At 43.7% G+C, this 140219-nt stretch overlaps 4 protein-coding genes across 5 annotated transcripts; 2 read left to right on the top strand and 2 right to left on the bottom strand.

The window, feature by feature from the left end:
• Positions 1-6415: 6415 nt before the first annotated feature.
• Positions 6416-25976, top strand: CLPTM1L (CLPTM1 like). The gene is made up of 17 exons (XM_033154327.1): positions 6416-6636; positions 9404-9504; positions 10776-10965; positions 11692-11837; positions 13451-13529; positions 14245-14362; positions 15709-15803; positions 16831-16915; positions 17649-17752; positions 17994-18059; positions 18825-18875; positions 19959-20041; positions 20951-20985; positions 22678-22733; positions 22827-22871; positions 23762-23877; positions 24900-25976. The coding sequence occupies exons 1-17, from the start codon at positions 6454-6456 to the stop codon at positions 24982-24984; spliced, it is 1638 nt and encodes a 545-aa protein (XP_033010218.1). The 5' UTR covers positions 6416-6453; the 3' UTR covers positions 24985-25976.
• A 3411-nt stretch (positions 25977-29387) lies between these two features.
• On the top strand, positions 29388-80427 carry TERT (telomerase reverse transcriptase). 2 transcript variants are annotated; one of them, XM_033154329.1, is made up of 17 exons: positions 29388-29640; positions 31119-32991; positions 34350-34548; positions 37091-37280; positions 37656-37838; positions 38982-39143; positions 40400-40495; positions 42250-42335; positions 44377-44490; positions 46148-46219; positions 46838-47026; positions 47832-47958; positions 48193-48254; positions 50471-50595; positions 52269-52406; positions 53496-53615; positions 80369-80427. In XM_033154329.1, the coding sequence occupies exons 1-16, from the start codon at positions 29401-29403 to the stop codon at positions 53597-53599; spliced, it is 3960 nt and encodes a 1319-aa protein (XP_033010220.1). In that variant the 5' UTR covers positions 29388-29400; the 3' UTR covers positions 53600-53615; positions 80369-80427. The 2 variants fall into 2 exon arrangements, with proteins under 2 accessions (XP_033010220.1, XP_033010219.1); XM_033154328.1 differs by lacking the exon at positions 80369-80427 and having other exon boundaries at positions 53496-53642.
• Positions 54082-95169, bottom strand: LOC117049679 (sodium-dependent neutral amino acid transporter B(0)AT3-like). The gene is made up of 12 exons (XM_033154488.1): positions 93918-95169; positions 91950-92090; positions 91021-91158; positions 65740-65921; positions 64168-64278; positions 63353-63465; positions 60681-60809; positions 59591-59741; positions 58290-58494; positions 57043-57202; positions 55676-55851; positions 54082-54233 (listed from the first exon to the last, which is right to left on the bottom strand). The coding sequence occupies exons 1-12, from the start codon at positions 95167-95169 to the stop codon at positions 54082-54084; spliced, it is 2910 nt and encodes a 969-aa protein (XP_033010379.1).
• Positions 95170-103556: 8387 nt separating this feature from the next.
• On the bottom strand, positions 103557-122181 carry LOC117049562 (sodium-dependent neutral amino acid transporter B(0)AT3-like). The gene is made up of 12 exons (XM_033154331.1): positions 121931-122181; positions 119199-119339; positions 117683-117820; positions 116876-117057; positions 115660-115770; positions 114207-114319; positions 112606-112734; positions 112181-112331; positions 111078-111282; positions 108806-108965; positions 106576-106732; positions 103557-103799 (listed from the first exon to the last, which is right to left on the bottom strand). Exons 1-12 carry the CDS (start codon positions 122079-122081, stop codon positions 103611-103613), a joined length of 1827 nt encoding a protein of 608 aa, XP_033010222.1. The 5' UTR covers positions 122082-122181; the 3' UTR covers positions 103557-103610.
• Positions 122182-140219: the final 18038 nt, after the last annotated feature.

The following is a 140219-nucleotide window of genomic DNA, read 5'->3' on the forward strand; positions in this document are numbered from 1 at the left end:
TGGCTGGGAGAACAACTTCTGCTTTCAGTGTTCTGGTGCGTCATGATGTATGACCCAAGAGCCATGATTTTAAGGAAACTGGATAAGTTAAGCCAGCTAGCATCATAAACACAGCTTGAAGTTAACATGGCTTTAAACCACAGTTCCCAGTTCTTGCATAACAACAAGCCAGCATTTGTAGAAACAGAACAAAAGTTCTCTTGCCTGAACCAGGAGGAGGGCTAAGCTTGTGAACCAGTGTGCATAGTGCTAAACCATGACATAACGTTGCACATGAATCAATCCGTTCTAACTGCAACTTGGTTTTTTGGCTTTCTGTTTTAAAGGGGCGCAAAGTTAGATAGCTGGAGCTTTGTTTAGGTTGTGTGGAGTCATGCAGTCCTGATCTGTCCAACCTTGGCAGGTGCAAGTTTAACAGTGGAATAGAATTCATTGGCTCCTTTTGAGGCATCAGAAGAGCTTCCAAGTGTGGCTGACATTTAAAAACACTCCTTTCCATGCAAAGCTATAGTGAAATGGTAACTGAGACCCAACTAATCATGTTTGCATAGCCTCATTTATTCTAAAAAAATAAATTTTTAAAAATGCCCATATAACAAGTGTACAACATGACCACTTCTTCATGTGTTATATGTTTCCCCCATGATCAAAGGGTAGTCCTAATAAATTACTACTTTGCTTTGTAGTAGCACAGAAGACTCACAGTATCTGGAGTCAGAGGTATCCAAATATGGGAAGTTAAGGTAAAATAGTGCAATACAGCTATCTGCAAAATTAACTTGAGGCCTAACTTTCTGCAATTTTATTGATGAAATCACCAGTGTGGTTTATCAAAGGAATCGCAGTGTGCCTCACATATTTTTCTATTTCAGACTGGGGGGAAATCGATAAGGACGAATAATTAGATGAATAAGGCAAAATGTGTTGCATCAAGGTTTTCCAGTTATCACAACTGAATTATCTAATTGCAAGGATATAGTGCAAAGTTACTGTGGCATCAATTTCTCAAACATGACAATATCTATTTTACTTCTCTTTATTAAACATAGTTGTTGTAAGAACACTTTGTTTTCAGATCAAATCCATTATCGGATGCCTCCCTACTCAAGCCTCTTGCTAAGAGCATTATCAAACCAATTGAGGTAAACAAATTTAGGGAAGATTATCTCACAAAATGGAAGGATTAAACTGCATTCACTGCCCTTGCCTTCCTGCTATTTAATTAGAGGCTTGCTGCTTAAGGCAAAAAAAAAAATGTCCAAATAAAAGTGTGTCAATGGCAGTTCGTGAAGACAAACGTCAGTACTTAGAATCATAGAGTTGGAAGAGACCACAAGGGCCATCCAGTCCAACCCCCTGCCAAGCAGGAAACGCCATCAAAGCATTCCTGATAGGTGGCTGTCAAGCCTCTGCTTAAAGACCTCCAAAGAAGAAGACTCTAACACCCTCCTTAGCAGCAAATTCCACTGTCAAACAGCTCTTACTGTCAGGAAGTTCTTCCTAATGTTTAGGTGGAATCTTCTTTCTTGTAGTTTGAATCCATTGCTCCGTTTCTGCTTCTCTGGAGCAGCAGAAAACAACCTTTCTCCCTCCTCTGTATGACATCCTTTTATATATTTGAACATGGCTATCATATCACCCCTTAACCTTCTCTTCTCCAGGCTAAACATACCCAGCTCCCTAAACCATTCCTCATAAGGCATCATTTCCAGGCCTTTGACCAATTTGTTTGTCCTCCTCTGGAACAGGGAGAAGTAATAGTTTCTCAGCATTCCTAAAAGTGTAAAACCAATCTAGGATGAATTTCAGAATTTGGATTTGACTTTGGCTCTCTTGATTTAGAAGCTAGTTACTTTTCAGACAATCAAAGCTGATAGGCATTGACTCTCGTTGTGGTTTCTCATCACTGTCAGACAATCAATAAAATCTACCGAAAATGGATTCCTTCCTTTAAAAACAAATGAGCAAGGATAAAACTTTTAAAATATCTGTTGGCTTCTATTTTAAACTTGCAGTTTCTGATTCAAAATAGAAATGTTTCCCACGCTGAAGAACTTGGGGGTGGTGGTGTTAATATTTATGTACTTAAAAGAAATGTAAATATAGGTTTTCTGTCCACTGAGCTCATTGCAACCCTTTTATTTATGTCTTCTTCATTTACACCTCCTTTTGGTGCTGACATCTAAATATTATGGACCTCATCATGGACCTCTTACAGGCCCCTATTGACCTGTATGGCTTTTACACATTCTGCCCCCTTGAATAACCACTACATTTGGTGTGAACAGTAATAGTCAATGCAAGATTAATTCGAACCATAGTGGAATTGTCACAGATCAGCACCAATGAGTGTTCTGAACAAGCTATCCCTCCTCCTAGTTAAGAGTTTCAAATATACTCAGTCTAGCATCTTTCTCCTCTTGTAAGGGTTTGACATCTGGCTTTTTACAAGGTAAAGTTTCCCTGAAGTCCTTCGTTTTTTGCTCCTCCTGGTCACATGAACTCATGAACCACCCCTACATGAAACTTTTGATGATGGATCCTCTGTAGTCTTTATTAAGTCTTTATAAGATAGAAATTTCTGGAGGAAAGGTTGTGTAGAATTCTGTCACAAGGACACTCTTGCCGCCTCTCAAAAATTCAGAGAAGTGGGGAGCATTTTAATATTTGGTTTAGTGCATAGACGGATGCACAATGCATTTTTGAAGGGGCTACTGGTCTCTGGTCATCCCTCTCTAACCTTTGTTTTCAAAATTCAGTAATGAAAAAGTTCAGCAGTGCTTTTGGCAGCAGAAAGCCACTATAAGCTTCCCAAGCGTCTCGACTATTTGACTTTAATGGCTGTAATACCACATTGCAGCATTGAGGCCAAGGGCCAAGTATAGAGAGTGATTGGGAACCCTGAGCTCGTGTTGTGGGTTGTAAGGCAGATGAGGGAGCGTCCATCTTGAATCTGTTTTCTCAGACATTGCTTTTATTCCAAGTCTACCTCCTTTTCTGTAGGCATCTATGTTCTCAATTTTACTGTTTCTGAAAATGAGGAGGAAAATACCTCTGCTAAAATAAAAAATACGGGGCCTCGTCTTTAAGCCTGTAAAGGTTAAAGGACTCACTCAAGTGATGTTTAGAAACTGTTCAGGATCCAAATAATCTCATTACTAGTTCCACATTTATCCAGTGGCCTCTGGACTTGTGTTTCTTAGGCAACAGTTTCTACCTGCCTCATGCTGTCTGACAAATTGCTTTTGAAATTTTGAGTTTGTGATGTGATATTAGGTAGGTAAAGAATTTAAGTCACAGCCATGATTTTATATTTCTAAAAGCATCTAATGTAGAAACGGGACCAAAATTGAATCAAACTATGTCCATGCTGACAAACTGCTAGAAAACAAAATATCTGACTTTAGAGATCATTTCAAAACATGACATGTATATTTTTAATACCTATCAAACATGAAAAATGTCTTTCGGGTGGTGAAAGTGTAAGAATAAAAATCTTGAAAGCTGTTAATAATAGGTATTTTCCACATATCTCACCTTATACTGTGAAAATCAATCTGTACACTTCTTGAAGAGCAGAAGTATAAATAAGCCAGCATTAAGTTTGAACTTTCTAATAAAAAGAATGGGAGAACAAATAATATTGTATAGATTAGATTTCACAAGTAATAGGATACATTTAAGATGTCAGATTGCTTTAGCTGGTGAAACGTTTTTGTTTTCTGTTTACATCGACTACTGTTTTTTCTATGATTATTTTTAGGGGAGTAAAAGCGTTTTAAAGTAATAATTGTTATACCTTAGAACTTTAATATGTAACTAGCTCCTCTTAAACAAGCTCTGAAATTCATAATTTCAGGACCAAGGTAAGTACATTTGTGGTCCTACACATCTACTAGCTTTGTATGAAGTACTTTATAACTTACAAGTTACAGCAGTTTATTAAACTATCTCCAAGATTGTTGCAGTGGGGTCATTTTCTATATCTTTTTGTATCTCCCGATATCTGCATAGCCATTATGGACAAAAATTAATTTTGAGGGGGGCTTCAAAACATTGAACCATTATTTGATGTTTTTAAACCTTTTAAAATTGTTGTGAATACAAAATCAAAACTATAGTGTCCTGTTTATATATATTGTCTAGCATTACTACATTTGTGATATTATTATTTTTAGCATAATTAAGTTTGGAGAAAAAATACTAGTCTCTTGAACAGGTCAGTTTGGAGACTGCTTTGCTACTGTGATACCCACGGGACTCTAATTGGACCAATAACCTTTGCTGATATGACAATACCTTTATCCTATTTGTGCTATTTGATGAGGAAATTAATGCGTTTGACTTTAGTAGCAATTAAATCCACGCTGTGGTCTAAACCACTGAGCCTCTTGGGCCTGCTGATCAGAAGGTCTGCGGTTCGAATCCCCGCGACAGGGTGAGCTCCTGTTGCTCGGCCCCAGCTTCTGCCCACCTAGCAGTTCGAAAGCATGTCAAAGTGCAAGTAGATAAATAGGTACCGCTCCGGCGGGAAGGTAAACGGCATTTCTGTGCGCTGCTCTGGTTCGCCAGAAGCGGCTTAGTCATGCTGGCCACATGACCCGGAAGCTGTCTGTGGACAAACGCCGGCTCCCTCGGCCTATAGAGCGAGATGAGCGCCGCAACCCCAGAGTCATACGCGACTGGACCTAATGGTCAGGGGTACCTTTACCTTTTCTTCAAATCAGCGATATACATTCCATGGCAATCAGTGCTACTGAATCAAGTTTTTTCTGTATTCAAAGAGAGATAAAATAACTCTGGGGGCAGTTTTCTAATGCTGTATCTTTGCGTATTCCGCATGATGTATTGTACTGATTTAAGCTAAGAATCCTGGAACCAACATTTCTGATACAGAAGTACCTTTTCCACTTGAGTTTCTGTTGTGTACATGCACAAAGGCAACTGTTTCCATGATAAAATAAATGGCAATTAACCATAGTTCAAACAAGAACATACAGTACTTTGCCTAGCTGGATCTACAGTTACTTGTTATGTCAGCAAATAAATGCTTTGGATGATGACAGTATATCAGCTGTTTACATCAACACAATGATGTCATGTAGCCATTGGATTGGAGTGGAAGCATAGACATTTCTCAGTGCTGAAATGTTTCATTTCATTGTCTACTGAAATCAAAGAATGTTACTTTTTTGTACAATGTCTCAAGTTTATATAGTCTGACTGTACCTGATATCAGTACTATTCACCAATTTCCTAAAGGAAATACCTCACTTTGAGCAATCTCTCTTTTTGTAACTGTCAAGTGAGTGGAATTATGTGTCTTCGTTACTGATTGTAAAGTGCTATAAACTGAACCAAGCCAAGGAACGAAATAATAATGGCTTTTAATGGTTTACCGTTATGAGACATGCTGATTTCCTTAAAATAAATCTGGTGTTTGTTTTTAAACATTAGGAAAGTGTCTTATTTCAAGATTTTGTCTTTGCACTATAGAATCACTGCTCATTTTGCCTGGTTGGGTTCCCCCCCCCCTTTCTTCTGACTGGCTTTCTGTGGGTGCCTGTCTTCATTTGTAACAGAAGCAGCAGTATTTCAGCTTGCTGGTGCCACTACACACTAAGTCTTCATTTGCATATAAACTAAACAGATGGAGATAGCCAAGTGGGAAATGGAATTATGCAAGCCACTGAATTTTTGGACGATTGCTGCAGGTGCATATCAAAGCCTGTCTTTATAGTCATGACGACTAAAAACTTGCTTTGAAACAAGCAAACCTCGTTTGAGATGTCATCTATTTTTTAAGGTCACTGGATTTGGCAGCCCATGCAAAAAAAATAATAATAATCCTCTCCAGTCAGTCAAGAACCCGTAATTGGGAAATTGCATCCGAGGCAAGCCTTCCAACATGTATTGAAAAATCCGCTCCATCAGAGGCCAAGATGCGAGTGGGCGTAACCTTGTCCACAGACACACAGGTGGAAGGGGAAGAAATAACACCTGGTGCGACCTAATCCTCTCCCCCCCCCCGCAATGGGCGAGCATTTGATGGGTTTTTAAAGGGCCAGCAGCGCCGACTTCCGCCCCAATATCCCGAGAGCGGAGGGAAAAGGCGCGAAAAACCCTCCCCGCCGCGCCCGCTCGAGCCACAGACAGGCCACGCCTCACCGGAACCCGACGACGGCCGGGGGCGGGACTACACTTCCCGGCATGCCGTGGGGCGGAGCGCGACCGGCCTCCCGCTGCTGAGGGAAGAGAGAGAGAGAGAGAGAGAGAGAGCTCCGAGCGTGAGGCGGAAAGTGGGCCGGGGGTCGGATCCTGCCGTTTCCCGGGTCGGCGGAGGCGGCGTCCGCGTTGCTCCCGGTGCTCCCGCGCCTGCCTTAGGGGGCCTCCTCCGCGTGTGTTCCGGGCGGTCGATGCCGGCGGCGGCCTCCGCGTCGCTTCTCGGGGGCGATGCTGCCGAGGCGCAGCTCGCTGACGGGGCTGGCGGTGGGGCTGTTCGCCGTCTACGTGGCGCACACCTGCTGGGTGATGTACGGCATCGTCCACACCCGGCCCTGCCTAGCCGCCACCCGGGGCAACGACGCCAACGACGGCTGCATAAGGCCTTACCTGGCGCGGAGGCCCAAACTGCAGGTGAGGCGCGGAGGGGGAGGGGACAGGGAAGGGGGCCAATCAGTGGGCGGGGGGGGGAGGAAGGGGGCAATAATTAGGCGGGGGAGGGGACAGGGAAGGGGGAGTGGGGCAATGAATGGGCGGGGGGAGGAGGTAGGGGGCAATCAGTGGGCGGGGGAGAGGGGCAATCAGTGGGTGGGTGGGTGGGGGAGAGTACGTTTGTTCGTTTATTTATTTGAGTAAATTATATGCCGCCGTATGACTGAAATATGTCACCGCGTTTTTGCAACCATGTGGGGTGGGGGGGGGGGGAAGAAAATTCTGTGGAGTCACCGGGAGGGAAGCATAAAAACTCCGCAAGTTCTCCCCTTTCTCCTTCCCATCTCCTTTCCGAGGCAAATCAATTTGGGGGGTGTCGGTTTGTTCATGGAAATCGTAGATTTGGAAGGGACTCGGAGGATCATCTAGCCCAACCCTCCAACCCCCCTCAATGCAGGAATAGGCAGGGGGGATAGAACCTACGACCTTGGTGGTGTTTTCAGCGCCAACGGAGCTACCCAAGTGGCCTCGTTGGTTGGTTTATTTGTTGGTTTTGAGTGTTTATGCATCAAAGAAATATCTCTTGTCAGCAGTTCGCAACAATGTAAAACATATTTTTTTTTTATAAAAACCTTTTAAGAGGCAAGTTCATATCCCCCTCCCCGTCTGACCCACTTGGTGCCAAGGTGTGGAGGGACACGTCACCTAAAAGGCATAGACAGCTGTGTGTGAGCAGACTTCAGCCTTGCACAATCTGGTTTTTCTTCTTCTTTTATTCACAATCCCCCACCCCCGTGTGCCCAACAGTGTCTGTACTGTGGCATATTGTATATTTGCACTGCCTCTGCATTCTTCCCTACCCCCCAAGGTTTGCTGTAAGCTACTATTGGTGGGCGAAGCTCATTGTGCAAAAGCGGCATATAAGTAAACTCTCAACCAACCAATCAATCAATGTGAAACTTTCAGAGCAAGGGTCTCATTTTAATATAGCCAACCTCTGCTAAGTTATGAGGAAGCCCTTTTTTCTGGGTTAGGCCAAGGCCCATTTGGTACAGTATGCTTTGCAAGGAACGTGGAGCAGCCAATGGACAGTGCTAGGTGGTCTGCTGCAAACTGACCAGTGAAGCATGGTGTGCTACATAAGCTCTTCAGCCTGCTTTCTTTCTGCCCATCCTTTGGCTGACCTTGCACTGTGAACCAGGAAGTGCTGCTGCTGCCCAACCCACTTCATAATTAAAGCCTTGAGCAAATTGCTGTTGCCAGGCATCATTGCCCTTCTTCAATATGGGGTGACGATGCTGACTATGCAAGATTGTTGAAAAGTGTAGGAATCATTACCTAGAGACCCTTGAGCCAGATTGCCACCCCTTTCCTGTTGCCAATCTAGAGCTGACCAGCCTTGTGGCAAGACAGCTAAGCAGCAGTCCAGTTGGCCCAAGGCCACCCTACTTTTTTCTGTTCTTATTTGGCAAAAGTTGCTGTTGAGCAGAGTTCTAAGGACTAGCGAGATATGTGAATAACTTTAAGTGTTCTGTAACGTGCTGTATAAATGCTAAGCTTACGGTTGTTGAAAAACAAGTACCCACTCTCAATTATGTTTTTAAAAAGTTATTTCAAATTCCTAGGCAGCGTAAGAATGATATGCGGCCTTTGCAACCAGGTGCAGTGCATTTCCTAATACTGTATTATTATTTGACTTTCCTGTCAAAAGGATGGTCTGTGTCTTCTTGTACCGTATTAACACCTTTCATTTACAGTGCATTGTAAAGTCATGTACAGTGTAACTTTGTTCCACTGTAGTGCATTCTTGGGAGGCAGGAGGGAGAGAGAAGGAATGACCATGAGCAACATGACAGGCTTGGATGTTGCATGCTCCTCCTCTGTTTCCCCAGTAAAGTAGAATGCTGCTCTCTGTGCCCTGTCAGTTTTATTAGTATATTGTGCTGTCAGGAGCAGACAGTCTGAAGCAGGAGGATGGAAAGAAACAGATTTGTATATTCTGCACTAGGCTGTAGAATTATAGATTTAGAAAGGAGCACCACCCACTGATGGGTCTACCACTACATGGGTCACTGGAGTTCCATAAGCATCTGCACTACAAAGGGGGGCTGAAAATATATGGCAACTCATATAAATAAACTCAAAACATTGTTTACAGAAGCAGGCAACTTCCATCCCTGCACAGCGCTTCATAAACTTGGAGCAGGTGGGGAATCTATCTCTGTTAAACATGTGATCAGATTAGAAGATTCATACCCCACACTTTCAGTTTCAATTGTAACAAATAACAAGTGAGCAATTAAAGCAATAAATTTATTAAAGTAGTTTATGGGGGCGTGCGAAAGAAGAGTCAACTAAAAATGCATACATGAAACAATAAAAAGGTCTTCATGAACATTGGGGGGGGGGCTGTCATACCTTCCATGGCAAGTGAGTTTCATAGTCTGCATGTGACCACTTCCTCCCTTCTGCATCCCAGCCAGAGCTCTATGGTCCAGACACAGACAGCCTCATATGGGAAGGCACCCCTTGCAAGTGGCGTCTGCGTTTTAGATGTCACTAAGGCAATGTGGGCAGTAAGCTGAAAACATGCTGGCCTTGAGTTTGTGGGGGGATTGGCAGCAGATAAAGAGAATAAATGCTTGGGATGGCAGGAGCACAGCCTGTTCCACTTTCATCAGCACCCAGCACAGCAACATGGTGGAAGGAAGTATTTGTGCAAGCATTGACTGTTCCTTTTCTCTTTCAGCTAAGCGTTTACACGACCACACGATCAAACATAGGCACTGAAAATAATATTGATCTGGTTTTGAATGTGGATAACTTTGACGTCGAGTCCAAATTTGAAAGGTATTTAGCATAAGAGTTAAGCATGTGCTGTAATATTTATCATTGAAATGACTGTGTTTTCGAAGTTTTTGAACTGCGGCTGGATCAGGGGTTCCCAGCTTGTGGTTGGTGGACCATCTGTGGTGTGCGATTGAGGTTGTCTGTGGCATGTCTGTAAAAATAGATTCACACAGCATATGCACAGCATAGTTTTATTTTACTCCTTTTGTTTAAATCATGTGTATTCTGCCTTTTACTGATTATTTCAGAGTAGCTTACAATTGTCTGACTTGTGCCCATTTTTAGCATGCTAATTGAAAAGAAGGATGTGAGTCTAATTTTCATTAATGGGATTTACCTCCAGATAAGTGTGCTTAGATTGAAGTTCTAAGCCCATCTATTTTGATTTTCTGGGCAGGATTTGTTCATGGTGTAGGTGTAAGTATTCAGAAGTCTTTAGTAATTAAACTCATCATAAGTGGTTTCCCTTTCCCTTCATTTCCTTGATTGTGTGATGTGTGCAGAAAACTTGAGGGAGGAAGGGTCCTTTGCAGAAGACTCAGGTAACATATACCTCAGTGGAAAGGAAAAACAATCATTGCTTTGCTCAATGGAAGAATGGAGGGGGGAAGTAAGAAGTAGTTTCTCTCTTATAAGTTGAGTTTCTGCCTTGCTGCTGCCTCCAACCAAACCCAGCAAAAGTGGGAGGAAACCACTTTTACTTTCTCCTCTTCCACTGCAAACTTTCATGGAAAAAAGTAGGGACAGTTTCTTTCCCTTCCTAATTAGCTTTTTTAGGAGAAAGTGCTGTGACTTCTCCCTTCAAAAACACAACATAGAGGTGAGCTTCCTTAATACTGTTCTGACATACAAACAGAAGAGGTGGTTTCTGTCCCATGATTGGGTTCTGGTTGGCGTGCAGACCAGCAAGTGAACATAATCCTGTTTGGGGAAATTTTGTCTTCCATATAAATGGCCTTTAGGATGATTTCGTGCTATCATCAAATGTGGCAGTTAAAATTCCTGGAGATCTGAAATGCTTCATTAGAAGAAAATCAAAGAATGTGGAATCAGTCAGACTCCAAACAGAAATATGAATCCGTTACTTCACCATTCAACTAAAAGACATTTAAAAGTTTATCTAAAAATTATAAATTTATCAGAGTATCTCACTTTAAGTGTCTAAAACGCTAGTAGTCCTAGTTGAGGCAGAACTGCTAATGATTGCATCTCATGGCGAAGAAAAAGCATAAACTTTATTTGCATCATTAATTTCTTTATTTTGTTTTTAGAACAGTTAACGTTTCAGTACCAAAGAAAACACGAAATAATGGGACATTGTATGCCTACATATTTCTTCATCATGCTGGAATTCTGCCTTGGCATGATGGCAAGCAGGTGCATATAGTAAGCCCTCTGACTACTTATATGGTCCCTAAACCAGAAGAAATTAATCTTCTTACAGGAGAATCTATCACGCAGGTGAGAGGCTTTCTTTTTTTGTTATTGGGAGAATTCTGGCATTTTGCAATACTTCCACTGAATAATTCACCAAGTAAAAATAGTGCTGGTACCATGTGCACATGAAAACTTTGCTAAACTTAACACATTCAGAATTATTTTCTACCTGCAAGTGGGCGTACAGAAAGGAAAGAGAGACAGAAAGAAAGAGAGTGAGACCCAGGCTCCTTCCGGCCTTATTATTATTATAGTTTAGCATTACCTTGACAGAAAGAGATAACAGAATCAGTTTAAGCCAGCTGTACTCAGCTTCTCTGAAGGTATAACCCAAACACCATGAACCTTCTGCTTGTTTCTTTCACACAGAGAAGCTTCCACAACCCTCTTGAATTAATTAGTATAGGAAAGATCTCTACACATCAGATCAATACTTTCTGCAGTAAGAAATGCCAACTGACAGAATCAACCATAGGCACGGTTAGAGGGAAACATTTTCACCCGGCACCAAAATTATGTAATGAAGGCACCAGGAGAGTCTCCCCATCAACCATGAGATTGGTTTGGAGAGAGGAATGGAAGCTTTACTTAACTATTCAGATTAGATTGTAATGTCTGCTCCATAAAGATGGAAAAGCAGAAGATTAGAGTTTGAAGGCAATCATGACCATACTGTCACCTTTTTTGTAATATCTATGCCCCAAAGCCTGGATTTCTGAAATAACTTTAGTATCTCTTTTTATTGAGCAGCAAATTGAAGCAGAAAAAAAGCAGAATTATGCTCTAGATGAGCCTGTCTCACACTGGAGGTCCAGGCTGACCTTAAATGTTATGGTGGAAGACTTTGTCTTTGATGGATCCTCTCTCCCTGCTGATGTGCACAGATACATGAAAATGTAAGTATTTTTTAAATTGCTAATCCAAAATTCTACCAAAATATGAATACTTTAATAACATATACAGGAAGTGTTCGAAACTCCCATTGTTCTAGGCACAATTTGCGACAGGGAATTTCATTAGCGTGAGCAGTTTCTGAGCTCTGGGTGCAGTACTGCGCCTAAGATTACAATTTTAAACTGCAGAGTGGAAGGAAAGTAGGATCTTTTTCTGCCTTCCCACTTCCAGCTACTCTCTGAATACTGGAAAAGAGACCCTCTTAAGAATATTAGGGGGTGGGCAAGGGAAGGATTGGACCATGTGAAAAATGAACATAATATTTTAGCTGCAGTGCATTCATTTTCAGCTTTGTATTCTTGTTATTTAAAAAAGTGCACCTAGACATCCCATAGCCTGGGTTTAAGGTGCCATTTAGCTCCTAGCTTTCATATCTCAGTTTCTAACACTGCTTCCAACAAATACATGGGGGTTTTCCTGTTGTTCTTCTGTCTCTCACAGCTACAATAAACCTACCATTAAAATTACGGACTGGTCATTTCTTCGCCAGAGGGCAAACTGGGAAATTTAGCAGGGGATCAAATACTTTCCCCCCTCACTGTACTCTCTACTGCAGCTGTAGTGCCAGTGGCCTCATTTTAAGAGCAAAACTATCAAATGGATTAGACTTTGAGCACTTACTTTAATGGGTTGGGGGCTTTTCTAAAGCAAGTCGTGATAAAGTAGTGACTGTCTGGTGTTTTCAGCTTAGAGCAGGAAAATGTATGTTCAACTCGCCATTCAGCCATGAAGTTTGCTGTGTAGCCTTGGCCACATCACTCCTTTGCTTAAGCTATCTCAAACGTTGAGGCTAAAAATGCAGATACTCATTCTATGCTTTGCTGTCACAAAGTAGATTATTACAGGCATGTGTTAAAATCAACCCTGGTGTGTCACCCCCCAAATAGTCCGATTCCATTGCCTCAAGATATTGCTCATCTTATAACTCCCCCCCCCCATGATTAGCAACCCAGTTGATATGTCACACTTGGGTCATAAATTGAGGGGTCAGTGACTTTTGTCTAGCTTGGCACTGTTCTGTGTAAGGCTCATTTGAGTAGAGGAGCCACCCAAATTCCACAGACGGTTATCCAGACTAAAAATTGGAATGTTAAATGAACTTGGGTTTCATTTCTCTCTGAGAAAACTTGAACAAGTGAGTGTTTGCTTGGTGTAAAGATTATTCATCTAGGTTATAGGCAAAAATATTTTAGCTGATACAAGACCAGGGGTAGGCAACCTAAGGCCCATAGGCCGGATGCGGCCCAATCGCCTTCTCAATCCGGCCCGTGGACAGTTCGGGAATCTACGTGTTTTTACATGAATAGAATGAGTCCTTTTATTTAAAATGCATCTCTGGGTTATTTGTGGGGCATAGGAATTCATTCTCCCCACCACCACCAAAAGAAATATAGTCCGGCCCACCAACATGGTCTGAGGGGCGGTGGACTGGCCCATGGCTGAAAAAGGTTGCTGACCCCTGTACTAGACAATGTGCTTTGTACTTTAAGATGCATATAGTAATGTTTTTTTATTGAAATAACAAAATCATAACAAAATCTGTTTTAAAACTTAGGGTTCAGTTGGGCAAGACTGTGCATTATCTTCCAATATTGTTTATTGATCAGCTGAGCAACAGAGTGAAAGATTTAATGGTGAGCTACAGCGTGCCATCTTACATTTTTTATCATTGTTTGTTTGTCTCAATGAACATTTGTTGTTTCTGCTACAGCAATGTAAGTTGAAAAAAGGGGTGTGCCATCCCATTCTAGCTGTGCAGTTCCAACACGTGGCATGGGAACTTCATAGGACGATACAGAACGTTTCGCTTTTTCCTTCTCTCCTCTTTGCATTGTGCTCTGTACATGCAGCCTTTGCACGACTCTGCTGTGCCCTGCTGATTTCTAAGGCACACAGACTTGTTGCCCCTTGACTCTGAAATGGACAGCATATGCACCCTGGGGAAGAGTAGGGTAGCTCCATGTCACTAAGGGCGGAGAGTGCAGGCCTCTTATTCTAGGCAAGGTACTTGCAGTGTGCTTGGTGCTACATCCACCTGGCTCAGGGCTTCCAGGGAAAGAGCATTAAAGGGCTACATTGCACCTTATAGAAGTCCCATCTGTCTCTGAACCTATTGTGGTATGTGGTATAACCTGGAAGAGTGGAGTGTAAAGACTGTTGAGTATCATCCAACATCTGTAATGTTATGTTGCTACTTCAGTGTTGTTTTTTTAGAAAGTTGTTTCTTTTTTATTGTAAGTAGCCCACTGTATGATGTTGCCCTTTTAGAAGGCGTAATCTTAAACTAGTTTATAGTTGTCAGTGTTCATTTTGTGATTCTTAATTTATTTGTTTTCAAACTCGATGCAGATTATAAACCGTTCAACAACAGAACTACCCCTTACAGTGTCATATGATAAAATATCCCTGGGGAAACTGAGGTTTTGGATCCACATGCAAGATGCTGTGTACTCCCTGCAGCAGTTCGGTAAGGTACAGTTTCCACCAGATGTATGGAGTGGGTTGGATGTTTCTGTAAGAATAGTATTGATGAACACAAATCCTGTTTTTGATGTGTAATATTTGTACCATTCAAGATTAAAGACACCATTTTGAAGTCTAGAGCAGAGGTGGAGAACTTGTGGACCTTCAGGTGTTGAGGGGATTCCAGTTTCCCTCATCCCTGACTATTGGCCAAAAGCTGGGAGTGCAGCAGAGCTGCAGGTTTCCCACCCCTTGTCTAGAACTATCCAAATTGTCCCGTCCCCCACCTCTCTTTTGTTCATACATGCACGCAGGGCTGATGTAGTGGTGAAACTGTTCCTGGTGTGTACCACTTCAGGCTGCATGTGAACAATTCTGAAAGTGGTAGAGATGTTGAGAATAATAGTTGAAGCTTCAGTTTATTCCCCATATGCTTGTTTCGTTTGTAAAACAATTTTCTTGAGAAGGCATTCAGCCTTGCAACCTCCCCAGGTGCTGCCTAAACTGGTATTGTGTGTGCAATGCATGAATATTGGCAATGCAGTGATTTGGATCTTGTTTTATGTAACCAAGTGTCCACAATGGATGAAGTTCAAAGGCAACATAAGATAAGATAATACTTTATTCGGCTATAAGCCCACAAGGTAAAACAAATCAATAAATAAAACAGCATTTTACATTCTAAAATATCAACTAAAATATTTCAACGCATAATCTCCTTCGCATTACTTACAATCTCTAGATGTACCGTATTATGGCCTTGAAGATAAAGATGGTGCATAGAGTTTACTAGATTTTTAATAGTCATGCAGCATTCCATGAAGTCTTTTATATGAAAGAACTGAAATCAGGAATCTGGCAACCTGTAATGTTCTATAAGAGTCAATGTCCTGGAGTAGATAAGCTAGATGCAATTCAGGTGGTTTAGCAACATTTTTTTGTTTTGTTTAGCAGTCAGCTTTTAACACACACTAGAACTTTGGCCAAGAATTTGCCTATTACTGAGTCAGGCCATTGGCCCATCCAGCCCCAGCATTTTCTACTCCCCAAGATCTCATGCAGAATTCTTCCCCAGTCCTGCTACCTGTATTCTTTCAATTGGAGATTGCCAGAGATTCAACCAGGACCATCTGCACATAAATCATAAGCTGAGTTGTATGTCCTCCATCAATAGACAATACCTGTCTAATTATTCATATATGTTGTGCTTCCATTCTATTTGCCCAAGGATGTAAAGGAAGAGAAAGTGTGTGTGGTTGATCTTCTCAAATTTGAACTATATTTAGAATGCTTGGGACTTCTGCTTCAGCTTGCTTGTAAGCCCATGTCCTGTCCACTTCATTCTTCTAGGCTTTTCCGAAAAAGATGCTGATGAAGTAAAGGGGATTTTTGTGGATACCAACCTCTATTTTCTTGCTTTGACATTCTTTGTAGCAGCATTCCATGTAAGTGAATTGTGGATATTTAAGCACTGATCGTTGCTGTCTAACAGTGTTTCTAATAATTATAGAATTCTGTTGGCTTACTCCAAGCTCCTGTTTAGAATAGCGCTAGTTCTGTTTGAGGCTCTGTTCAAATTAAGACAGGGGTAGAGAGATGCTGGGTTGGTGGCTAGAATGTTAGATTCGAGATTGAAATACACACAGTCACAAATCTCAGCCTCAGGCATAATTTCTCTTCCTACCTTACTTACCTCACAGGGTAGTTGGGAAACCAAAACAATGCCCTGAGTTTCTTGGAAGGAAGGAAGAATGAAAATGTAGCTAATAATGATTTGACATGTTTCACAAGGCTGCATAAGTTTATTTGTCTTGGCTTCCAAGTCTCTGGAAATTGATTTGGAATGCCAGTATTAATTAAGAGAGACTCTTAGAACCCTGACTAGAGGGAGAAGCTTGCAAAATTAGCTAGTTTGCCTGATTCATCTGTAAATATAATTACAGATTAATAAAAACTGTAATGCAAATTGAGTGCTCATCTTTTTTTCATATCACTGGCTTTTAGCAGCTGATCTACATTGTAGTGTGTGCTGGGGTTTTGTAGCATTAGAACCTCTGACTGATTACTTGAGAGGAGATGGACATGAGGAAGGGTTTTCTATTGGTTTGACCACTCTTAATTGTAAGGTGTTGCCAGTGCTGGGTTCCACAGACCTGAACATTCGGGAACCGAAATGTATGACAATGGAGCCGTTCGGGAACCGAGGTTCCACTGTACCAACTCAGGCTGTTGGTCCTCCTAGCAAGTTGCAGGTCCGCTGTATTGTTTCCTGCAATATGGAAGTGGCCAGGCTGAAGCTGAAAACAGAGGTGGGCTCACATGGTCGTCTAGACAAGGGACGAGGAACTTATGGCCCTCAAAATGTTGCGGCCTAGTAGTTGTAGTGCCTACAAGACTTTACCAACTGTAGAAACGTAATTGTGCTGCTCTCTTTTGGTCGGTTCTAATGTAATGGCATCTTGGTATTTGCAGCTTCTCTTTGATTTCCTTGCATTCAAAAATGACATCAGCTTCTGGAAGAAGAAAAAGAGCATGATTGGCATGTCTACAAAAGCAGGTATGGAATGTATGAGTTTTCTGTGCCATCTTTTCATGGTTACCAAAGCCGAGGGTGGAGCAAATGCGGCGTCCCAGCAAGGCCTACCCAAACTGATGTGGCCGGACCATTTTAGATTTATTCCACTTGCCTCTCGGTGTTGAAACAAGTGCCAAGTGGCTAAAGCAAGGATGCTATCATTTTAATCTCTGCACAGTTCCCTCGATATAGCATCCCTCCAGAGTGCTAGCACATTTGGGGGGGGGGTTATAATGGGTTCTGTTGCTCTTCTCAGCACTGATGGAAAAAGGAAGAATATTTTTTAAGGGCCCGTCTGGCCCAGTTTTGGCAGCTCTGTTGATTTAGGTTTTTTTTCCTTGTCACTAAGCACTGAAAGGTGTGCCAGTTGGCTGTAAACATGCCTGTTTAATCTGACTTCAGTGTCTCTGATGTTGTGCACTCTCAGGGAGATTGAAATGGCAGTTCCCATGCTGTTCTCCTTCCTGTGCCACTCCTGCTGTTGCCACCTATTCCGCTTGGCAAGGTGCCTCTGGACAGAGCCATTTTGGAGTAGCCACTGATGATACTTTGCCTAGGGCTCTGTAGACCTGGAGTCAGTTATATGTAGGAATGCAGCTATTAAAACAGATGAATGCCACTTTTCAGTAAAGTTGGGTGTAGGGTTCTCTAAACTCGAGAAATCCATTATTTTAAAACTCGCACGAGTGTCCTCATGTGAATTTCTTCCATGCAGTGCTTTGGCGATGCTTCAGTACCGTGATAATATTTCTTTTCCTACTGGATGAACAAACAAGCTTGTTGGTGCTGATTCCAGCCGGTATCGGGGCAGTGATTGAGGTGAGTTTCCATACATGTTTCATATGAGCCCAGGCAGCCATATCCTCAAAGTGTGGATTTAAACCAATTCCATCCAGTATATTTCAGTAGGTCAAAACCACCTTAATTCAAAATGAATTTGGCATTTTAACCACTTTGTAGCCCATTGACTCATTTCTGACAATGGCTGTTAACTGTGAAAACTGAAATCAGTTAATAAAACAATACATGAAGGTACTAAGGTAATGTTTTTACCTTCCAGCTTTGGAAAGTGAAGAAGGCATTGAAAATGACAATTGAATGGAATGGCCTGGTGCCAGCAGTGAAGGTAAATTAGTTTTTAACTGTTTATATAGAAATCGCCTTGCTCCATTTGAACCGTTTTTTCTTCCAGAGTCACTCTGATCATAGCATACTATGCCACTAAGGCCCAAACAATGTATAATGTAAAGGATCAAGGATTAGGTCTCCTAGCACTTTTATTTTCCTTGATGCCTGCGATGGAGAATTCCAGATTGTATCACAGCAGCACCATTCCTCCCGACTCCACCCCCACTCCCATTTTTCTACTCTGAATTCCAGCCCTCGAAGCTTCTGCTTGCCCACAGCATGAGATTCCTTAACCTGTTTCTGCTACTTGGGATCATTGCTTTGAATTAGCAGTGGTGTCTGTTAACATAACTGGAGGAGAGAATATTTTCACTTTGCCTCTGCAGCTCCCCATTCCACCTTCCACACTGTTCTGGAGGATCACCCAGTCCTCCAGAACAGATTTTGGGAGACTGTGGGGCACTGTAGGGCCTTGGATTGCATCCCTAAATCTTTTCCATCTGTTCTAGGTAAAGTATGTAAAGTGGTTTGTGCATTTCTTTATCCATTACATTTTTATTTTTATTTTTTTAATAGCAAATTTTATTAATATTTTCCACATAACAAAAAGAGGGGGGAAATGAAAAATAACAATACACAAAATACAAAAACACACTCTCCCCCCTCCATTACATTTTTAAAATTAGCCCTTCTTAGCGAAGTGATCTCATCAAAACAGGGCATATGGTCATCCTGATTGCTTCTGTTCCTATGTTTTATACAGTTTGGTGCATTTACTGAGTCTGAGAAGAAAACTGAGGAGTATGATACCCAGGTAAGAGAAATCTGCAACATAACATTTAGTTAAATACCCAGAGGGATAGCCGTGTTCTTGCAGAAAAAGCAAAGTATTGTCGCATTGTAACAGTTAATATTTTTTATGGCATATATTTTCATGGGCTCAAGGCCACTTTCTCAGATGCGTGATGTAGTAGATCGTAACTGAGTAGAAAATATTTGTTGTGGAATTTCTTAGTAAGGAAAGAACTGATACAGAGCCTCGGCCAGGCTCTGTATAAAAATGGAGACAACAGGTCAAGGGTGGGCAGGAATGAGAACTACAGTGGTACCCCGGGTTATGTAAGCGATCCGTTGCGGGTCGTGGTACGTAACGCAGGCGTGCGTATCACGAACGCACGGGGGGGGGACAAAAAAACCCAGAAGAAGCGCGATTTGACCGCATCTGGGGGTCGCACACGCTCCGGAAACACTTCCAGGTTGTGGCCGTTCGCAACTCGAACGTCTGCAACATGGGGGGTACATAACCCAGGGTTCCACTGTAGTGTTGTCAAACGAATAGCATTGTGCTCCAGATTTTGAACTCCCTAGTGCTGTTGAATTGAAAGGTCAATAAGGAATCGTGTACGGATTGATCTTTTTGCAAATATAGTTTGAAGCTGCAATGTGGGTGTTCATGGAAAGTCTATGCTACATTAGTGGGAAACTGGTTTTGAGTTTTAGAAATGACGTTCTGTCTCCTGGTCCATTTTCATGTGTGTGTCACAAAATTCCATTGTGTACTGAGGGCAGAGGCAAGAGTTGGAATGGCTCCTGGACATTTCATCTGTTGAAGACTCTGCCCTTTCCCAGTATTGACTTCTAAATATTAACTTCTAAATGTAACGAAAGCCAGGGTGGTTTAGTGCATAAGATGCTGGTTTGGAACCACAGAACCCTAGGTCCAATCCTGGGCAACCTCGGATCAGCCACCATCTCTCAGCCTAACCTGTATGATACAGTCATGAAGATAAAAGTGGGGAAATCCATTTATGCCACCTGGAGCTCAATAGAAAAACAGTAGGACAAACAGTAGTAATATAGGAGTAAAGTTCACCAAAAAAAATGTTTTCTTTTTCAGGCTATGAAATACTTATCATATTTACTGTACCCATTGTGTATTGGAGGTGCAATTTATTCTTTGCTTAATATCAAATACAAAAGGTAAGGTGCTGTGAATTATTTCAGAAACCTGAAATTATTGCTTAAAATGTCTGTTGCATAGCCTTGAGCCCAAAGACTTGTAATACTGCAAAGTCAAAGAAGGCAAATGGTTTGGAAGTTGTTACCCTGGTGGCTAAATGTCTGCCTTGTTTTATGAGTTCTCTTCAGTTAATGTAGCAAAGAATATATGCTTGACCAGTTTGAGATGATAAGATCCTCACTGTACTCTAGTGCTCCGGTTTAGAGCTGGCATCAAAATAATAGTTTGGCCATTAGGACAGTCTTTTTCAACCTTTTTTGGGCAAAGGCACACTTGTTTCATGAAAAAAATCACGAGGCACACCACCATTAGAAAATGTTAAAAAAATTAACTCTGTGCCTATATTGACTATATATAAAGTAATTTTTCGATTTTTCCCACGGCACACCAGGCAACATCTCGCGACACACTAGTGTGCCACGGAACAGTGGTTGAAAAACACTGCATTAGGAACATGCTACAAAACCACTTCACAAAGTGTAGCTTCTGATTATGACTTGAAGGCAAGCAGTAGTTGGTGGAGAGCTGCGGTCGCATGAGTAAAATAAGCATGAGATGCGAGTTACATGTACACCTGTGATTTCTCAAACTTGGGTCCCCAGCTGCTGTTGGACTACAACTCCCATCATCCCTAGCTGGCTCATCATCATCAGGGATGATGGGAGTTGTAGTCCAACAACAGCTGGGGACCTAAGTTTGAGAAACACTGTGTTAAAGCATGGCGGAAACAGAAGGGCGGGGGGAAAGGGGGTTGTATTTTGCTGGTGTGGGTTTTGTTTTGTTTTTGAAAGGAAGGAAGGAAATAAAACAGCAAATAATGTTATTTTTATTAATTTAATGCAAATATTCTTTTTATCGCCCCCTTATAGCTGGTATTCCTGGTTAATTAACAGCTTTGTCAATGGTAAGTATGGATTTGTTTTATGTGTTTTGTTGAAGTCTAGTTTTCTAAAAATATTATTACAGAGCGAAGTTATTCTTAAAAGCAGTTATTTAAAATGGTAGTGTTTTTGGAAACTTGTGTCGTTATAATCGCCTGTGGTGAAACTCGCTGGGCTGGGTAGAAATCACAGAACTGAATGCTTTCTCAAGTTAAAAGAACAAAAGAAGCACCCTCCAAGTAGCAAAGTAGGGTGTCTGGCAAAAGGGTTAACTAGAATCAGAAGCTAGTGCTCTGATTGCATGGTGTTCTTTACATTGGGGAGCGCTCAGATGTGATAGGTTCAGTAGTTCTGTCTTTCTGCGCCTGATGGGAGTTGTAGTTCAGCAACATCTGGAGATCCAAAGGTCCTACCCTAAAATCATTTTTATTAAAATGCCTGTGCTGGTGCCTTGAACTACTTGACTTAAACCCCATGTGGCTATAGAAGCTGGATCTTATGACAGAAAGCATGTATAACTTTGGGTTTCATACTATATCTTGCTTTAGGTAGTCCGTGCTGTTTCTCCAGTTCATCCTGCAAACGTGTCCAAAGTATCTGGACACATGATATCAGCTTTCCTTGTGTACCACAAAGGAACGCGTGGGTGGCTTTGCACATTACTCTGTAGCAGCTTTTTATAAATAGAAAAAGAGTGAGCAGATCTGGGGCTAGCAATGCCTCTTGATTGTAGTTGACAGTTGGAGTAGAAAGCAGGACAAAATTTTGGTTGTCTGCTATAAGAATACGTAGCAATTATATAACACCTAAAATCTTCCAAGGCACTGTACAAGATTAAAAAATAATAATACTGTCCCTAATAGATCTTATAGAAAAGGGGGTGGGGTGAGGTGCAAGGAACAGGATAACTAGCCAATTAAGGTGTTAATTCCTTATTGGGTTACATAAATGTTTAACAGCCAGGTGGATTAGCCACTGTGAGAGACAGTTCTGAGAGAGCTGGAACCAAATGGTAGTTAGCTAAGCTAAAGGAGTGGACTGGGCTGACTTAACCTCTCCCTTTGCTGTGACCAAGCGAAATGGCAGCTAATTACAGATAGAGCCCTTTTACTTGGGAGCAAGCCTTGCTGCATTCAGTGGGACTTACATCCAAATAAGCATGCATGCAAAAGCAGCCAAGAGTGTACCATGCGCTTTGTTTGTATCATCTCAACTATTTTTACAATAACGTTGCAAAGTAGGCTAGTGCTATTGTCCCATTTCAGGGAGTGGTTCCCGATGACATGGCTGCTTTCCTAAGTTTCCCCGGTCCCCAATGTTTTGCAGAGGGTAGATCTGAATAGGAGAGTTTCTTTCCTTCCATTTCTTAGCTGTGACATTACCCTAGCTTCATTTCAAGCGTAGAAATGGATAGGTACCAGAAGTCTTGTTTTTATTTGGGGGGGGGGGTGTGTGGCAGGGTCCTCCTTTAAGACCATGTTAGCTAAACCTCCCTGATCTCCCAAACCAGTTAACTCAGTTTTGTGGTTGACATTTTGAGAATTTCCTTGAGAATTGCAAAATTATTTAACGTGGGCTTTGCCATCTCTTAGCTGAGTTTAATCAATTGTCATTGTATCCTGATAATGTAAATGTGGTAGAAATAAAAGGCTTCAAGGGCATTAAGGCTTTGTTCTTTAATGATTAAACCTAGTTCATGTTTTCTTCCCCAACAGGAGTATATGCTTTCGGATTTCTATTTATGTTGCCACAACTATTTGTAAATTATAAGGTAAATCTGAAGGTTATTCCTTAATCTTTTTGTTTTGTCCGGCCTCCTTTACTACTGCTAGTATATATGATTGTGTGGTTTCATTTCTTCTAGATGAAATCTGTTGCACATCTGCCCTGGAAGGCATTCACATACAAAGTAAGTTAAGTTCATTTGACAGTTCTAAGGTTTATAGTTCTGACACTCAGTTAATACCATTTAGTTGAAAATCAGCAGCAGTTGATGGCCAAACAATATGCATCAACAATTATAATATGTAGCAAAACTCTTAATGTGGTTGAGAAGAACGCTGAGAACACTTCTATAGTTGAACGTCTTGACTCCCGAACGCCGCAAACCTGGAAGTGATTGTTCTGGTTTGCTAACGTTCTTTGGAACCTGAACATCCAACACTCCTGCAGCTAATCGGAAGCCGTGCCTTGGTTTCTGAACATTTTGGAAGTCGAACGGACTTCCAGAATGGATTCCGTTTGACTTCTTAGATACCACTACGTTATTATTTGTCAGTGGTCCCTTGTGGGATGTAAGGTGTGGTTGTTTGACTACATTTAGCTTGATGGGTCACAAGTTAGGTAGGCCTGAAGTCTAGATCCTGGTCTGCATACCAAAAAAACAAAAACCATTAAAACTGTTCCAGCTGCTACTGAGGGTTATAGTTCTTGTCTCTGTCTAACCAGTTTCTCCCCACAATTTTTGCCTTAAGCGCCCTTTTTATTACCAGTTCCCAGTCATAAAACACTGCGTAAATTGAGCTCCTGCTTGCCTCTCCCCACCCCCACCACAAAAAAATGCATGCTGGTTTTTAGTTTCTGTGCAGTGATTTGCTCTTCTAAGGCTTACTGGGAGACTATAGATGAGGTGGACTACATCCCCAATTTCTGAGATAGCTTTTTAGCTTCGGAAACTCTGTTTAAATATTGTATTATGAAGAATGGATGATTTGGTTGAAAACTTGGTTTGTTGGGAACAACACTTGATTGATGTTCTGCTACGTATGCTGTGTTCACCTTGTGCATTATTTTTTCCAGGCATTCAACACTTTCATTGATGATATTTTTGCGTTTATCATCACAATGCCAACATCTCATCGGCTGGCATGTTTTAGAGATGACGTGGTGTTCCTGGTCTACCTTTACCAAAGATGGTATGGGTTCCTCTTATAACTTTGTTTTTTGTTTTTGTTAAATGTTTTGCCATTCATTCTTTTGTCAAAAAAGGCAGACCTTAGTAGTTCTGTACTGTATATCAAGCTCTGTTGAGAAAAATGGCCCTCAAATTCTGGTTAAAAGCCATTCAGTATCAAACCTGCCCCTGTTCACATAATCCTATGATGTCTTCTGTTTCTTGGTCACACTACAGCAGAGGTTCCCAAAACTGGTCTGGGACCACTGGTGGTCCTCAAGCTTCATTCAGGTGGTCCATAGCTTCTCTGTGGATATGTGATTGAAGATGGGAGACTGCACATCCACCACATGAAATATTCATATGGATTTTAATAGTATTCCAATGGCTATTTTTATTTGCTACATTGTATTTTATTGTCTCACCGTTTGAATTCTATGGAGCACAATGAAATGCGATACATAAGAAATAAAAAGAGTAATAAAAGTGCAACTGAAGATCATACAGCACCTAGCTCCAGCACATTACAATAGCTACAACAGGCAGAGAAATCTTAAAAGTGGTCCACCACAACTCTCAGTAATTTTCAAGCCATCTGTGGGTTCAAGAGTTTGGGAACCACTGTGTTATCTGTTGCAAACCGGAAACTCTCATTTTTTTCATTTTAGTCTCCCCAAAATATCAATTATGCGCTGTAAAAAATAAAATAAAATAGAAGGAAATCCCTGTCTGCAAGTGTACAATCTAATAGAGATGGGCAGAGGAGGGTATGGAAAGCAGGACGAGGGCTAAATCCACTCAGCAATTGGCAGCCCATATATAAAAGTAGTATCAGGATTTCACAAGTGTCATTCAAAATACGTTGACAGACCTTGTTGCTTAAAAGAATAATAATAATTAGCATTATGATGGCATTTGTGAGGAAGGATATTCTGGCATTGCAAGCTGACGCATGAAAAATTGTACCAATTAAAAGTGGCAAAAGTATGACCCTGTGGAGACTTTTCTTAAAGGAAGTATTAACTGTTTCTTTTTATCTGCAAGGCTTTATCCTGTGGATAAGAGCAGAGTGAATGAATATGGAGAATCTTACGAAGAGAAGCCGAAAAGAAAGCCCCACAAAGAATAACTTAGGATAACTCTGGGAGTCTCTTTGGACTGATACTGGCTGCATATGTTGTCTGGCTTTTAAGAAGCAGCAAAGCAAAAGAGTATTCTTCAAAGCTTGTGACAGAACTTCATGGACAATATATCATCTGCATTGCCAAAAATATGTTTTGATTGCCTTTGGATCTATCTTTGCTGTTGTTGTTTTTTTGTGTTCAAGAAGTCTGCCAATATTTCTGCCAGGTTTCACTCAAATGATTAACATTTTGAATTTCTGTGGAAGTTTCTGCATAAATATTTGTGTCTGTCCTGCTTAATGTCTTCGGCCCTCCAGTATCCAGCAGTGTGGTTGTATGTATTTAAAGGCCTGTGAGAAATAGAAGTATACTGTGAATAATTACAAAAGGGTAATGAAAGTGTGGGAGGAGGCCAGCCCGTGACCTTCAAACCGTCCAATAAAATGCTTTTGTACTCGATTGGGCCAATCCCTGGGCATGACCCAGTCCAATTCAAGACCCTGATTTCAGTGCAAGAGATTTCAGTGCATTTTTATCTCACGCGTTGAAATCATGTGGACTTTAAAAAAAGTTTGCTTGGCTGGATTGCACGCCTTGTTTTGTATCGCTTTCTCCACCATGAACATCTCATCTTTTAGAATGAGATGACAGCTATGCTTCTCACAGTGGAACACGTTATCATAGCAGAATTGGGCATTGTTGCTGAAATATTGTCAATATACAAAGGCATGCACTTTAACATGTATGTACCAATCAGTTCTAAGCCAGCACTGGACACAGAAAGCTTGTAACTTTTTAAAATGCGTTTTTTAAAATGACAAAGGCTTATTGGCATAAGTCCAACTGAGCACATGCAACAAATAGTATTCAGTTGTTTGGGGGGTTTTTTGTACAGTGGGCAAAATGTTGTCCTTCAACCCTAAAGTTAGGATTTCTTCATTCCTTCCAAACTGGATCTTCATTCCTAGAGTGAGAGCCATTATGTTGTAGTCAAAAATCTCTTTTTAAAAAAACAAAAAGCAAAATGTAAATACATACTTGCATGACACACTATTGTGCCAATTATATTTCGGCAGGGAAACTAGGCCTTTTTCTTCTATATTGACATAAATAGCATAAGGATGGGAAGAAGTTGCTTAAAGTACCTAATAGAAAATGGAGACATCAGAAGTGAAGTGTAAAGAGATTCTGTTGCAAATCTGCTGGAAAAGGAAATGAACTTTCCAGTTGTCATTGTTTTTTGGGCGGGTAAGGTGTTGTTACAGGGTTTTAATCATTTGCATTTTTTAAAATTTGGATGTGTTGATCTAATCAAATAGTGTCACTAAGTCACTTTATTTTGAGCATGTTCAAAATGCAAGTGAAGCTGCCTTATAAAGGATATTCACTTGTATCACAGCATGACATTTAGTAGAGCTACAATCCCACCTGTCCTTTTTGAGCTTTAATCTCCATTGAATTCCATGGAATTTGGACTCTAGGATTTTTATTTTTATTGAGACGCTGTGTGCACGTTGGCCTACTCCCCCCCCCCACCATCCAATGGATTGGCGCATAGGGCCTGCTCCCCGCTGTGCATGCTTAAGCCCATTGACTTGAATGAGACTTGAGTATGCTTAATGGTGACCTTCATTACTAAGAGGTATTGCATTCAATATTGTTGAATATGCATGTTCCCCACTTCAGCATCCAAAGATCCACTGGTACTTTATTCTCTCAGACGACATTAGGTTGCTTAGTTTCGGGTGTCAGGATACTTTTCTGATAACATCCAAGAACTTTAAAAATCTGTTTTGGTTCCTCAGGACTCTTTCCCCCTCTGCTATATTTTTATATTATTAACTGGGAGGTGGGGATGTTGGCAGTCCATTAGTTCTCTGTCTTATTTTTTCACTGGAGGCATTCTCTCCCATTGAAATGAATGGGCCTTAAAAGAGGTGCACCCATGGTTTATCTGGATGCTGAAAGTTTCTGAAGTCGTTTCCAAAACCTGAAGTTCTGCATTTGGGTAGCTTTGTCTTTCAACATTCCTTCCTTACTTGCTGTGGTTTCTCTGGCAAGTAGAAATATTTTGAAGTGCTAACAAGTGCCTTTTTAATCTCTTTTTTAAAAAACTCTTGTTTTTTCAGAATTACGGTAAACTTAATAAAATTGTTGTACTACTAAGTTGAATGTAAACATAAAATATGGGCACAAAGCAGTCAGAGTTTATTCCCATGGATTTTGCTGGGAAAGATTTAACACTCACTTAAAAATCACAGGCCCCCAAGAGTACTTAATGGGAGAAGTAGACCATAAATCTGAATTTCCAATAAAGCTTCTTATTGTTTTCAAATTATAAAGAATAACCTCTTGGCAGAAATATTAATAGCACATGTTTGTTTTTCTGGTTAGTGTCTAAAAGTACAGAATATCAGTGATTAGCTGAATAATTTGCAGTGCAAACATTGTTTGGTTTAAATGAACATGTTTTATTTTTTAACTTGAATGAGGAATGTATTTGGGAACATCAAAGTGTCCTGTCAATTCAGAGAGACCTGGTCCCATCCAGTCAGTGATAATTTGTTTCCTTCATTCCATGTAAATAAATGTTTATGGGTATGCTTTTGTTGTCTCTATTTGAGATTCTAATTACGTTGTTGAAGAGTAGTCTTCACATTCTGCTTCATTTAAAAAAAATGCATATCAATGATTACTTGTGAACAATCCCTCTTCCAGGGGAAACTTAGGTAATTGTAGTTTTGTGAGGGAAATAGAGGTTTGCTAACAACTCTCAGCACCCTTAACAAACTAAAGTTCCCGGCATTCTTTGTGGGGAGGGGGAGCCATGACTGTTTAAACTGGTATAATAGTGCTTTAACTGGAAGTGGCCTTAGGCAAGTAAGAATTGCTGAAAGAATAACGGTGAAGCATTACAAGCACATTCTGTTGTCATTCATACCGCCTTGGAATGAGATCAGGATGCTATACAGGAGGATTGTCTCATTACGTAAATTGGGATTGCAGGCTCACACATCGCCTCTGCATGTAGCCACCAAGAATCTTGCTTCTCCGTTGTCAGCCATTCCGTTTCCCATGCTTGGGAGGCAGGAGCAAGTTGAGGCTGAACTGCTATTGATGGGGGTGTGAGTGGGGGAGGTAAGGAACCACTGATCCCCGAACCAAAGGGAAAGCCATCCCAAAGAATCTGCTTGCTGGTGTTTGTCCGATGTCATTGCTGTGAAGAGTTGCGAATTCCCCGACGTCTGTAATTATGACCTGTAAGTATATGGATGATGCAAGTTAGTAGAGGATGGAGCCAGGGAGTTTGTTCCTTTTGTGTAGGTACCAGCTCTCAATGTCATGGTGTATTCTGTCTTTAGAAGACTGGGAAGCTGACTTCTGAGAGAGCCTGCAAGGTCCTCTGCCACCAACTGGGCTAAAAGACCCTCGTGGTCCCTCCCCAACCCTATGATGTCTTCCCTTTAACTTTAAAAAATAATATACAAAGCAGCACTGATTTGTTTAAAAGTTAGTAAGACTCATAGCTGTCAACTCTTCCCTTTTCTTGCGAGGAATCCTATTTGGAATAAGGGAATTTCCCTTAAAAAAGGGGAAAGTTGACAGCTATGGTAAGACCATGCAAAAAAATATAAAAAAATAGCTGTGCAGCAGAGTCCCCCACCTTCCCGGGCAAATGGAAAAGCCAAGCTAGAAAATGAATAAAGCAAATCCAATACTGTACTAGGTCAGTGCCGGATTTACATACAGTATAAGCTAAACAAGCTATAGCTTAGGGTCCCACTCTCTTAGGGTCCCACTCTCTTCAGGGGGCCCCAAAAACATTAAAGGGGAAAAAATGTACATTTCCAAAATAGAAGATAAAAAACAAAATAAAACCTACACACAGCAACAGTGTTTTGTGTTGTGTTGTCTCTTATTAGGTCCATAAATTACCATATAGCAACGAAATAAAATAAAATAAAAAAATCCTTCCAGTAGCACCTTAGAAAGCAACTTAAGTTTGTTATCGGTATGAGCAACGGCAATTGATTGTTGACAAAGGACAGCTGGAAACAAAAAGGCCCCCGCCCCATTACCTCCAGTAGCTTTGGGCCTCATCAAACCTAAATCCGGCCCTGACTAGGATCGAGAAATTAATAAAAACAAAGCCAGTGCAAGGATCGAGATGCAACAAGATCGCTCAATGCATATCATAAGTGGGAGGGCGGTACCGTAAAACAACGTCGCCAAAGCGTACATCGCTTTTCCGCGGCTTGCCTGCATCTTCCATCCCCTCAAAGCTGATGTTTTTTTTCCCCTAGGGATGATGGGAGTTGTAGTCCATCAACAGCTGGAGACCCGAGTTTGAGGGGGCGGGGCGCGGCGACCACGCGGAGCCTCCCCTCGCTTTGCGCGCGCCTTCTTCCTCGCGCTCCGTCATGGCGCGTCCTCGGCGCTGCTGCCGGGCTGTGCGGGCGCTGCTGCGGAGCTGCTACGCGGAGCTGCTGCCGCTGGAAGCCTTTGTCCGGCGCCTGCAGGCGGCCGCTCCCCCCGGAGCCCAGCCCCAGCCTCTGCTGCAAGACGGGGACCCCAAAGACTACCGCGCCTTGGTGGACCGGTGCCTAGTGGGGCGGCCGGCCGGGGCCAGGGCTCCTCCTCCGCTGCTCACCTTTCAGCAGGTAAGGAGGGAGGGAGGGAGGAAAGGAGGCTGGCACGCCCGAAAACGGGCTGGGCTGTGGTCCCAACTTGCTCCTTGCTTGGGGACGAGGGGTCCACAGGAAGCTCTCCCAGGCCCTGGGACAAGAAATGGATAATGCCAGCAGCAAGTAAAGGGACCAGGTTTTTAAAACCAACAGGGAGGTCTGAACTTGAAGACCCGCATAGTGCCGGATTTACATATAAGCTAAACAAGCTCCCCAAAAAAATTTAAAAGAAAAAAAACCCTGCATGTACATGTCCAAAATATGATAAAAAACAAAATAAAACCTGCATACAGCAACAGTGTTTTTTTTGTTGTGTAGGCTACCATGATGTAAGTAATGGGCCCCACCTGTATTCACTATTACAGTGTTTTTCAACCTTTTTTGGGCAAAGGCACACTTGTTTCATGAAAAAAATCATGAGGCACACCACCATTAGAAAATGTTAAAAAATTTAACTCTGTGCCTATATTGACTATATATAAAGTAATTTTCCCACGGCACACCAGGCAACATCTCGCGGCACACTAGTGTGCCGCGGAACAGTGGTTGAAAAACACTGCACTATTAATATACTTCTTCTTAATTGTTTTTGAGTTCAACAATTACTTTGATAAAATACATGCTTTGTTATGTGCAAATGGCTTTAGATACCTATTAGTTCCATAAATTACCATATAGCATATATTCAACACAAAAAACAGCGGCAATTTGTTGTTGACAAAAGACAGCTGGGCATATAAAGGGCCCCATTACCTTCTGTAGCTTAGGGCCTCGTCAAACCTAAATCCGGCCCTGGACTTGCAGCAGATGTTGTGGGAGACCCAGCAAAGAACAAACATGCAACCCACACAGTCGATAATCTACAAGAGGCCTCTCTTCGGAGGCATGTTCACATGCTCAGAAGCCACAGTTAGCTGTGGCCTTGTCGGCATTAGTATAATTTTAAATTTTTCTTTACCACTCTTCATCTGAGGATCACAGGGCGGTTTGCAATATAAAAAGGGTTTTTTACCCTTTTTTTTACACTTCACAACCTGCATTATGTTGCACAGAACGCAGTCTCAAGGTATATTAGCCACTTCCCTTTCTGCGATTGTGACTTCCCTTCTTCAAATATTTGTCTGGGTGAACCAGCCTTTGATATCTTTGAATGATGCGTTGCTGGTCCAGGCCAACAAGTTTCTGTGTGGCAGGCTCAGCTTTATGTAATTTCTCCGTATAAATTGTGCAAGCAGGCATCATTGTGGAGTGCTCGAGTCACATGCTGGCGTCATTTTGGGGGTGGATAGGGCAGAATCTTTCTGCTTCCCTGTGTGCGGGTTGCTTTTTGCTCAGGTGCCATACAAAACAGGCTGTTTCCTCTTGCGGAACTGTAGCACACAGTAATACCCAGTTTGTTTGGCTCTTTGAGGCACCTGCTAATGAAAATGTTGCCTTTTTTTGCTGCATTGCAGGTTTCCAGTCAGGATGACGTCGTGGCAAGAGTCGTTCAGAGAATCTGTGAAAAGAAGAAAAAGAATGTCCTGGCGTTTGGCTACGGACCCTCGAACGAGAATAGCCGCCACCTGCCCTGCATGCGGAATATCTGCAGCTACCAGCGTAATAGCACAACAGAAACCCTTCGCCAAAGCGTTCTCTGGGAAATAGTCCTGAGCAGAGTTGGAGACGATGTCATGATGTACGTACTGGAGCACTGTTCTCTCTTCATGCTCGTGCCTCCCAGCTGTTGTTACCAAATTTGCGGCCAGCCCATCTACGAACTCGCTTTAAGAAGCGCAAAACCCTCTCCTGAGTTCTTCAGACAGAGATATCCCAGGCCGGCACCCAGCGCCTTATCTAGCTACCTGCGAGGAAGGCTTCAGCCTTGTGGGAAATACCTTGTGAAGGCAAACCGGGGGGAATGGAACTCTAGGAAGCAAAGACGGCGCAGATCACAAGAAGGTGTAGATGGTGACTCCCAGCAGTCTTTGAAGGTTCGAAGAGCTGCCAGGCTGAGCCCTACAGCAAATGAACTAGTTACAAGGTCCAGTGACTACCTAGAGGACCAGCCAAACCCCAAACACTGCCTGCGTTTAACAGCACCGCCTCGTAAAAGGAAATGGAAGGGCTGTTATGAAGTTAGCGCTAAGAGAAAGAAAACCACGCAGATGGACGAGGGGCTGGGAGAAGAAACAAGAAACCCAGTTCCCACTCAACGCAAAAAACAAATAATTCTGGATGTTGGCGGGGATGCATCTAGAGGGTGTGTAAGGCCGATTTCAGAGGGGGAGGTAGTCTTCGTGAAGCCTGTTGCTCAGAGAAGTGAATTTGGAGCACAAACCTGGGGTTGCCCAGCTCCTGATAATCCAGAGGTTTTTTCGTGTGGTCCTGCACTAAGTACAGAGAGCGAAACACTGTGTGGATCTAGTACCAAAACAAAACCTCGCACTTCGGTGCCAAAGGTAGAACCTTGCATTTCTGATTATTGCTCTGTAAAGCTTGTAAATGCTGCTGCTGCTGCAGACAGAGGCCTAAGAACATCTAAGCCAGCTCAGGAGTTTTCTGATAGGATTTCTGCTCCTGCCGTGCAGATTGAAAGGCGCTCCCTCTTGTATTCTTGCCGGCAGTTGAAAGAGTGTCTACCGAAATCATTTGTGCTGAACCGCTTAAAGGGCTATCCGGCAGGCGGATGGCGGCTTGTGGAAACCATATTTTTGAACAGCAAGATTCCAAAGCAGCCGGGCAAATCAAGTCTTCCAGGTTACAATAGGAAGAAGAAGCGGCTTCCAAAACGCTACTGGCAGATGAGAGGCGTCTTCCAGGAACTCTTGCGGAACCACACAAAGTGCCCTTACCTAACAGTGTTAAGAAATAATTGTCCCATTTGGGAGTTGGACAAAATTCGCCCAGGAAGACGGAGTTGCGAGCAAAACGTCTGTGGAGAGGGTCAAAGCTTGCCAAGGAGGTGGCAGGCGAACGCCACGGAAAATTTCCCCACGGGCATATCGGGTGCTTTGGGTCCATTCTCGGGTGCTTCTTGTAGAAGCTTTGAAAAAGCTGAGTTGCATCAAAAAGGAACTGAAATGCAAGCTCCCCACGTCTCCCCCAGTTCCGACGTCACAGTGTTCCTCAGGCAACATTCCAGCCAGTGGCAAGTGTACACTTTTGTGAGGAGTTGTCTGCAGAGAGTGGTCCCTGCTGTACTCTGGGGTTCTAACCATAACAAATGCCGCTTCTACAAGAATGTAAAGCGGTTTATCTCTCTGGGGAAGTTTTCCACGCTTTCGTTACGGGAGCTGATGTGGAAAATGAGAGTCAATGATTGTGCTTGGCTTCGTCTGACCAAAGGTATGGACTGTGGTTATTAAAATGAAAGTGGCTTTGTTTTAAACTGCCTTTCCTCATGTCAACATAACAGGATAATTTCCAACCTAGTGTGACATGCAGTCCTGCAGGGACAAGCTACACATACCGTATTTTTCGCTCCATAGGGCGCACCTCGTTTTTAGAGGAGGAAACAAGAAAAAAAATATTTTTCTGGTTTTCCTCCTCTAAAAGCCCTGTTTTTTCTAGGATCAGCTAAAAGTTTTGCAGCTTTTTTTGCAAAGGGAAAAGCCCTGTTGTTTTTTTTTTAGGATTAGCTAAAAGTTTTGCAGCTTTTTTTGCAAAGGGAAAAAGCCACCAAAACCATTGTTCTCAAAGCTAGCTTGGCTGCAAAAAGTATCATCATTCTACAAAGTTGGAAATCAGTCGTATCTTCCCAGTGTTGAGGATTCTTTTGGGAAACAATTCCAAAAGAATGTGACAGAGCTTGGGTTCAGCTTGTGGTTAGCGAGCAGAGAGTTTAACCACGCATCCTGGTTTGGATAGCTCAGCCGGTAGAGCGCGAGACTCTGAATCTCAGGGTCATGAGTTCGAGCCCCACGTTGGGCAAAATATTCCTGCATTGCTGGGGGCTGGGCTGGATGACCTTCATGGTGCCTTCCAACTCTACAGTCCTGTGATTTAAAACAATCCAGTTAATAAACACAAGCAACAGAGCAGCAGCTTGAGAATAATAAAACAAAAGAGTGGTTTTTTGTTTTTTTAGAATTCCTTGGGAGAACAGGGTTATTTATGCCTGCCATCTGAAAGCCAGCAAGAATACTTTCTGTCAGTCCCTGCAGTCTGAATTTCTAAGGGCAAGGCGTTCCAGAGTTGGGAATGGGGGGGGATAGTGGTGGCACTCTCATGTGTCATAGAAAGCCCAGCTATAACCAGAATTACTCAGAATAGGATGCTGATACCCTCTAGCAGATTTCAGCCTTGCAAATAAGTCTGCGGAATTTACTAGCCCGCAAGTATTTTAATAAGCTTGCCCGAATGGTGTGATTTTTGTGTGTGTGTGATACTCAAATGGTGTCGTGGCCCAGTAGACATGTCTGCGCCGCCACCCTTGCCAGATCCTGTGCCTCCAAGCGAAGAAATTGGCATTCCTACTACACGGCCAAGTGTGCGTATGAGAGGGGACGGATCTTGCTGTGACTGTCTTATAATGTAGCCGCAGCAGAGATGTCCGTGGGGGTTTCCAGCTGTGTGTTTTCACTTGGGAGGAACCCATCTTTGTAAAATGGTATCCTGTACTTTGGTTGTGGTGGCGACTTTTTTTTTTTTTAGAAAGCTCTTTCTACACTTAATCGTCAGTAAACCTGCGATTCCGCTTACAGAACTCAGGCGTTTTGTTCCTGCCTCCGAACACCGTTTCCGTGAAGATCTGATGTCCAAATTCCTGTACTGGCTGATGAACTCCTTCGTTGCAGAGCTGCTCCGATCTTTCTTCTATATCACGGAGACTATGTTTCAAAAGAACATGCTTTTTTACTTCAGAAAGGCTGTTTGGAGAAAGTTGCAGAAGATTGGCATTAGGTATTTATTACTTGAAGCACCGTAATTCGTATCCTGCGCGTGGGGGTGGGGTGGGATATATGCTCTCTTTGTACAGTCTCCCATACTTTCATCTGGGAAGATGCCATTTGAAGAGGGTCCCATTTGCACTGCACATTTAATTATATTATGCCGCTTTAATCCGTCATGGTTTCCCCCAGAGAATCCTGGGAAGTGTAGTTTGTTAAGGGTGCTGGGAGTTGTTTGGAGATCCCTATTCCCCTCGCAGAGCTACAGTTCCCAGAGTGGTTAAAAAGTCAGTCCCTCTCTGCCAGGGAGGCTAGGGCGTCTCCTAACAACTCTGTGCACTGTTAAACTACATATTCAACATAAATATGGGAAGTTTTTAGAAGAAGAAGAAGAAGAAGAAGAGTTTGGATTTGATATCCCACTTTTCACTACCCGAAGGAGTCTCAAAGCGGCTAACATTCTCCTTTCCTTTCCTCCCCCACAACAAATACTCTGTGAGGTGAGTGGGGCTGAGAGACTTCAGAGAAGTGTGACTAGCCCAAGGTCACCCAGCAGCTGCATGTGGAGGAGTGGAGACACGAACCCGGTTCCCCAGATTACGAGTCTACCGCTCTTAACCACTACACCACACTGGCTCTCACTCACAACCTCGGCATTATAAGTATTTTTAATGTTTAACGCTGTATTGTGATTTTAATATTCTGTTGGGAGCCGCCCAGAGTGGCTGGGGAAACCCAGCCAGATGGGCGGGGTATAAATTATTATTATTATTATTATTATTATTATTATTATAAACAACTGTTTAAAGCAGTACAGGTGAAACTCAAAATATTAGGATATTGTGGAAAGGTTCATTTCTTTCAGTAATTCAACTTAAAAGGTGAAACTAATATATGAGATAGACTCATGACTTGCAAAGCGAGATATGTCAAGCCTTTATTTGTTATAATTGTGATGATTATGGCGTACAGCTGGTGAGAACCCCAAATTAACAATTTCAACTTTGGGGTTTTCCATCAGTTGTATGCCATAATCATCGCAATTATAACAAATAAAGGCTTGACATATCTCGCTTTGCACGTCATGAGTCTATCTCATATATTAAACTCCAGTAGCTAATGAAAACAATTGCTTACATAAATGGTCTTTTCCACGATAGTCTGATTTTTTCAAGCTTCACCTGTATGATACTGCTTTAAATGTGTCATGCAGACGAGGTCTAGGACTCTGAACCTTTCAAATGTAGGTCACTGATTTGAGTGTTGCCGTTTTGAGGGGGTGGGGGAGGTCAGATGAACCACGCATACCAAAAAGGTTGAGAGCATATGTGTGGGGCGTCACAGGCTATTCCTGCCCCTGATGTGCCAAATGGGTGTGCTACCATCCACAAATATTGAGATATTGCAAAGGTCTCTTAAGTTCATACTGATGTGCAGGTGTGCGAGCAAGCGCACTCTACACAGTTTCTCCATGTGAGGATTGTGATTGAGCCAGGATTCTACTTGTGTGACACTCTGTAGTCTGTACATTGGGAATACACCCAACCCACAGCAGCTTCCAGGACCCTCTGAAAGTGCAGGTGGGGACATGCCCCCTGGCACATTGGGCCATTGAATTGCGAGATCATGTCTCAGACAAGCACAGAGAGCCATTGTTTTTTTTTATTATTGAACTTGAGCTTCAAAGTTTCTCTGATGAGATTTATGTCCTAGCATTGTTCATGAAGACAAAGTGGCAATCCAGATGTCCTGAGTAGTCTTGCCCCTCTTTCCTCTATACAGTGGTACCTCTGGTTATGTTACCTTTCGGTAATGTAACTTTTGGGTTGCAAACGCAGCATGCACAGAAGCGGCGCCTCTTGTTGAGGACTTTTTGGGTTGAGGACTTTTTGGGTTGCGCATGGACCCCCGTAACGAATTAAGTTCGTATCTGGAGTTTCCACTGTACAGTGGTACCTCGGGTTACAAACGCTTCAGGTTACAGACTTCGCTAACCCGGAAGTAGTACCTCGGGTTAAGAACTTTACCTCAGGATGAGAACAGAAATCGCATGATGGCGGTGTGGCGGCAGCGGGAGGCCCCATTAGCTAAAGTGGTACTTCAGGTTAAGAACAGTTTCAGGTTAAGAACGGACCTCCAGAACGAATTAAGTTCTTAACCAGAGGTAACCACTGTATTAACATTAAACCACATAGCTTGCTGTATTACCAAGACAAGCAAAGACACACATCTTCCCAATTTCCAGTTGGTTGAAAGAATCTGTTCTAAATGACCCACTTCAAAGAATACTCAGATGGCAGGCTCTCTTCTCAACAGAGTATTTCTTACAGGGCTTCCCCCCCCCCCCGCCAGAACTCACCAGAACTCAGTTCTGGTACCTCTCAAGTGGGCGCCATTACCATTGTAGCAGAGCAATGAGGAGAGCTCACGGTGAGTTCCGGCACCTCTTTTTCTAGAAAAATAGCACTGATCGTACGGAAGCAGAACTCGAGGGGAATTGTGTGATCTGCTTTGTAGTCTGTTGTGAAAAAAAACTATGTTCATTTCCACTTTAGAAGTCACCTGGCCAAAGTGCAGCTTCGTGCCTTATCAAAGGAGGAGATTGAAATTCTGCAGCGGAAAAAGTGTGTCCCCCTGGCATCGAAACTCCGGTTCATCCCCAAAGCGAATGGGCTGCGTCCCGTGGTCAACCTGAATGACGTCGTAGGAGCTGAAGCATTCTGTAGAAAGAGCAGAGACCAAAAGGTTCTTACTTTACAGTTGCGTACTGTGAAGTTCATTCAATCTGATGAGCGAGTGTTGTCTTTATCACCTTTGTAGCCCTCTTCTGAATCCCATCCCCAAATAATAATAATATTTGGGCAGTTTCCAACAAGAGATTACAAACACATTAAAATATCAGTCATTAAAACCTTCCCTTAACAGGGCTAAATCCTGTTCCTACATCCTTCTTAAATGCCTGTACAGCATGCGTCCTTTCCAAGAACTCTTTGTTTTCTCCCTCTGCTAGTTGCCTTCTCTTCCAAGAGATCAGTCAGCTTGGACATGCATGAGAACGCTTTGTTCTATGTGAAACACTTAACGCCCCCGAATTTCTCTCTTTCTTTAATTTTCTCCTAGGTTCAGTACTTCAACAAACAACTTAAAAACTTATTTAGTGTCCTTAGTTACGAAAGCGCCAAGAAACCCATCTTGCTTGGCTCTTCTGTGTTTGGAAAAGATGATACTTACGCAATATGGAAGAAGTTTGTTTTGAAGGTTTTAGAGTCGAACTCTGAAATGCCGAGATTCTACTTTGTGAAGGTAACGCTTAGTGTCTCTGTTGGGTCTGGATGTTTTCCATTTCTTAAAAGTGGACAGAACCGAGGATTTTTCTTCGTTTAAGGCTGCAGTACTTGTGACCAAGCTCTGTTGAACCCCAATGGCACGTAGGTCTGAATAAACATGCACTGGGAATCGGGAATATTTCATAAGTTTGGGTCTGTGGCCCCAGGTGCTTGGTTTTGTAACGCTGCTGGCGCCGAGCTGTTTACTTCTTTCTCTTCACTCCAGGTAATCAAACCTGTAGGGAAGGATAGGGCTCTGTAATATCTCAAGAAAGGAGTTGGTTTCATACTTGAGTTGGTTTCATACTTGGGTTGAGATGGAATTCACACTAGGCTTCCAAGTTTTGCCCTGCGGAGAACTGAGGTCGATTCAGGGGTTGTTAACTTGTGTCAGCGGAGACCAGTCACATTGGGCGTTGCAGAAGGTTTTTGGTGTGCTAAAATGTGCCAACCCCGAAAAGGCTGCCGTTGAATGGCATATATAGTCTCACACACTCACATTATCTCTCGTACACGGACACACACACATTGTCTCTCATGCACACACGCATGCTTTCTCTCACCTGCGAGTCCTCCATCTGCAACATGTACGAAGCAAAGTTCAGAGAGAAACTCCAGCAGCAAGGAGCCTTTGCAGAACCCAGAAAATTTCTCTGTTCTGTGCAGATTCCAACCGAGGATTTGGAAGTTTTACAGGTATCCATCCCCCACTCTAGTTCCAGGGCTTGGTGTTTCCTCTCTCCTCTCAGCTGCTCACCCCTAGTTTGTTGAAATTTCCATTGAAACCCTCCTGAAATCTACAGTCCGGATCCCCTGTTGAAGCTAAGCATGTGTTACTGAGCAGAATATAGGTTTGTCCTCTGTTAACCCTCATCCCCATCTTTTCTTCCTCCCTCTGTTCCCTTTCCCTGCCCTGAAGTTTAGTCTGTAAGCTCCTCGGGGCAGTGGCCTATCCTGTTTGTAAATGCATTATTGCTGATGTTTTCATTGTCCTTTGCAGATTACATCTGTACCGGTTAGCGAATGCCTTTCTGTTGCGAGTTCTTTGCTTTGTGTCACATCTGATGCACGGTTGAAAGTTTAAAATAACGGAATTTCTCTCTCCCCACCCCCCTTTCAGGCTGACGTCACAGGGGCTTACGATACCATACCCCATAATAAACTGATAGAAGTAATTTCACAAGTCTTTGCTCTGGAGAGAGAGACCAGTTACAACATACGCCGCTATGCAGTGATCATCAGGACCAGAAATGGACTTAAGAGAATATGCTACAGGAGACATGTAGGCTGGATCTTTCTCTCTCTCCTCCCCCCACCCAATTTTCTGTTCTTTGATAAGTATATATTCCCGTTGGGAACTCTGTAACATCTGTGTAAATATTCCATGGAAATACCATCCAGCGAAGAGCATCCTTAAGGCTGGAAAGCCGCACATTTTCGCTTGTCTTGCCGGCTAACTAAAAATGGTCGCTCCTACTTGGGGCGCTTCCTCTCGCTCGCCCCAGGGCTTGGCAAGAGGTTCCAATGGAACCCCACTGATGCCGAAATGCAGCAGCAGGACTTTGCCTCTCCCAAGTTCTCTGTGGGGGAAGGCACAGGCCCTTCCCTCATGCTGATCTTTTGCAGGATGTAGAAAACCTCAGCGTCGTGCTCCTGCAAAAGTCAGACCTGGAAGAGGATCCTTGTGCTGGGCATGCAAGATCCGCGAGGAGGTTTATTTTGCTGGACTCACTCGAGGAAGGGAGGGCCCCCCCCATCACTAGCAAGCAGGTTTATAGAGCCCTGTTCAAAATAGTTGAGCCATATCACTGTTCCATAGGTGAATTCAGCTGTTCTTAGCTAGGTGGCAGTGCCTGCGTTTGACTCTGCTCCTGGACTGACCACTCCTTTGATGTTGAAGTAGCCTGGCTTCAGGTGGTATCGTTGGTGGCAGAGAGGCTGTGCCCTAGCTTTTGCAGGGTTTTTAATTTATTTTACACCGCGGAAATGCATATCTGCTGAATAGTCCAGGATTGAGCGGTAGACTCGTAATCTGGGGAACCGGGTTCGCGTCTCCGCTCCTCCACATGCAGCTGCTGGGTGACCTTGGGCTAGTCACACTTCTTTGAAGTCTCTCGGCCCCACTCACCTCACAGAGTGTTTGCTGTGGGGGAGGAAGGGAAAGGAGATTGTTAGCCGCTTTGAGACTCCTTCGGGTAGTGATAAAGCAGGATATCAAATCCAAACTCTTCTTCTGAGTGCACCAGGAGCTTCATGGCTCTTATTTATTGATTACCACAGAAAAGAAGGGAGGAAGTATGGGCTGGGGAGCACATGCCAGCAGCTCCTGGGAGAACTGTGGGGCAGCCCTTGCCCGAACCCTTGGGAGAAGCTGGGGGGGGTGGGTGGGTGCCAGTAAGTGGAGTGGGCTTCTGCTTGCCCCCTTCCACATTCTTTTCTCTCAATCCAGCTCCTCATAATTGTTAACCCTGACATTTTTACTATGCTGGAGGTCAACTCAAAAATCTAAAATAATCTCAATCCGAATGTTGTTTGCAGGTATCTGTTTCCAGTGAGTTTAAGCCTGATATGAAACAGTTTCTGTGTCATCTTCAAGAGAGCACCTCACTGCGGAATGCAGTAATAGTTGAGCAGGTAAGCTTCTATGTACCATTCCCTTTAACTATGGAGGCTGAGATTGAAAGAGGATTTCCTAAGGCTGCCCCATTGGTGTGTTTTGATGTCCCAAGCTATAGGCAAACCTTGCGATTGGTCCTCTCCCTCTCCCTCACACACACACTCTTCTTCATTTTTTTGACTGCCGCTTGCCATGCCGTCTGAACTTGTCAAACCGTAGTATATCTTAACTATTGTTTGGGTAGACCCCAGTTTAAACTTTGGGTGACATGCTAAAATGTAGCTCTGCCAGGGGCGAACTTGTGGGGCAAAGGAAGCCTGCAATCCCAAGGCTCACTTAGGCTTGTTCACCTTACAATAAACCATAGTTGTTCAAGAAACCATGGTTTCTTTTAATACCTGCTGAGTTCATGACAGCCAGTAAATTAATGGCAGAGGCAAGATTCGAGCAGTAGACTGCGTGAGTCATAACTCCTTCAGTTAGGCTGCAATCCTAAACCCACTGCACCCAGTAGGATTTACCTCTTGAGTAAACATGCATAGGTTTGTACTATTAGCCACTGCATTTTACCATTTCTGTAGACGAGATTAACTTCAAGACGATTTATTCGTTTGGGGTTGACGCTAGTATTTACGTTCTTATTTAGAAGTTGCCCGCATCTTGCATTGTGCAGTTTTCACTTTTAATATTTTAATCCCTCTTACCACGATCCTGCAGTCTGAGCTTTCCATATCTTGGTGCACAAGGGAGAATTCTGAAACAGGCAATGTTATCAGCTTTAAAAGAGGGGAGTTTGTGAAGCTCTAACAAGTGTTTAAAATATGCCCAAGGGAAAATTGTATGGAGCCTCAGTTGGCTCAGCTATACAGTACTGAGCCACGAGTTTCCCACTTTGAGTGCATGCCTTTGCCACTTCCTGCCAGTAGATGGTGCTGACAGACATCCTAGTTTGAGGGAAATCCTTCATTGTTATGCGTAACATTTTACAACTGGGTCTTCTGTTCGTATGGTGCCAGCTTCACTGGCACTTAGCTCTTAGATGTTTACTCTGGGCATGCTTTACAAACAAACCTGACCTCAGAGCAGGCATATTATATTAGGGCAAATACCATAAGCCAAAGTATTGTTGTTGTTGTTCAGTCGTGTCCGACTCTTCGTGACCCCATGGACCAGAGCACGCCAGGCACGCCTATCCTTCACTGCCTCTCGCAGTTTGGCCAAACTCATGTTAGTAGCTTCGAGAACACTGTCCAACCATCTCATCTTCTGCCGTCCCCTTCTCCTTGTGCCCTCCATCTTTCCCAACATCTGGGTCTTTTCTAGGGAGTCTTCTCTTCTCATGAGGTGGCCAAAGTACTGGAGCCTCAACTTCAGGATCTGTCCTTCTAGTGAGCACTCAGGGCTGATTTCTTTAAGGGTGGATAGGTTTGATCTTCTTGCAGTCCATAGGACTCAAGAGTCTCCTCCAGCACCATAATTCAAAAGCATCAATTCTTCGGCGATCAGCCTTTTTTATGGTCCAGCTCTCACTTCCATACATCACTACTGGGAAAACCATAGCTTTAACTATACAGACCTTTGTCGGTAAGGTGATGTCTCTGCTTTTTAAGATGCTGTCTAGGTTTGTCATTGCTTTTCTCCCAAGAAGCAGGCGTCTTCTAATTTCGTGACTGCTGTCACCATCTGCAGTGATCATGGAACCCAAGAAAGAACCCAAGAAAGCCAAAGTATACAAAGTTCAAACTTCTACTTTTTCGTTTTCTTCTTTCAGGGTGTCTCTTTGAGGGAAAACAGTTCCAGCCTCTATGAGTTCTTCTTGCAGTTGATCCACCATAGCATTCTGAAAATTGAGAAGAAGTAAAGTCTATTTTATTATCATTGGTTACATAAAATTTTCAGGTACCAAAATGTATTAGCCTGGTGGCACATGGCTCATGATTTTTTTCTCCCCAGCAAACCGTGAATGGTAAACCAAAAGCAGACCTTATCTTCCTGATTTTTAGTTTTCTTGGGGCGTGGGGACAAACTGCAAGGACTGCTTCAGACGCAACCCCAAAACCATGGTTTATTTACCTGCTCAAGGTAGGAAGGAGGAGTTTTTAAGCTGAGTTCACAGACTACTTTACCAAATTATAGTTTTTGGCCAGCATTGCTTCTGAATGCAGCCAGTTGGCTGAGGTAATTTCTGAATTCAGAATAAAAGCAACAAAGAACAATCAAGTGTTTGCCAGAATCTTTTCAGCAAAATTAATTGACTCCCCCCTGCTTTCATAATTATGATAAGCCATGGATGCTGTTTCTTCGCATTGATCAGGTGGATGTTGGTCTCTTCAAAGACCAGTTTGGGTTGAAGAATATCATTTTACCTTTGTGTATTTCCTGTTACCATGAGAGCCTGACTTCTATAGGTAGACTACAGTCATCCAATGACTTGTTGTTGTTGTTGTTGTTGTTGTTGTTGTTTTTAAGCACTTCGCACACGATCAGGCCCACTCCTCTTACCACTTCATATGTTCCAGGGTTGACGGTTGCCATTCAAAACTAGTTCCAGGCCTTATATCTCTTCCCCAAGCCTGGGTGGTCTAGACTTTCTCTGTGTTGGGTCCAAAGAACTACTGTGGCTCCATGGTGGCCCTCAGAGAGTGTCTCATCAGGATGGCTCGCTCTCAATAAATGAGTACAAGTGCTTGCTTTGTTAACCTGCAACCGTTTTTTCAGGGCTGACCCTGACTCCTTTCAGATCCCTTCCTTTATGGAGACCTCTGCTGAGTCTATTAGACTGTCGTCCCGAGTGTTGTTGGACTAACAAATATGTTGCTCAGACACGAGGGATTCTGTGAAGTATTTGTAGAAGCATATGATGGATTTGCCATTTGGCCGATAAGTTATTTTTGCTGAAACTATTGACTCTGGGCACAAAAGAGCCATGAATATTTTGGAATTCGCTGGAAAAAAAATTAAGCTCTTGGACGAATATCTGAGGGCGCAGGCGACATGAGCTAGACAAATAAGCTGTCGCCAAGATACACAGCACTGGCTGCGTTTCTGAAGGGTAGGTTTACGTAAGTGATCAAAGCTGACAAGGAGGAAAGATCAAAGTCTTGTCTGAATGCCCCTTCTTCTCTCTCTGTGAATGCTTTCATTTCAGTGTCGTGTTGAATGCAGACTAATGTAGCATTTCATAAGACTCTGCAAAGTGTATTTTCATTGTAAATCCATACAGCTGAGAAGTACAGAAGTGACCGGCAGCACTTTGAGAGCAGCTTCAGAATGTGGCAGGGTACTTTTTCATTTCTGTATGAGATGAACCATTGATCTGTGGGGCTGTCTAGTTCTGCACTATGTGACTGGCAAGACCTTCGGATGTGGCCTTTCCTGGTCCCAGTGCCAGAGAGACACCTAACAGAAGATTCTGGGAACAGGGGACCACGTGCACACGAAACGTGTCCTGCCCAGTCTATCCAGACTGAGGACACCCATTTGGGCAATGCCATTTTGGTTGTCATTTCTCTCCCGGAGTCCACAAGGGTCCTGGGGCTTGAGAATTACTAGCTAGTAACAGAGAATCCAGAATGTTCTCTCTGTGTGTTTTATTGATGTGTGTTTTTGTTTCGTTTTAACAAGGGGGAACCATATTTTAAATGCGATCTTCCGCCCCATGCCTCCACTCGGTTTCTGAAATATAGGCAACTCCCAAGTTTCCACAGAGATTTTGTTCTGCACCTCCGGGCTTGTAACCAAAATCGCGTATATTGGGAGCACCCTGGAGATTCCTCCTGGCTCACGAGGAGAGCCTCCCCAGAGCCAGGGAGAATATCCCAATATACGTGATTTCAGTTGTCTGCCGTCAGCTTTCAGCATTTGTGATGGTGAATTTTTGTTCCCTGATATTTCCTAGGTACTATGTCCAGTGCTGTGGAATCCCCCAGGGCTGCATCTTGTCAACTCTGCTATGCAACCTCTGCTATGGAGACATGGAGGACAAGTTGCTGCGTGGTGTGCAAAGAGATGGGTATGGTAATATTCTGCAACCTGCTATATAATAGTTGTTCCCCCCAAATTCCAAACTCCTGTGTGCTCAAAAAAGCTTCATAGATATTCCACATCAGTTATCCAAGCTTCTACCAGGGAAGACCAACAAGGATAGAAAGGGCATGACGAAGCAAGTGGGTAAAAAGTTGAAATGCGGAAACAGTCTGTGCCAGGTGCCAGGGTTTTGAGTATAAACTAGCTAGCGACACAGGGAACTGCAGTTCTTTGGAAGTGTCTGGGAATCTGACGTAGATTTCCTTGGACCAGCAGTCCATAAAGATTGCTACCTGTAGTGACTTGATGTCAGGCTTTGGGGGATCCTGTCCCTCCCATGGTGGCAGCAAAGAAGCAGATAAAAACAAGAAGAATTCTTACCAGTTAGTTTATTTAATAATCACAGCGAGAGGCAAAGAAATGCAGTGCCTCTCTAGAAAATGGTGTTGCTCTGAGTGAAGCCTGACCCCCACCGTCTGCCTTACCCTATGTCATTCCTGCACCAGCTGATCTGAGCTTTCTGCTGCTGAGATTTCTCTTCTACTACCCTCAATGCCCACCTAGTCCTGGGAGAGGGAGGGTCAGAAATGCTCTCCAAAGACACTGAGTCTTTCAGCTTTCTCTCCCCCAGTGCTGCTGCTTCCTCCTGCTCCTCTCTCGATATTTCCCAGCTTTCCCCCTCTGCGGCCTCTGAACTATGTCCTTCTGCCAACCACTGTTCTAAATCTATACTGTCCTCCTGTTCCCTGGAAGGTTAAGGAGAAGGGGAGGCACCATTCCTCCTCAGTCCAGCCCCTGACACTTGGTTGCCCAGTGGTGTAAGTTTTTCACCCATTACAGGAAACGTGAACTCATTTTACGTCAAACATGAGCAGCACCAGGTCCTCAGTAAACTGCCGGATGGAACTACAGTCGTACCTGGAACTCTAATGTTTTGGCTCCTGAACGCCACAAACCCGGAAGTGATTGTTGCGATTTGTGAACGTTCTTTTGGAAACCAAAAAACCAACGGGGCTCCTGTGGCTTCTGGAGCTTCCTGCAGCCATTCAGAAGCCACAATTTGGTTTTCAAATGTTTTGGAAGTCAAACCGACTTCCGGAATGGGTTCTGTTCAACTTCCAAGGTACAACTGTACCCTGATTTCTCCTCGTGTTTTTTAAAAAAGAGAGAGAGTATGCTCTTACTCTCTATTTTATGATTTGGAATTTATATTTAAGCATTTTTAGCTGCATTTTGGTAATGTATGTGGTGCTTCTTAAACTGCTTTGATGCTATTGCCAAGAAGCAGTGTACACATCATTCATTATCAGTAATCATCTCCATCCATCCTCAGATTAACTTTATGGGAACGGAGGTCCGGGGTGTGTGTGTGTGGAGACAATCATTCCCCACATTGTCCTGCTTTGAGAGCTCATAAAAATGTAAAATGTTCTTCTAGGTGCATGTTCTGTGCCCAATGGCTAATTAATAAGCTGGTCAGCTTATACAGCTCTTAAATAAATTGGAACGGCACAAACTCATTTCCCCAAATAGATTCCATAATAATCTTGGTAATAAAAGCAACACTCCTACTTAACACAGTGTAAATTTTTATTTTGGCAACGCAGGCCCGTTTTAACACGTTTTTAAAATTCACATTTCAGGGTGCTGATGCGATTGACAGATGACTTTTTGCTTGCCACGCCTCATTTGACAGAAGCAAAAGCATTTTTGAGGTACGGTCTAAAAAAGTATGCAAGTTTGATCAATTGAGTCTCCTTCTATGCACAAAGGAATGGAAAGAAATCTGCCCTCGTTCTGCTGTTTCTCTTTCATATTCTTAGTGATGAGTTGATCCTAGGAACCATAGCCATGTATGTATATGCTCCTGTTCCACAAACGTGCAGATAAAGCTGTGAATGTGGTGTTCATTTCTCCATTTCCAGAGAACCTTGGCTTTGTGTGTGTGATTTTAGGCTTGTGAAGACTTGCTTGAAGAAGTACGTTCATCGTGCCTGTTGACGTCTCAGCTGCCTCCCCGGCTTCTGAATATGGGTCTTGCCCTGAGTAACTCCTTCCTTCTCCCCATGCCTATGAACTGGCATCGTTTATAAACCATAGGAAAATAAGTCCGGAAGTTCTAATACTTTGGCATACAGCCCTGCTTAAAACAAACAATTGTAATGAGGCTTGCAAGAGGGCAATCTTAATAATCCACTTAAAATTATTTACAGCTTATTTTTGCTATTAAAAAGCCATGTTCTGTCATAGAACAAAAGTAAGACTGCGGGAGACAGTGTAAAAATGCAACTGTGTAAATAACATTCCTAACCCACACATTTTCATTAATTTAGGACTCTGGCCATGGGCGTTCCAGAGTATGGCTTTGTCATAAACCCAGGAAAAACAGTAGTAAATTTTCCAGTTGATAAAGATATCCCGGGATGTTCAGCGTTCAAACAATTACCAGCTCGCACTGTAATCCCATGGTGTGGATTGTTAATTGATACACACACCCTTGAAGTTTATTGTGATTACTCCAGGTAAATGAGAATAATATTTACTATCGTGTTAGGACAGCATACTGTAATCAGTGTGGACTAATCAATTACAGTTGATTAAATTATTTTAGTTGATTAGCCAGTGGGGGCTAACTTTACTTAGACCGGTGGACACAAGTTGTGGAGATCAGTGGGGTGGGTGGGGCTGTAATGAAAGAATTGGGATCCATTCTTGTAACCTTCCAACAAGTTTCCAGCCTGGTATTATTTTTTACCCTGAATTGCACCAAACTTACCAGGCCCAGTTGGTTGGGCTGGAAGTATTGGGCGCATTGCCTCTTCAGTTGGCAAGCATGCACTGTTTGTGGTTAAACTTCCCTTTTGATTATACCAGTTGGGAAATGGTTACTGATTTGCGGTTTTATTTTTATTTTTTTTAAAAGAGCATTAGATATTTCCTCCCCAGATGTGCATATGTAAAGCAGGTGACTTTTTGTGTTCTTACTGCAAGCCAGCAGCAGTATTTTAAACAAAGATAAGATGCTGTAACGTCATTAAAATTCTGAGTTTTTTTGGTGTGGTTTTTTTTGCACACCAAAGGACCTGTGATTGTGGAGTTTTGAAGGCTTGACAGAATAGAAGGCACCCATGTTTCTCTGCATGTTGCATAACAGAAATGCATGTCTCTTGAGATTGTATAGCAGTGAACAAAAAGAGAAATTAAGCAGGCCAACTTCAGACCATCCCTGTAGTAGGAAAAATCTAACCTGGTTGCATCAGAAAGCTACATAACTTCTGCCTCTTCTTCCCTTTATCACTCCTCCATCTCCTCGCTCCCCAATTGCAGTTATGCCTGTACATCTATCAGGTCAAGCCTCTCGTTCAACTCGAGCAACAAAGCCGGTGTGAGCATGAGAAATAAGCTGCTAGTAGTCCTGCAGCTGAAATGCCACAGTTTATTTTTGGATTTACAGGTAAGACAATTGTGACGCATGGGAGAAGCCTTTCAGGCTGAACATTTCCAAATGTGCAGCATACTCTGAGCCTTCCAACACTGGTGCAATTCCTGTTCCTTTGGATTTCTGCAAGAAATACTGCAATCCATTTAATTTTTATGTATATTTTAAAAATTAAGCCATAAACGGTGACCTTTTTTTTTTTACTCACTCCCCCACCCCACCCCAATTATTTCTCCTCTCTAAATTTAGATCAATAGCCTTAGGACTGTTTGCATTAATATCTTCAAGATACTTCTGCTGCAAGCCTACAGGTACGTGTGATAATTTTCAAAGCTTCATACCATGCAATGCCACTGGAAGGCGCTGTGAGTTAAGAAAATGCAATGTTTCACCTTCCATTGTTGCCTTTTGTTGTGCTGCGACCGGTCATTTTAAAGGTCCCCATGCACTAGGGTTTCTAAACCACTTATATATATATATATATCTCCCCACCACCATAATGTTAAAAACACCCAGAACCTTTAACTCTGTTTTAATGTTTCAGCATCAGATGGCAGTTCTATAGATCTAGGAAACGCAAAACATCTGTTTTTCAATTAGTGTTATAATTTCAGTGCCGATGCAAGTTGCAAGTTCCTCCAAACAATCCACTTTCCTTTAGCTCTTATCTTTAAAATCACAGTATATCCTAATTATTGATGGTGATGCTCAGTGATGGAAACTACAGTGGTACCTCGGTTTTTGAACAGCTTAGTTTACGAACAACCTGGAACCCAAACGCTGCAAAACCGTAAGTGGGTTTTCCAGTTTTCGAACTTTTTTCCAGAAGCCGAACATGCTCCGTTTTGAGTCCTGAGCTTCTGTTTTTACTGTTGCACAGCTAATTTACTCCCCCCCCCTTGTAATTCAAGCCTTCCGTTTCCGATTGCAGTGTTCTGAGGTGATATTTGGAGCTTATATTTGGTGCTTTTGTTTTTGCTATTTATTTTGCGTTTGTTTGTTTGTTTTGGAGGCTTTTTCGGTTAATTTGTTTTTATGGCTGTGTGGAACCCAGTTCAGCTACTGATTGAAAGATTGATTGATTGTGTGACTGCGGAAATGGATAAAAGCCCCCCATCCAAACAATAACTACCATCAGTGCAGGTAAGGAATTTTTTATCATCTACAGTACTGTTTTGTTTATTTTATAGTACAGCACATTGTTTATTCTTTCCATTTTATGGATCAATGGTCTTGTTAGATAGTAAAATTCATGTTAGATTGCTGTTCTAGGGGTTGTTTTTAAAAAAGCCTGGAACGGATTAATCCGTTTTGCATTACTTTCTATGGGAAAGCGCGCCTTGATTTTGGAACGGACTTCCGTAACGGATTAAGTTTGAGAACCAAGGTACCACTGTAATACAGAAGATCAGAATCTGATGTAAATTCACTTAAATTGAAACAAAAGCAAAGGGTGTGTAGCTGCACTTGCTCAACATCCGTGCCTTTGTTCCCCGATACCTCTGCCTCTTCAGCATGTAATTCATTAACATTAAAAAAAAAATCTGGAACATTATGTCTAGCTGAACTCTGCCAGGACTTTGACCTGTTCTCTTTCAGCCTTGTCGTTGTGCGTTAGACTTCCTGTCTTCACTTTCTGAGGTTCTGATTATCTTTTTAATGACTTTGTAAAGTGTAAGCATCTTTCCTCCTGCAAGGGGTTTCCCCTGCCCCCGGCAAACGCATTCTTATCGCACAGAACATACACTTTGGTCAAGGCCAAATGGGAACGGCTTGGGTGTCACTGGAAACCACCCGGGTTAGCTTTTTAATCTCAGCGTCATTTTGTTCTTCTGTGCAACAGCTGTCAAGGACGGTGGCAGAGATTCCAGTCTGCCTGCACACTATAAATTTAAAGCACGTGGTTTTCCTCAAAGAATCCTGGGTGCTATTAAGGGTGCTGAGAATTGCAGCTCATTGAGGGGTAAAGTACTGCAGTTCCCAGGATTCTTGCGGGGGGGGGAGTCATGTGCCTTAATTTTATGGTGTGTACACAGCCCCCCAGACCATGAGGAGGTCTCTTGAAAAGAAACAAATATGGTGTATAAAGGCTGAACAAGAAGAGAAGAAGAAGAGTTTGGATTTGATATCCCGCTTTATCACTACCCGAAGGGAGTCTCAAAGCGGCTAACATTCTCCTTTCCCTTCCTCCCCCACAACAAACACTCTGTGAGGTGAGTGGGGCTGAGAGACTTCAAAGAAGTGTGACTAGCCCAGGGTCACCCAGCAGCTGCATGTGGAGGAGCGGAGACGCGAACCCGGTTCACCAGATTACAAGTATACTGCTCTTAACCACTACACCACACTGGTGACACTGTATTTTTCCCTCAAACAGCTGCCTGGTTTCATTCTTTACAAGGCCCGCTTACAAAACGCAGACTCCTCTTACTGCTGAATTCGGTAGAATTTAATTCTTCACGGAGCTGAGATTCTCTGCATATTTAAGTGGGCTTTAAACCACTGAAAGCTTCTTCTTTTTCAATTCCAGGTTTCATGCGTGTGTCCTCCTGCTTCCTTTTAACCAGCAAGTTAAAAATAATCCCAGTTTCTTCCTGACGATAATCTCTGACACTGCCTCATGTTGCTTCTCTTTACTAAAAGCCAAAAATGCAGGTAGGTGAAAGAAATATACTAAGACCACAGCCCTTGGGGAACAGTTACTTACTGGTGTGGTTCTTCTGACTGAACGTTTCTTGCTTAGGACCAGACTAGACATGACATTAAGCATCTCACTGAAAGTTGCATCCTTCTCTCTCTCTCTCTCTCTCTCTCTCTCTCTCTTTTTAAACCCCTCTCTAAATAGCCACAGGGGGCAGAATGTAATAGGAGAAGAATGGGAATGTTGTGGATAGTAGGAGAGGATATATTGATTAAATATTATCCTTCCTCACTCACGCTAGTGAGTTGGTGGCAGAACACATTACCTGTACATCACCGGAAGCTAATTGGTAGATTTGTTAGAATCTCTTGTTAAGCAATCCAGTCTGGCTTGTCCAGATTGGGTTGTTGCTGGTAAATTCCCCTTTGATTCCCTCTTGAAAACAATACTGACACAATAGCCTTCTTTTAAGAATAAGAAGAAGTTTACTTACTTTCAGTTCACAGTTGGATCCCTGAAAGGCAGGCTTTAGTTTGTAGTTACAGAAGAAAGTGTGAGTTCATCCCACGTGGGGAATGAGCCCATGTGCTGCTGGCTGAGATCCAGCAGACAGCAAAGGAGCATCAAGAAGAGTCGAGAGAGAGAAGGGAAGGTGGCTGCATGACAGCCCCTTTTGTAGGGTCTGCCAGGGTCACGCCAATCTACCTGGTCACACGCAGGGGGAGGATGCTCCAGACCAGGTGAGACGGGAAGTCCACCTGGCTGGAGCAACATTCCCCTGCATGTCCACTCTAGGCAAACAGGAAATGTTATACTTGACTGCAACAGTGATGTTACATCCCACAAGAAGTGTGATGTTAAAGACGGACCAGTTGAATGCTTTCATCCTGTTTTCACAAGCTGCTGTTTTGGTTGGGCTGTGGGAAGCAGCCTCATTTCCTGCCCCACTTCCTTTGCCCAACCTGTGTCCTCCAGATGCTGTTGGACTGCAAGTCCCATCAGCCCCAGCCATCATGACCAGTGGCCAGGGTCAATGCAGGCGATAATCCCCACAGTGTCTAACTGGGGCAGATACGACGGATGCTATAAGGATGTGCTTTTTCCTCTCACACACACATTTTAATTGCCTGGCACCTCAGTCCTTTTAACTGAAGATGGTAGCAGTTGAATCTAGGAAATTGTATCTGCAATTAAGTCTTCCTCAAATTCAAGTTACTTTTTCAGGGCGGTAGAGCGGGGCAAGGAGATGTTGAAGAGGAAGGGATCTGTGTGAGAGACAGATTAGTTTTTCTTAAGGTGTGAGGCTGAGGAAGGTGGGATCTACCCCTGGTGAGAGCTGGGAAGGCTCAGGAACAAGATTGGCACTGAGTAGATGGCAATGATCAGGTAGACATTGACATTGTCCACCAGAGGAGGGTTTTGAAGATTAAAATAGAAGGCTGACAGAATAATATTTGTGTGTGTGGTGTGTGTGTGTGTGTGTGTGTTTGGTTTGGTTTTCTTTTTCCTTCATTCTTTTTTCTTTTCTTCTTACTCTTTTTATTTATTTTTAGATATTCAATCTGCTTGGTTTTTGTTGTATTATATGTTGAAAACTTTTAATAAAATTGATTATTTAAAAAAAAGAATATAAAATCTCTTCACTAAACAAGCTCAGGTCTTTCTTTCTTGCTTGCTTTATCCCTAGATATAACTTTTTCTCCTGCTGGTGGTTCAGTGGCGCTCACATATAAAGCTGTGCAATGGCTCTGCTATCGTGCCTTCAGTGTGAAATTAGGAAATCACAGAGTTATTTACAAGTGTCTTCTTGTACCACTACGACAATGTAAGTACCTCTCTGCTTCATGCCAAGACATGCAATTGCTGTTCATGTCACTTAATTTTCCTTTCCAACTGAAAACTGTTAAGTTTATTCTTGAAGTGACTCTTTAATTTAGTTTCTGTTATCATTATTCTTGACAATGCGGGGGTGGGAGTAGGGAATAACTATGGATGCTTTTGAGAAATTTGGATATTGCTGGGTCGGAAAATGCCAGTACAGGTGACTCTCAACTTACGCGGGCGTTATGTTCCGGGGATAGTGCATAAATTGTGTATAGTCAAAACACATTGGGTTCAACGGCGAGTGGGACTGCCAAAGTCTCTCCCCACCTGCACCCCCTGAACAACTGCCCCCTTGGGGAAAAAAATCTAAAATGTCAAACACGTGAAGCTGAATGCACTAAGTTGCGACTTTTCTGAAGAAGCCTAATGTCTTCTAAGTCATTTGAAATATTTATGGATACACTTTTAGTGCATTCAAGATATGTGGATTTTATGATGTCAAGCTGATACTGCTCTGATTGGGACATCTTATCTGTATAGTCACTGGCATAGTTCTTGCAATAAAAGCTAATCTGTTATACGTATCTGAGATTCTCGAGGGCATTGAACTATTTTTAAAGAGCCTTGTTGCAGAGCCATATAATTCCTTTTTATATATATTGGAGATGGGCAGAAGAAGTTTATGGTCAAACTACAAAACCTTCTCCCCCCAGGTGGCAGTGATGGTCTCCAAATTGGCTGCCTTTAAAAGAGGATTAGACAAATTCATGGGGGAGGAGATGGGTACTAGCCGTTATGACTATTGCTCTCCCTCCACCGTGGGAAGCAGAATTGCTTCCTAATACTGGAAACCACAGGAGGGGGGGGTGCTTCAAGTACCGAGGAAGCCTGCTCCCCATCACGTGCAGTTTCAAAACGTCCTTGCAGGGATGGGGTGTGCCAATGTGCCATGCGGGCCAGAGGCATTGCATTGGCAAAAAATGGCCGCCCTCCTTTTAAAAGACAGGCTGCAGAACACCCAATAACCCTGTTCGGAATGATTTCTCTATCGGAGCAGCAATTGGTTGATTTTTAGCATTCATCTTTTCAGGTGAAATACGGTTGCTCCGGCAAATTCCAGAAGCTTCTGTACAGCTCCTGAAGAAAGTGACAGAACCATCACTGTATGAAGATTTCAAAGCCATTCTGGATTGATAGATGCAGTCCTATTGTAGGTAAACTGATTTATTTTTCCTTTTTAAAGGAAAAAGAAATAAATAGCTAAATCAACCTCCTGTATCTCAAAGCAGGAAAAATGTAGTAAGTTGGTGCCTGAAAGTACGCTTAGTGCCATGAATACAGGAGCTCAAAGCGATCTTTTAAAAATATTTTATCAGCAAAGTAATTAATGGGATATTGTCCATTTTTATTTCTATACCTGGAATTGTCAGGGGGAAATATATTTTTCTGTAATGCAACAATGGTGAGATGCCTATGCTGGTATCTTGCCTAAAAAGTGATCTATGGCTGCAAGTTTCTGTGTTCCATTCACAAAGCCTTGTAAATTGTTTTTAAAAATGTGACTTCTGTTTTAAAAATTCGGTAGCACATTATTTTATCATTGTGGCTGTCAGAACCATGTGGTTTTCCTTAAACCTTGCTGAGCAATCCTCAAATTATTTGCATTCTTGAGACTGTTACTGTATTGCACATGGCCTTTCAGCAAGAACAGTTGTTGTATCTTTCTTGGCAATGGCCCATTCATTTGGTAAACCTGAATAATCTGTATGAAGGATGAATGGCTGAGATATAAATAAAGTACTGATTCTCTCCAAACTAGTTTTTGTTTCTACAAATAAATGGCATGTAGAGGAAATCATAAAAAAGACCCAGATCTCCAATTTAGAAAATACAACTTGTGACTTAATGGATTGTGTCTTCTAAATTCCAGTTATGATATATATACATGTATATAGCTCAATCAGTCATAAGGGTAGTGCTTGAAAAGATCCTTACTGTGGAATTACTATGTTCTGTCTATTTATGTTTTGGAGGGTGTCCACATAATGTCATCATTTTGTAACCAGCCCCTAGCAGTTTCCCCCTTTCTAAATCTAATGTACCGAATGGCCTTAGGCAAAGCAGTTTCTTTCAGTCTCAGCCCCCACACCTGCAATATAGGGATAAAAATGTGGACCTGCCTTTCATGGCTGGCATAGTAAGATTTACAAGATAATAATTATGTGTTATGCATAATGAACATTCCTGAGTGCTATATATAAAGATGAATTTATTTAGAAAATGGTTTTACATAGAAATCCTTACATTCTTACTGATTGAATACCTTCAACTTGAGGGCACATTTAATGGTCAGGACAGGATGGGGAAAACAAGGGTGACCAGATCGCTGAAACGAAAGTTAAGATCAGGTGCTACCAGTGCTGGTATCTGGATGTATTCTTTGTAGCCGTTTCTTTCTCAACACGATTCTCCAAAGTTGGTAAATGGCTCCAAAAGGGATCATCAAGCATGGTGCACATTCCAGCATCTCAGAGACGACGACAGCCCAGATAGGATACTTTTTTGACTCTTTTGCAGGAAAGTTTTCCTTTGTGAGAAACAAATGTATTGCATGAAAGCCACGCTAAACAGCACAGTCTTCTATGTGCTTACTCAGAAGTAAATCCCATCAGGTTAAATGGGGATTGCTCCCAGGTAAATGAGGACAGGAATTACAGCTGTTTAATACTTCAAAGTGGGAGCTAAGCAAAGGTTGGCAATGTTCCAAAAGGGAAAGGGAAGACTCCAGAGTTGCATGCAGTGTAGGGCTAAGACTATGGCTTCATCAGCACAAGGATGTCTCCTCACATGATGGGATGTTCTTCTCCTCTTCTCCCCTTGTGCACCCCAAGCAAATTTTGGGATGCCATGGGAGGAGGAAAGGTGAAGAAAGTCCCATTGTGCTAGTGGCAATCCTCTGTGTCTTGTGTCTGGGACTTGTCAGTGTCTGCATGGTTGACTAGCTAGGAACCACATGGACACGACCTTGAGTTCCATAAGTAAATACTGTACTTTTTGCAGCTGATGTCCTGTTGTGATAGGTTGTTGTTGGCATCCATCTGTCTTGGGAGACAGTGGAAGAGTTTGCAGGTAAAGCCCAAACCATTAGAGAGGAATTCTGTGCTTAAGCAGAGCAACTTTATCAATTCAGGAATTTATAGCTGTAAGATTGGAATAAGAGCTCAAACCCCCCCCCCAATGCATGCACATTAGGAAAAGACTGGTAATTACTTATATAAAGGTAACTTACATAATTTGGGTTCCACACTTTGTAGCTTGAAGGTGGCTCAAGAAGTACATAGGACAAAAAAATTAGGAGCATTACCCCTGGGGAGAAATATTGCCACGTTGCCTTCCAATAGCCTTTTAGTGGTCTTCCTGTCATCTCTTCCACATCTGCACTGAATCTGTTAATGAAATGGATACATTTAGTGAGTGATCTGTGGGCAATTCACTTGCATGTAACCTTATCATAAATGAAGCCAGTTAAACTTCCATTTCTGCTTCTCCTCTGACCGCATGCATGCTCATCATTTGATGAATGCAGAAACAAGTAGAGCAGCTACATAAGCATCACTCAAAAGAGGGAAACACAAACAAAAGAGGATTCAGGCTGGCGTAAAACGTTTATGTGCTAATTTAGAAATGATTTCTGTCACTGAAATAGAAATGTATTACATGTCTCCATAGTGGGGGAAACTGACAGCTAGCCTGTTCCATCTCCTTTCCAGGTGTTAACTGGTGTGGATTTGAACCACTGACCTTCTGATTGGCAAGCCCAAGAGGTTCTGTAGTTTAGACCACAGCGCCACTTACCTGGGACCTTAGTCCCACTGAATACAATGGAATTTATTTTTGCGCCGGCGAACATGGGATTATATACTTCAAATACAATAACCAGGTATATCTTGCTGCACTAGGCCAGTAAGAGATCTGGCAGACACCCTCACTTTTGACTTTAGTGCTTCTCTTAAAGATCGTTTTATGCCATCAGGCCTTCGTTGCTGTTTAATGTTTTGATTAGCTAGCCACTTCCCATAATTATTGGTACTGCTTGTAACTGTATGCTAAGGGACGCACGGGTGGTAGTTTCCACATAAATGGGGGAGCAGGCTGGGGGTGGGGGGGCAAGGCACTATAAAATCCTGATTTGCATTACAAGATGTAGGTGGATTAGCCTAGCTTCTCCATAGTGTGTTCATTTCTTAATAGAAATGCTTACTTATGATTACGGCCTCACGTGTTCATCTGCCTTGAGTTGCTTGTGTGAGTTAAATGCTGCAAAAAGTACTTTCAGTAGTAAAGAACTCACAAATTCAGCAAAAAACACAGGCTTTGCTCAGAAAGCTATTAGCAGCTGGGAATCAAGTCTCCAAGAGCTGAGCTGTTAATGAGGAAGTCCTCAGTTCAAATCTTATTTCTGCAGTGAATTCTCTAGGTGGGTCTACTGCATAGGGTTGTCTGAGACATTTTAGAGGAAGGACATTGAAATGTTATTTGAATGCTAACTTTGTTAATAAGGATTAATGCTGATGTTGTTACAATACAGCAACCAGCACCTAAGGGCTTATCCATATACATATGCAAAGAAACATTACCTTTTCATTCCATAAATAAATACAACACCGATCACTTCAAAGAAAGCAATGACGAGCAAAGGCATGGTCCCTGCAAAGGCATCAAACATCTCAAGCCAGTAGCTTCCTGATCTCAGAGTAAAAACCAGGCCCAGCAGAAAGGCAGAAAGGCATATTAAACCTAGAGACAAGAACATAATTTGTCACTCAACACAAAGGAAATAAAAGAAAACCTAACCAGTGGTGTTTAGATGTGTGTTTATAGATGTTCCGTTCTTGCCAAACACCCATGTTTTGCCGCTCACCGATCCTCCTTAACGGTTAATGGGTGCAATCTGGCATCATTAAAACTAGTTTCTGCTCAACAGACTATTGTTATTGTTGCTATTACTATTTGTTAATGTATATACCACACTTCGGAGATCTCAAGGCGGTTTCACAAGATAAAAATACAGGATAAAAGCACAAAATACCGGTAAATAGAACAAAATCGATACAATAACCCCCACTCCCACAAACGCGTTTAAAAGGCCATAGAATTAGCCCGAGGCCTGGTTGAAGAGGAACGTTTTTTTGCCCGGCACCTAAAGATGTATAATGAAGGCACCAGCCGAACCTCTCTGGGGAGGTTAATGAATCTGGAAAGAATGTATCTCGAAACAACAGTAGCAGCTAAGAGAATGAGCAATGAGCTAGGATGTTCCCCCATTGAAACACTGTATCGCCCACGAACTTTATCTCAGCTCCCATCTGCAATACGATACGATAATCTTTATTGTCATTGTCCCATACAGAACAACGAAATTGGAAAATCTACACCTGGTTAGCCCCCTAAAAACTCTGATGCCCCACAACTAAATACAGGTACTCCCTTAGAGACTGCCTTACACTGCGTTTAAAACCAAAATAGCTTTTGGATAGAAACTTTCTCAGGCGGCTTGTCCTGGTCTTTATAACCCTGTACCTTCTTCCAGAAGGCAGAAGCTGAAAGAGATCATTTCCGGGGTGCACACTATCCTGCACTGTCTCTGCAGCTTTCTTATGGCACCTGGAGGCATAGATTTGATCCAAAGTGGGAAGAGTGCACCCAATTATTCTCTCCACAGTCTTTACAACCGTGGACAGCATTGTTAACAGAGATAATGTTAACCTGTTGTTGTTTACGATTGCTGAAATAATGTATGACAAGCAGTTTGAACTGAGTAAAGCACCATATAAATCTTGAACATGGTTATCAACAAGGAAAGGATTTGAGGAAGATGCCTTACCACATACAGCCTCCTTGCATATGTATCTAGACACAAAGCGAGATTCTGTGAGAGGCGTCAAGATACTTTGAATAAATCCAAACATGGAAGATATACCAAGACTGAACAGCATGAGAAAAAACAGAATCGCCCAAGCGTTCGATCCAGGCATCTTAAGGACAATTTCAGTGAACAGAATAAAGGCCAAGCCGGGTCCAGAAACACTCTGCAAAATTCACAAATAATGGTAAAATCTGTCAGATTCATTTCTAAATGTCATTCTAATGCAGAAGCAAAATGTTATATTACTCAACATTTAGCCATCATCAGGAATAAGATACAGTCATTACCGATGTCAAGTTCTTATTGGGGTGGGTGGGGAAAACAAAAAACCCTCTTGACCATGACCTTTGTCACCTGAGCTGTAAATTTTTAGGACTCACCATGTTTTAGTGGTATTAAGTGGCTGTAATCTGCTTTTAGTGTTGCATTTTAAATTGTTGTCACTTGCCCTGGGAGCTAAGGGTGAAGGAAAGGTGATGAAATAGTAGTAAAACAGCCACCTAAGCTCACAGGTTGCTTTCTGTGGTTCTTTGAGTGCTCACACAATACGCGCAGACACAGGTATGGTTTCTGTGTGTCTCTGCAGAACCATAAGGGGAAACTTCTCAAGCTGGACTAGGATTTGGGTGGGGACCTGTGGTGTAGTGGTTAAGAGTGGTAGACTCGTAATCTGGGGAACCGGGTTCGTGTCTCCACTCCTCCACATGCAGCTGCTGGGTGACCTTGGGCTAGTCACACTTCTCTGAAGTCTCTCAGCCCCACTCACCTCACAGAGTGTTTGTTGTAGGGGAGGAAGGGAAAGGAGAATGTTAGCCGCTTTGAGACTCCTTCGGGTAGTGAAAAGCGGGATATCAAATCCAAACTCTTCTTCTTCTTCTTCTTCTTCTTCTTCTATGTGCAAGCATAGTGGGGGGGGGGTAGGTAGATTGTGTTTCTTTGGAGATAATTAGGCAAACAACCTGTGGTCTCTGTGCACTCATACATATGGGTAGAGTAACGAGCTAGTGTACCAGAGGCAGAGTTGCTTGTATGAAGCCAAAGAGATAAACACAGCACTTCTGAAAGAATTTCCTGCCTGGGTCATCACATCAATGCTAGCTGAAGAGCCAGGGCTGTGACCACCTTGCAGCATGGCAGAGGTCCAGCAGAGAAACACTACAGAAAAATGCAGTGGAAGCTGCAGAAGCCTTCATGGAATGTTACCAGACCCATTCCAGGGAAGGAAGCCCCATTCATTCATAGCAATGCAAGTACGATACCTTATCAAGGAAATGCCTGCGATCACAAGTTGCCAGTTTGAGAGATGCAAGTTTATTGATGTCTGTTCCGTTCAAGTAACTGAGCCAAAATGTGCTGCTGTCTACAGTGATGTTGTCCTTCCTGAATACCTTGGTGATGTATTTAACATTTCTGTCAGTAAAGTCAGGAATGATATGAATTATTTGCATTGCCACAGTCCCTAAGAAAAACAACAGCAATTTGCTTTGAATAGGGGCAGGCCAGGGGCAGAAAGGGTTTATGCGCAACCACTGACCCGGAGCGCAACCCCCACACAAAAAGGAAGTTGCCTGTATGTCTGAATATGCACATGGAACATGCAGGGTTCTATACTTTGTGTTCTATGCTACAATCCCTTTTTAAAGTATTTTTATTGAAGATTTTCTTGATTTACAAAGGTATGTGCAATGTCTCTCTCGTATTTTTTCCATGTAACATTTTTACAAATAAGTTTCGTTTGTTGAGACATTAGGAAGAAAAGGGGGAAAGAGGCGGGCGGGATGGGGAGATGGGTGGGGTGGGGTGACAATGCTTCTATTTTATTTAATATGTGTAGGGTTTGGTGTCAGCGGTTTGTGCAGGTTCTCTGTTGTTCACTTGTGCTCCTTTGGTGGTGAGAGAGGTTGGGGTTGGCGTAGGGTGTGATTGTTCATTTGTGGTTGGCCGTAGTCAGAAACATCATAACCAGACACTGGAGCGACCTGTCAGGAGTAAGCATGGGCCAATGGTACCAAGTAGTATGGGAAACAGCCCTACTAGAAAAACTAACCAGGAAGCTGAAACTGGCACGGGGACAAATAGAAGAAGATGCCTTCACCCCGGTATGGTTCCCCTTCATCACACACACAGCCCAACAAGACAATGACAGAAATCTACTGACAGCATACAAATCAGTATGCTAACCTGATCAATACAATCCTATTTTAATTCTGCCCTCTGGGGTCCCCTAAAATGTTTTTTGGGCGGGAATGACACAAAATTTTAGACAATGAAAAACAAAACAAATTGTGAACAGAGGGCTTGGACCAACACCTTAAATTGGTTCCTAACTGTGAAACTTGAATGGCTCACCTTTCCAAGCATTCTTCATAGGCCACTGTTGCTTTGAATCCCAGAATTGAAAAAACTGGGATTGACGCAAACAAAGAAGTCAAAGAGTTTATTGCTGCTATCATGACAGCATCCATTTCACAGTCATTTCTAGGAAAAACAAGTACATAACAACCCAATTAAATGTTACGAAGGACAGCACTGAGTCCCAATGTTATACATTTATTATTTTATTTGAAGTACTGGTACTCTACTCTTCACTGAATATTTTCAATCCCAGAAAAGTAAAACAAAGCAATAGACAGATATAGCCGGGGATGGGGGGGGAGGGTAACAATATATGAAAATTACAGCTGGTCAGCCTAAGATCAGCTCCAGTAAATTACAGCAAATTTAAACCATCTGCATCACAAGGCAAGTACAGTCATACCTGGGGTTACGGCCTTTGGGTAGTGATAAGGCGGGATATCAAATCCAAACACTTCTTCAGGTTGCACGTTTTCGGGTTGCACACCGCGCCGAACCCAGAAGTACCGGAATGGGTTACTTCCAGGTTTTGGCAGTCATGCATGCGTAAAAGCACTAAATCATGCTTTGTGCGTGCGCAGAAGCACCAAATCATGACCCACGCATGCATAGATGCGGCACTGTGGGTTGCGAATGCTGCAGGTTGCAAACGTGCCTCCTGCATGGATCACGTTCGCAAACCGAGTGTCCACTGTAAAGCTTAAACCACAATAAGGATTTCCAATTTAACCAAATACCTGAATAAAAACAGATAAAACAGTCTAAACAACCAAATGGTCTTTGCAACAGTTCCTGCCCCATCTCTCACCCAAGCCAGCCCACTAACTCCCCTTGTTCTGCTGCCTTTCACACAAAGAATGACCCACTCTGTGCCAACAGACTCACTCTGTAGCTTCTGAGCAACTTAACATCTTTTGTGCACACTCTCCAACCCCCATCCAGGGTATAATAATAGTAATAAATGGATGGAGATTGCCATTTACAGGACATACTCTCAAACTGCCATTTCCTGGAGGCTTCAAATCATAGCTGTCAACCTTCCCTTTTTTGCGGGAAATTTCCCTATCTGTAGTATAGTATAGTATAGTATAGTATAGTATAGTATAGTATAGTATAGTATATAGTATAGTACTGATAGGGGAATTTCCCACAAAAAAGGGAAGGTTGACAGCTATGCTTTAAATCTATCTTTCCCTTTTAGGCTGACAAGCTGGAATGCAAGAAGAAATGAACAATCATTTTGCAATGAAATTGGAGAAGTGGGGAGGCAAAATACCGGTTAAGTCTTAGGGTCCCTTCCAATGCTGGTTTCTGCAGAAGACTTTAAACTGATTAGAAAAGCTTAGCCTGGCAGATTCTCTTTGGCTGCAGGATGGGCCTTAAAAAAATGGCCAAGCACAGTTTATACCCCATCTTTTTCCCTGACGGGACTCAAAGCAGCTTACAGTTTAAAAACACGAACCACTAGAGAGAGAAAATTCATTGAAATACTATTTAACACAGATAGATTGAAAACTATAAACATGTAAAAAAAAAACTGTTTAAACCCTACCAATAATTACAATACAAATTGTCCTCAATTTTTGTGTGTGGAAAAGAGAAAATAAGCAGGCAGCCCTAGAACAGAGTCTGGAAAAGAGAAGGCCTGACTAACCCTCTGTGAAAATCCAATGAAATTCCACTGGGGGTTCTAGAAATCTACAGGGGAAGGAGGATCCGTCCGGAGTGTTGATGCTTATATTTGTGTAAATAAAGCCTTTTGCCACAGAAATGTCAGTAAGACTCTTGAGATCTTTCAACAGAAACCAGCGCTGGTGCACGCATTGGAATCCCTGAAATTTCCCATCATTCTGGGAAAGGAGAGGGCCCGGATATTAAACATTTATCACAATTAGAGCTTACTTTTCTGCAAAGGATTCCAAGGTAGCATACAAGCAAATTATGCTTTCTCACAGGAACTTTATGGAGTAAAACTATACAGTGGTACCTCGGTTTACAAACACTTCAGCTTACAGACTCCGCTAACCCAGAAATAGTACCTCGGGTTAAGAACTTTACCTCAGGATGAGAACATAAATCGCACGACAGCAGCATGGCGGCAGCGGGAGGCCCCATTAGCTAAAGTGGTAACTCAGGTTAAGAATGGTTTCAGCTTAAGAACGGACCTCCAGAACAAATTAAGTTCATAACCAGAGGTACCACTGTATTGAGAACATGCAGCCAACTCTGTCACTTGCCTTCTGATCAAAAATAAAAACTCACAAGGCAGGGCTCTGCAGCAGACTTCAGTGGGACTCATTAATCATAAAGTACTGCATCTTGAACTTAGCTGAACTTTTCCCACTTCCACATTCACTCCCATCCTTCCTGCAGATGATGTGGAGATCTTCACATGCAGACATGTGTATGCAACCTACAGCTGTTTGTGTGCAACAGCCTGTGTACTGGGGCATTTGCCCAACACTAGCATAGCAGAGCGTTTTGGGGACTCTCACATAGGGAAACATCAAGCGAACAGAGTCAGCCGCTTTTCCTGGGCTCCAGTGTGGGCTGAATGAGGATTGAGTCTTGTATCCAGAGATCATTGAGGTGCTATCTCATAAAAGTCGATTTTACTGTATCAAAAAGCTCCTCTCCACATTGTGAGCGAAAGCTACAAAACCTACCTTGATGGGTTGTAGCTTGAATATGCTATGTGTCCCCCAAATCCTAAAGAAAGAGAGGAAAAAATCTGGGTGGCTGCATCAAGCCAGGCACGTGGATTGTAGAGTTTCTTGAGCTGTGAGAGAGACAGAGAGTGCTCAGGGCTAAATACATTATTACTCACATAATTCCTGTGTGTATTTAACTGATAAAGGCCTTCCTGGCAAGTAGTGGGAAACTAGTGTGTTTTCTGAATTCAACAAATGTGTAGGAGAGAGCGCTTAACTCTTTCCATGTTTGGTGAAACTCCCTTACAAATGCTCACCAGGGTGCTTTTACCTTCACTCAGGCATCTTCTAGTCTTGGACCCTGCCAGATGGAGAAACAAAAAGCAGCCAAGGGGAGCATTTGTAGAGAAGAATTGGTGGGCATAGGGAGGATTAAGTACCTGCCCACTGGCTTCCTCTGCAAATGCATCTCTTCCTCTCTGCATTCGCCCCAGCATTACAAGTCAAATACAGAACTGGAACACCCCATGCTTACATAATGAAGTGGAGTTCTGCCGGGTCTGGCTAAAAATAAGATTTGACCCAGGGTTGCCTATATTCGTGAATTCTAGAAAAGGACACTTTTTACACAAGTTTCTGTTCTTCGTAGATTCCAGAGGGAGCTAACAAAGTACAATTGCCAGAATATGTGAGGATCCCAACTAGTATTAAGTGGTGAACAAAGAAGCAGCATGGAGGAAAGTTTAAAGTTGAAAGCCACCTCTAAAAGACCAAGTCAGACTTTCCATATATCATCTAGAAGAGCAAGGATCAATTAAATAAATACTTGCATTAGGAGTCATGAAGTAGAGTAATCCGTGAACGGCTCCTGGGAGAGTCAGTCCATAAATAAGGAATAGTGTTAGAATTAGGTAAGGAAATGTGGCTGTAAAATATATTGCCTAAGAGGAAGAGCAGAGAAGAGAATAAAAAAGTGAATGACAGGAAGAGGTTAAGGCAATACCATGAAACAGATACCGTGCACACAAAATTACTGAACAGTTGGCAGCTGAATCCAACTCCATGATAAACTGTTTTTGTTTGGGGTGGTTTGAGGAAATGTAGAAGTTCTGTCTGCCATGTTTGAGCTACAGCAGCTCATGTATGTGTAAATCGCCACATAATGGTGCCATCTAGTGTGGTGCAGCAGTGGTTAACATGGCAGACTAGAAATGAGGAAATCTGTGGAGGTGTGCTCCACAGAAGTGCAGGGAGGTGGGGGAAATGCAGGCAGTGGGGCCCCCTCCCAACATTTTGTCCAAGTTGGTGCCTATGGCCATGAAGCTCACTGGTGACCTTGAGACAGTTCCCCAGTCCAACCGACTGAAAGATTGTGAGCAGGAAAAAACGGTGTGCAAGAGGAAAGAGACAGTAGCTTGAACTCTTTGGATGAGAAGTAGGATACTAATTGGCTGATTGATTGATTGATTGATTGATTGATTGATTGAAGAGGCAAGCATGCATGTGTTAACCAGCCTTTAGTCTATTGCAGAAAAAAGAAGAAGATAGAAAACAGCTTGTGACAACTTAAAGAACTACAGTCTGTTTTATTAGATGCATCTGGGGCTGCAATACATCCAGAATTTCCAGGGATTCATCTGGGCTGCTTTTTCAGAAGTCTGGTGCATGGCAGCCCAATCAGAAAAAAAGCTCAACTTTTTGTGTCAGGATCTCAACTTTTTGAAATATGGTTTATCTACAGTGGAGAAGAAGCAGTTTTACACGGTGGACCTCAAAAGCTAAATACACCATATGACAGGCAATATAGTATTCAACTGACTATCCATTATGATGTTTTATGACGCAGTCCGAGTCAGGCCATCTAAACTGCTGTTCCTCCCCAAGGTGCTTTAGCCCTGTAGTCTAGTGGGAACCCTTGTGTTCCTCATAGTTGTACTTTATAGCTAATTAATCCATAATTTTGCTTCTCATTTGCTTTATGTATTGGGAACCATTCAGTGGAAATATCACAAACATAAGCCGAGATATTATTGCTGAGTGTGCCATGCCTCTTCTGCGAGGATGCTGCTATTTCAGCTACAAAATAGCAGGCCCTGTCCCCCAAAATTAAAAAACAGAATATTAGATAATACTCTATCTTCTGTCTGGACTGTACCATTTCTGACTGTAGGCAGGTAATAAGATGATCAAACATTTACCAAAAAAACTCCTGCATATGGATTCTAACCTAGCCTCCTCGCAGACGCATTAGTTTTCAATGGGCAGGTGCCTTTTAAAAAATATGATACAACATTCGTTCATGTGAGCTGCCTTCTGTCTCACATGGTGCAGTCCAAAGATGGCTTTACCACCTCAGGAAGGACCAGGTCAGTGAAATACAGGTGTCCGGTAATCCTGCTCACCTTTCCAGTCGATTCAATTCCTCGTACTGTACAAATGAACACAATTATCCAGCAGGCTGCCAAACATAAAACCAGCCACCACTGAAGCAGGCCACTGTTTCCAATATCTGTGCTTATGTTTAAAGTGTACCTATACCAGAAATAATTGGTGGCTGTGCTTTTCTGACATTCTTCAATAAGTTCTGAAATAACAAGCACAGAAGGCATTATCAAAACAGATGGAATCATAGAAGATTCTGCACCAATTGACCGTGCAGATAGTATACTGCATTTTAAAAACTCCATTCCATGTTTTGTTTTGTTTTGTAGGAACCTATGATAAACCCCTCTCCTCTGCAGTTCTAGACTGAGGTATTGTTTAGTTTGGGGAATAGCCTCTTCTTGATAGACAAACAGGGCATCCCGAAAGAATGACATCAAGAGGAGATGCATCACCTCAGCTCTTCCAGACCAAGCCTAGAAAAAAAAACTCTCTAGCCCTACATAGATTTGGGTTAGGGATGCATCCAGGCACAGCCCCAGGTGAATGGATATGTGCCACATCCTCTCAAAGTTATTCCATGAAAGGGAAGGGGCAGGAATGGGGCCTTTCTTCAGGCATCAGTTCTCTCTGCACAGGAAGCTCTTGCTTTGGCATAACTAGTAAACTTTAAGCCAGAAGTGGGAAACCTTTGGACCCCCAGCTGTCATTGAACTACAATCCCATCAGCCCTAGCAAGCATGGCCTATGGCCAGGGATCATGGGAGTCGTAGTGCAGTAACAGCTGGAGGTAATGAAGATCCCCCACACCTGCTTTAAGCTATTGGCCCATCAACACAGCAGTTTAAACCATTATTAAACTAAGCTATGCCTTAAACGTGAACTCACTGCTGCTTCATTCAGATGGACAGGGTATAAATAAAATTATTATTATTATTCTACCTCTGCTGCATTACTTTGCAAAGTGTTTAGTTCATATCCTATTCCCTAGGGCCAAAGGAGGCAGGGCAGGGACAAACCTGGGTCTGACAATTGCCGACTGTGGCAGAGTTGGACAAACAATGCAGTGGTTGAAGGATACATAGGAAAGCAGATACTAATAACAGAAAGCAGCAAGAGACTTGGGAACTCACCTGGCTTGCTGGTATCTGTTGGGCAGGAACTCCAAGGTAAAGGGTTTCGGAAAGAGTTTATAAAATACCATATCACCAAGGCCAAAAGCATATTGTAATAGAGAATCACTAGGAAGGACACTATCAGAGAAGTGTAACCTGTGGAATATGCAAGCACATGCAGAATTGGCATGAACAAAGACAACTGCAAGAGTCTGATCTGCACAATTGAAAGATCAAATCCAATGACTATCTGAACTCTGGCAGTCTGGAAAAGAACATTGCTCTGTGAATTAAACAAACTGAGTGGGGTGCGGGTGGGGGAGGCAATTTCCATTTTGCCTCAGGTGGTGAAATCGGAAAGGCTGCCCCTGAGTGGCCCTAGTTTATCTTCCAGACAACTGCCTGAGTTTACTACGACTGGGTTTGCTATTACAGCCTCATGGGGACCATGCATTTCCAGGAATAAGCAATAATTAGAAGATTATATAATCACAAGTAAAGTCAGTTACAGAAACCTACCCAGTCCTCCCAGGTAAGGAGAGATGTGCCACCAGAGTTGAATGCTGCCTTTTTTCAAGCGTTGCCCTATAGCTAATTCAAGAAAAAATACAGGGATGGCTCCCAACACAAACGCGATCAGATATGGAATCAGGAATACCCCTAGAAACACAATAGCCAAGCAGTTAGCTCATAGCAGTGGCATAGCATGGGTTGCTGGCGCCACCTGCCTACCCATACAGGGGAAAGCCCAGCAAGCCGCCATAGCCCTTGGAGGGCGAATCCCCCCCCCCATGCCCACAGAGAGGAGTGCCAGGCCAGGCTGTGCTGGGGATTCCCCTTGTCCATCTCCCTCCATCCCTGCCTGCATTCCATGGGTCTGGACTGCTTTGCTGTCTTTGCTGGGGTGGGGAAGCCAATGCCTGGGGGGGGGCTGGTTGTGTCCCCCCAGAATTCTGTGCCCGGGGCTATGGCTGCTTTTCCATTTCCATTTTATTTTAAGGATGCTTTTAGTAATGCTTTTTAAATATAAGACCACAATCCATAGTGTGTGTGTAAAATTTGAAGAGTTGCAAATTAGCTGCCTGATAAAACTAGGATGCATAGAATCTGATTAGGGTTGCAAATTTCTTAGAACGTAGCTGATAAGTGACCAAAAACAGCTCCAAGATGACAGATATACACATTTAGCAAAACCTGTGGTAGGAAAGCTTGGAACGTCATATAGCTTGTGGTTAAGACCCAGACACGGAAACCCGCTTATACCTGGGGCTAGAACAACTGACTAGCAAATTGTGGTTTGCCCTTGTAGCTTTATCAGATATGAAAGTAGCTTATGCTTGCATTGGGAACAAATAGTGGTTAACCAGAATGTTACTAGGACAACTGCTTATAGGTCAATAGGTAAAATAGGTAAAATGTAAGGAAGCTTTGACCGTATTTGTACAATGATGAACAGGGGAAGTGGGCTGGTAATAAGGCGGATGTGGTAGGCTGTAAATGTTGCCCGCTCCTTCCTAGTGGGCGGGCGGAGGAGGGACTTTTGGCTGGACGAGGGACTTTATAAATTGCTTTTTTCCAGAACCAGGTGTGCCTGTATTGGTCACCCACCCTTGCAATGGTGTTTTCCTTTCAATAAATTTTGCTACTTCATCAATTTCGCCCAGAATTTCTTTTTAAGTCTTAGGAACCAGTGTTTTAACTCTTACATGGAGTAAGCTAATTATGTTCTTCCTGCTTAGGTCTGTGCAAAAAGGCAATAATGTACAACTAATTGCTAGAGGGTTTTTGTTTTCATTACTGTGGCATGCATTGAAAGTGATGAAAAAAATTGTTTCATTGATCTGAGGGCTCCTAGCTGCTGTTTTTACAGTTACATTTTCATTTTTTTTTATTCATTTTTTTTAATTCTGGAATATGGGGGGGAGGGAGAAGACGCTCCGCAAACAATCCGTTCTGGACAATGCTTTTATGATTCTGTCATATGATACTTCAAAAGCTGGGAAAGTATAAAGCATTTATGCCTCCCCTCCCAATCATTTACCTTGCCCAACGTTAGTGGTCCTAAAGGTCATATACATAGCCGTCAACTTTTCCCTTTTTTTAAGGGAAATTCCCTTATTCCGAATAGGATTCCTCGCAAGAAAAGGGAAAAGTTGACAGCTATGGTCATATAGCAGTAGAACAAAATAGCCTTGTCTCATCCAAATGTGATGAATTTTGCATGTTTCCTTTGGGAATGAGGCTGAGACTGTGGTTTCTTTAGGATATATGGTTTATTTACACTTATATGCAACCTAAGCCTACGATGGAGGTGTTCACAGCATCAAGACCCCAAAAAGCTTCAGCTTTGTATTCAAACAGAAATCAAACATTGCTCCGACTCTCTCCCCAGTTTGCTGCTTTACTTCCAGGCCACACAGAGCCACTTAATCTCCCTTAATGGCTCACCACCCAGGCTATTGCCTCACTGGCAGGCTAGCCTGGCTATTCCAAGAATTAGAAGCATTGATTAAATTTTTAACAGTTGCTGGATCCAGAGATTAAACTGGAACACAGTTTAACACCCCAAACACATAACATTATTTTAGAACACAAGTAGCTTGTCGCCATTTAAGTCTGAACAATCACACAACTAATCTCCAATGAAAAGGTGGGTTTTCTCTTACCTCCTCCATAGGTTTGGCACAAGTATGGAAAACGCCACACATTTCCAAGACCCACAACAAATCCAGCACAGCTTAAAAGGTACTGGAATTTACTATCCCACTTGGGCCTTATGTACTCTTCAACATCGCCTTCAGATTCATCAGTTGACATCCTTACAACCTCTCCCCCCCCTTTCAACACAATTTTTTCCAATATTAGCAGCAGCCAGGCAACTGAACCTCCTCACTCAGCAAGGAAGTAGCAAGGGGGGTGGGGGGAAGCAGAGGAATTCTGAACAATGGGTGGAACGTCCATCTGCGACATCACACCAAAGAATCCAGATAAAACAACCTAGCAACCTACAGCCACACAAATTACAGAGTTGAGATGAGGCACTGAATTTAACAGAAAAATTATTATCTCTTGGAAGCAGTAAATAAATAATTTAAGGTCAGGTTCATGTGTTTCATAAAAGGTTGCTCAGGCAGTAATATTCACCTTAGTTACAAAGTGGCAAAAGCTCCTAGGAACTCAAGAATGGATGCTGATGGCCATGCAGTTGAGCTGGAGCAATCAACTCAAACCTCTTCACATGCTGAGCTTCTCAAGTAAACTGGAGAACAAAGACTTGATTGTGTAGTTCCTTCCAAGGTGAGGGGAAGTAGATAGTTAAGCCTGTCAGGATAGCATACTCTATGGTATTAACCCTTTCATGCATTAATTATATTAGACTTGAGCATGTTGGTTGACCAACATGATTTCCCATTAGGACAGTCATGTCCAAAGTCTGGCCCGCAGGCCAATTGCGGGCCGTGTTCCAGTTTAATACAGCCCCACAGATACTTTGGCAAAATCTATCTGTTGTGGCCCCCAGTGAATCCCCGAGCACCGCTCAGGACCCCTGGGATCTCTGGATCTTTCAACGCCGTGGGACTGCACGTCCTCAGTCTGCGTTCTTGCGATCTCTGTGAGGGAGCCTTCCCAGCCCCGCTGAAAGAGGCGGTCATTAAACCGCTTCTTAAAAAAACATCTTTAGACCCGGCCAATATGGCCAACTATCGCCCAGTCTCAAATCTACCATTCTTGGGCAAGGTGATTGAGCGGGTGGTTGCTGAACAACTCCAGGCACGCCTGGAAGAAGCAGACCATTTGGATCCCTTCCAATCGGGATTCAGGCCTCACCATGGGACTGAAACCGCCTTGGTCGCGCTGGTCGATGATCTCTGGCGGGCTAGGGACAAAGGTGAGAGCTGTTTCCTAGTTCTGCTGGATCTCTCAGCGGCCTTTGACACCATCGACCATAACATCCTTCTAGACCGGCTAGAGGGGTTGGGAGCTGGAGGCACTGTTATACAGTGGTTCCGCTCCTTCCTCCTGGGCCGTGTTCAGAAAGTGGTGGTGGGGGATGAGTGTTCAGACCCCTGGGCTCTCACTTGTGGGGTGCCTCAGGGTTCTGTCCTCTCCCCCATGCTTTTTAATATCTATATGAAGCCGCTGGGAGAGATCATCAGGGGGTTTGGGCTGGGTGTTCATCAGTATGCAGATGATACCCAGCTCTACCTCTCTTTCAAATCAGAACCAGTGAAGGCCGTGAAGGTCCTGTGTGAGTGCCTGGAGGCGGTTGGAGGATGGATGGCGGCTAACAGATTGAGGTTGAATCCTGACAAGACAGAAGTACTGTTTTGGGGGGACAGGGGGAGGGCAGGTGTGGAGGATTCCCTGGTCCTGAATGGGGTAACTGTGCCCCTGAAGGACCAGGTGCGCAGCCTGGGAGTCATTTTGGACTCACAGCTGTCCATGGAAGCGCAGGTTAATTCTGTATCCAGGGCAGCTGTCTACCAGCTCCACCTGGTACGCAGGCTGAGACCCTACCTGCCCGCGGACTGTCTCACCAAGGTGGTGCATGCTCTGGTTATCTCCCGCTTGGACTACTGCAATGCGCTCTATGTGGGGCTACCTTTGAAGGTGACCCGGAAACTGCAATTAATCCAAAATGCGGCAGCTAGACTGGTGACTGGGAGTGGCCGCCGGGACCACATAACACCGGTCCTGAGAGATCTGCATTAGCTCCCAGTACGTTTCCGAGCACAATTCAAAGTGTTGGTGCTGACCTTTAAAGCCCTAAACGGCCTCGGTCCTGTATACCTGAAGGAGCGTCTCCACCCCCATCATTCAGCCCGGACACTGAGATCCAGCGCCGAGGGCCTTCTGTCGGTTCCCTCACTGCGAGAAGCAAAACTACAGGGAACCAGGCAGAGGGCCTTCTCGGTAGTGGCGCCCGCCCTGTGGAACGCCCTCCCATCACAGGTCAGGGAAATAAACAACTACCTGACATTCAGAAAAAACCTGAAGGCAGCCCTTTTTAGGGAAGTTTTTAATGTTTGATATTTTTGTATTTGATTTCTGTTGGAAGCCGCCCAGAGTGGCTGGGGAAATCCAGCCAGATGGGCGGGGTACAAATAATAAATATTATTATTATTATTATTATTATTATTATTATTATTATTATTATCTCTTGGATGTTGTGGGATTTGGTGCGTTCCTTCTCCGTGTGCTGTGTTTTCACCACACATAGCCACAAGGGCAGCCAATTCATCTTTTCTGCAACCGAAGAGAACCTGCACTTGCCCTCTTTATTCAGGACAGGGGACAATAGACAATAGTGCAGAAGAGCGCATATGGCTAAAAGTAAACAAACATCAAAGTTTATTACATGAGGCTACAAGACACTGCCTCCAGACACTACCCCTCACTTGTGACCCGCCAGCATTTAGCACTGTACATTACAGTGTAACTTCGTTTGGAAGAGATATCTGGCGAATTCTTGTTGGGCAGTGTATTAGTGCTCTGGTGAACACACTTACCGGTAGTATAATTAGGACTTGGGCAAACACACTTAGACCAAAACCTCTGGCACTGCGCTCACAATTTCCAAAAAAGCGACTGTAAATAAGAGGAGGAAAGTTGACAGTGAGGACCGCCACTTCCAGGACATTGAACATTACCAGAATCTCCTTAACCACAACTCCCCTATAGCTGCTGAGATCCTCTCACAAATTCCACCAAAAAACAAATTAGAGATGAACTTGCAGTATCTCCAGATCTGGGAGTTTTGTACAGCTATTAACCAAATGAAAAACAACAAAGCCAGCAGACCTGATGGGATACCTGCCAAAGTCTTCAAAGTGGGCAGAATTGAACTTACACAACAACTTCACAAGTTCATCGAAAAAATCTGGGAGAGGGAGGATATCCCAGTATACTTTAGGGGTGCCAAAATTATCAATCTCTTTTTAAAAGGTGACAGAACGGATTGTGGAAACTATCAAAGGCATCTCTCTATTAGCTGTGGCTTGGGAAATCCTTGCAAGGATCTTAGCAAACCTCCTCTTAATAATATCCGAGGTCACCCTTCCTGAATCTCAAAATGGTTTTAGACCTTCTAGGGGGACCATGAACATGATTTTCACCGCTTGACAACTTCAGGAAAAATGCAGAGAGCAAAATCAACCCCTGTATATGGCATTTATTGACCTGACTAAGGCCTTCGACAGTGTAAACTGTAATGCCCTATGGACTGTCCTTCTGAAAATTGGCTGCCCAGATAAATTTGTGAACATTTGGCTCCTCCAAACAAGGGCTCTCAAAGTGAACCATTCACAGTGGGATCAGGTGTTAAACAGGGATGTGTTATTGTCCCAACTCTATTCATTATTTTCATTGCCATGATCCTACACTTCGTTGAAAGGAAACTACCCTCCGGAGTAAGGGTTGTGACACTCATCTCGCTTTACTGACCGAGGGAGCCAACGTACAGCTTCCAGGTCATGTGGCCAGCATGACTAAGCCGCTTCTGGCAAACCAGAGCAGCACATGGAAACGCCGTTTACCTTCCCCCCCAGAGTGGTACCTATTTATCAACTTGCACTTTGACATGCTTTCAAACTGCTAGGTGGGCAGGAGCAGAGATTGAGCAACGGGAGCTCACCCTGTCGTGGGGATTCGAACCGCCAACCTTCTGGTCAGCAAGCCCTAGGCTCTGCGGTTTAACCCACAGCACCACCCGCGTCCCACCCTCCAGAGTAGAAATGATATATCAAACAGATGGAAAGCTCTTTAATCTGAGCAGGCTGAAAGCAAAGAGTAAGGTTACCATAACTTCTGTCATAGAGCTTCAGTATGCTGATGACAACTTAGTGTGTGCACACTCAAAGGATGACCTCCAAACCATCCTAAATATCTTCACAGAAGCTTATGAAAAGCTTGGCCTATCACTCAACATCCAAATAACCAAAGTGGATTGGGCAATCAAAGGCATGCTGAGCTCGCTGGAGCTTTAAAACGCGGCGCAGCGCGGTCTGGTGCCGGCTTACAGTGGTACCTCGCCAGACGAATTCGTCTTGCGAAAAACAGCCATAGACGAATTCATCTCGTGAGTCAACTAAAAACTCGCAAAACCCTTTCGTTTTGCGAGTTTTTCGTTGTGCGAGGCATTCGTCTTGCGGGGTACCACTGTATTCTTCCTTTTAAAAAGAAAAAGAAATAAATAGCTAAATCGGGTCCTCCCTTAAAGAGGGCACGTATTGCTGTGAGACCTGGTAACCAAATCCCTGTGTTGTGGGTGGGAGTGATTGACAGCCACAACACCCAATCAGTAGGTCCCTCGATGCAGGGTTCAATCTGACCAATGGGACGCAAGCTAAATGGATCACGGGACCTACAAATACCCATGCATGTGAACCTGAGCTTCCTCTTTTCAGCGCGTGCATCGGAACAGCAACATGTCCGCTACGAGCCGAGAGAGAGCTCGATCCACCTTCGACGATCATCTTTGTGATATTCATTCTGTTACCCTTTAATTCCTTAGTTCCTTTTAATTTCCCCCCTTTTGAGTTTATTTTCCTTAATTTCCCCTTACTCTCTTCCCTTCCTTTAGTGGGGCTTTGCTCCTTCGGGGGTCATTGCCCCCGGAGTGCTCCAGTAAAGGAGTCTCCTTTCCCTTTGCGTTTGTCAGCGGCTTGTAATTTACGGGGTTGGGGATTCCCCAATTTCAGAGCCTGCCTGGCAGCGCCTTTCAGTGTTGCAGGGGCTTTGCTGTGGAGCTCACTGCTTTCCCTGGGGCTTATTGTAGGTGGCTTACCGCTGTGATTGTAGCCTCTGTGAGTTAAGTCCATTTGGGGCATTTAATCTGCATTTCATTGCTCTCAGAACCAGATAGCAGCGAGAGATTACCTCTCCTTGGCTCGGTCAATTTTGTCTCCCTTAATTCCGTTTCAAGCCCTTTGCTGGGGGGGGGGGATTCCTACAGCCTAAAAAGGGATTATTTTGGGTGGGGGCGCCATTTTGTTTTGGCAGGAACGCCAGTTTGTCCTTTTGGCAGGGCTGCCATTTTGTTTTGGCGGGAGCGCCATTTTGGAATAGTTTTCAGCCCCAGCGTGTTTAATATAGTCAGGATGCCTATTAAATGGAATCCTAGTCCTGCTCTCCCTTCCAAAAGGGTAATGAGAGGCCCGTCTCAGTCACTGTGCTCAGGGCAGGCTCCACCAGTACCACAGCAAACGTTGGATCATTTGGGTGCCATCGTGGCTAATATTGGCTCAGATCCTGTGGCCCTGACACATTTTAATACAGAGCTTGAGACCCCGGCTCAACAATTTCGAAGCCAGCCTGCTCCTCAGTCTGGCCCCTCTTCTTCAGCTGTATATGAGGTGCATGGCCCATCTGATATGAGCGAAGGGAGCGAGCCTTATGATCCGTCTGGGGCCTTGCTCTCTCAATTGCAGTTCCCCAGGGTCAGAGCTCCAGCTAGCCCTAGGGATCGTATCGGCACTGCAGGTCCTTTGGATCCATCGGCCTTAAGGCCAGGCCGGGCGCGTTCTTTGTCTGCTCCTCCTAGTGCGGGAGGCTCGGGGCTTCCAGCTGCCCAACCTATGGAAGGGGGAATTTCCCCCCAGCCGGGCCCCTCACCTATGTTTATTTCTGTGCCAATACAACCGGCTCAGTTGAGACAGGCAATCAGCGTCCACGCCTTGGAGGAGGATCTCCCGGTGCCCAGAGTCCCTTCATCTGGAGGCAAGCGGCAGCAGAATCGTCACTCCAAACGCAGGGCCAAGAGATGGTTACTCCTCTTCCTCTACTGGTACGTCCTCTCAGTCCTCTGATGATGATGCAGGTGTGGTTCTGGGTTTGTAGTGGGGCCATGGCGAAGGGGCTTCAGGCCTTCCTAGGTGGGCCTGGCAACACAGGGCCAATACACATAGGGCTAGATATGGCCTTCCCCTTGAATGCATCAATGGTAAACCGCTCGAGGATGTCAAGGTCTCAACTAATGCACAAAAAAAAATAGAAAAATAAAAATTCCTTCCACTAGCACCTTAGAGACCAACTAAGTTTGTTCTTGGTACTGTATGAGCTTTTGTGTGCATGCACACTTCTTCAGATACACTGAAACAGAAGTCACCAGACGCCTTATATATAGGACTGGTGACTTCTGTTTCAGTGTATCTGAAGAAGTGTGCATGCACACGAAAGCTCATACCAAGAACAAACTTAGTTGGTCTCTAAGGTGCTACTGGAAGGATTTTTTTTTATTTTGTTTTGACTATGGCAGACCAACACGGCTACCTACCTGTAACTTTGACCAAGCGGTTAGGCTGAGTAGGAGTTTTGGGAAAGGTGCACTTTTGGCTAAGTGCGATGTGGAAGCTGCCTTCTGCTTACTTCCTGTGCATCCACACGATTTTAAATTGCTGGGGTTTCAGTTGGGTGGAGCTTATTGTGTGGATAAGGCTATGCCTATGGGCGGCTCGATTTCCTGCGCAGCTTTTGAAGCCTTCAGCACATTTTTGGACTGGGCTTTGCGTACCAAAACAGGTCTTAGGGGCGTGACCCCCCCATTACCTCGATGACCTTTTATTAAGTTCTGCAGCTGATTCAGAGGAATGCTTGCTACTTTTGCAAGCTTTCAATGACCTAACTAAGGAGTTAGGCGTCCCTTTAGCAGCCGATAAAACCGAAGGACCAGTCATGACTTCATCTTACCTTGGCATCCAGTTGGATACCGTGGCGCTAACCTCCGCCTTGCCTGAAGTAAAATTAATGGCTTTGCGTGATATCATTATGGAGTTTTCTTTTTTGCCTCAGGAAAAAGTGACTCTCAGGTAGATTCAGTCCCTCTTGGAACATTTGAATTTCACCTGCAGGGTGGTGGCGCCTGGTCGCCCCTTCTGTGCACGCCTAGCTAAACTTTCTGCAGGCCTGTGATTACCCCATCATCAAGTTAGGTTGCCTAAAGAGGTTAGGGCAGACCTAGAGATATGGCTTGAATTCTTCAGGGATCTCAATGGTGTATCCTTGTGGCAGGATACATTGAATCTGCAATTTAATTTCCAGGTTCATTCTGACACGGCCAGTTCCTTGGGCTTTGGGCTTTGGGCTTTATTTTTGTGGCTGCTGGTGCGCTCAAAGGTGGCCTGATCATTGGCAGGGTACATCCATTACCTGCGATTTAACCTTTCATGAGTTTTCCCCCATTGTAGTGGCACTGCACATCTGTACCATGGAGTTCAAGGACCGGCAGGTCTGTTTCTGGTCTGATAACCAGGCAGTGACGAGAGTTTCGGCAAAGCAGTCATCACGCTTCAGCAGTCTCGGCCTCGTTGTACACTTTTGTGCTGCAATGCCTCAAATTCAATATTGTTTTTTTCTGCCCATTTTATCCCTGGCACAAATAACGACATTGCGGATGCCTTATCCCATTTTCAAATGGAGCGTTTCAGATCCACAAGCCCAGCAACTTCAGAATATTTTCCAATTCAATATTGGAACCTTGGATGCAGCTAAATTTCGTAGGTAGTAGCTCTTATATATCCTAGAGATCCTTGCAGTGCACAAGGCTCCTTAGGGCTGGGCCAGGCTGCAGACTCCTGCATTGCCAAGTAGGAGGCCGGTCATATTTTGACATTTTGTGCGCTATGCGCAGCAAATTAAGGCTAATTTCTAGTTTGATTGTGAGGAGAGACTCTTTTTGATTGCTTTTCATTTGCATTTTCTGTGTATACTGTGTGTGGGTGAAGTGGTGCTGGAGTCAGCACAGGGCAAGGCTCCAGGAGTTTGCTTTTACAGGACGTCCAACTTTCTGATCCTGAGCTGGTGCTAATCATCTGGAGTGGCTTGCAGGCCAGAGAGTGTGCACCTCATTCCTTCCGTGTTGGGGCAGCTAATGCATCTGCACACTGGGGCTTCTTTCTCGACAGGATAATGGATCTGGCCCACTGGAAACCCGGAGCATATCGGTGTTATGTTCGGGAGTGGTGTCAAGGTGCAGTTACTAATACCATTTTGTTCATTCCTAGGTCCGCCTACCCTACATGTCTGGGCACAGCATTGTCCACTGGGCCGGCAACAGGGTGGCGGAATCTGGATTTGGATGCATGCTCAGGCTCCCCGACCGTGTGAGAGTGTCCTGGGTATCCAGACAAGGAATGCGTTGGGAGGAGCTTCTTCCAACAGTGCGGGCGAAGGTGGCTGCAGAAGGTACGCCTGCGGTGATGGTGATGCAGCTGGGCGAGAACGATTTTCCGGAAGCTCCCAGCCTGAGCCTGCGGACCCACATGCAGGAGGACTTGGAAGAATTGAAAGCAGCTCTTCCTGGATTCAAGATATTCTGGTCGCAGCTCTTGCAGCAACACAAATGGAGAGGAAGCAGATGCCCAGCTGCCACCAAGAGGGCCAGGCGGCGCATTCAGAGCGCGGTGGCCAAGAAGGTTCTGGCTTTGGGCAGGTCGGTCATCTGTCACCCGGGTATTACCTTCCGAGATGCGTCCCTTTACAGGCTTGATGGGGTTCATCTGTCTGTGATTAGGAATGATTTGTGGCTGACCTCTGTGTCAGCGGGGTTAAGGGATTGGGTTAAAGGGGTGATTGGTTGGCGGCAAGTGCGGGCTCTATCACCATCCCTATGTGAAGGGTATCAGCAATGGGATAGACTCTATTTTTATTTCTATTTCTATTTCTTACTGTGTAAAAAATTCAGCTAACCTGGAATTGTCAAGGGGAAGTATATTTGTCCGTAATGCAACAATGGTGAGATGCCTATTCTGGAATCTTGCCTAAAAAGTGATCTATGGCTGCAAGTTTCTGCGTTCCGTTCACTAAGCCTTGTTTGTGTAAATCACTTAGAAAAATGTGGCCTCTGTTTTAAAAACTCAGTGGCAAATTATTTTATAATTGTGGCTATCAAAACCATGTGGTTTTCCTTAACCCTTGCTGAGTAATCCTCTAATTATTTGCATGTTTGAGACTATTACTGTATTGCACATGGCCTTTCAGCAAGAACAGTTGTTGTATCTTTCTTGGTAATGGCCCATTCATTTGGTAAACCTGAATAATCTGTATGAAGGATGAATGGCATGGCTGAGATCAGGTGGTTAGATATAAATAAAGTACCGATTCTCTCCAAACTAGTTTATATTTCTACAAATAAATGGGATGTTCTATTGGCTGTATGGGAAATCATCATAAAAAAGACTCAGATCTCCAATTTAGAAAATAAAATTTGTCACTTAATGGATCATGTCTTCTAAATTCCAGTTATATATATATATATATATATAGTGTGTGTGTGTGTGTGTCATAAGGGTAGTGCCTGAAAAGATCTGTGGAAATTACCATGTTCTGTCCACTTATAATGACATCATTTTGTAATCAGTCCCTAGCAGTTTCCCCCCTTTCTAAATCTCATGTACTGAATGGCCTTAGGCAAAGCAGTTTCTTTCAGTCTCAGCCCCCACACCTGCAATATAGGGATAAGAATGTGGACCTGCCTTATATGGTTGGTATAGTAAGACTTACAAGATAATTTATGTGTTATGCATTATGAACATTGATATATTTAAAGATGCATTTATTTAGAAAATGGTTTTACATAGAAATCCTTACATGCTTACTGATTGAATACCTTAAATTTGAGGGTACATGTGGGGGTTTTTAATGGTCAGGATAGGATGGGGAAAACAAGGGTGACCAGATCGATGAAACAAAAATTAAGATCAGGTGCTACCAGTGCTACTGGTGATACCGGTGCTACTGGTGATACCAGGGATACCGGTGCTACTGGCGATACCAGGGATACCGGTGCTACTGGTGATACCAGGGATACCGGTGCTACTGGCGATACCAGGGATACCGGTGCTACTGGCGATACCAGGGATACCGGTGCTACTGGCGATACCGGTGCTACTGGTGATACCTGTGCTACTGGTGATACCAGGGATACCGGTGTTACTGGTGATACCAGGGATACCGGTGCTACTGGCGATACCAGGGATACCGGTGCTACTGGCGATACCAGGGATACCGGTGCTACTGGTGATACCTGTGCTACTGGCGATACCAGGGATACCGGTGCTACTGACGATACCAGGGATACCGGTGCTACTGACGATACCGGTGCTACTGGTGATACCTGTGCTACTGGTGATACCAGGGATACCGGTGTTACTGGTGATACCAGGGATACCAGTGCTACTGCTGATACCAGTGCTACTGGTGATACCAGGGATATCGGTGCCACTGGTGCTACTGGTGATACCAGAGATACCGGAGATACCAGAGATACCAGTACTACCGGTGCTACTGGTGATACCGGTGATACCAGTGCTACTGGTGATACCAGTACTACCGGTGCTACCGGTGATACCAGTGCTACTGGTGATATCAGGGATACCAGTGCTGGTGTCTGGATGTATTATTTGTAGCCGTTTCTTTTTCAATACGATTCTCCCGAGTTGGTAAATGGCTCCGAAAGGGATCATCAAACATGGTACAGCTTCCAGCATGACAGAGATGACAACAGCCAAGGGAGGGTACTTTTTTGACTCTTTTGCAGGAAAATTTACCTTTGGGAGAAAAGAATGTATTGCATGAAAGCCACACTAAAAAGCACAATCTTCTATGTGTTTACTCAGAAGTAAATCCCAAATGGGTATTGCTGCCAGGTAAGTGGGGACAGGAATTACAGCTTGTTAATACTTCAAAGTGGGAGCTAAGCAAATTTTGGCAATGTTCCAAAAGGGAAAGGGAAGATTCCTGGGTTGCATGCAGTGTAGGGCTAAGACTATGGCTTCATCAGCACAAGGATGTCTCCTCATATGATGGGATGTTCTCCTCCTCTTCTCCCCTTGTGCACCCCCTAAATACCTTCTAGGGATTTCCCAAACCCTCTGGAGCAGGCATCTCCAAACTCGCCCTCCAGATGTTTTGGGACCACAACTCCCATCATTCCTAGCTAACAGGACCAGTGGTCGGGGATGATAGGAACTGTAGTCCCAAAACATCTGGAGGGCCAAGTATGGGAATGCCTGCTCTGGAGCAAATTTTGGGATGCCATGGGAGGAGGAAAGGTGCAGAAAGTCCCATTGTGCTAGTGGCATGTTGTGTCTAACAAAAAACGCTCACTCCTGTCACCAAAAATGGTAAAATCTCTATGTTTTTATGTAGGCTGGGACTTGATAGCGAATAGTTATCATCAAGGTTGATCATCTGAAAACTCATGAAGCTGAACAGATCTGGGACTGGTCAGTGTCTGCATGGTTGACTAGCTAGGAACCACATGGAATCCATCTGTCTTAGGAGAAAGTGGAAGAGTTTGCCTTTGTGGGCAAAGTCAAACCATTAGAGAGTTACAGCACCTACTCTGGCTGTAGAGACCGATACAGAAAAAGCATGTTTGCTACTATAGGTGCACTATGGCATTCCTTTCTGCGTCCCACACCTAGAGGTCCTTCCTCCTTTGTCCACTACTATGGATACACACCCTGACTGTCTTTCTCCAGGCAATACCATCTTGTGATAGGTACATATGCAAGCTTGTTGGCTCACTACACGTACAGCAGACACACACCTCCTGTGCCCCACAAAGAAGAAAACAGCCCAGCAGGCATGTAGGGTTCTGTGAAGCCTGTTTTAGCTTTGTGTCCTAGATGGCAAGAGCCAGGATCACTATCAAGCCCTTGGTGGGCTGTAGTATATGACTGATGGCATCTTTAGGCATGGTGTATAGAGGATGTCTGTTTATTCAACCTGCTTTTAGGTTGCTCTTCAGGAATGCTCTTAGAGCAGCTTACAGCAGAGTAATAAAATCAAAATAGGAAACCATTAATTAAATGTCCGGCTGAAACAAAACACGCAACAAAAGGCCAACATAAAGCACCCTCAGTTGATTATAAAAGGTAAAGGGACTCTGGGGTTGTGGCACACATCTTGCTTTATTGGCTGATGGAGCCGGCATACAGCTTCCGGGTCAAGAGGCCAGAATAACTAAGCCGCTTCTGGCGAATCAGAACAGCACATGGAAATGCCATTTACTTTCCCGCCAGAGCGGTACCTATTTATCTACTTGCACTTTGTTTGGCTATGTTGGCAGGAGCAGGGACGGAGCAATGGGAGCGCACCCTGTCGTAGGGATTCAGACCGCCGACCTTCTGATGGGCAAGCCCGAGGCTCTGTGGTTTAACCCACAGCGCCACCCACATCCCTTTCAGTTTATTATACTTGGCTAATAATAATCTATAATTTTATTATTTATACCCCACCCATCTTCCTGGGTTTCCCCAGCCATACTGGCTTACAGTGTATCTAAAAAAAATAAAGCATTAAAAATCTGGTGAAGTTCATTAGCTGCAGGACACCCTAAGCCCTAGTGAATCATCGGTGATGGCCCAGGAATTCTGTGCTTAAGCAGAGCATCTTTATCATTTCAGGAGTTCATAGCTGCAAAATAGGCGTGAGAGCTCAATACCTCCCATGAATGCAAATTAGGGAAGGACTAGTAATTACTTGTATAAAGGTAACTTACATAATTTGGGTCCCAAGTATTGTAGCTTGATGGTGGCTCAGCAAGTACGTAGGACAAAAAAATTAAGAGCATTATCCCTGGGGAGAAAAATTGCCACGTTGCCTTCCAAAAGCCTTTTAGTGGTCTTCCTATCATATCTTTCACATCTGCACTGAATCTGTTAATGAAATTGATACATTTAGTGAGTGATCTGTGGACAATTCACTTGCATGTAACCTTATTGAAAATGAAGCCAGTTAAACTTCTGTTTCTCCTCTGACCGCATGCACGCTCATCATTTGATGAGTGCAAGAAACATAAGCATCACTCAAAAGAGGGAAACACAAACAAAAGAGGATTCAGGCTGGCGTGAAACGTTTATGTGCTAATTTAGAAATTATTTCTGTCGCTGAAATGGAAAAGCATTACATGTCTCCATCATGGGAAGACTGACAGCTACCCTGTTCCGCCTCCTTTTCAGGTGTTAACTGTTGGTGGGAAACTTTGAAGCCTCTGCTCTCCCTGCTTCATCTTTTAAACAAAATAAAATAAAAACAACAAATAGGAAACCTTTATCCTATTGCAATTTGTGGGATGTACATCGCCAAGTTATGCATAAGGCCGCAAACCTTAGCTGGGATCTTATTGCCACTGAATGCAATGGAATTTATTTCTGAGCTTGCGGATGTGGGATTATACTCCAAATACAATAATCAGGTATCTCTTGCTGCACCTAGGCCAGTAAGAGATCTGGCAGACACCCTCACTTTTGACTTTCCTGCTTCTCTTCAAGATCTTTTTTATGCCATCAGGCCTTCATTGCTGTTTAATGTTTTGATTAGCCAGCCACTTCCATAATTATTTGTACTGCTTGTAATTCTATTTTATGTTAATGTTGTGCATCACCCCAGTGTTTTATTTGGCGGTACAGAAATGCTTTTCTAAATAAATAGACTAAATAAAGGTTTGTTGCTTAGAATGTTATTTTCACAGGATAAAGGAGGGAAATGGAAGTGTCACACCTCACCAGCTTATCAATGGGCTTGGTTCTCATGATCGCACTGATGAGGGGCGCTGATAAACCTGCGTCCTGGGCCGTACCACTTCAAATAACAATGCTGTTGGTGACTGTACTCTTCAGACCGAATACCCCTCATATTAAACATAACGGCTCCCCCTATGGATGAGTATTCAGTTTTGAAACACTACTCACTAAAGCAGTCTGAAGCAGTCCAGATTAGACACCAGTTTACCTTGTAACCCCTCTTCAAGCATTAGAGTTACAGGGTAGTTTCCACATAAATTGGGGAGCAGGCTGGGAGTGGAGGGGACAAGGCACTCCATCACTATAAAATCCTGATTTGCATTATAAGATGTAGGTGGAATAGCCTAGCTTCTCCATAGTGTGTTCGTTTCTTAATAGAAATGCTTACTTACGAATACAGTCTCACGTGTTCATCTGCCTTGAGTTGCTTGTGCACCTAAGGGCTTATCCAGATACAAATGCGAAGAAACATAGCCTTACCTTTTTATTCCATAAATAAATGCAACACCGATCACTTCAAAGAAAGCAATGATGAGCAAAGGCAAGGTCCCCGCATAGGAATCAAACATCTCAAGCCAGTAGCTTCCTGATCTCAGAGCAAAAAGCAGGCCCACCAGAAAGGCAGAAAGGCATATTAAACCTACAGACAAGAACATTCATTAGTCAATTAACACAAATGAAATAAAAGAAAACCTAACCATTGGTGTTTACATGTGCATTTATAATCAGCCACAGCAAGTCTGCTCAGTTCTTGCCAAACACCCAAGTTTTGCCACTCACCTATCCTTTATGGTTAATGGGTGCAATGTGGCACCATTATGACTATACAGTTTCTGCTCACCAGATTATTGTTATTGTTGTTATTACTGTTCATTAATTTATATAGCACCCTTCAGAGAATATCAGGGCAGTTCACAAGATGAAAAAATACATGATAAAAGCACAAAGTAAATAAAACAATAACGAAGCAATAACCCCCGTTCCCACAAACACGTTTAACAGGCCATAGAATTAGCCCAAGGCCTGGTTGAAGAGAAAGCTTTTTTGCCTGGCACCTACAGATGTATAATGAAGGCACCAGCCGAACCTCCCTGCGGAGGTTAATGAATCTGGAAAGAACATATCTTGAAACAACAGTAGCAACTATAAAAATGAGCAATGAGACAGGATATTCCCCCATTGAAATGCTGTCTCGCCCACAAACCCTATCTGTGCCCCCATCTGCAATACAGAGAAAGCGTTAAGCCGTTGTTGTTTATGACTGCTGAAATAATGTACGTGAAGCACTTTGAACCGAGTAAAACACCGTATTAATCTTGAGCATTATTATCAGCAAAGAAAAGGATTTGAGGAAGATGCCTTACCACATACAGCCTCCTTGCATATGTATCTAGACACAAAGCGAGATTCTGTGAGAGGCGTCAAGATACTTTGAACGAGTCCAAACATGGAAGATATACCAAGACTGAACAGCATGAGAAAATACAGAACCGCCCAAAGGTTCGATCCAGGCATCTTAACCATGATTTCAGTAAACACAATAAAGGCCAAGCCGGCTCCAGAAACACTCTGCAAAATTCACAAATAATGGTAAAATCTGTCAGATTGATTTCTAAATGTCATTTATTCTAATGCAGAGGCAAAATGTTATATTACTCAACGTTTAGCCATCATCTGGAATAAGATACAGTCATTACCGATGATAAGTTCTTATTGGGGTCCATGGGGAAAACAAAAAACCCTCTTGACCTTGACCTTCGACACCTGAGAAGTTCATTTTTAGGACTCACCATATTTTTGTGGTATTAAACAGTTTTTAGTGTTGCATTTTAAATTGTTGTCACTTGCCCTGGGAGCTAAGGGTGAAGGAAAGGTGATAAAATAGTAGTAAAACAGCCACCTAAGCTCACAGGTTGCTTTCTGTGGTTCTTTGAGTGCTCATACGTCCAGACACAGGTATGGTTTCTATGTGTCTCTGCAGAACCATAAGGGGAAACTTCTCAAGCTGGACTAGGATTTGGGTGGGTACCCCGAGCTCCTTCTTCTATGTGCAAGCATAGTGGGGGGTGGTAGGTAGATTGTGTTTCTTTGGAGATAATTAGGCAAACAACCTGTGGTCTCTGTGCACTCATACATATGGGTAGAGTAACAAGCTAGTGCACCAGAGACAGGGTTGCTTGTATGAAGCCAAAGAGATAAACACTGTAGAAATTGGAGTTCTTGGTTATACCCAGAAGTAAAAAATTAAAGAATCCAAGAACTCTGGCCAGGCAGGAGATCAGTTTTTAAATGGTTTCATGAAAGGGTATAATGTATATAAGTACTTATAAGTATTTAAGATTTTTTTCCAACGTAGGATTTCTTAACATTCCAGCTGAGGAAGAATTAGCGAAACAGGGCCTTGTCCTGGAATTTATTTCGACTGGAATTTGCTTCAATACTATAATAATAAAACTGTTTGAAGACTTTTAAACTGATCTCCTGCCTGGCCATAGTTCTTGGATTCTTTAATTTTTGACTAAAGGGATAAACACAGCACTTCTGAAAGAATTTCCTGCCTTCACATCAATGGTAGCCGAAGAGACAGGGCTGCGACCCTGGGCCATCACATCAATGGTAGCCGAAGAGACAGGGCTGCGACCACCTTGCAGCATGGCTGAGGTCCAGCAGAGAAACTCTACAGAAGAATGCAGTGGCAGCTGCAGGTCCCTTCATGGAATGTGACCAGAGAAGGAAGCCACATTCATTCATAGCAAAGCTGTTGACACAATGTCAGTGTTGTCTGTCGTCATCGCCTCCTCTCAGGTGAGGTTGCATTGCTCACCTGGCTTCCCAAAATACCACGTGCCTCTGTGAAGGAGAGGAGGCAGGGAGGTTGGCATGGTGCAAGTGCTGCAACAGGAGCAGCGGGTTGGCTCTGCCACAGCAGCCACCCTCGCCAAGCTCCCCACTGTCTTGTTCTCCCCCATAAGCAATGGCAATGTGCACTGTTAGGAAGCTGGGAGAGCAACCTAGCCCCACTTGTGCCACCCTACTGGCAAAAACCGCAAAAGCTCTGGATGAGCCCTATCGCTTCAGGTCCTATTCAGCAAAAGCCCATAATAAAAGCAGGTAATGGAGACACCATTATGCCCAAGCCATAAGGTGCTGAAGTCTGAGACTATTTTGTACCATTTCCTGTAAATAGGTGCCTTGGCAGAAAAACAGCATATGAATGCTATCAAGAACTAATGTCGTGTCTGTGGCAACAGCCCCAGCAAGGGGCTTTTTTTTTTTTTTTTTTTTTGGTGACTACAAAATTAGTGCATACTGTACTTTCACGACTGGATCATTTTGTAATGCGAGTACGCTACCTGATCAAGGAAAAACTGGAGATCACAATTTGTCAGGTTGAGATGTTCAAGTTTATCGATATCTGTTCCGTTCAAGTAACTGAGCCAAAATGCGCTGCTGTTTACAGTGATGTTGCCCTTCTTGAATACCTTGGTGATGTATTTAACATTTCTGTCAGTAAAGTCAGGAATGATATGAATTATTTGCATTGCCACAGTCCCTAAGAAAAACAACAGCAATTTGCTTCGAATAGGGGCAAGCCAGGGGCAAAACAGGTACAACCACTGACCCGGAACGCAACCCCGACACCAAAAGGGAGTTGCCTGTATATCTGAATATGCACATGGAACATGCAGGGTTGTATACTTTGTGTTCTATGCTACAGTCTTATTTTAATTCTGCCCTCTGGGGTCCCCTAAAGTGCTTTAAGGGGGGGCAGAAATGACACAAAATTCTAGACAATGAAAAATAAAACAAATTTTGAACAGAGGGCTTGGACCAACACCTTAAATTGGTTCATAATTGTGAAACTTGAATGGCTCACCTTTCCAAGCATTCTTCATAGGCCACTGTTGCTTTGAATCCCAGAACTGCAAAAACTGGGACTGACGCAAATAAAGAAGTCAAAGAGTTTATTGCTGCTATCATGACAGCATCCAGTTCACAGTCATTACTAGGAAAAACAAGTACACAACAACCCGATTAAATGTTACAAAGGACAGCACCGAGTCTATAACTTCTAATGTTACACATTTATTATTTTATTTGAAGTACTTGTAATCTACTCTTCACTGAATATTTTCAATCTCAGAACAGTAAAAAAAAAATAGTAGACAGATGGCATGATGCTGTTTCACTTGCCTTCTGATCAAAAATTAAAACTCTCAAGGCAGTGCTCTGCAGCAGACTTCAGTGGGGCTCATTAATCATAAAGTACTGCATCTCAAACTTAGCTGAACTTTTCCCACTTCCACATTCACTCCCATCCTTCCTGCAGATGATGTGGAGATCTTCACATACAGACATGCATATACAACCTACCACTGTTGGTGTGCAACAGCCTGTGTACTGGGGCATTTGCCCAACATTGGCATTGCAGAAAGAACAATAGAGAGTATCTTTGGGACTCTCACACAGGGAAACATCAAGCGAACAGAGCCAGCCGCTTTCCCTGGGTTCCACTGTGGGCTAAATGACAATTGAGTCTTGTCTCCAGAGATCATTGAGGTGCTATCTCATAGAAGTCAATTTGGCTGCATCAAACAGTTCCTCTCCACATTGTGAGCGAAAGCTAACAAAACTGCAAGATTACACCTACTTTGATGGGTTGTAGCTTGAATATGCTATGAGTCCGCCTATTCCTAAAGAAAGAGAGGCAAAAATCTGGGTGGCTGCATCAAGCCAGGCACGTGGATTGTTGATCTTTTTGAGCTGTGAGAAAGGCAGAGAGATATCAGGGCTAAAAACATTTTTAGTCTCTTAATTCCTGTGTGTATTTCACTAATAAAGGCCGTCCTGGCAAGCAGTGGAAAACTAGTGTGTTTTCTGAATTCAACAAATTCAGAACAGAACAATGCATTATACTGGCAAACCAGAGTTTCACAAACTGCCTTCTGGGGGCTTGTTGGAGGGGGAGAATCAGTGTGTAGGAGAGAGTGCTTAACTCTATCCATGTTTGGTGAAACTCCCTTACAAATGCTCACCAGGGTGCTTTTACCTTCACTCAGGCGTCTTCCAGTCTTGGACCCTGCCAGATGGAGAAACAAAAAGCAACCAAGGGGAGCATTTGTAGGGAATAATTGGTGGGCATAGGGAGGATTAAGTACCTGCCCACTGGCTTCCTCTGCAAATGCAACTCCTCCTCTCTGCATTCGCCCCAGCATTACAAGTCAAATACAGAACTAGAACACCCCATGCTTGCATAATGAGGTGTCTGCCAAAAAATAAGATTTGACCCAGGGTTGCCTATATTCATGAATTCTAGAAAAGGGCACTTTTTACACAAGTTTCTGTTCTTCGTAGATTCCAGAGGGAGTTAACAAAGTACAATTGCCAGAATATGTGTGGATCCCAACTAGTATTAAGTGGTAAACAAAGAAGCAACATGGAGGAAGTTTAATGTTCAAAGCCACCTCTAAAAGACCAAGTCAGACTTTCCATACATCATCCATACATACCAAGGATCAATTGAATAAATACTTGCATTAGGAGTCATGAAGTAGACTAATCCATGAATGGCTCCTGGGAGAGTCAGTCCATAAATAAGGAATAATGTTAGAATTAGGTAAGGAAATGTGGCTGTAAAATACATTGCCTAAGAGGAAGAGCAAAGAAGAGAAGAAAAAAGTGAGTGTCAGGAACAGGTGAAGGCAACACCATGAAATATATGAGTACTTGAGATAGATAGTATTCTGTCTTATGTGTGGACTGTACCATTTCTGACTGTAGGCAGGTAATAAGATGATCAAACACATGCAAAAAAATACCTTCTGCATATGGATTCTAACCTAGCCTCCTCCCAGATGGATTAGTTTTCAATGGGCAGGTGCCTTTTAAAAAATATGATACAACTTTTGTTCATGTCAGCTGCCTTCTGTTTCACGTGCTGCAGTCCAAAGATAGCTTTACCACCTCAATGAGGACCAGGTCAGTAAAATGCAAATGTCCTGTAATAATCCCTGCTCACCTTTCCAGTTGATTCAATTCCTCGTACTGTACAAATGAACACAATTATCCAGCAGACTGCGAAACATAAAACCAGCCACCACTGAAGCGAGCCACTGTCTAAAATATCCGTGCTTATGTTTAAAGTGTACCTATACCAGAAATAATTGGTAGGTGTGCTTTTGTGACATTCTTCAATAAGTTCTGAAATAACAAGCACAGAAGGCATTATCAAAACAGATGGAATCATAGAAGGGTTGGAAAGGATCCTGGCGATCATCTAATCATCTAATCCGACCCCCTGCAAGGCAGGAATATGCAATTGTCCCATACTGAGATCGAACCTGCAACCTTGGTGTTTTCCGCACCATGCTCTAGCAGACTTTCCTAATATGGTGCCATCCAGATGTTTTGGACTAGAACTTCCATCAGCCCCAGGCAGCACAGCCAATGATCAGGAATTCTGAGAGTCATAGCCCAAAACATCTGGGAGTCAACAGGTTGGGGAAGACTATTGTAGATTCATTAACTTCCACACACCACTGGAATAATATTGAATAACCTGTATGTCATGTTATTTATTTGATTGCAAGGAAAAGTTCCTTCTGTTGTAGAGGGCTTCTTTCCCATTCTGCACCAATAGAGCATGCAGATGGTATACTGCATTTTAAAAACTCCATTCCATGTTTTGTTTTGTTTTGTTTTGGCCAGGGATTGTAGGAATCGTAGTGCAGTAACAGCTGGAGGTAATGAAGATCCCCCACACCTGCTTTAAGCTATTGGCCCCATCAACACAGCACTTTAAACCATTATTAAACTAAGCTATGCCTTAAATGGGAACTCACTGCTGCTTCATTGCGATGGGCAGGGTATAAATAAAAATATTATAATTATTCTACCTCTGCTGCATTAGTATGCCGAGCGTATAGTTCAGTTCATATCCTATTCCCTTTTTGTACAACTTACAGGTACTGCTATTCTGTGGTAGGGACCACAGCTTTCTCTTTTGGAGCTGCAAGATTTGGGGTGTATGTTCACAGGATGCAACTGCAGACACATGTTCATGAAGACACAGCCTAACTAGATGAGTCTTGCCCTGAAGAGGAGGGCTGTGGATGGGAAGCAGTTGGTTTAAAGTGCAGTGCATCTGGGTAGGTAGCCTCATCTGTGCTTTTTGTATACAAGAATAGAAGGTATGAATTGCATCCAAGGCTGTGTTCTGGCTCTAGTGCGTTCCCGCTGTTGGTTTTTGAATCCATAGACATACGACGTTATGATTTAGAGCTAGCTTGGAGACATTCTTGATAAAGGTTGCTGTTTTGTGTGTTTTCCATCAAACCAGCTTAAACCCAAAAAGAATACTTAAGCCACATTTGATGTGCAGTTCATCCCCATCCTGTCTCTTGTGTGCACAAATACAACCTGACACACAGCTGATAATGTGTGCATAGCCTACACATAAAAATGTGCACATGTAGGGCTTTGTGTCTAGACCTTGCTTATCCAAATCTGTGGCTAGGGCCAAAAGAATGGCAGGGACAGACCTGCGTCTGACACTTGCTGACTGTGGCAGAGTTGGACAAACAATTTAATGCGGTGGTTGAAGGATACATAGAAAAGCAGATACTAATATCAGAACGCAGCAAGAGACTTGGGAACTCACCTGGTTTGCTGGTATCTGTTGGGCAGGAACCCCAAGGTAACGGGTTTCGGAAAGAGTTTATAAAATACCACAGAATCCAGGCCATAAGCATATTGTAATAGAGAATCACTAGGAAGCACACTATCAGAGAAGTGTAACCTGTGGAATTATGCAAGCACACTCAGATTTGGCATGAACAAAGAAAATTGCTGTTTAACATACAGTACATATTGCAAGAGTCAGATTCGCACAATTGAAAGATCAAATCCAATTACTACGTGAGCTCTGGCAGTCTGGAAAATAACATTGCTCTGTGAATTAAATGTTGGTGCTAACAAACTGGGGAGGGGGATGCAATTCCCATTTTGCCTTAGGTGGTGAAATCACACAGGTTGCCCCTGAGTGGCTCTGTTTATCTTCCACACAGATAGGCATGCAACTGCCTGAGTCTACCACCACTGGGATGCGGATAGCACTGTGGTCTAAACCACTAAGCCTCTTGGGCTTACTGATCAGAAGGTCAGCGGTTCAAATCCCTAAGACGGGCTGAGCTCCCGTTGCTCTGTCCCTGCTCCTGCCAACCTAGCAGTTCAAAAGCAAGTGGATAAATATGTACCGCTATGGCATGAAGGTACCGGTAAACAGTGTTTCTGTGCACTCTGGCTTCTGTCATGGTGTCCCATTGTGCCAGAAGCTGTTTAGTCATGCTGGCCACATGACCCGGAAAACTCTTTGCAGACAAACGCTGGCTCTCTCAGCCTGAAAGCGAGATGAGTGCCGCAACCCCATAGTCACCTTTGACTGGACTTAACTGTCCAGGGGTCCTTTACCTTTTTACCCTACCACTAATGGGTTTGCTATTACAACCTCATGGAGACTATGAGTTTCCAGGAAGGAGCAATGATTAGAAAACTGTATAATCACAAGTAAAGGCAGTTGCAGAAACCTACCCAGTCCTCCCAGGTAAGGCGAGATGTTCCACCAGACTTCAATGCTGCCTTTTTTCATGCGTTGCCCTACAGCTAATTCAAGAAAAAATATAGGGGTGCCTTCCAACAGAAATGCGGTTATGTATGGAATCAGGAATGCCCCTAGAAATACAATTTCGAAACACAGTTAGCTCATAACAGTGGCATAGTGTGGGCTGCCAGCACCTGGGGTGGGCAAGCCCCTGACTCTGCAGGAGCAGACCTCCAGCCAAGTATGGCCTTGCTGTGCCAGCTGCCTGCCCATGCAGGGGAATGTCCGGCCATGCCAGGCCACACTTGGGACGCCCCTTGTCCCCTCCCTGTGCTCCATGGTCCTGGACTGCTTTGCTGCCTTCGCCAGGGTGGGGAAGCCAATGCCTGTGGGGGGGGGGTTGTGATAAACTGGGTGTAAGAAAACCTGGGGGCACTACCTTAACTGCTATGGCTCCCAGTTGTGGCTATTGAGAATTTTTTCCATGAAGGGACATGGGTTCTACAGCGAATGATTATTAACTTCCTCCATTGGGGAAGCTGTGATGTTGATATCAGATTCAAATTGGCACTGCCCCCGCCCCCATGTAAACAGTATGAGGGGCAGGGAGGTGTTGCGGAGTGAGCTAATCATGTCCTCCTGCTTAGGTCTATGCAAATAGGCAATAATATACAACTAATTGTTAGAGGGGTGGTTTGTGTTTATTTACTGTGGCATGCATTGAAAGTGCATCTAATTGGTGGGGATTAAACTGAATAAATTAGTCCGGCTGTGGAAGATGTAGAAGGTGAGAGTCATGAAAAGCACGCTGATTCATTGATTGAGAGTTCCTTGCTGCTGTTTTTGCACATACATTTTAGCTTGGTTTTTTTATTTTAAAAAAATCCCTTGAATTGAATTGAATTTATTTTTACGCTCACAGACCAGCTCACAAATTCCCTTGGTCTATGTTCTTAGTTCTAAATTATCTGCTTTCCTTAAGGAGGAGAGATTGCAAAAAGTTACAAGGTGGAATGATGCTGCAAAGGAAGTTGCTCTTGGACAAAGTAGCTTGTTTTTAATCTCTACTTTTCAACAAGGAATAATACACATTTTAAAATCATTTATCAGTGTTAAGAGTCAAAGCATAGAAACATTTAAAGAACTCTTATTGTCACAGTTGCCAAGAAGCAAGACTATTTGTTTTTCATGTTTCTTGCCAATAGAAAAAATAACATTTAAAAAAAAATCCATGTCCATTTAGTCAGAGAAAGTAAATAATTCAGACACTAAATCCATGCAGTGAAACCAAATCAATCAGTAACAATGGATAACAATCCCAACAAGACTTAAAGCTTGGGTTGTAAGTCATTCAGTAAAACTATTAAGCTCTGCATGCAAAATTAGAACAGAAAAATTAGGCACATATTTTCCCCAATGTCTCTGTGTTGTTGTTTTGCTCTGTGCACTTAGCCATCTGTCAATCAGGAGGAAGAGCAGGATGTAAATGGCATTATTTATTTATTTTATTTAGCAATGCCGTTCTCCAACCATAAAAAAGGAAAAAGGACCCCTCCCTTTTACAGCACCTGCGAAAGTCTCCTTCTAGCTGTCATCTGCCACAGATGAGGCCATCAAGTGGAGAGTAGCGACATTTAAGTACCTTTACAGACGCCTCTGCAGAACCATTTTAGGCCACCTTTGTTCATACGTCTGGCTTTTTTGCCATCTCACATAGAGCCCCATAATCTCCCTTAACGGCTCGCCACCCAGTCTAACACCTCACTGGGAGGCTAGCCTGGCTATTCCAAGAATTAGAAGCATTGGTTTAATTTTAGAAGTTGCTGGATCCAGAGATTAGAGGGGTCTGGCACACAGCTTAACACCCCAAACATATATTATTTTAGAACACAAGGAGCTTGTTGTAGTTTGAACAATCACACAACTAATCTCCAATGAAAAGGTGGATTTTCTCTTACCTCCTCCATAGGTTTGGCACAAGTATGGAAAACGCCACACATTTCCAAGACCTACAACAAATCCAGCACAGCTTATAAGGTACTGGAATTTATTATCCCACTTGGGCCTGATGTACTCAATGGCACCTTCAGATTCATCAGTTGACATCTTTATTTTATACTCTTCAACGGCGCCTTCAGGTTCATCAGTTGACATCTTTATTTTATACTCTTCAACGGCGCCTTCAGGTTCATCAGTTGCCGTCTTTACTTTATGCTCTTCAACGGCGCCTTCAGGTTCATCAGTTGCCGTCTTTACTTTATGCTCTTCAACGGCGCCTTCAGGTTCATCAGTTGCCGTCTTTACTTTATGCTCTTCAACGGCGCCTTCAGGTTCATCAGTTGCCGTCTTTATTTTATGCTCTTCAACGGCGCCTTCAGGTTCATCAGTTGCCGTCTTTACTTTATGCTCTTCAACGGCGCCTTCAGGTTCATCAGTTGCCGTCTTTACTTTATGCTCTTCAACGGCGCCTTCAGGTTCATCAGTTGCCTTCTTTACTTTATGCTCTTCAACGGCGCCTTCAGGTTCATCAGTTGCCGTCTTTACTTTATGCTCTTCAACGGCGCCTTCAGGTTCATCAGTTGCCGTCTTTACTTTATGCTCTTCAACGGCGCCTTCAGGTTCATCAGTTGCCGTCTTTACTTTATGCTCTTCAACGGCACCTTCAGGTCCATCAGTTGCCGTCTTTACTTTATGCTCTTCAACGGCGCCTTCAGGTCCATCAGTTGCAGTTTTTACTTTATGCTCTTCAACGGCGCCTTCAGGTCCATCAGTTGCCGTCTTTACTTTATGCTCTTCAACGGCGCCTTCAGGTCCATCAGTTGCCGTCTTTACTTTATGCTCTTCAACGGCGCCTTCAGGTCCATCAGTTGCCGTCTTTACTTTATGCTCTTCAACGGCGCCTTCAGGTCCATCAGTTGCCGTCTTTACTTTATGCTCTTCAACGGCGCCTTCAGGTCCATCAGTTGCCGTCTTTACTTTATGCTCTTCAACGGCGCCTTCAGGTTCATCAGCTGCCGTCTTTACTTTATGCTCTTCAACGGCGCCTTCAGGTCCATCAGTTGCCGTCTTTACTTTATGCTCTTCAACGGCGCCTTCAGGTCCATCAGCTGCCGTCTTTACTTTATGCTCTTCAACGGCGCCTTCAGGTTCATCAGTTGCCGTCTTTACTTTATGCTCTTCAACGGCGCCTTCAGGTTCCTTAGTTGCCATCTTTACAACCTCTTTTTTTCCTTTCACCACATATTTCTCCAATATTAGCAGCAGCCAGGCAACTCAACCTCCTCACTGACCAAGTTAGTAGCAAGGAGGGGGGAGGGAGCATGGAGGAATTCTGAACAATGGGTGGAACTTCCATTTACGACATCACACCAAAGAATCCTGAGAAAACAACCTAGCAACCTGTTGTTGTTCATTCGTTCAGTCGTGTCCGACTCTTCGTGACCCCATGGACCAGAGCACGCCAGGCACGCCTATCCTTCACTGCCTCTCGCAGTTTGGCCAAACTCATGTTAGTAGCTTCGAGAACACTATCCAACCATCTCATCCTCTGTCGTCCCCTTCTCCTTGTGCCCTCCATTTTTCCCAACATCAGGGTCTTTTCTAGGGAGTCTTCTCTTCTCATGAGGTGGCCAAAGTACTGGAGCTTCTCATGAGGTGGCCAAAGTACTGGAGCCTCAACCTAGCAACCTACAGCCACACAAATTACAGAGTTGAGATGAGGCACTGAAGTTAACGGAAAAATTATTACCTCTTGGAAGCAGTGAAGATATAATATAAGCCTTTCCATCTAAACTCAAAATTGTATTACCTTTCCCAAAGTTTCCCTCTTCCCCTAGCATAGGAAAAGGACCACACGTTTGATAAATTAAAAAATTGTTTACGTTCACACTTTTCAAAGGTCAGGTTCATGTGTTTCATAAAAGGTTGCTCAGACGGTAATATTCACCTTAGTTACAAAGCTCTGAAAGGTCCTAAATTATTGGTATAGGAACTCAAGAATGGATGCTGAGAGCCATGCAGTTGAGCTGGAGCGACCAACTCAAACCTCTACACCTGCTGAGCTTCTCAAGTAAACTGCAGAACAAAGGCTTGATTACTAGTTCCTTCCAAGGTGAGGGGAAGTAGATAGTTAAGCCTGTCAGGACAGCATACTCTATGGTATTAACCCTTTCATGCATTAATTAGACTTAAACATGTTGGTTATATGAGGTTGATTGTCCCACATAACCCTTCTCAGGAAAATATAACAATTGCATGCACAATAAATGAACCAACGGGAGTCCCATCAAAGGTTCTTAAAACTGTCTCTTGGTCGGGGAATGGTCAGAATATCAGCTGTCATTTCTTTGGTTTGACAATACAGTATGCCAATTCAAGTCCATCTTGTACCACATCTTACACATAGTAGTATTTCACCCCACTATGAGCTTGCAGCATCTCCAAATCTGGGAGAGTTGTGTAGAGCTATTAACCAAATGAAAAACAACAAAGCCAGTGGACCTGATGGGATACCTGCCATCTTCAAAGTCTTCAAAGTGGGCGGAATTGAACTTACACAACAATTTCATAAGCTCATTGAAAAAATCTGGGAGAAAGAGGAGATCCCAGTATACTTTAGGGATGCCAAAATTATCAATCTCTTTTAAAAAGGTGACGGAATGGATTGCAGAAACTATCAAAGGCATCTCTCTATTAGCTTCGGCTGGCAAAATCCTTGCAAGGATCTCAGCAAACCACCTCTTAACAATATCTGAGGCAACCCTTCCTGAATCCCAAAATGGTTTTAGACCTTCTAGGGGGACTATGAACATGATTTTCACCACTTGACAGCTTCAAGAAAAAATGCGGAGAGCAAAACCAACCCCAATATATATGGAGTTTATTGACCTGACTAAGGCCTTCGACAGTGTAAACAGTAATGCCCTGTGGACTGTCCTTCTGAAAATTGGCTGCTCAGGTAAATTTGTGAACATTCGGCTCCTCCATGATATGACAGCAACAACTGCAGGTAACAACGGCTCTCAAAGTGGCTGCCGTGGGTTTGGTTTGCCCCCTCAGAATGCAAATAAGTCTTCTGCCACAAGCAAAGTGCAGTCATACTAAAGAGTCACATTAACGTGTTTTTCTCAGAACCTTTCAACAGAACAGTGCAAAGTAATTAATGGGATATGCTGCATTTTTATTTCTATTTTTTACTGTGTAAAAAATTCACCTAACCTGGAATTGTAAGGGGGAAATATATTTGTCTGTAATGCAACAATGGTGAGATGCCTATTCTGGAATCTTGCCTAAAAAGTCATCTATGGCTGCAAGTTTCTGTCTTCCGTTCACTAAGCCTTGTTTGCGTAAATCACTTAGAAAAATGTGATTGCTTTTTTTTTTAACTAGATGGCTGTCTGAACCATGTAGTTTTCCTTAACCCTTGCTGAGTAATCCTCAAAATATTCGCATGTTTGAGACTATTACTGTATTGCACATGGCCTTTCAGCAAAAACAGCTGTAGTATCTTTCTTGGCAATGGCCCATTCATTTGGTAAACCTGAATAATCCATATGAAGGATGAATGACATGGCCGAGATCAGGTGGTTAGATATAAATAAAGTACTGATTCTCTCCAAACTAGTTTGTTTCTACAAATAAATGGAAGACCCGGATCTCCAATTTAGAAAATACAACTTGTGACTTAATGGATTGTGTCAGGTCCGCATTGAGGACTGCTGGTTCCCTGCCCCTCCCCACCGGAGGAGGAGTCGCTCTGCCTACTGGGAGAGGTATCGCTGCTGAGGAGGTGTTGGGGCTCTCTGTACATCAACGACACCTCCCGCAGGGCCGAGGGCAGTTCCCTGACATCCACCACCCCCTCAAAGCTCCCCCTTCCCTTGATCTGGATAGAGAATGAGGAGACAGCAGGTCACGTTCTACAGCCCCTTCTTCTCCACCCTCCTCCCAACCACCGGTAGCCTCCGGCGAGGAGAAAAACCCCAAGAAGTCTGTGTCATCCTTGTCAGTGGGAGAGAAAACAGCTTCCCAGGCGGGAAGTCCCAGGAAACATCCTCCTCCTCCGACGAGTCTTGCGGGCCCCCCTCCTTCTTCCGCTGTGGATGCGAAACCCCAGAAATTCCCCTTGTCATCTGTGGGACCGAACATCTCCCCAAAAAACACCGTGGGGGTTTGGGTTTGCAAGGGAAAAGGGCATGGAACTCCGCTGTGAGATAGTCTTAGTGATCTGGTTGGATGGCACTCACATATTGTCAGCTGGTGACACTCCTTCCCACGCCACTAAGTATTCCACCCTATCCCCTTTCCACCTGGAGTCAAGGATTTCTGTGACCTCATTGCAAAGTTCCCTGTCCTCAATGTTTGGGTGGGCGGGGTCCTTTGTCCCCCTTGAAAGCGATGCCCCTCCCAGTATAACGATAGCAGTGACCTGTGGAACACTAGATGTATTCTCATTGTGTCCGGCAACTGGAGCTTGAAAGCCACTTGATTGACCTGCTCCAGGTCTTCAAAGGGACCTAACCTTCGGTGTTCCAGCTTCTTGCTCCTTCCCCAAATGGGCAACCCCTGAGAAGAAAGCCAACCTTGTCCCCCACCCTGATGACCTCCCCGACAAGGCGACGCTCATCTGCCGCCTTCTTATACGCTCCCTTGGCTGTTTCCAGGTTCTCTTTGAGCTGCCTATGTATCTCCTGCATTCCCTCCACAAATTGCTCTGCCGCAGGAACACTGAGCTCCTCCTCTCTCCCTGGAAACGCCCTGGGATGGCAACCATAGTTGGCCATGAGGGGAGTCATCCCTGTGGACACGTGTACTGCATTATTATATGCAAACTCTGCCAGGGCTAGGTGATTGACCCAATCATTTTGCTTTTGATTAACATAACAGCACAAATATTGCTGTAGAATGGAGTTGGCCCTCTCCACCTGCCCGTTGGTCTGCGGGTGTCTGGCCGTGGAAAAGCTCACCTCCACCCGCAACAAGCTCATGAGCTTGCACCAAAAACGTGAGGTAAATCCACAGTCACTCACCGCTCTCGAAGGCACTCCATGCAGGTGGAAGATGTGGTCCACAAAGAGTTTGGCCGTTTCTTCTGCGGAAACGGCTCTGGGACAGGCAACAAAGCAGCACATCTTGGTCAGCATATCTACTACTACCAACACTGCCGTTTTCCCTTTGGACATGGGTAAGTCAGTGATGAAATCAATTCACACCATTTCCCAGGGCCCTCCCGGGACTGGCAATGGTTCCAGCAGACCTGCTGGGGCCCTGTGTTCTCCCTTGGCCCACTGACACGTGTCACATCCCCTCACATAATCCCTTATGTCCTCCCACATTTTGGGCCACCAAAAGTCCCTGGCCACCAGCAGCATGGTCTTATGCTGTCCAAAATGTCCTGCTGTGGGGTTGTCGTGCAGTTGTCTGAGTACTCGGGCCCTGAGCTCTTCCCCAGGAATATACAGTGCCCCCTTGTGGAACAAGAGCCCTCCCCTTTCCTTGAAACCTTCCTCCAACCCCCGTCCCTCCTTGAGTTCCCTGAATGTCTGTTGAACAAGGCTGTCCTGCCAAGTATGTCTGAGCAACTCTGAGGCTTCCGCCATAGTCCCTCCACAAGTCCATTTCTTGGGTTGAAACATATGCCTGGCCACTGGAGGCCCATCATCTTCTAGGTACTCCAGTTTCCTGGACAGCGCATCTGCTCTCACGTTTTGTTCCCCCGGAACGTAGTAGATCCTAAAGTTGAAGTTGGCGAAAAACTCCGCCCACCTGATTTGCCTCTGGTTGAGGACTCTCGCTGTGTGCCAGTACTTGAGGTTTTTATGATCCGTGCACACTTGAATCTGCTGCCTTGCTCCAATTAAAAAATACCTCCACTGTTTGAAGGCCGCATAGATGGCAATAAGTTCCTTGTCCCAGATGGTGTAGTTCTGTTCAGACTTGTTAAGCTTTCTGGAGTAAAAGGCGCAGGGTCTCCAGTCCTTGCGACCATCCTGTTGGAGGAGCACTGACCCCCAGGGCTCTGTTGCAGGCGTCCGTCTCCACCCGCAGGGGCTTTGCAGGGTCCACATGCAGCAGCTGTTTCTCAGACGCAAAGACCTTCTTCAGCCATTCAAAGGCCTGCTGAGCTGTTGGCGTCCACGCAAACCTTTTCTTACCACTCAGACAGTCTGTGATCAGTGTGGTCAGGTCTGCCAAATTCTGTATAAACTCCCGGTAAATGTTGCTGAATCCCAGGAACCGTTGAACATCTTTCTTGGTTTTGGGGCTTTTCCAGTCTAGCATTGCATTGACCTTATCTCTGTCCATGGCCAGACCTCTGTCAGACAACCAGTACCCCAGACACTCCACTTGCTTCACATGGAATTGGCACTTTTCTAGCTTGGCGTACAGCTGGTGCTCCTTCAGCCTTGCCAGCACTTCCCTGACATGCTGTACGTGTTGCTGCTCATTCTCTGAGAACACCAGAATGTCACCCAAGAAACAGACACCGTTCTTGTACAGCGAGGGACCTAGTATGTGGTGCATGAAGGCCAGGAAACATGGGGATCTGGCTTGCAAACCAAATGGCATAACGAGGTATTCAAAGGCTCCCGGGGTGGGGGGTGAACATGGTCATCTTCCACTCATCCCCCTTGCGTACCCAGATGAGGTTGTAAGGCCCCCAGAGGTCCAATTTGGTGAAAATCACCTTCCTCACCCTCGCCAGCAAATCATTGATGCGAGGCATGGGAAACGTGATGGGTTCCATCAAGGAGTTGATGATCCTAAAGTCAACCACCAGCATGCGCTGTTTGGACTGCTTTTTGTCCACGAAGAAGACCGAGCTCCCCCAAACTGCCTTGGATTCGTGAATGAACACCCTCTGCAGATTTTTGTCAATGAGTTCCTTCAGCTCCTGGATCTCCTGATCTGACATGGAATATAGCTTGCCTGCAGGTAGCCTGGCCCCAAGCACCAGATTGATTTGACAGTAATAAGGGCGGTGGGGTGGCAGCTTGTCAGCCTCATGCTCACTGAATACTTCCAAGAAATTCTGGTACTGCAGGGGTATTTCCCCGGTCATCTCTAGTCTGGCCATTGTGGCCTTGACTCGGTGGCCCCTAATGTCGTTCTCCCCCAGACAGCTTTCCATACAGTGCGCTGATCCAAAGGTAAGCGACCTTTGGTGCCAAGACACTACCGGGTCATGAAGGTCGAGCCAACTCATGCCCAGAATGATGGGTGGTCCCGCCAAGGTAGTGACATTGAATGCAATGGTCTCCGAGTGCCTGGACACCCACATCTTCATGGGGGGGGGGTCTGGTGCATGACTTCTCCGCCCAGCAGTTCCCTTCCATCAATGGTGGTGACTTGCAAGGGGAAATCCAGTGGGAGTAGATGGATTTGGTGTTCCAATGCAAATTCTCTGCTAAAAAAGTTTGCACTCGCACCCGAGTCCACTAAGGCATCCACCTCCATGGGGTGCCCATTGGGAAGCTCCAGGACCACATTGACCACAATTCCCGCCTTGGGAGGGTATGGCAGGGGCGTTGTTTCTCCCAGAGGGGCTCCTATTGCTTTTCCGGCTGACCGCTGCCCCCTTTTTCCTGCAGCCAGGCTGGGCCATTTCCCTGCTCCGGTGCCTCTACCCCCACCTCCTTCATAGCAGTACCCGTCATTCCCTGCCAGGCCCTGCGCTGTGGGCATGATTTAGCAAAATGGCCTGGGAGCTCACACAGAAAGCATTTCTTGGTGGTTTTCCAGCCCTTCCCCTCTGTTTTCTTTGGGACCGTGGCATTTGAAAACTCCCGCATGCAGGCTGTTCCAATTTCCATCGGCTCCTCAGGCAGAAGTCTGGACACATCGCCAAGACCGGGCATGCTGCCAAAAGGTCTTTCTGGAAAACGGCTGCTATGGGGACGCTCTCCCTTGCCTTCCCACCTTTCCCAAAAAACGTGCCTCCTGATGAACCCCAATCGATAGAGCTGCTTTGGTGAGCTCATCCATGCTCTTTGGTCTCGGACGTCTCGAGAGCTCATCTTTAACACTTGAGTTTAACCCCTGCATGAACAGGTCTTGCATGGGTTCCGAGAGCAAATCCAAACCGAGCTTGTGGACCAGCATCGTGAATCGGGAACAATAAGATTGCACCGTCGAAGTTCCCTGCTTGAGAGTTAGGAGTTCCTGCCGCGTAACATCGGACTGCACCTTGCTAGTAAACATTGCGTCAATGGCGGGGTTGAAGGCTACCAGGTTCTTCAGTGCAGGGTTCCCTCCTGCTATCAGGGGTCACACCCATTCCCTGACGCCTCCCTCTAAATGAGATACTACAAAGGCCACCCCCTCCTTGTCATTGGCAAACTCCTTTTTCTGTAATTCCAGGACATAATTTATCTCAGTCTTAAAACCCAGGTACTCTTGGGGGTTCCCACTGAACTTGCTCACCAGAGCCTGCACCTTCCTCCCGATGGGGATGGTCTTTTCCCCTTTGCACAATTGATGCTCCTCAAGCCTGCCCACCAGTTCTTTTATGTGGACGTCCAACTCCGCATTCCTCTTCTGGAGTTCTGCTAGCTCCTGCCAAACGTTGGCCGTCTCCCCGGTACATACAGCGGCCCCTGCAGCTCCCCCTGTGACTTTCGCCTTCGCGCCTTCCTCCTCGTCACTCATCACCGGGCTTTAGCAGAAACTGCTCGTGAGCAACATCAATGACTCCCGGATTGCTGTCAGGATCGTGTTGCGGTTGCTCAAGAGTAACAACAAAGTCAGTCTTGTCTTTTTACAAGTTTATTGTACAAACTATTTACAATGCTGAGCTGCTGAAAACATGACTGCCTCAGTTGCTAGCAGAATCAGGGAGTGCCCGTTTCTGGCTACGACCCCAACATAAGAACTTGGGCATCCCTAAGCGCCTCCTCCCGTGTCTCCTTTTGACCCACCTGCGCAACTGAGGCGACGGAAGCGGCGTGTTCCCCTCTGAGCGAATGTTGTGGGACGCGCTGGGGCTCCCAGCAGCATCCCCAAGCTGCTGCCTCTCAGGGACTGCTGGTTCCCTGCCCCTCCCCACCAGAGGAGGAGTCGCTCTGCCCACTGGGAGAGGTATCGCTGCTGAGGAGGTGTCGGGGCTCTCTGTACATCAATGACACCTCCCACGGGGCTGAGGGCAGTTCCCTGACAGATTGTGTCTTCTAAATTCCAGTTATGATATATATAGAGAGAGCTCAATCAGTCATAAGGGTACTGCCTGAAAAGATCCTTACCATGGAATTACTATGTTCTGTCCATTTATGTTTTGGAGGGTATGCACATAATGTCATCATTTTGTAACCAGTCCCTAGCAGTTTTCCCCTTTCTAAATCTCATGTACCAAACGGCCTTAGGCAAAGCACTTTCTTTCAGTCTCAGCCCCCACACCTGCAATATAGGGATAAGAATGTGGACCTGCCTTTCATGGCTGGTGTAGTAAGATTTACAAGATAATAATTATGTGTTATGCATTATGAACATTCCTGAGTGCTATATATTAAGATGCATTTATTTAGAAAATGGTTTTACATAGAAATCCTTACATTCTTTCTGAGTGAATACCTTCAATTTGAGGATACATGTGTGGGGTTTTAATTGGTCAGGATAGGATGGGGAAAACAAGGGTGACCAGATCGCTGAAACAAAAGTTAAGATGAGGTTATACCAGTGCTGGTGTCTGGATGTATTATTTGTAGCTGTTTCTTTTCCTTCACAATTCTCCAAAGTTGGTAAATGGCTCCAAAAGGGATCATCAAGCATGGTGCAAATTCCAGAATCTCAGCGATGACGATACCCCAGATAGGATACCTTTTTGACTCTTTTGCAGGAAAATTTTCCTTTGTGAGAAACAAATGTATTGCATGAAAGCCACACTAAACAGCACAATTTTCTATGTGTTTACTCTGAAGTAAATCCCAACAGGTTAAATAGGGACTGCTCCCAGGTAAATGAGGACAGGAATTACAGCTGGCTAATACTTCAAAGTGGGAGCTAAGCAAAGGTTAGCAATGTTCCAAAAGGGAAAGGGAAGATTCCTGAGTTGCATGCAGTGGAGGGCTAAGACTATGGCTTCATCAGCACAAGGATGTCTCCTCACATGATGGGATGTTCTTCTCCTCTTCTCCCCTTGTGCACCCCCTAAATACCTTCTAGGGATTTCCCAAACCCTCTGGAGCAGGCATCTCCAAACTCGGCCCTCCAGATGTTTTGGGACCACAACTCCCATCATTCCTAGCTAACAGGACCAGTGGTCAGGGATGATAGGAACTGGAGTCCCAAAACATCTGGAGGGCCGAGTTTGGGGGTGCCTGCTCTGGAGCAAATTTTGGGATACCATGGGAGGGGGAGAGGGGAAGAAAGTCCCATTGTGCTAGTCGCGTGTTGTGTCTAACAAAAAACACTGTTTTTATGAATACTCACTCCTGTCACACAAAATGGTAAAATCTCTTATGTTTTTATGTAAGCTGGGACTTGATAGCGAGCAGATCATCTAAAAACTCATGAAGCTGAACAGATCTGGGACTGGTCAGTGTCTACATGGTTGACTAGCTAGGAACCACATGAAATCCATCTGTCTTGGGAGAAAGTGGAAGTGTGTGCCTTTGTGGGCAAAGTCAAACCGTTAGAGAGTTACAGTGCCTACTCTCGCTGTAGAGACTGATACAGAAAAAGCATGTTTGCTGCTACAGGTGCACTATGGCATTCCTTTCTGCGTCCCACACCTAGAGGTCATTCCTCCTCTGTCCGCTACTGTGGATACACACCCTGACTGTCTTTCTCCAGGCAATACCATCTTGTGATAGGTACATACGCAAGCTTGTTGGCTCACTACACATACAGCAGACACACACCAACAGCAGGGATGTAGGGTTCTGTAAAGCCTGTTTTAGCTTTGTGTCCTAGATGGCAAGAGCCAGGATCACTGTCAAGCCCTTGGTGGGCTGTAGGATATGACTGATGGCATCTTTGGGGCTGGTGTGTAGAGGATGTCTGTTTATTCAACCTGCTTTTAGGTTGCTCTTCGGGAATTCTCTTAGAGCAGCTTACAGCAGAGTAATAAAATCAAAATGTAAAACCATTAATTAAATGTCCGGCTGAAACAAAAGAGGCAGGACATTAAAAGGCCAACATAAAGCATCCTCAGTTGATTATACTTGTCTAATAATAAGAGGAACCAGAGACCAAATTACAAACATGCACTGGATTATGGAGAAAACTAGAGAGTTCCAGAAAAAACATCTACTTCTGCTTCATTGACTATGCAAAAGCATTTGTCTGTGTCAATCACAGCAAACTATGGCAAGTTCTTAAAGAAATGGGAGTGCCTGATCACCTCATCTGTCTCCTGAGAAATCTCTGTATGGGATAAGAAGTTACAGTTAGAACTGGATATGGAATAATTGATTCGTTCAAAATTGGGAAAGGAGTACGACAAGGCTGTATAGTGTCTCCCTGCTTATTTAACTTATATGAAGAATTCATCATACCAAAGGCTGGACTGGATGAATCACAAACTGGAATTAAGATTGCCAGAAGAATTATCAACAATTTCAGATATGCTGATGACACAACCTTGATGGCATAAAGTGAGGAGGAATTAAAGAACCTTTTAATGAGGGTGAAAGAGGAGAGAACATGGTCTGAAACTCAACATAAAAAAACTAAGATCATGGCCACTGGTCCCATCACCTCCTGGCAAATAGAAGGGGAAGAAAGGGAGGCAGTGAGAGATTTTACTTTCTTGGGTTCCATGATCACTGCAGATGGTGACAGCAATCACAAAATTAAAAAATGCCTGCTTCTTGGGAGAAAAGCAATGACAAACCTAGACAGCATCTTAAAAAACAGAGAAATCACCTTGCCAACAAAGTCCCATATAGTTAAACTATGGTTTTCTCAGTAGTGATGTATGGAAGTGAGAGATGGACCATAAAGAAGGCTGATCGCCGAATAATTGATGATTTTGAATTATGGTGCTGGAGGAGACTCTTGAGAGTCCCATGGACTTCATGAAGATCAAACCTATCCATTCTTAAGGAAATCAGCCCTGAGTGCTCACTGAAAGGACAGATCCTGAAGCTGAGGCTCCAATACTTTGGCCACCTCAAGAGAAGAGAAGACTCCCTGGAAAAAAACCTGATGTTGGGAAAGATGGAGGGCACAAGGAGAAGGGGACAACAGAGGACGAGATGGTTGGACAGTGTTCTCAAAGCTACCAACATGAGTCTGACCAAACTGCAGGAGGCAGTGGAAGACAGGAGTGCTCTGGTCCATGGGGTCATGAAGAGTTGGAAATGACTAAACGACTAAACAGCAACAACATCAATAATAATCTATAATTTTATTATTTATACCCCGCACATCTTCCCGGCTTTCTCCAGCCACTATGGGTGGCTTACAGCGTATCTAAAAAAAATCAAGCATTAAAAACATAGTGACCCCCTAAGCCCAAGTGAACCATTGGTAATGGCCCAGGAATTATGTGCTTAAGCAGAGCATCTTTATCAATTCAGTAGTTCATAGTGGCAAGATTGGAGTGAGAGCTCAACCCCCCCCCCCCAATGAATGCAAATTAGGGAAAGACTAGTAATTACTTGTATAAAAGTAACTTACATAATTTGGGTTCCAAGTATTGTAGATTGGTGGTGGCTTAATAAACATGTAGAACAAAAAAATTAGGAGCATTATCCCTGGGGCGAAAAATTGCCACATTGCCTTCCAATATACTTTTAGTGGTCTTCCTATCATCTCTTCCACATCTACACTGAATCTGTTGATGAAATGGATACATTTAGTGAGTGATCTGTGGGCAATTCACTTGCATGTAACCTTATCATAAATGAAGCCAGTTAAACTTCCATTTCCGTTTCTCCTCTGACCGCATGCATGCTCATCACTTGATGAATGCAGGAACAAGTAGAGCAGCTACATAAGCATTACACAAAAGAGGGAAGCACAAACAAAAGAGGATTCAGGCTGGCGTAAAACGTTTATGTGCTAATTTAGAAATAATTTCTGTCACTGAAATAGAAAAGCATTACATGTCTCCATCGTGGGAAGACTGACAGCTACCCTGTTCCGTCTCCTTTCCAGGTGTTAATAGTTGATGGGAAACTTTGAAGCCTCTGCTCTCCCTGCTTCATCTTTTAAATAAAATAAAATAAAAACAACAGATAGGAAACCTTTATCCTATTGCAATTTGTGGGATGTATATCGCCAAGTTATGCATAAGGCTGCAAACCTTAGCTGGGATCTTATTGCCACTGAATGCAATGGAATTTATTTCTGAGCTTGCGGATGTGGGATTATACTCCAAATAAAATAACCAGTTATTTCTTGCTGCACCTAGGCCAGTAAAAGATCTGGCAGACACCCTCACTTTTGACTTTTCTGCCTCTCTTCAAGATCTTTTTTATGCCATCAGGCCTTCATTCCTGTTTAATGTTTTGATTAGCCATCCACTTCCATAATTATTTGTACTGCTTGTAATTGTATGTTATGTTAACGTTATGCACCACCCCAGTGTTTTATTTGGCGTTATAGAAATGCTTTTCTAAATAAATAGACTAAATAAAGGTTTGTTGCTTAGAATGTTGTTTTCATAGGAGAAAGGAGGGAAATGGAAGTGTCACACCTCACCAGCTTATCAATGGGCTTCGTTCTCATGATCCCACTGATGAGGGGTGCCGGTTTCTGACTGCCATTTAAAGCTTGCAGAAATTGGAACAAGTTATTACTGGTGCTGATAAACCTGGGTCCTCGGCCGCACTACTTCAAATAGCAATGGCTGTTGGTGACTGTACTTCTTCAGACTGAATGCCTCTCATATTAAACATAACTGCTCCCCCCACGGATGAGTATTCAGTTTTGAAACACTACTCACCAAAGCAGTCTGAAGCAGTCCAGATTAGACACCAGTTTACCTTGAAAACCCCCTTCAAGCATTAGAGTTAGTTTCCACATAAATGGGGGAGCAGGCCAGGGGTGGGGGGGACAACAGGGGCGTAGCAAGGGGGCGGGGGGTGGGCCGCCCCGCGTTCCACAATGGAGGGGGTGACAAATTATCAAGGAAAAAATTTTTATTGAAAAAAAAACCGAATTTTTTTTTGCAATTTTTTTTTTGAAAATGCCTGCTCTGAAGGTCTTATCTTACTATACTAGGGGTTATATAGCTATATATGAAATTTCATGCATATCGGTTAATATCTTGACCCTCCTCCACCAAAATAGCTGTTCACTTGGCTGTTTTCCTATGTCATGAAGGCTGAAATTTCAGTTCAGAGAACACTTGAATCTGTTCCCAACCCTAACCCTGTGGAAAGCCATCTACCTGTAATTAGACTTTGAGATGTTTTTAGGAGGTAATTTAATTATTGTTTGATTTTATACCAATGTTATGTATCTGATGTTAGCCACCCTGAGCCCGACTTTGGCCGGGGAGGGTGGGATATTATTATTACTTGTTATTATTCCTTTGTAAGAAAATAGGAAATAACGTAAAACCATTTTTGCGGGGGGGGGGATCAATGGGGTGTTGACGAGAAATTTTCCGCACTGGGTACCACCTGACCTTCCCATGCCTTGGGGGGGGGGGACAATTTTTTTTTTGCCCCCGGGTACCAATTTACCTAGCTACGCCCCTGCGGGGACAAGGCACTCCATCACTATAAAATCCTGATTTGCATTATAAGATGTAGGTGGAATAGCCTAGCTTCTCCATAGTGTGTTCGTTTCTTAATAGAAATACTTACTTATGAATACAGCCTCACGTGTTTATCTGCCTTGAGTTGCTTGTGCACCTAAGGGCTTATCCAGATACATATGCGAAGAAACATAGCCTTACCTTTTCATTCCATACATATATACAACACCGACCACTTCAAAGAAAGCAATGATGAGCAAAGGCAGGGCCCCCGCATAGGAATCAAACATCTCAAGCCAGTAGCTTCCTGATCTCAGAGCAAAAAGCAGGCCCACCAGAAAGGCAGAAAGGCATATTAAACCTACAGAGAAGAAATAACACAAATAACACAAATAAAAGAAAAGAAAACCTAACCACTGGTGTTTACATGTGCATTTATATCAGTCCCAACACGTCTGCTCGGTTCTTGCCAAACACCCAAGTTTTGCCACTCACCTATCCTTATTTTTATTTTATTTTTCTCATATTACATTACACTACACATGTACCAAAACCACCACCCTAACCCCCATATCTTTATATATCGTCAATCAATCATGTTTGTTCTTTTCTCTCTCCTCCCACTTCCCTCCGCCCTAACTCGATTTCCTTCCCATTATATAAATTACAATAATCTTTGCATTCTATAATCTTTTCTTCCATCTAATACTTCACATTTTAATCTAGGCTTATTATCATATCTTTTTTTGAGCAATACTTTACCATATAATCATCAAAACATTTCCACTCCTTTTTTAATTTTTTATTTCACTGATTTCTAATAATAGCAGTTGATTTTGCCAAAACTAAATATTCATTTAATTTACAAATCCATTCCTCCTAAAAAAAATAAAAAATAAAAAATTCCTTCCAGTAGCACCTTAGAGACCAACTAAGTTTGTTCTTGGTATGAGCTTTTGTGTGCATGCACACTTCTTCAGATACACTGAAACAGAAGTCACCAGACCCTTATATATAGTGAGGGAGTGAGGAAGGGTATTATTCAGAAGGGTGGTGGGAATGGGTGATTGGCTGATAGGTGTGGAAAACCTGTTGATGACTGTTAACGACTGCAATTGGTCTTACAGGAAAAACCAAGGGGTGAGATGGCTAAAGATGTCAAATTTGTCTTTATATGCCTATTTGGGAGGAATTCAGCTTGATCCTGATTTATGATATCCTTTAATACTGATTTCAATCGATTTGCTAGAATACCCACAAACAACTTATAATCGTCATTAATCAGTGATATAGGTCTGTAGTTATTAATTGATTCTCTGTTCCTTGTTTATGAATTAACGTGATATTTGCTTCTCGCCAGGAATTTGGGGTTCGTCCTTCTTAGTGTTTTTAAGGGTACTGTATTATAATAGAATCTTCTAACTTTTTATAATTTATTCCAGGTAGCCCATCTGGGCCTGGTGCTTTTCCAAATTTAAGATTAGTAATTACTTGATGTATTTCCATTATAGTATCGTGATTGCTGCATTTAATTGTTTCATTTTTTCTTCACTAATTTTTGGGATTTGTTTGCCCTGAAAGTATTCCATTATTTCTGATCCTTTTCTATATAGTTTAGCAAAATAATTTACAAAACCTTTATTTTTTCTCCCGTATCTAATATTATCCCTTCTTGCAATACCTTATTAATTTGTCTCTCTTTCTGTTTTTTCTTTATCTGCCAGGCAAGAAGTTTACCTGGTCTGTTACCTAATTCAAATGATTTTTGTTTCATCCACTTTATCTTGTTTTCCACCTCACTACTTAACAATGTTGATAATTGACTTTGCAATAGTTTAATTTTTTGATTTCATGATACATCTTTGGGGGATTTAACCAATAATTTTTTGTAGTGCCACTCACCTATCCTTAACGGTTAATGGGTGCAATGTGGCATCATTAAGACTATACAGTTTCTGCTCACCAGATTATTATTTTTGTTATTACTGTTTATTAATTTATATATCGCCCTTCGGAGATCTCAGGGCAGTTCACAGGATAAAAATAAAGGATAAAAGCACAAAATAAATACAACAAAAACGAAACAATAACCCCCGTTCCCACAAACAAATTTAAAAGGCCATAGAATTAGCCCAAGGCCTGGTTGAAGAGGAACTTTTTTCGCCTGGCATCTAAAGATGTAGAATGAAGACACCAGCCAAACCTCCCTGCGGAGGTTAATGAATCTGGAAAGAACGTATCTTGAATCAACAGTAGCAGCTATAAGAATGAGCAGTGTCAGGATATTCCCCCATTGAAATGCTGTCTCGCCCATGAATCCTACCTTAGCCCCCATCTGCAATACAGAGAAAGCGTTAAGCTACTGTAGTTTACGATTGCTGAAATAATGTATGAGAAGTACCGGTACTTTGAACCATATTAATCTTGAGCATGGTTAACAGCAAAGAAAAAGGATTTGAGGAAGATGCCTTACCACATATAGCCTCCTTGCATATGTATTTAGACATAATGCGAGATTCTGTGAGAGGCGTCAAGATACTTTGAACGAGTCCAAACATGGAAGATATACCAAGACTGAACAGCATGAGAAAAAACAGAACCGCCCAAAGGTTCGATCCAGGCATCTTAACCATGATTTCAGTAAACACAATAAAGGCCAAGCCGGTTCCAGAAACACTCTGCAAAATTCACAAATAATGGTTAAAATCTGTCAGATTGATTTCTAAATGTCATTTATTCTAATGCAGGGGCAAAATGTTGTATTACTCAACATTTAGCCATCATCTGGAATAAGATACAGTCATTACTGATGACAAGTTCTTATGGGGGGGGGGACAAAAAACCCTCTTGACCTTGACTTTTGACACCTGAGATGTGCATTTTTAGGACTCGCCATGTTTTAGTGATATTAAGTTGCTGTAATCTGCTTTTAGTGTTGCATTTTAAATTGTTGTCACTTGCCCTGGGAGCTAAGGGTGAAGGAAAGGTGATAAAATAGTAGTAAAACAGCCACCTAAGCTCACAGGTTGCTTTCTGTGCTTCTTTGAGTGCTCATACGTGCAGACACAGGTATGGTTTCTGTGTGTGTCTGCAGAACCATAAGGGGAAACTTCTCAAGCTGGACTAGAGTTCTGGTGGGTACCCTGAGCCCCATCTTCTGTGTGCAAGTATTTGTGACTAACAAACCGGCCGTGGAACACCCCAGTAACAGCAGTTGGGGGGGGAGGCAGATTGTGTTTCTTCAGAGATAATCAGGCAAACAACTTGTGGTCTCTGTGCACTCATACATATGGGTAGAGTAACAAGCTAGTTTACCAGAGACAGAGCAGCTTGTATGAAGCCAAAGAGCTAAACACAGCAATTCTGAAAGAATTTCCTGCCTGGGTCATCACATCAATGCTAGCTGAAGAGCCAGGGCTGTGACCACCTTGCAGCATGGCAGAGGTCCAGCAGAGAAACTCTACAGAAAAATGCAGTGGAAGCTGCAGAAGCCTTCATGGAATGTGACCAGACCCATTCCAGGGAAGGAAGCCCCATTCATTCATTCATTCATTCATAGCAATGCAAGTACGATACCTGATCAAGGAAATACTGGAGATCACAATTTTTCAGTTTGGGAAATGCATGTTTATTGATATCTGTTCCGTTCAAGGAACTGAGCCAAAATGCGTTGCTGTCTACAGTCATGTTATCCTTCCTGAATACCTTGGTGATGTATTTAACATTTCTGTCAGTAAAGTCAGGAATGATATGAATTATTTGCATTGTCACAGTCCCTGAGAAAAACAACAGCAATTTGCTTCGAATAGGGGCAGGCCAGGGGCAGAAAGGGTTTATGCGCAACCACTGAATTCTGCCCTCTGGGGTCCCATAAACTTGTCTAAAGGGGTGAGGAGAAATGACAGAAAATTCTAGACAATGAAAAACAAAACAAATTTTGAACAGAGGGCTTGGACGAACACCTTAAATTGGTTTATAATTGTGAAACTTGAACGGCTCACCTATCCAAGCATTCTTCATAGGCCACTGTTGCTTTGAACCCCAGAATTGAAAAAATTGGGACTGAGGCAAACAAAGAAGTCAAAGAGTTTATTATTGCTATCATGACAGCATCCAGTTCACAGTCATTTCTAGGAAAAACAAGTATATAACAACCCGATTAAATGTTACAAAGGACAGCACCGAGTCTGTAACTTCTAATGTTATACATTTATTATTTTATTTGTACTCTATTCTTCACTGAATATTTTCAACCCAAGAACAGTAAAACAAAGCCATCGACAGATGGCACGTTGTCACAAAAGCTGAATAGCTGGAGGCACTACTGGAATATGTTGTTTTTGTCATTGTTATTATTATTAATTTCTTTATTCCCTGACGGGACTCAAAGCAGCTTACAGTTTAAAAACATGAACCACTAGAGAAAAAAAATTCATTGAAATAAAATTAAACATGGATAGAATGAAAACTATAAACATGTAAAAAAAAATGTTTAAAACCTACCAATAATTACAATACAAATTGTCCTCAATTATTGTGTGTGGGAAAGAGAAAATAAGCAGGCAGCCCTAGAACAGAGTCTGGAAAAGACAAGGCCTGACTAACCCTCTGTGAAAATCCAATGAAATTCCACTGGGGGTTCTAGAAATCTACGGGGGGGGGGGGAGGATCCGTCTGAGTATTGATGCTTATATTTGTGTAAATAAAGCCTTTTGCCATAGAAATATCAGTAAGACTCTTGAGATCTTTCAGCAGAAACCAGCCCAGTGCACGCATTGGAACCCCTGAAATTTCTCTGACTGAGAGGACGTGTGGACTATGGACTCCGTTGCTTTCTTTTGTACATAATAAATTCCTGTATAGAGTCATACCTTGTGTTGCGTATGCTCCGTGTTGTGTAATTTCAAGTTACGGACCTCCGCGACCCAGAAGTCCTCCGCGGAGCGCGTGCGCAGAAGCGTTCTGTGCACTTCGTGCATGTGCAGAACTGCAAAAACTCGCAAACTTCTGGATTTTTTTCTTTGAGGGGCATTCGCGTTAAGTACGCCCAGGTTATGTGGCACGACCCGGAACGGATCGCGTACGTAACACGGGGTACCACTGTGTATGTACCCACGAGAGCCACAGCGTTTCTTTGCGGAGAGCCCTTAAGATCCCCTTACACCTGGATATTATACATTTATCACATTTAGAGCTCACATTTCTCCAAAGGATTCCAAGGTAACATACCGTACAAGCAAGTTATGCTCTTTTATTCTCACAGGAACCTTAAGCCATAAACTATATTCAGAGCATGCAGCCACCTCAGTCACTTGCCTTCTCATTAATCATAAAGTATTGCATCTCAAACATAGCTGAACTTTGCCCAACACTGGCATTGTAGAAAGAACAATAGAGAGCATATTTGGGACTCTCACATAGGGAAGCATCAAGAAAACAGAGCCAGCTGCTTTTCCTGGGCTCCAGTGTGGGCTAAATGAGAATTGTGTCTTGTCTCAAGAGATCACTGAGGTGCTATCTCGTAGAAGTCAATTTTACTGTGTCAAACAGCTCCTCTCCACATTGTGAGTGAAAGCTAACAAAACTGCAAGATTACACCTACTTTTTTGGGTTGTAGCTTGAATATGCTATGAGTCCCCCAAGTCCTAAAGAAAGAGAGTAAAAAATCTGGGTGGCTGCATCAAGCCAGGCACGTGGATTGTAGAGTTTCTTGACCTGTGAGAGAGAGACACAGACAGCTCAGGGCTAAACACATTATTAGTCTCATAATTCCTGTGTGTATTTAACTGATAAAGGCAGGGCCGTCTTAAAGGGATTGGCCGCCCTGGCGGCCCCGGTGCACCGCCTCTCCGCCCACCTCCCTCCCGCACTGGCCGCCCCTCGGGAGGGGGGGTGGGCGAGCGGGAGATGAGGGCGTGGTGCTGCAAGCCGGCCGCCCTCCGGAGCCCCAGCTGGAGTGCTGGGAAGGGCGCGCAAAGCCCCGCACCGCTCCAGCGCCACGCCCCTCATCCCCCGAGGGGTGGCCAGCGCTGGAGGGAGGTGGGTGAGCGGGGGATGAGGGGCGTGGCGCTGGAGCGGCGCGGGGCTTTGCGCACCCTTCCCAGCGCTCCAGCTGGGGCTCCGGAGGGCAGCCGGCTTGCAGCTCTTCCGCCGGCACGCGCCCGCCCACCCACCCGGCCATGGGGGCGGGCGCGGGTTGGGGAGGGGGCGCCTGGTATGCCGGCGGGCTCACGGGGGCGCCCCTGGGGGGCCTGGCGCCCTGGTGCACCGCGCCACCCAGCCCCTATGACGACACGGCCCTGGATAAAGGCCTTCATGGCAAGCAGTGGACAATTAATGTGTTTTCTGAATTCAACAAATTAGTGTGTTTTCTGAATTCAACAAATTAGTGTGTTTTCTGAATTCAACAAATTTAGAACAGAACAATGCATTATACTGGCAAACCAGAGTTTCACAAACTGCCTTCTGGGGGCTTGTTGGAGGGGGAGAATCAGTGTGTAGGAGAGAGTGCTTAACTCTTTCCATGTTTGGTGAAACTCCCTTACAAATGCTCACCAGGGTGCTTTTACCTTCACTCAGGCGTCTTCCAGTCTTGGACCCTGCCAGATGGAGAAACAAAAAGCAGCCAAGGGGAGCATTTGTAGGGAATAATTGGTGGGCATAGGGAGGATTAAGTACCTGCCCACTGGCTTCCTCTGCAAATGCATCTCTTCCGCTCTGCATTCGCCCCAGCATTACAAGTCAAATACAGAACTGGAACACCCCATGCTTGCATAATGAGGTGTCTGCCTAAAAATAAGATTTGACCCAGGGTTGCCTATATTCGTGAATTCTAGAAAAGGGCACTTTTTACACAAGTTGCTGTTCTTCATAGATTCCAGATAGAGCTAACAAAGTACAATTGCCAGAATATGTGTGGATCCCAACTAGTATTAAGTGGGAAACAAAGAAGCAGCATGGAGGAAAATTTAAAGTTCAAAGCCACCTCTAAAAGACCAAGTCAGACTTTCCATACGTCATCTAGAAGAGCAAGGATCAATTGAATAAATACTTGCATTAGGAGTCATGAAGTGGACTAATCCGTTAACGGCTCCTGGGAGAGTCAGTCCATAAATAAGGAATAATGTTAGAATTATGTAAGGTAAAGTGGCTGTAAAATATATTGCCTAAGAGGAAGAGCAAAGAAGAGAATAAAAAAGTGAATGTCAGGAAGAGGTTAAGGCAATACCATGAAACAGATATTGTGCACACAAAATTACTGAACAGTTGGCAGCTGAATCCAACTCCATGATAAACTGTTTTTGTTAGGGTGGTTTGAGGAAATGTAGAAGTTCTGTCTTCCATGTTTGAGCTACAGAAGCTCATGCATGTTTGTAAATCGCCACATTATGGTGCCATCTAGTGTGGTGCAGCATTGGTTAACATGGCAGACTAGAATTGAGGAAATCTGTGGAGGTGTGCTCAACAGAAGTGCAGGGAGGTGGGGGAAGTCCAGGCAGTGGGGGCCCCTCCCAACATTTTGTCCAAGTTGGTGCCTATGGCCATGAAGCTCACTGGTGACCTTGAGACAGTTCTCCAGTCCAACCGACTGAAAGATTGTGAGCAGAAAAAAAATGGTGTGCAAGATGAAAGAGACAGTAGCTTGAACTCTCTGGATGAGAAGCAGGATACTAATAAAAGAGGCAAGCATGCATGTGTTAACCAGCCTCTACTCTGTTGCAGGAACAAAAGGTAGAAAACCCCTTGTGAGAACTTAAGGACCAACACTGTAGGCTACAGTCTGTTTTATTAGGTGCAAAAAGTCACCTGAGAATGCTGGGTTTATCCATACATCCAGAATTTCCTGGACATAACTGGGAGTCATTCTCCAAAAATAGTGTCTAAATCAGTTAAAATGTCAGGGCGTATGGTAGCCAAAAAGCTCAACATCTTTGCCCAAAAAAGTCAGGCCATCTAAACTGCTGTTCCTTCCCAGGGTGCTTTAGCCCTGCAGTCTACTTGGAACCCTTGTGTTCCTCATTGTTGTACTTTATAGCTAATTAATCCATAATTTTGATTCTCATTTGCTTTACGTATTGCGGATCAAACACATGCAAAAAATGCCTCCTGCATATGGATTCTAACCTAGCCTCCTCCCAGACATATTATGATACAACATTTGTTCATGTGAGCTGCCTTCTGTCTCACATGGTGCAGTCCAAAGATGGTTTTACCACCTCAATGTGGACCAGGTCAGTGAAATACAGGTGTCCTGTAATAATCCCTGCTCACCTTTCCAGTTGATTCAATTCCTCGTATTGTACAAATGTACACAATTATCCAGCAGGCTGCCAAACATAAAACCAGCCACCACAGAAGCGGACCACTGTTTGCAATATCTGTGCTTATGTTTAAAGTGTACCTATACCAGAAATAATTGGTAGGTGTGCTTTTCTGACATTCTTCAATAAGTTCTGAAATAACAAGCACAGAAGGCATTATCAAAACAGATGGAATCATAATAGAGTTGGAAAGGATCCTGGCGATCATCTAATCCGACCCCCTGCAAGGCAGGAATATGCAGTTGTCCCATACGGAGATCGAACCTGCAACCTTGGTGTTATCCACACCATGCTCTAACAGACTTTCCTAATATGGTGCCATCCGGATGCTTTGGACTAGAACTTCCATCAGCCCCAGCCAGCACAGCCAATGCTCAGGAATTCTGAGAGTCATAGGACAAAACATCTGGGAGTCAACAGGTTAGGGAAGACTTCAACCCAAAAAGAATACTTAAGCCACATTTGATGTGCAGTTCATCCCCATCCCGTCTCTGGTGTGCACAAATGCAACCTGATACACACAGACAGCTGATAATGTGTGCATAGCCTACACAGAAAAATGTGCACATGTAGGGCTTTGTGTCTAGACCTTGCTTATCCAAATCTGTGGCTACGGCCAAAGGAAGAATGGCAGGGACAGACCTGCATCTGACAATTGCTGAGTTTGGCAGAGTTGGAAAATTTGATGCGGTGGTTGAATGATACATACAAAAGCAGATACTAATATCAGAACGCAGCAAGAGACTTGGGAACTCACCTGGTTTGCTGGTATCTGTTGGGCAGGAACTCCAAGGTAACGGGCTTCGGAAAGAGTTTATAATATACCACAGAATCCAGGCCATAAGCATATTGTAATAGACAATCAGTAGGAAGCACACTATCATAGAAGTGTAACCTGTGGAATAGGCAAGCACACTCAGATTTGGCATGAACAAAGAAAATTGCTGTTTAACATACATATTGCAAGAGTCAGATTCGCACAATTGAAAGATCAAATCCAATTACTACGTGAACTCTGGCAGTCTGGAAAATAACATTGCTCTGTGAATTAAATGCAGGTGCTAATACACGGGGGGGGGGGAGGCAATTCCAATTTTGCCTCAGGTGGTGAAATCAGACAGGCTGCCCGAGTGCCTCTGTTTATCTTCCAGACAAACTAAGACCCATGGACCAGATCATGTCCAATTGCCCTCTGGATCTGGCCAACAGACGGTTCTGGAATCGCCACTTGGATCGGCGTGATTGTTGGGGCTGTGCCTTTTTTTTTTTCCAATTTCCTTCCGGGGTGCCTTTCCCCCTCCCCTCCCTCACACAAACCACAGTGGCGGCGCCTCCCTCTTCTTGGCTTCTCCCCGCCCTGCGGAGGATGGGAGCTGGGCTTTGATTGGTGCCAGCAGCCAGCCAATGTGAAGCCTCGCCGCCCACGCGCCAGCCTCTCCGTCCATGGCTGCGCTGTGTGCATCGTAACAGGCGCAGGGCTTTGGCTGGAGCTTGGTGTGCCTGCCTGCCCTGTGCCTGGCGCCCGGGAAAGCTGGCCCAGAAAGGAGGCGCCACCGCCACCACTGGCTCCCAACCACAGGCAGAGATGCGGAGGAGGTAGGAAAGCAGGGGGAGGGGCTGGGAGAGAGGGGGAGAGACAGAAGCCGTCATCCGCTATGTACGAGTGTACACACGGGGGCATTCCGGCCCGCCACAAGGTCTGAGGGGTGGTGAACCAGCCCCCTCCTAAAAACGTTTGCTGACCCCTGTTCCACACAGATAGGCATGCAACTGCCTGAGTTTACTACTACTGGGATGCGGGTAGCGCTGTGGTCTCTGAGCCTCTTGGGCTTACCAATCAGGTCAGCGGTTCAAATCCCAAAGACGGGCTGAGCTCCCGTTGCTCTGTCCCTGCTCCTGCCAACCTAGCAGTTCAAAAGCACACCAGTTCAAGTAGATAAATAGGTACCGCTATGGCATGAAGGTAAACAGTGTTTCTGTGCACTCTGGCTTCTGTCATGGTGTCCCATTGTGCCAGAAGCTGCTTAGTGATGCTGGCCACATGACCCGGAAAGCTGTTTGCAGACAAACGCTGGCTCCCTCAGCCTGAAAGTGAGATGAGTGCCGCAATACCATAGTCACCTTTGACTGGACTTAACCATCCAGGGGTCCTTTACCTTTTACCCTACCTCTACTGGGTTTTCTATTACAGCCTCATGGAGCCCATGCATTTCCAGGAAGGAGCAATGATTAGAAGACTATAATCACAAGTAAAGGCAGTTGCAGAAACCTACCCAGTCCTCCTAGGTAAGGCGAGATGTGCCACCAGACTTCAATGCTGCCTTTTCTCATGTGTTGCCCTACAGCTAATTCAAGAAAAAATATAGGGGTGCCTTCCAACAGAAACGCGGTGATGTATGGAATCAGGAATGCTCCTAGAAACACAATAGCCAAGTACAGTTAGCTCATAACAGTGGCATAGTGTGGGCTGCCAGCACCTGGGGTGGGCAAGCCCCTGACTCTGCAGGAGCAGACCTCCAGCCAAGTATGGCCTTGCTGTGCCAGCTGCCTGCCCATGCAGGAGCATGTCCGGCCATGCTAGGCCGCACTGGGGACGTCCCTTGTCCCCTCCCTGTGCTCCATGGGCCTGGATTGCTTTGCTGCCTTCGCCAGGGTGGGGAAGCCAATGCTTGGGGGGGGGAGTGCCTGGTTGTGCCCCCTCAGAATTCTGCACCCGCTAGAGCACACACTATACCAATGCTCATGCCCTCCTCCATCTCTAATTTTCTACTCGCATTATCTTCATACCAGCAGCATCTGTTAGTTACATATGTTGTACATAAAATACCGTATTTTTCGCTCCATAGGGCACACTGGACCATAGGGCGCACCTTGTTTTTAGGGGAGGAAACAAGAAAAAAAATATTTTTCTGGTTTTCCTCTTCTAAAAGCCCTGGTTTTTTGAGGATCAGCTAAAAGTTTTGCAGCTTTTTTGCAAAGGGAAAAGCCCTGGTTTTTTGAGGATCAGCTAAAACTTTTAGAAGGGGAAAAGCAAAGTGGAAAAGCCCAATTTTTATGGGGTTCAACTCACATTTCTGCAGCTTCTAAAGGAAAGGGAGCCTTTTCTACAGTTTCCAGACAGATAATCTAATCAGCCAGTCACATGTCGCTGGGGAAACAAACAACCTCCCTCTGCAGCACATTCAACAATGGAGGCCTGGGCAAGAGGGCGGGGCTGAATGGGAGCCAGGGACTCTTATCTCTCTCCTGATCTCTTGCTGATCAGCTGCTGAGCGGGGTCCTTTCAACACCCCCTTTTCTCTTTGTAAAATAAAAAGCATGATCCACTTTTGGCCCCTGGGCAATTCAGCTCCAGGAACCACCATTCGCTCCATAAGACGCACAGATATTTCCCCTTAATTTTCAGGAGGGAAAAAGTGTGTCTTATGGAGCGAAAAATACGGTAATTATTAAGTGAAGCAAAAAAACTGTAGCAGTTTACCGAGAGAGGTTCCCCCCCCCATATGGTGATAGGGGATAAGAAAAGCTGGGGGCACTACCTTAACTGCTATGGCTCCCAGTTGTGGCTCTTGAGAATTTTTCCATGAAGGGACATGGGTTCTACAGCGAATGATTATTAACTTCCTCCATTGGGGAAGCTGTGATGTTGATATCAGATTCAAATTGGGACTGCCCCCGCCCCCATGTAAACAGTATGAGGGGCAGGGAGGTTTTTGTGGAGTGAGCTAATCGTGTCCTCCTGCTTAGGTCTCTGCAAATAGGCAATAATATACAACTAATTGTTAGAGGGGGTTTTGTATTTTTTGTTTTCTTTTACTGTGGCATGCATTGAAAGTGCATCTAATTGGTGGGGATTAAACTGCCTAAATTAGACCTGCTGTGGAAGATGTAGAAGGTGAAAGTCATGGAAAAAATGCTGATTCATTGATTGAGAGTTCCTTGCCGCTGTTTTTGCACTTACATTTTATCCCTTGGTCTATGTTCTTAGGTCTAAATTATCTGCTTTCCTTGAGGAGAAGAGATTGCAAAAATTTACAAGGAGGAATGATGCTGCAAAGGAAGTTGCTCTTGGTCAAAGTAGCTTGTTTCTAATCTCTTCCCATTTCAACAAGGAATAATACACATTTTAAAATCATTTATCAGTGTTAAGAGTCAAAGCAGAGAAACATTCAAAGAACTCTAATTGTCACAGCTGCCTAGAAGCAAGGCTATTTGTTTTTCATGTTTCTTGCCAATAGAAAAAATAACATTTTTAAAAAAATCCATGTCCATTTAGTAAATAAATTCAGACACTTAGTAAATAATTCAGACACTAAATCCATGCAGTGAAACCAAATCAATCTGTAACAATGGATAACAATCCCAACAAGACTTAAAGCTTCAGTTGTGAGTAATTCAGTAAAACTATTAAGCTCTGCGTGCAAAATTAGAACAGAAAAATTAGGGACATATTTTCCCCAATGTCTCTGTGTTGTTTTGCTCTGTGCACTTAGCCATCTGTCAATCAGGAGGAAGAGCAGGATGTAAATGGCATTATTATTATTTTTATTTAGCAATGCCGTTCTCCAACCACAAAAAAGGAAAAAGGACCCCTCCCTTTTACAGCACCTGCGAAAGTCTCCTTCTAGCTGTCATCTGCCACAGTGGAGGCCATCAAGTGGAGAGTAGTGACATTTAAGTACCTTTACAGCTGCCTCTGCAGAACCATTTTAGGCCAACTCTGTTCATACTTCTGGATTTTTTGCCATTTCACATAGAGCCCCTTAATCTCCCTTAATGGCTCACCACCCAGGCTAACACCTCACTGGGAGGTTAGCCTGGCTATTCCAAGAATTAGAAGAATTTATTAAATTTTAACAGATGCTGGATCCAGCGATTAGAGGGGTCTGGCACACAGCTTAACACCCCAAACACATATTATTTTAGAACACAAGGAGCTTGTTGTAGTTTAAGTCTGAACTAATCACACAACTAATCTCCAATGAAAAGGTGGGTTTTCTCTTACCTCCTCCATAGGTTTGGCACAGGTATGGAAAACGCCACACATTTCCAAGACCCACAACAAATCCAGCACAGCTTAAAAGGTACTGGAATTTACTATCCCACTTGGGCCTGGTTTGTTCTTCAACGCCGCCTTCAGCTTCAACAGTTGCCATCTTTACAACCTCTTTTTTTTCCTTTCACTACATATTTCTCCAATATTAGCAGCAGCCAGGCAACTGAACCTCCACACTGACCGAGTACCAGTAAGTGAGGGGGGGCAGCACGGAAGAATTCTGAACAATGGGTGGAACTTCCATATGCGACATCACACCAAAGAATCCAGAGAAAACAACCTAGCAACCTACAGCCAAACAAATTACAGAGTTGAGATGAGGCACGGAAGATAACGGAAAAATTATTACTTCTTGGAAGCAGTGAAGATATAATTTAACCGTTTCCGTCTGAAGTCTAAATTGTATTACCTTTCCCAAAGTTTCCCTCTTCCCTTAGCATAGGAAAAAGACATGTTTGGTAAGTTACAAAATTGTTTACTTTCACACTCTTCTAAGGTCAGGTTCGTGTGGTTGCTCAGACGGTAATATTCACCTTAGTTACAAAGCTCTGAAAGGTCCTAAATTATTGGTATAGGAACTCAAGAATGAATGCTGAGGGCCATGCAGTTGAGCTGGAGCGACCAACTCAAACCTCTACACATGCTGAGCTTCTCAAGTAAACTGCAGAACAAAGGTTTGATTACTAGTTCCTTCCAAGGTGAGGGGAAGTAGATAGTTAAGCCTGTCAGGACAGCATACTCTATGGTATTAACCCCTTCTTGCATTAATTAGACTTAAACATGTTGGTTATATGAGGTTGATTGTCCCACATAAACCTTCTCAGGAAAATATAACAATCGCATGCACAATAAATGAACCACCGGGAGTCCCATCAAATGTTCTCAAAATTGTCTCTTGGTCGGGGAATGGTCAGAATGTCAACTGTCATTTCTTTGGTTTGAAAATACGCCAATTCAAGTCCATCTTGTACCACATCATACACATAGTGGTATTTCACCCCACTATGAGCCTTCAGTATCTTCAAATCTGGGAGAGTTATGTAGAACTATTAACCAAATGAAAAACAACAAAGTCACTTCCGGCGGCGACGCCATAGCGGGTGGTCGTGGGCTGCTTCGGCTGCGAGGCGCCCAGTCCATCCCGGGGGTTGGAGCCCCGCTACCGCAAAGCGGGGCTCCGGTGGGGTGCGGGAAGAGCGTCCCGCACCCTGGGCTCCCCGGCTGTGCCCGTTGTGGCTCCGAACCCTTCCCTCGCTCCCCCTGTAAAGGGGGAGTGGGGGTGAAGGGACGACGGAGCCGGGCTATAGGGGACATGCCCCAACCGGGATGCAAATGCGGCGACAAATCCCGAGATGAGCGTCTAAGTTCTACCTGTCATTAATGATTTGAAAGAACCCGGTGGTCGTGAGTATTTGACTGACTTTTTTACCTTTGGAACGATCCGGGGGGAAGAGGAAAGGCAGCCTGTCTCCCTCCCTTCGGGAGAAGGAAAGAAAATAACCAGTTTAAGTGACTGCTGCTACAACAATGGATATAATGTGTCTGGAATTTGAAAACTGAGACTGCTGAGATTTCCCTTTGGGGATTAAGTGGGCAGAAAATATCTCCGTTTAAAGTTTTGGTCTTTACGCTCTGGCTTCAGAAAAATGGCGATGGGAAATTTGGACTGACTGACGTGGGAAATAATTGAAACAAAGGAAGGAAAAGACAGGAACTGAAATTTGACACTCACCCCCTCCCCCAACATGCTGGACTTTGTGTTTGAACTTGTTTTGAACTCTGGACTAACGGACGAAGAAATGCTTACTGTCTTGAGACTGGAACTGCTCAATCGGAAATTGAAAGTCTTGAGTGGGATAATAAATAAAAAAAATCTACTTTCCACAGAGGAGGCTTTTCAAAAGTTTTACACAATGGAAGGAAACCTTTGCAAAGAGTTAGAAGGGATACTTGAAGGATGGTTTGAAATGGCTGGGCGACTCCGGGAAAAAGAACCGTTCTTTGGGGGTGGCAGTCCCGGAACGGCAAGATTTGCAATATCCAGACCCCGAGGTGGGAGCTCGGGGGCAAGGGACGTGGAATTAAGATATCTACAAGAAGAAGAAGTATGGTACAAAGAAGCGGAGGAGCCCAGAAAAGAGGGGATGTGTATCCTGAAGCTTGATGCAAGGTTTGTTGTGAATGCTGCCTGGATCTGTGGACATTTGGGAAAAGAAGACAATTGGAAGATTGGTTCCGGCGAAAGACAGAGAAAGACAATGGACAGAGGGGGTGTGGGGTGAAGTATTAAATGTAAAATTTAAATGGCTTGTTATGGTATCTGAATTCGGAGGGTGAAGGTTGTTAATTGTAAGTCTATCTTGATTAAGTAAGGAGATATTGAGATGTTATGTTAATAGCAGCATGATAAAGGACAGAAGAAATAAGTTTAGATTTTATAAGAATACTTTGTTAAGATTTATGTTAGAACATGAAGATTAAGATAATGGTGTTATCTTTATTTGAAGTTAATTTCTTTGTTTTGTTTTTTAGAGAAAAGTTGTTATGGAAGTAAAATATAGTTTTAAAACCGAAGGTGAAAAGGCAGGGGAAGTCAAACGTCAAGATTCGAAAATAGAAATTTTTTTTTCTTAGGTATATAAACAAGAAGAAGAATCCTGGCAATATATGTATTTGTATTTGTTATGTATTTGTAGGTGTGGGTTTGGGTTTGGGTTGTGTTATGAAAATGTTAATAAATTCTTTATAAAAAAAACAACAACAACAAAGCCAGTGGACCAGATGGGATACCTGCCATCTTCAAAGTCTTCAAAGTGGGCAGAATTGAACTTACACAACAACTTCATAAGCTCATCGAAAAAATCTGGGAGAAAGAGGAGATCCCAGTATACTTTAGGGATGCCAAAATTATCAGTCTCTTTTAAAAAGGTTACAGAATGGATTGTGGAATCTATCAAAAGCATCTCTCTATTAGCTTCGGCAGGCAATATCCTTGCAAGGATCTCAGCAAACCACCTCTTAACAATATCTGAGGCGACCCTTCCTGAATCCCAAAATGGTTTTGAACCTTCTAGGGGGACCGTGAACATTATTTTCACCGCTTGACAGCTTCAGGATAATGCAGAGAGCAAAACCAACCCCAATATATATGGCGTTTATTGACCTGACTAAGGCCTTCGACACTGTAAACCGTAATGCCCTATGGACAGTCCTTCTGAAAATTGGCTGCCCAGATAAATTTGTGAACATTCAGCTCCTCCATGATATGACAGCAACAATTCCAGGTAACAAGGGCTCTCAAAGTGAACCATTCACAGTGGGATCAGGTGTTAAACAGGGATGTGTTATTGTCCCAACTCTATTCATTATTTTCATTGCCATGATCCTACACTTCGTTGAAAGGAAACTACCCTCCGGAGTACAGTAAAGGTAAAAGGTCCCCTGACCATTAGGTCCAGTCGCAGACGACTCTGTGGTTGCGGCACTCATCTCGCTTTACTGGCCGAGGGAGCCGGCTTAGAGCTTCCGGGTCATGTGGCCAGCATGATTAAGCTGCTTCTGGCGAACCAGAGCAGTGCATGGAAACACCGTTTACCTTCCCGCTGGAGCAGTACCTATTTATCACATGCTTTCGAACTGCTAGGTTGGCCAGAGCAGGGACCGAGCAACGGGAGCTCACCCCGTTGTGGGGATTCAAACCACCGACCTTCTGATCGGCAAGCCCTAGGCTCTGTGGTTTAACCCACAGCGCCACCTGCATCCCACCCTCCAAAATAGAAATCATATATCGAACAGATGTAAAGCTCTTTAATCTGAGCAGGCTGAAAGCAAAGAGTAAGGTTACCATAACTTCTAAGCTTCAAAACAAAATCGAAAATTCTTTCTAGTAGCACCTTAGAGACCAACTGAGTTTGTTCCTGGTATGAGCTTTCGTGTGCATGCACACTTCTTCAGATACACTGAAACAGAAGTCACCAGATCCTTAAATATAGTGGGGGAGTGGGGAGGGGTATTACTCAGAAGGGTGGTGGGAATGGGTGATAGGCTGATAAGTGTGGAAAACCTGTTGACGACTCTAAACGGCTGCAATTAGTCTTGCAGGGAAAGGCAAGGGGTGAGTCCTGTTTTTGTATTATTGTGGGTGAGGAGCTGTTTGAGATTGGGTGGCTGTTTGTATGCGATGAAGGGTCTTCCTCCCAGAGCTTGAGAAAGAGAATTGTCATTGTCTAGGAGAGGTTGTAGATCTCTGATGATGCGTTGTACTGTTTTGAACAGCCACCCAATCTCAGCCACCCAATCTCAAACAGCCACCCAATCTCAAACAGCTCCTCACCCACAATAATACAAAAACAGGACTCAACATGGACACTGGTACCAGAGCCTGCAATAAACCCAGATGCCAACTTTGCTGCCACATAAACCCGGATAACACCATTACTGGTCCCAACAACATCAAACACACCATCTCAGGACTATTTAATTGCTCATCTTCCAACATTGTGTATGCAATCAAATGCCAACAGTGCCCTTCAGCTCTCTATATTGGACAAACAGGCCAAACCCTACGCCAAAGGATAAATGGACATAAATCTGATATCAGGAATCACAAGACAGAGAAACCAGTAGGAGAACACTTCAATCTCCCAGGACATTCTATAAAAGATCTCAAAGTAGCTGTCTTAATACAAAGAAATTTCAGAAATAGACTGGAAAGAGAAGTGGCTGAATTGCAACTAATCACCAAACTTAAAACCATGGAGAAACCTGGTTTGAACAAAGACATTGGATTCTTATCTCATTATACATAACAAAGCCATCTTTAGCCATCTCACCCCTTGCCTTTCCCTGCAAGACTAATTGCAGCCGTTTAGAGTCGTCAACAGGTTTTCCACACTTATCAGCCTATCACCCATTCCCACCACCCTTCTGAGTAATACCCCTCCCCACTCCCCCACTATATTTAAGGATCTGGTGACTTCTGTTTCAGTGTATCTGAAGAAGTGTGCATGCACACGAAAGCTCATACCAGGAACAAACTCAGTTGGTCTCTAAGGTGCTACTAGAAAGAATTTTCGATTTTGTTTTGACTATGGCAGACCAACACAGCTACCCACCTGTAACTGGTTCTAAGCTTCAGTATGCTGATGACAAGTTAATGTGTGCACACTCAGAGGATGACCTCCAAACCATCCTAAATATCTTCACAGAAGCTTACAAAAAGCTTGGCCTATCACTAAAATCCCAAAAACCAAAGTGCTGCACCAACAAGCAAAAAACAACCCCTCTGCACTGCCACAAATCCAATTCAATGGTGTAACATTGGAAAATGTTGATCACTTTTCCTACCTGGGCAGTTATCTTTCCACAAGGGCTGACATTGATGCCGAAATCCAGCATCGCCTGAGCAGCTCTGCGAGTGCAGCTTTCTCCTGATTGAAGTGCAGAGTCTTTGAGCACCAGGACATTCACAGGGAAACCAAAATGCTTGTTTACAAAGCTATTGTATTACCAACCTTACTGTATGCTTGTAAAACATGGACCACCTATTAATGCCATCTGTAACTCCTTGCAAGATTCCATCAATGGTGTCTCCGAAAAAAATTGCACATTACCTAGGAAGACAGGCGAACTAATGCCAGTGTACTGGAAGAAGCAAAGATCACCAGTGTCGAAGCAATGATTCTACAACATCAACTTCATTGGAATGGTCATGCTGTGTGGATGCCTGATTATCATCTTCCAAAGCAACTACTCTATTCCGAACTTAAAAATGGAAAGTGTAATTGTGGTAGTCAACAAAAGAGGTTGAAAGACTCTCAAGGCAAATGTAGTATAAAAACTGACAACTGGGAAACACTGGCCTGTGAGCACTCCAATTGGAGAACAACCTTCACCAAAGGTGTCATGGGCTTTGAAGATGCTCGAACTCAGGACGAAAGGGATAAACATGCTAAGAGAAAGGCACACTTGGCAAACTCCCACCCAGAAACCTATGTCCCCACTGTGGAAGGACATATGGATCCAGAATTGACCTCCATCGTCACTTACAGACTCACTGTTAAAACCATGTTTATGGAGAAGAATCTTACACGGCTACGATTGATCGCCAAAGAAGAAGAAGAAGAAAGAAGCCTTAACAGGGATTGTGATCATTCATTTAATTTCAATTAGTAACCAATTTAGAGCAGATAATTTATTTTCCCCAAGGGGAAAACAAATTGTTTTTCTTCATGTGCCCCAACAAGATATTCAGCAAATAGTCCTTGTGGGGAGGGTTGCAAACTGTGGATTGGGCAATCAAAGGCATGCTGAGCACAGCATGAGTGAAGAGAAACCCATAAAATAACTTGGGATGTGCTTCTTTGAACATGTGTACTTACGTAGTTGGGATCCCAGACATTGTACAGTAATTCTTCTCTCACTTTCACCACAAAGTAAAAAAAGAAGATAACCAACATGATAAGAGGATTGATAAATCTCCAGGTGGCCTGCCAGAAGATATTGGGTTTGTGTCCAATCATGAACTTAATATCATCATTAAATCTGATAATAAAGAGAAAGGAAGTTTAGAGAAGCCAAACTGCTTTGGAGAGATTAAGGGCGAACTCACACATGCATATTCATTACTTGATAACTGCCATAAGGAAAGAGGGCATTACAGATACGGCAGAACAGACAGAACTTCCATATCTGCTTGCATTGCCTAAAACGTTATAGCTTGCGATGGAATCGGCTCTCACATTCAGAAGCTGGTTATCAAGTGTAGACAAACCAAGTGATGTGCATGCACAGATAACCGAGCCATAGGTCAAAACCAGCTTTAATAGCATGATTTCAAGATGCAGGAGCACTTCCAAGGGTCTGAAAACATGTGCCATCACGACAACAGATGCTGACATGCCTAAACGTCAAGAGATAGGTGCATGTATTGCCATTCAGGCAATAAAAGGAGCCTTGTGTGTTACATATGGGTTTTTAGGGAACGAGATACTCCAATCTTCCTCCCTTGCGCCATACTTCTCTCTCCATTCGGCTCTGACAGCTACGCCAGCCAGCTGCCACCAACAGTTTCACAAGTGTCACTGCTAGTGCAAAGCGTCCTCTCCTGCTCCTTCGATGGGTGATGGGCAAAGTGCTGTTGGCAGGACACCCAGCAACAGCAACAGCAGTCAGCAGAAAGCCCTCAAATGGAGGGAAGCCCAACCTGGTCCCTCCAGTGTCAAGTGATAGCACCAGGCCTGATGTGAGCCCAATTGCTGCACCCAACTGGCACAGAGATGGCCCTGACTGCCCTCCTTCCTCCCCAGCTGCTAAGCGTGGCAGGGCTGCAGATGCAGCCGTGTCCCTGACACTCCAGAAAACCCTGTCAGGTGGCTGCCTTGGGTTTGGCTTGCCCCCTCAGTATGCAAAGAAGTCTTCGGCCACAAGCAAAGTGCAGTCATACTAATGAGCCACATTAAAGTGACTCTAATACCTGTGCTCAAAATTACTGTTTAGAATAAATAGCACCTAGTGTTTATAAAGAACTTGCCAGAGCTGCAAAACATTTTGCATGCATTATATTTGTAACCCTTAAAACAGTCCAGTAAGGTGGGCTTATAAAAGACTTAGATATTTTATTACAATCAAGCAATATATAATTTTTGTTAAACAAATTATTCCCCATGTACTTTCGAGGGACATAGTTCTTGCAATAAAAGCTAATCTGTTATATGTATTTGAGATTTCTTAAGGGCATTGAACTATTTTTAAATAGCCATATAATTCCTTTTTATATATATTAGAGATGGGCAAGTTTATGGTCAAACTACAAAAGTTTCTCCCCCAGGAGGCAGTGATGGTCTCCAAATTGGCTGCCTTTAAAAGAGGGTTAGACAAATTAATGGGTGAGGAGATGGGTACTAGCCGTTATGACTATTGCTCTCCCTCCACCGTGGGAAGCAGCATTGCTTCCAAATACTGGAAACCACAGGGGGGGGGGTTGCTTCAAGTACCTAGGAAGCCTGCTCCCCATTGCGTGCAGTTTCAAAAAGTCCTTGCAGGGATGGGGTGTGCCAATGTGCCATGCAGCCCAGAGGCATTGCATTGGCAAAAAATGGCCACGCTCCTTTTAAAAGACAGGCTGCGGAACACCCAATAACACTGTTCGGAATGATTTGTGTATCGGAGCAGTGATTGGTTGCTTTTAGAATTCATCTTTTCACGTGAAATACAGTTGCTCCGGCAAATTCCACAAGCTTCTGTACAGCTCCTGAAGGAAGTGACAGAATGAAGATTTCAAAGATATTCTGGATTGAAAGATACAGTCCTGTTGTATGTAAACTGAATTACTTTTCCTTTAAGGAAAAAATTAGCTAAATCAACCTCCTGTATCTCAAAGCAGGAAAAATGCAATAATTTGGTGCCTGAAGGTACCCTTAGTGCCATTGTCAGGGAACTACCACCTGGCCCGCTGAGGGGACCGGAGGGACTGTTGGGATACAGGGAGCCCCAACGCCAACTGCGCAGCATTACCTCTTCCAGCGCGGAAAGCAGCCACACCTCCAGTGGGGAGGAAGGGGAAAGGGCCAGCCTGGCGAGGAGAGGGCTTGGGGATGCTACGGAGAGCCCCAGCGCCTCATCCAGCCACGAGCTGCAAACGGGGTCTGGCAGGAAGAGGGCTTGGTGATGCTACAGAGACCCTACGCTCACTTTGCCCGGCTGGTCAGGAGGGAGGCACGCCATTTCCGTCGCCCCAATTGTGCAGAGGGGTGAAGCGCAAAGAGGGTAGGAGGAGACTTGGGGTGCCGAAGTTCTTATGCTGGGGAAAGAGCGGGAAGGGGCCACTCCCGGATTCTGCCAGACATGTACCTTGTAGCTCTGCACTGTAAATAGTTTGCACAATAAACCTGTAAACAGACAGGTTGGGCTCCTGCCTCGTTACTCGTGAGACACCACCACACGGACCTCAGAGCCATGAATACATGAGTTTCAAAATATTTTATCAGCAAAGTAATTAATGGGATATGCTGCATTTTTACTTCTATTTTTTACTGTGTAAAAAATTCACCTAACCTGGAATTGTAAGGGGGAAATATATTTGTAATGCAACAATGGTGAGGTGCCTATACTGGTATCTTGCCTATAAAGTGATCTATGGCTGCAAGTTTCTGTGCTGCGTTCACTAAGCCTGAGTACTGATTCGTTCCAAACTAGTTTGTTTCTACAAATAAATGGGATGTAGAGGAAATCATCATAAAAAAGACCCAGATCTCCAATTTAGAAAATACAACTTGTGCCTTAATGGATTGTGTCTTCTAAATTCCAGTTATGAGATTTGGGGGGGGGGGTCCATAAGGGTAGTGCCTGAAAAGATCCATGGAATTACCACGTCCTGTCCACTTATAATGACATCATTTTGTAATCAGCCCCTAGCAGTTTTCCCCCTTCTAAATATCATGTACCAAATGGCCATATATTAGGCAAAGCAGTTTCTTTCAGTCTCAGCCCCCACACCTGCGATACAGGGATAAAAATGTGGACCTGCCTTTCATGGCTGGTGTAGTAAGATTTACAAGATAATGATTATGTGTTATGCATTATGAACATTCTTGAGTGCTATACATAAAGATGAATTTATTTAGAAAATGTTTTTACATAGAAATCCTTACATTCTTACTGATTGAATACCTTCAATTTGAGGGTACATGTGTGTGTGTGTGGGGGGGGGGGGTTATTGGTCAGGTTAGGATGGGGGAAACAAGGGTGACCAGATCGCTGAAACGAAAGTTAAGATCAGATGCTACCAGTGCTGGTGTCTGGATGTAGTATTTGTAACCGTTTCTTTTCCAACACAATTCTCCGAAGATGGCAAATGACTCCAAAAGGGATCATCAAGCATGGTGCACATTCCAGCATCTCAGAGACGACGACAGCCAAGGTAGGGTACTTTTTTGACTCTTTTGCAGGAAAATCTACCTTTGGGAGAAATGAATGTATTGCATGAAAGCCACGCTAAACAACACAATCTTCTATGTGTTTACACAGAAGTAAATCCCATCAGGTTAAATGGGGATTGCTCCCAGGTAAGTGAGGACAGGAATTACAGCTGGCTAATACTTCAAAGTGGGAGCTAAGCAAAGGTTGGCAATATTCCAAAAGGGAAAGGGAAGACTCCAGAGTTGCATGCAGTGTAGGGCTAAGACTATGGCTTCATCAGCACAAGGATGTCTCCTCACATGATGGGATGATCTCTTCCTCTTCTCCCCTTGTGGACTTCCTAAATACAGTACCGTCTATGGATTTCCCAAACCCTCTGGAGCAGGCATCTCCAAACTTAGCCCTCCAGATGTTTTGGGACTACAACTCCCATCATTCCTAGCTAACAGGACCAGTGGTCAGGGATGATAGGAACTGTAGTCCCAAAACATCTGGAGGACCGAGTTTGGGGGAGCCTGCTCTGAAGCAAATTTTGGGATACCATGGGAGGAGGAGAGGGGAAGAAAGTCCCATTGTGCTAGTGGCGTGTTGTGTCTAACAAAAAAAACACTGTTTTTATGAACGCTCAATCCTGTCACACAAAATGGTAAAATCTCTTATGTTTTTATGTAGGCAGGGACTTGATAGCGAGCAGTTATCATCAAGGCTGATCATCTAAAAACTCGTGAAGCTGAACAGATCTGGGACTGGTCAGTGTCTGCATGGTTGACTAGCTAGGAACCACATGGAATCCATCTATCTTGGGAGAAGGTGGAAGAGTGTGCCTTTGTGGGCAAAGTCAAACCGTTAGAGAGTTACAGCACCTACTCTGGCTGTAGAGACCGATACAGAAAAAGCATGTTTGCTGCTACAGGTGCACTATGGCATTCCTTTCTGCGTCCCACACCTAGAGGTCATTCCTCCTCTGTCCACTACTATGGATACACACCCTGACTGTCTTTCTCCAGGCAATACCATCTTGTGATAGGTACATACGCAAGCTTGTTGGCTCACTACATGTACAGCAGACACACACCTCCTGTGCCCCACAAAGAAGAAAACAGCCCAGCAGGCATGTAGGGTTCTGTAAAGCCTGTTTTAGCTTTGTGTCCTAGATGGCAAGAGCCAGGATCACTATCAAGCCCTTGGTGGGCTGTAGTATATGACTGATGGCATCTTTAGGCATGGTGTATAGAGGATGTCTGTTTATTCAACCTGCTTTTAGGTTGCTCTTCAGGAATGCTCTTAGAGCAGCTTACAGCAGAGTAATATAATCAAAATATAAAACCATTAATTAAATTTATAATAATTTATAATTTTTTTATTTATACCCCGCCCATCTTCCTGTGTTTTCCCAGCCACTCTGGGTGGCTTACATCGTATCTAAAAAAATCAAGCACTGAATATCTGGTGAAGTTCATTAGCTGCAGGACCCCCTAAGCCCTAGTGAACCATCGGTGATGGCCCGGGAATTCTGTGCTGAAGCAGAGTATCTTTATCAATTCATAGCGGAAAGATTGGAGCGAGAGATCCACCCCCACCCCCCATGAATGCAAATTAGGGAAAGAATAGTAATTACTTGTATAAAAGTAACTTACATAATTTGGGTTCCAAGTATTGTAGCTTGAAGGTGGCTCAAGAAGTACATATGACAAAAAAATTAGGAGCATAACCCCTGGGGAGAAAAATTGCCACATTGCCTTCCAATAGGCTTTTAGTGGTCTTCCTGTCATCTCTTCCACATCTACACTGAATCTGTTAATGAAATGGATACATTTAGTGAGTGATCTGTGGACAATTCAATTGCATGTAACCATATTAAAAATGAAGCCAGTTAAACTTCTGTTTCTCCTCGTAACAGGCGCGGGGCATTGGCTGGAGCTGGGTGCGCCTGCTGGTCCTGCACCTGGCACCCGAGAAAGCTGGCCCAGAAAGGAGGCGCCGCCACCACCACCGGCTCCCAACCTCAGGCAGAGCGGTGGAGGAGGTGGGAAAGCAGGGGGAGGGGCTGGGGGAGAGGGGGGAGAGAGAGAAGCCCTCCTCTGCTGCGTGCATGCGCGCACACACACACACAGTCCAGCCCGCCACAAGGTCTGAGGGGCGGTGAACCAGCCCCCTCGTTAAAAAAGTTTGCTGGCCCCTGTTCCACACAGATAGGCACGCAACTGCCTGAGTTTACTACTACTGAGATGCGGGTAGCGCTGTGGTCTAAATCACTGAGGCTCCTGGGCTTGCCAATCAGAAGGTTGGCAGTTCAAATCTGTGCAACAGGGTGAGCTCCCGTTGCTCTGTCCCAACTCTAGGAGTTTGAAAGCATGCCAGTGCGAGTAGATAAATAGGTATCTCTGTGGTGGGAAGGTAAACGGCGTTTCTGTACACTCTGGTTTCTGTCACAGCATTCCGTTACACCAGAAGCGGTTTAGTCATGCTAGCCACATGACCCAGAAAGCTGTTTGTGGACAAACGCTGGCTCCCTCGACCTGAAAGCGAGATGAGCACCGCAACCCCATAGGCACCTTTGACTGGACTTAACCATCCAGGGGTCCTTTACCTTTTACCCTACCTCTACTGGGTTTGCTATTACAGCCTCATGGAGCCCATGCGTTTCCAGGAAGGAGCAACGGTTAGAAGATTGTATAATCACAAGTAAATGCAGTTGCAGAAACCTACCCAGTCCTCCCAGGTAAGGTGAGATGTGCCACCAGAGTCGAATAGTGCCTTTTCTCACACGTTGCCCTACAGCTAATTCAAGAAAAAATACAGGGATGGCTCCCAACACAAGCGAGGCGATGTATGGAATCAGGAATGCTCCTAGAAACACAATTTCAAAACACAGTTAGCTCATAACAGTGGCATAGTGTGGGCTGCCAGCACCCGGGGTGGGCAAGCCCCTGACTCTGCAGGAGCATACCTCCAGCCAAGTATGGCCTTGCTGTACCAGCTGCCTGCCCATGCAGGGGAATGTCCGGCCATGCCAGGCCACACTTGGGACGCCCCTTGTCCCCTCCCTGTGCTCCATGGTCCTGGACTGCTTTGCTGCCTTCGCCAGAGTGGGGAAACCAATGCCTGTGGGGGGGGGGAGTGCCTGGTTGTGCCCCCTCCGAATTCTGCACCCGTGGCTACGGCCCCCTTGGGGCCCCCCCACACACTATGCCACTGCTCATGCCCTCCTCCATCTCTAACTTTCTACTAGCATTATCTTCATACCAGCAGCATCTGTTGGGTACATATGTTATACGTAAAATAATTATTAAGTAAAGCAAACAAAGCTGTAGCAGTTGATCAAGAGAGGGTTTTTTTTCATATGGTGATCAACTGAGGTAAGAAAACCTGGGGGGGTGCTACCTTAACTGCTATGGCTCCCAGTTGTGGCTCTTGATAATTTTTCCATGAAGGGACAAGGGTTCTACAGCTAGGGTTATTAATTATACCGTCCATTGGGGAAGCTGTGGTGTTGATATCGGATTTGAATTAGGACTGCCCCCTCCGATATAAACACTATGAGGGCAGGGAAATGTTGTAGAGAGAGCTAAGCATGTTCTTCCTGCTTAGGCCCATGCAAATACTGTAGGCAATAATATACAACTACAGTAATTGTTAGAGGGGTTTTTTGTGTTTTTCTCACTGTGGCATGCATTGAAAGTGCATCTAATTGCTGGGGATTAAACTGCATAAATTAGACCTGCTGTAGAAGATCTAGAAGGTGAAAGTTGTGAAAAAATTGCTGTTTTTTGCAGTTACATTTTAGCTTGTTTTTATTCATTTTTACAAATTCTGGAATTGGGGGTGGTGGATAGCTCTCTGAAAATAATCCATTTTAGACAATGCTTTTATGATTCTGTCATATGATATTTCAAAAATTATCTAAATTATCTGCCTTCCTTGAGAAGCAGAAGAGATTGGCAAAAAGTTACAACCAGGAAGGATGCTGTAAAGGAAGTTGGTCTTGGACAAAGTAGCTTTTCTAATTTCTTCACTTTTCAACAAGGAATAATATATATTTTTAAATCATTTATCCGTGTTAAGAGTCAAAGTACAGAAACATCACTTTTAAAGAACTATTATTGTCACAGTTGCCTAGAAGCAAGACTATTTATTTTATTATGTTTCTTGCCAATAAAAAAACCAAACACTTTTAAAAATCCATGTCCAATTAGTCCAAGAAAGTAAACAACTTGATTCACTCAGGCACTAAACCCATGCAGTAAAACCAAATCAATCAGTAACAATGGATAACAATCCCAACAAGACTTAAAGCTTGGGTTGTAAGTCATTCAGTAATACTATTATTAAGCTCTGCATGCAAATCATAAGAGTTGCAGTGAGGCATTGAAGTTAACAGAAAAATTAGTGACATATTTACCCCAATGTCTCTGTGTTGTTTTGCTCTGTACACTTAGCCATCTGTCATTCAGGAGAAAGAGCAGGATATAAATCGAATTATTTTTATCCAACCCACCAAAAAAAAGTACTCCCCCCCTTTTTACAGCTCCTGTGACAGTCTCCTCCCTCTAGTTATCATCTGACACAGCTGAGGCCATCAGGTGGAGCATAAAGTACACTTGCAGCTGCCTCTGCAGAACCATTTTAGGCCACCTCTGTTCCCACCGCTGGCTTTTTTGACATCTCACATAGAGCCCCTTAATCTCCCTTAATGGCTCACCACCCAGGCTATCACCACACTGGGAGGCTAGCCTGGCTATTGCAAGAATTAGAAGCATTGATTAAATTTTAACAGTTGCTGGATCCAGAGATTAGAAGGATGTGGCACACCCCCAAACACATATTATTTTAGAACAAGAGGAGCTTGTCATAGTTTAGTCTGAACAATCACACAACTAATAAATTAAAAGGTGGGTTTTCTCTTACCTCCTCCATAGGTTTGGCACAGGTATGGAAAACGCCAAACATTTCCAAGACCCACAACAAATCCTGCACAGCTTAAAAGGTACTGGAATTTACTATCCCACCTAGGCCTTTGGGAGTGACTAGAGCCGCTTTTGGGTTCATCAGTTACCATCATTACTTTATTCTCTTCAATGCCACCTTCAGGTTCATCAGTTGCCATCTTTACTTTATTCTCTTCAACGCCACCTTCAGATTCATCAGTTGACATCCTTACAACCTCTTCCCCCCCCCCTTTCAGCACAAATTTCTCCAATATTAGCAGCAGCAAGGCAACTGAACCTCCACACTCACCAAGTAAGTAGCGGGGGGGGGGGGGCAGCAGAGGAATTCTGAACAATGGGTGGAACCTCCATCTGCGACATCACACCAAAGAATCCAGATAAAACAACCTAGCAACCTACAGCCACACAAATTACAGAGTTGAGATGAGGCACTGAAGTTAACGGAAAAATTATTACCTTTTGGAAGCAGTAAAGATATAATTTAACCCTTTCAGTCTAAGCTCTAAATTCTATTACCTTCACCAAAGTTTCCCTCTTCCCATAGCGTAGGAAAATGGACACACGTTTGGTAAGTTAAAAAATTGTTTACTTTCACACTCTTCAAAGGTCTGGTTCATGTGTTTCAAAAAAAGGTTGCACGGGAGTAATATACACCTTAGTTACAAAGCGGCAGAAATTCCTAAATTATTGGTAGAGGAACTCAAGAATGGATGCTGAAGGCCATGCAGCTGAGCTGGAGCGACCAACTCAAACCTCTTCACATGCTGAGCTTCTCAAGTAAACTGCAGAACAAAGGCTTGATTACATAGTTCCTCCCAAGTTGAGAGGAAGTAGATAGTTAAGCCTGACAGGACAGCATACTCTATGGTATTAACCCCTTCATGCATTAATTAGACTTAAGCATGTTGGTTATATGAAACTGATTATCCCAAAAAACCCTTCTCAATAAATGAACCACCGGGAGTCCCATCTTAACTCAAAGGTTCTCAAAACTGTCTGTTGGTTGGGGATTGGTCAGAATTGTCATTTTTTTGGTTTGTTAATACGCCAATTCAACAAGTCCATCTTGTACCATGTCGTACACATAGAGGTATTTCCCCCCGATATGTTTGTTTCTTGCATGAAACATCTCACTTTCAAAGAGTCAGCATCAGTGTAACCTAGTAGTTTTGGATTGCTGTTGACTTGCAGTTTACAGTTTATGGCTTCCTTTAAGTATCTAGCAATTCCATGCACAGCAGTCCAGTCCTTCTCAGTGGGAGAGCTAACATCCTTGCTTAGAATTGCCATTGCTAAGTCGTGTCTGGTTGTTGGGGTTAAGTCAGGGGTAGGAAACCTAAGGCCCATGGGCCACAAGCGGCCCACAGGGGTCATTTAACCGGCCCACGAGCCATCCCCAAACTGAGTCACCCGCTCAGCGAGTCCCCGCCTGCTGCGCTAAACCGGTGCAGCACGGCGCGAGGACTTGCATCTGCGGTGCTAGAAATCGCGTCTGTGCAGACGCCGGAAATTGTGGGCATGCACGCTTACACACACACATGCAATCCAGCCCATGGAGGGATCTCTGCTGGAGTGAACCGGCCCAAGCGAGGTAAACCTTGCCGACCCCTGGGTTAAGTACATGTAAAGCATATGACTTCCCCCCAGGGAAATTGGTACCCGGGGGCAAAAAAAAAAAAAATGTCCTCCCCCCCCCCCCGCATGGGAAGGTCAGGTGGTACCCGGTCCGGAAAATTTCTTGTCAACCCCCCATTGACACCCCCCCCCCCCCCGCAAAAAATGGTTTTACGTTATTTCCTATTTTCTTACAAAGGAATAATAACAAGTAATAATAAAAAAAAACCTTTTATTTTATCCCACCCTCCCCAGCCAAAGTCGGGCTCAGGGTGGCTAACACCAGATACATAACATTGGTATAAAATCAAACAATAATTAAATTACCTCCTAAAAACCTCTCAATGTCTAATTAGATGGCTTTCCACAGGGTTAGGATTGGGAACAGTAAGTGTTCTCTGAACTGAAATTTCAGCCTTCATGACACAGGAAAACAGCCAAGTGAACAGCTATTTTGGTGGAGGGTCAAGATATTAATCGATATGCATGAAATTTCATATATAGCTATATAATCCATAGTATAGTAAGATAAGACCTTCGGAGCAGGCATTTAAAAGCCACACTTTGTCTCAATCTGCTTATAGAAGACAAAATGCCTTTACGCAAAAAAACTATATATATATATCATTTTTATTAAGTTTTCCACTTTAACAATCCAATCAAACCACATTAAATATTCCAAATTTTACATATACATATCAAATAGTCCAAAAATTCTGCCAAATTATAATTTAGCTTTTGGGACGTCCCATGCTTCAAGGTTTAGAGGGCTCTGATCATCATCTCAGTTCTACTGCATTTCATACTCATTTCCGACGGTTCCTCTAGTTCTTTCTGTTGTTATCCTTCATTCTTTCACAGCCTCTGAGTTGTTCCCACAAGCGAGTTAAAGCAAATGATGTGTTTCTGTGCTGATTTTATGTCTATGATTCCCTTCCATAAATTTGCAGCGTCTCCTCACATGCTGGTGTTTTTGCCGAATCAATCCAAAAGTCTTTTGCTGTTGGCAGCCGCCATCTTCACATAGTTCCGATAACATCAAATCTAAGCATCTGCTCCATAATTTCTTCAAACTGGCTACATCAAACCTTAGCCTTTCCAGGGGAAATTTACCAAATTACATAGAGAATACAAATATAATGATATATTAAATGCTCACCTCCCCCTATGACTATTTATAGTTATGCAGCCCGATTTTGGCTTCCAATATGGCGAATTTCCAAATTAAAACAACAACACAACTTCAAAGATTCCAGGAAACTGTCCAAAGTTTTTAATGAAACTCCAGCGGCTAATGAGATCATGCTTCTGTCTGATATCAACAAATTGAAGAATCTTTTATCCTCTTCCAGGCCAATCAAAGATCAAAAACCTTAGTTATATAATATTTTTATTTCCACACAGTTTATGATTCTAAAGCCATATTATGTCCACAAACACCAGTTTTTCATTCTCACTTGTTGTAAATAATATAAACGGTTCTTCTGGGGGCTTTTGCCAAGTCATATAATGAAGCAAAGTACAATAATAAAAGAAGCTCGCCCCCCTTTCAGTTCCGTTCCAACATACCAATCAGATGTTATTCCTTCTTCAACTCAGTCTTTTTTTAGCATTTCAGGGGCTGAGTTATTTAGCAGAGTAATTTCTCCCTCCTCGCTCAAAGCATGTCCAAAACTTAAATCCAATTTATCATCTTAAGAAATGGAACTTGATTTGCTCACAGAGACAGCATCCAGGAGAGCCGGACTCTCTCAGGG

This window comes from Lacerta agilis, chromosome 7, assembly GCF_009819535.1.
Source record: "Lacerta agilis isolate rLacAgi1 chromosome 7, rLacAgi1.pri, whole genome shotgun sequence".
NCBI classification, from domain to species: Eukaryota; Metazoa; Chordata; class Lepidosauria; order Squamata; family Lacertidae; genus Lacerta; species Lacerta agilis.

Excerpts from the sequence above, each read along its gene's own strand:
- CLPTM1L (XM_033154327.1), top strand. The coding sequence starts at position 6,454 with ATGCTGCCGAGGCGCAGCTCGCTGACGGGGCTGGCGGTGGGGCTGTTC. Across the intron at positions 11,838-13,450 it reads GTGCACAGATACATGAAAAT|GGTTCAGTTGGGCAAGACTG; the intron begins GTAAGTATTTTT and ends TTTAAAACTTAG. Across the intron at positions 22,872-23,761 it reads GGAAGGCATTCACATACAAA|GCATTCAACACTTTCATTGA; the intron begins GTAAGTTAAGTT and ends TATTTTTTCCAG.
- LOC117049562 (XM_033154331.1), bottom strand. The coding sequence starts at position 122,081 with ATGGCAACTGTTGAAGCTGAAGGCGGCGTTGAAGAACAAACCAGGCCC. Across the intron at positions 119,340-121,930 it reads GTGCCAAACCTATGGAGGAG|GAGCATTCCTGATTCCATAC; the intron begins GTAAGAGAAAAC and ends TTGTGTTTCTAG. Across the intron at positions 103,800-106,575 it reads ATACTTGGAACCCAAATTAT|GAAAATTTTCCTGCAAAAGA; the intron begins GTAAGTTACTTT and ends TTTCTCACAAAG.
- TERT (XM_033154329.1), top strand. The coding sequence starts at position 29,401 with ATGGCGCGTCCTCGGCGCTGCTGCCGGGCTGTGCGGGCGCTGCTGCGG. Across the intron at positions 44,491-46,147 it reads CGTGGTGTGCAAAGAGATGG|GGTGCTGATGCGATTGACAG; the intron begins GTATGGTAATAT and ends TTCACATTTCAG. Across the intron at positions 46,220-46,837 it reads GAAGCAAAAGCATTTTTGAG|GACTCTGGCCATGGGCGTTC; the intron begins GTACGGTCTAAA and ends TCATTAATTTAG.
- LOC117049679 (XM_033154488.1), bottom strand. The coding sequence starts at position 95,169 with ATGGCAACTAAGGAACCTGAAGGCGCCGTTGAAGAGCATAAAGTAAAG. Across the intron at positions 64,279-65,739 it reads GAATTGAATCGACTGGAAAG|GCAATATATTTTACAGCCAC; the intron begins GTGAGCAGGATT and ends TCTTCCTCTTAG. Across the intron at positions 59,742-60,680 it reads TATGAAGAATGCTTGGAAAG|AAATGTTAAATACATCACCA; the intron begins GTGAGCCATTCA and ends CTTTACTGACAG.